At 40.5% G+C, this 118,349-nt stretch overlaps 1 protein-coding gene across 1 annotated transcript; it reads right to left on the bottom strand.

Moving 5' to 3' along the window:
* Positions 1 to 7,331: 7,331 nt before the first annotated feature.
* On the bottom strand, positions 7,332 to 65,140 carry VWC2 (von Willebrand factor C domain containing 2; the record flags this gene model as incomplete). Its single annotated transcript, XM_080610271.1, has 3 exons — positions 7,332 to 7,483; positions 57,631 to 57,760; positions 64,427 to 65,140. The coding sequence occupies 3 exons, from the start codon at positions 65,138 to 65,140 to the stop codon at positions 7,332 to 7,334; spliced, it is 996 nt and encodes a 331-aa protein (XP_080466397.1).
* Between the last annotated feature and the right edge of the window lie 53,209 nt (positions 65,141 to 118,349).

The raw sequence follows: 118,349 nt of genomic DNA, 5'->3' as shown, positions 1-118,349 counted from the left end.
ATGCAAGAACATCCTAAAAACTTACTTTCAAGATAAATTATAATACCACTACTGACCAGTTAGTAACTTCTTCCCAAAGAATGTAAAATTCTGCTTGGGTCAGTTATCTATTCCACCTTTAAAGATACCACATTGAGCTCTCACCTGAAGAAAACAAACACCAACACAAAATATGGTGGTACTTTTTATGACATTCATCTTCTTTACTTTTGTAAGACTGTTGAGAATTACTAAGCAGTTAGGTCAATGCATTCCTTGTATTCGTTATTCATTAATAGTCTTATTTAAATTGGTATTCAGTAAACAGAATCCTGTTTAAAATCCTATTTGTTTTGTATTCGCAAATAATACCCCATGCAAATTGCAAAATTTTTAATGAATATTCCAGATTTTATACCCTTTTTCTCCTTAGCTCTTCGTTCTATTTAGTTCATGTATAAAAATTAGCTAGTTGGGAAGGTAATTTTTAGCTCTTTGTCATGTCTGGAAAAAGGGGATTGCAGGCTCTAGTTTTTCTCAAGCATAGATACGGAGCACAGGTTTGAATATGTATATCTTCAGGAACCATACTCTGAAAAAAGGAATAAAAAGAAATTCTGTGCTACATCTAAGAAGTAATATTTGAATACGTTGTATTATCATGAGATGCTATACTATAAGTATCCCACTAATATACTGTTTATGTGGCAGAGCCTGAAGCCCCAAATATATTATGTTTTGATGTGAAGGACACGAAAAATGAAAACAGGACATCTGAAAGTAACTAGTGAGACCGTATGATTTCCCTTTCCGGTCTGAATGAATTTTTATGCAAAAAATACTCAACTAAGGCATTTGAAAAAACTAGAAAATAAGTGTTAGCATTCTACAGAGTGACACTGTTCATTGCTCAAACTCTAGTATAAACACCATAACTAGCAGAATATATAAAATAGCTCTTTTTATCAAATGCCATTTGAAAATAAATATTTGGGAAACAGCTTGTTAAATGTTTAGCAGTTAAGAAATTAAACTCTATTTAACTGTAATCAATAGAATGACTAAAGGCTATCTAGTCCTTATTTTTGTGTGGTAAATAGAAATGAACAGACCACTGGGTTGCTACATTAGGCTGAAGCACTGCACATCCATATGTTGTGTTTCCATAATTTCCTACTCACAATAGTATTAAAGTAGTTAGCATTACTTTGAATTATTAATGGCTAAAGAGAGACTAGGATGCAGGATTGTCTTTGTGAACATACAGACTTTGTTTCTGCTTAAAAAATCACCATACCAAGTAATACCAGCACATGGAACTCCCTACAGTATGGATAACAAATAAATTTGAGAATTGCCTTCTGAAATGAATGCAGCTTTTAAGGCAATAGCAATATAGATTAAGGAGCAGTTTGACATTTTTATATATTCACCTTCCCATTGCACATCAGAAACAGAAAGCTCTGGTTGGCAGACCATTTCATCAATTAAAGGCATTTATAGAATTGTCTCTATACTTTGAGGGAGAATAATAAAGCTGATGTGGTTTTCGCAGGCATACGATACACACTAGAATATTGACTTTCTTCTCCATGAATACATTTTTGTGTTTTAGCAGAATACAGAAATTATGTTTTTGAGTCCTCCTGACAGGTGTAATTCATTTTTAATTCACAAAGTTTGTACACTGTTTAAGGCTCACTGGAAAAAGGAAATTAAGCAGCCATAAAGGTTTGTCTTTAATTCTGCTAACTATGAAAAAAAAAGCACTTTATATGAGTATTTGTTAGTGTTCTCTCTCATTCACTCTTTGCAGTCAAGTATAAATGCTCTATTACAAGAGCAATCTGTGGAAGAAATCTTGATCTCAGTTAACAGTGTACATGTGGGCTTCTAAATTACTCTTCATTTATGCTGGCTTCACCAAGAAAAGAATTCTCATTTGCATAGATGCTGTACATATATACATCTCTCATTACTAAAATATTGTAGGTTTACTCTCTTGTGTGGTTAAGAGAGCCAGAAGTAATTCCTTTGTGAATAGAAACATGGAAGTAAGTCTTCCTTTTTCATCTGTTCCCCAAAATAATCTCATGTTGAACTTGCTCTCATTTCCTCATGCTACATCTGGTATGTGTTTTCTATTTTTCCACATTGTGTGTGAACTGATACTTGCATTCCTATTTTCACCATTTTTCATAAATTCACCTCTTTGCCACAAGGTAAAATCTATGCACAGAAACACTCAGCACATACATATATATACATATTCAGCAAGTAACTTGCTATTCTGCTTCTATAGTCTGCCTCTTCAATAATAGCTTTAGTTACGCTGTCTGGTTCTTAAAAGCAATTATCTTTTTAAAAGTAGAAAACAGTGAAGTGTTACAGAAATAGCATTACTATTCACTAACATCCCCAAATGAACCTAATACGAACAATGTTAACAAATATTTCTGGCAAGTTGAGAGCTGTTTTTAAACATCAGCTTCGAGCTGCTGATTATATCAGTGTTTTCCTATTACTACTTAATTAATATTACATATCAGTATTTCCACATAGCCTCAACAGGTAAACAATAAAATTTCTGACTGCTCTGATGACTGGTAACTGACATACAGATTTGGAGTTTTCCTGTGTTTGTTTTAAAAGCATATAAAATGCATAAGGCACATATCATATATGAGCAACTGGAAAAATATGCTAGGTTGTGTTTGTTTTTTCTTTGCTATGGGAGTTGTTTAATGTGACATTTCAAAAGACTGAAAACTTACATTGTCGGTGTGGTTGAGCAGAAGTATTTTTTTTAGAGCAAAAAGGATGCTGGGAAGGAGTGTCTGTCTCTCACAACTGAACAAGTTATAAACTTGCTGGTAGTACTTAACTTTTATTCCAAAATTTGACTTTTTGGATAGCCAGAAAAATAGTCTGTGGTATTCAGTTTAATGCTGTCTCCTCAGTTTTTAATGCAGCATGAATATAGGGCAGGTGGTGTATTTTTGCAGCAGAAAACCCATGGAACCCAGGCTGTGAAGAAAATTCATTGCCTGATAAAGGGAATAAATGGAGCGTTTAGCTGGACTGTATTAGAGTCTTAAATATGTGCCTTTCAAAGCCTCCTATGCACTATGGAGCTATCATAGTTTAGATGACATTAAAATTACCATAAAAAGTAACATTGAATACTTTACAATCATGACAATATTGTTTATATTACACCATATGAGAACAAAAGAGATTGTTTTCCAAAGTGAGGGAACCTTTCATCATACCTTTTTCTTTCTTATTTTTACTATAGACTTTAATTCAATGTCACTTAAATCGGGATTTCAATTTTACACTTCTGGAGATCATCCAGTCCAATACCTCACTGAATGCAGACTGAGTTCTAGCAGGCTGCTCAGGGCCATGTCCAGTCAGGTTTTGACCATGCTCAAGGATGGAGACTCCATGACATGTCTGGGCAACATCCTCTAGTATTCAATCACTTCTACTGTGTGGTTTTTGTTTTGTTTTGTTTTCTCTTCTCTTCTCATCTCCAACTAGAATTTCTGTATTTCAATTTGTGCACAAATATATTTCTCATTTACTTATTATTTTCTTTGAAAATCTCCCTATGAAATACCTGTATGACATTGTAACCAGTTTTCTTGTATTGAATATTCCTACCGTAAATCTTCACTCCTCTGTTTCGTATCTTGTATCTTTCCTTTTTCCCCTTTTCCCTTTCAAATCTCACATTATTTAAGTGAATACCAGCACTTCCATTTTTGTGGTTTAAATGAGTAGTATAAAGAATTCTACTGCACACTAACTGAGATTTTCTAATTACCTAAAACCACCTAGAATACAGTCTCTTCAGGCACCTACTTGCACAGGTTCGAAGCCAAATCCATGTATATTTCAATCCTACAAAAATGGGTGAGGCCAAACCAAAAGTTAATGTCTTGATTTCAGCTAGGAAATAAGCAGAAGCAAGTGAAGTAGAAGCAAAAAATCTCATATCCATGCCAATGCATCTACATAACAACATGGGAGAAGAACATTCATTATCCAAGCAACAGACCTTCAAATACAGAATCATTCATGAGCTATCAGTGTGCCTGGATACACAGCTTTTATAGACACAACCCACCTGCAAAGCTGAAGAGCTCCTCATATGCAGGATGCATAATGCTGTTTGCACTGAAGCAAGAACCAGCTGAGTGCCTAGGCTTCAGTGGGGAAGTCAATATTACCTAGAATTTGGTTCATTGGAAATGATGCAGATGGCTCTTTTATTTTCTTAAGGTAAACTATGAACAGGTATATTACATGCCCAAATCATAATATTTAGGTAAGTACATGTGGCCACCATGGCAGTTCTTTTTTTGCTTAGAGATTAAATTAAAGGCAAATAGTTTCCAACTGCATTCCACAATGGCTGTTTTTAGAACTTTTATTTTCCACATTTTCATTTTCCAGTCTTAGAAAGGAAGTTTTCTGGTTTAAGCCTTTGTCTCTGTGAAGTGACATGACACAGCAGGCTGCAAGTGTCAGCTGCCCAACTCCATTGCCAAAGACTTATGCTTGGTTCCATCACCTCTTGGAAATTGGCTTTCAGGGTCTTTCAGTGTGTTCCTTTCTGTGCTGGGGTTTCTGATGGTATCACCTTGTAGTGTGGCTGGGTGGGATTCTTCACAATAGGTGGTATAGTGCTCTTAGATTTTTGACCAAACAAGGCTGGTGACACACCACCAGTATTTTGGCTATTGCTGAACAATGTGTGTGCACAGTGTCAAGGTCTTCTTTGTTCCTTATCCAACCCCAACAAGTAGAGTGGGGCTGCACCAGAGCCTGGGAGGAGATGCAACCAGGCAGGTGACCTGAACTAACCAAAGAGGTATTCCATGCCATATCATGTCCTGCCCAGCAGTAAAATGGAGAGGAGCGAGGAGGTAAGGTTAGCTTTCTTTTGCATGTGAGCTGGCTGTCAACTGGTCTGCACATGGGAAGTGGTGAGTGATTACTACTGCATCTTTTTTTTTTTTCTTTTTTCACTTTTTTGCTTATTAGATCATTTTCATCTTAACCGGTGAGTTTTCTTACTCTTCCTTTCTTTTCCCCTGTCCCACTGGGGTGGATGGTGGAGAAGTAAGTAAGCAGCTGTGTGGTGTTTAGCTACCTACCAGGGTTAACCCATAACATACTGCGTGCCAGCTGTGGTTCCACAACTGGGCGAGGCTGTTGAGAGCTGCCCAAGAAGAGTCACTCAACTCATTTCCCCATCTCTGGGACAACCAAAGAGCGCTCATATGGTAATACCTGCCCAGAGAATCTGTGACTGTGTTCAAGGCCAGGCTGGATGGGGCTTTGATCAACCTGGTCTAGTGGAAGGTGTCCCTGCCCATGGCAGGGGTTTAGAACTAGATGATCTGTAAGGTTCTTCCAACCCAAACCAGTCTGGGATTCTGTGATTTTACTACTGGCCAAAACTGCATGTGGCCAGTGATCTTAGAATAAAGGAGTTCCAAAGCCCATTATGACTTCTACCTTACTACATAAAAAAGAAAAACAGAAAAAGGATCTCAAAAGATGTCTGCTAGGAATTCCAGCTACTGGAGAACAGCATTTCCAGTACATTTACATATGTGCACATCCATTTCAGGGTTACTTGGTTTTTGTGTGATTAGAAACTATTTAAATCAAATAATGCCTTTCCCTCTCTTGTCCTTGTAACTGGACAAATACTATGCGTGTCTTTGCCACAGGACAGACTGTGCAAGAGAGAGCTCCTTGATTTTGGATTCTGTCACTCCTCTTCCTCTCCTGTACCATCATAGGGGAAAACAACTCCCAGTGACAGACAGACACATGCTCAAAATACAGATGTAAGGTAATAACTGGGATCCACTGAAGTCACTGGCAAAAGTTCCATGGTCTTTAGAAGTATGAGAAAATCATACTTCATATGGCTGCAGACTGGCTAACCAGGTTACACCCTAGAATTAACTAGCAAAGAGTAGGTGGGAATTTAAGCAACAGTTTTCTGTTTTCAGCTAATGATTCATTAAGTCCTCTCTCTAGCAAGAGATTAAAGGTAAGCACATGTTTAAGTGTCTTCTTCAGCCTTAAGAGGTACTCAAATCACATGCAATGCAGGAGTTGGTGACAAGCTAAACTAAACCCAAAATGCATCCAAGCAAAGGCTGTTGGTGGCTGAAGCAGAGAGATGTGATTCACCTCACAAATAGTCAGGGTCAGCTTCTGTGCTAGAAACCCTTTTATGGTTTCAAAGACTTGGTTCTAAACCTGTGTCCTCAACATAGTGTTACACACCTCGTACAGACTGCCAGAGAGAACCCAAAAGTTGAAGCTGCATGAGCAAGGTGGCAAGAGCAAGGCCTAGGGAACAGTGCAGCTACTAACCAGCTTTCCTGCCTGTGGATTAACAACATGGAGCTGCACCACTGGAGGCTTGTTTGGCTGCTCTAGCCCTTCCACACTGCACTGCCCCACATTCATTATGCATTACATTAATAATGCTACGTGATTACTTACCATAATTTCCATCAGCTATATTGTTTATGTCATAGAGAAGTCTGTCCTGCTGAAATATGTTATGTTTGAACTGAATATTAGGTAATGATATTGTCGGATTAAATTTTTATAACAGCAGCTATGAGAGACCAGTTTCCTATTACCTACTGCTCCAAGTTATCTTGCTGATGGACCAGTAGGTATGCACCAGTGGAACTGAAAGAAGGAGCTGACCCAGCTCTACACTACAGCAATATTCTCTGAAAGCATATTCTGCTCCATTCTCTTCAAAAGCAAGAATGTCATTCTTGCTTTTGAAGCACATTTTTGTCATATGCTGCTTCTTTCCTGGCCCACTATACTGAAAATAAGCAAAAAAACCCCCAAACCCAAAACAAAACAAAAAACCTCAGAGAAAACCCTTACATGATGAAACTAGAATAGAAACGCAATGTTTTAGCCATGGCGCATATATACAACAGAACAGGCAATGATACAGTACTTTAATCAGTATTGTCTATATAAAACATTTATTTTTAAGCTCTATAATGATATTATAGAAATACATAGAATATTTTATACAGTGTATTTTAGTGTACTCACTGTGAAAATAACACATTTATTAAGACAGGTATTCTTATGTCCAAACGTTTTAAACAGATGCACTTCTTTGCCTTGCAGTATTATGTTACTTTGAAAAAGAAAATATCAGCATTTTATTCTTTGCTCCTCACCAGAATCTTCCCATTCAGATTTCCCTGGGTCATCTAGGGTGCTCACTGCTGTGAGATATTTTATAAAAACCACAAAAAGTACTTAGATTTGTAGATTTCCTATATTTGCTTGCATTCATGTCTAGTGCACATAGCTTGCCGTTCAATTCTCCAAGTGCCTTCTTCATAAGTACAGTGACATATAGTGCATTCATCAGTTTTCACCTCCCGGCCTGCTGGAATGACAGTGGTTTCTGCAAAGCAGTTCGGGCCTAAAAAAAAAGGAAACAGTTTATTATGTGACACCGACAGCACACTGTAATACAGCATAGTTCACTTTTAGTCTGAAGCATGGAAAACCTAACACAAGGTGAGTAATGCCAGGCACATTAAACAAGAATGAGCATCATGCCCGAGGCTGTCCTGCCCTGCACAGGGGAAGGCGCACTAAAGGCTTTCTGTGAAACATGGAACTGTGACGGTGACCTCGGCACAAACTGACAATGCAGACGAATACAGATTTACGCTAGCGAAAATGCCAGCTACTGGTAATGCAACAGTGTGACTGTAGGTTACTGGAGAGCTGATTGTAAGTGTTATTACTTTTTTCCCACGGGAAACAAGCATTGTATTTCATGTGGTAATCAAAATACCAGATTAGTTTATTTTCCATTTCATGAGAAAACAGTCATTTTCCAGTCAAATGGAATAGTTCTAGCCTCTTCTGAATGGAGATGCTTTTTGTGCATAAAATGCAATATTCCATTTTATGTTAAGTCAGCAAGTCTACAAACTCCCCTTTTCAAAGTACACCAAGGACATGACAGGAGAACAACTCACAAGCACAATGTTCACAAGACAATCTAGTTCTTTCAGAAGGTGACATCCTCCCTCTGCTGCAGGAGGCTGTGAGCATTGTATTATCTACAGTCCTGTTAAAAAGAAGTCTATTTCTGCACGGAAAATTCACATGCACTTGTAAAGCAGCATTAAATCCTACCAATCATCTATCTGTACACTGTCACATCCTCAGGGGAATTCATCCCTTCCATTCACTAGGCACACACAAGAGCTGCTCAGGCAGAATCTGGCCACTCAACAGCACTTTGGTGGGACTATCCATCACAGTAGGATGGGCCATAATGGCCAACATATATTGACATGATACTGCTGAAACTCTTGAATGAATATGGGTGTGCAAAACATTTATCAACTGCCAACCTGTTTGCCATACAAGTAAATAAATTACAGATGAGGCTCTGTCTTCCATTGCCAGGGTGTACTCCGAGACCAAAGCCAAACAGTATGACTGCTTCTATTTTTTAAAGTGCTTCCTCTGAAAACCAAAGATAGGGGCACGCTGCACATTCTAAGGCACAAACAGCAGCAGATCAACTTCAGTAGTTATCTCTTCAGATCATGTTATGTATTTGGGTACCAACACAGCAGCCTGAGAATTAGATGCCGAATTCACAGTAATGAAGGCCTTTCCTCTGTGAAGGGCGACCCTCTAAGAGAGACCTGCAAGACTTGCAGAAATTTGCTTCACCAAGTCGTACCATTAATCCTCTGAATATTTAAGCTGGTATTTATTCTGACTATCTCTAACATGTGGCTTCTTTGATAGTTTTGAGTGGCTTCTTGTCCAGTCAAGGCTTTGGACGCACAACAGATAGCGAAATACAGCGTATCTCATGTAAAATCACCTGCTTTACTAACCTAATGTTACTGTGATACTTTTGTGTTTGCAGCCCCCTCAGTCTTTCCATGCAAGGTATCACTGAGCTGGACAACCCAGGAAGGAGGACTCTGGCGCGGCAGGCACGCTCCTGGGTCCCACCGCATGCTGGGAGGTGCCCCAGCTTTCACCTGAGACGAAGCAGTGTTGTTAACAATGCTCTCCTCAGTGGAACTTTACAAGATTTCAACTCTAATCTATGAAATTCTGTTTCATTTAAATACAGAATTCTTCTTGCACTTGATGAACTTTCATTCCAAGATGGGTTTGTCTGCACATTAGGTAAAGAAACCTGAATGTTTTGCATGCCGGCCTGTAATGGCCCCATGTTTTACAACGCTGTATGATATAAAGAGTTAAAATACTAAAAGCAGAATCTACTTTCCGCGGTGAATTCGTATGAAACCTACAAGACCACCTGAAATTTAAACACTATGTAAAAGGCACAAGAGAAACACCAGTGATGTCAATCCCCTGTGCAGGATTTATTTCATTCAGGGAAAGTAAATGTTACAGGCTATGCCTGGTTACAAAAACCAGCCAGGGAATGAAGTAAAAACAGTGCAACACACATAATATAATTCACTAGCATTCCAAATGTAAATGCCTCCATTCACAATTAGCAGCACCTTAATGCAATGTGTACAAGTCCTTCTTACGTCAGAAAGTTATTACATGTAAAGATACAAGTTAGCCCTCAGTAGTTAAACTATTTTAGATGGGGAAAGTCACTGCTTGGGTAAAGCTAAATAAAGAAGAGCAATAACCATCTACTTGAGAAAGGGACCCACAAAAATAAATGACAGCAACAAATATTTTTTTAGTATCATGCAACTTTTCTACAGAAAATTGCCTATTTTCTGGTTCTGCATTTGCACCCATCATCACTGTAACTGCAAATCCAATATAGAACTTAGACTGGCAATAACCAACTGGTATCCTTGCCTCATCTTTCTCTTTGCAATACTGTGTGCACACAATATTGTGGTTAATGTTACAGAAAAGGTCATCAATGAAAAGGATGAACTGACTATATTACTGCAACACCCTGCACATAAATGTCAGTATAATATAGTGTCCAAACAAGGGAAAATAATTCCATCGCTCTCCTTTGATCATTTCTCCAAACCCTCAGACCTCTTCTAGGGAAAAAACCAACCAACCAAACAACTGAGCTTCACCCCAAACCTCATTCAGTTTTGGACCTGTATGAGCTAGCCCTGGCTCTTGGTGTCTTGTGGCTCCTTTCCACCAGGCACGAGACGCTCATCCCTTTCCTTTTCCTCTGAGGAGCAGTCACAGAAACCAGACTGGATAGAGGCAACCAGTCTGCAGTGATGAAGAATGCATGGGGTGGCAGTGGCAGGACCTGCCTGCAGCTGCACCTCCAGCAGTCCTTCCCGGGCCCTGCCAGTCAGATGGATGATGCTGATGAAGCAGCTAATGATCCAATTCTGTCTGCCTAAAAGCACAGTGGGGAAACTGAGGAATCAACAACTTTAAGAAGACAGAGTAGGCAGAGCAGGCACACAAAAGCTGGTGTTAGGGTCGAGCGTTATTTCCTCACTGTTTCTTAGCAGAGGGAGGCAGAAGCATGTGTCTCCTCTACATTCAAACTGGATAAGCTGCCCTGAAGGCGTAGCATTTGCCAAAACTACTGCCTTCCTTGAAACTGGGCAGTTTATATTGAATTAGCAAGAACTTCAGATTTCCATCATAAGGGGCACACCATTTTTTAGGTTTTTTTAAATGTTTGCAAAATTATCTGACTTAACACATGAAAAGCATTTCAAAGTGAACTGGGGCCGTTCCAGCTCCAAAGCCACGGTGGTCTTTCTGACTGTATGTTGCTGTTGCAGGAATAGTGGATCTCTTCTCCTTGGTATACAAAGCTGCCTTCTGAGCTCCTCCTTGGTGACACTAAACTGCCCAGTCTCATCACTCGGTGCTCATGCAGTGCAGCAGTGGCTTGTTTGAGCTTGTTTATCTATAGCATAAACCTCCTAGGCCCCATCCCCAACTGCATACACATAGCTCTAAGGAAGCCAGCAGTGCTGCATGTTTTCACAGCACATGAAGATCTTGCCATATCACTCTTAAATCTGGCAGAAAATTCCATATGACATATTGTATCAATTCCAAGTGCAGCTTGAAATCTAACACGACATCATTTGTTTTCCTAAAGTATGTACTGGCGCTGTCAGACTCCACTTGAGCCATATCATGCTCGTATCAGCAGAGGTTTCTTTCCTAGGGCTAAGGCACAGTTGCTGCTGTCTCAGTGAAGTCTTCAAGCAGATAGTTCAGTGCAAATCCTCAGTTCTCATGCTGAGCACTAGACTGGCATGCAGCTCTCAGCTTCCCTGCATCTGAAATAGTGAGCCTTAACTTCCAAAAGTAACATTTATACTGGGACCTAAGGAACTAGGAAGACATATTGGTGGTTGATTCATTGGGAGTTTATAATGGGATTTATTGATTTGGGTTCAAACTTAAACACAGGAAATTTAGGTTGGATATAAGGAAGAAATTCTTTACTCTGAGAGTGGTGAGGCACTGGAACAGGTTGCCCAAGGAAGCTGTGGCTGCCCCATCCCTGGCAGTGCTCAAGGCCAGGCTGGACAGGTCTTTGAGCAATCTGGTTTAGTGGAAGGTGTCCCAGCTTTTGGCAGTGGGGTTGGAAATGGATGATCTTAATGTGTCTTCCAAGCCAAACCACTCTATGATTATACGATTCTATGAATGGCATCCTCACCTTTTAAACGCTTAAAAAGTAAAAAGTATAAAAATACAACTGGGGAGACTGCTGCTATTGAGAGTTTTTTCAAAGGCTTTACGCTGGTCCTGTGAAAAGCTTCCAATGACTTGTGCATTATGCTTCAGAGTTGACAAATGCAACAACCTAATTAAAATGCAAATTTCGTTATCTCGGAAGAAAACAGCCGATACCAATTGTCGGCAGAGAATGCCCAAGCCACTCACCTACAGAAGCAACAGCACCTGTAACCTTGACAACCTCACAAGAGGCTCTCTGAAGCTTCTCCTCCTCCTCCTCTCCTTCCACAAAACCACAGCTGTACACTACAGAGTTGTGCCTATTTCCTCTGCAGCCTGCCCTTGCTTTTGCATGGGCACATGTTCCCATCAGTTCCAAAATGTAAGATACAGTAATTTGGTAAATTGTATTTTAATCAACTGTTTTCATCATGTGTTAAACCAAATTATGGACAAAGAAATCTGTTTGACTGCGAGTTAATGTGTTTGCCTGGAGAGTAAGTCATGGCAAATTTCCGCCTATTAGAGCTACAGTGACAAACTCTGTAATGTAACACTTTGATGTAGGACTGCTTTGGGCTCTGCATTGTACTTACTCCCTAATAGCTTCTCTTTGAACAGCTCCTTGCAACAGTCAAACAGGTCACTTCCAAGGTACCTGACAGCAGTCCCATCTACCCTGAGAGTTTTAATGGTATTCATCACTGAAGTATTAGCACACTTTGTAAATGACATAACCTCAACATGTAGCTTAGCCCCAATTTGTTTCTAATTTACTTTACTTTCAAACTTCAGGGAGAGATTTCCAACAGTTACATGAAAAGACAGATCCTACACTTTGCCCTGGAAGTCGAGAACTATGACATTACACAAGAAACACCTGTGCTGGTTGAGATTGGAGGTCCACCTCCAGCAGCCAAAAGGAGATGCCTGGGGAAGTATATGGGGACAGAGCAAGCATACCTGCTCAGCTTCCAGCACTTTCTGAATCAGAGAATGTAAATGGCTCCAGTGCTTAGTTAACAGAGTTAATGGATAGAGTTGAATACTTTTCTTTATGATGAACCTCTCCAACGTCCTGCTGAACCCATATAAACAGCACTTGGTGGCAAGGAGGTCCAAAGCTCTGGTGCACAGGGTAGAAGAATGCCCAATGCTTTCCACTCACCACCTAAAGTTGGTATTCCCAAATCCTCATAGTGGAAGAGGCAGTAACAACCACCCCCTTTGCTTATAGATCTGCATGACACTTCCCTCCCATCACCTCACCTGCAGCCTGAGGAGGCTGGTTCTGGGCTCTCACCATCCTTGCTGACTTCCCCACACCTCTCTCTCTGTTCTGTTACCTCTGTTTTGGGCTGAGGACCAGACTTGCGCACCACAAGCAAGTTGTAGAAACAGCACAACAGACTTACACAGTAGCACAGTGGTATTCCCTGTTTTGTTTTTCATTTCCCTCCTACTCCCTGACATTTACCTTTCTGTTGTGACCACTGATTGAAAACTTGAGCTGGCGTTTTCATGACACTGAATTTTATACCAGATAGAAATCATATAGAAATAAACATTCCATTACATCAAGTCAAATCTGCTGCTGCCTTTCTGCATTACAGAAAAACTTCACTTTCCAAGCAATGCTACTTGACAATCTTCCATGTTCAGTAAGAGTGTTCAGTCATTTCAGTAACACACCAGGGAAAGTGAGACCTTCCCCCCACCTTTCAGACACTTCTTTCTGATGTTAAGACTTCCCCCAGGAAGTTTACTGCAGATGCCAGTAAAACTGATGACACACCAAGCTGGAAGAAGAGATGTAAACGATCTCCTCACCTGCATTTCAAGCTGTCTGCTGCAGATGACCTGAAATGCAACAGCACAAACCCAAGGACTCTTCTGCACTCCAGCTGGAAGTTACACGGGGGAGGTGGGACAGCCAAGGACCAAGCCATGGATAAAGGGTAGCTATACCTGTCTCCCTTATGTACCTGCTGAGATGCTTGAGGTGTATTTCAAAATGTGCTAATGCAGCATGGGGAGACAAAATAAAGCTGCTTTGCCATGCAGCACTGAAGCAGCAAGATTTCTGAGATGCAGGCATTACCTCCCTCATCCCTCTCAAATCTAATCACTTCCTCAAGAGATGGTATTGGTACCTACTTTGTGCCCTTGTAATCCCTCATCTCTTCTTAAGGGTCTGTATCTCCCTGACCCGATTTTGTTTCCCTCTCATGCGGAGATATATAAATACATCTAACTCCTGCGAAACGTCAACTCAGAAGATAAAGCACAAAAAGCATCTGGCATAAGTCGCCTGTGACTAGGATTACAGCAGACTCTCATTCTCTCACAAAAATAAGTTCATCACCCCTGTTGCTGTCACGATTCTGACTGCTTCCAACCCAGCGCAACCTTTTACTTGCCTCAGTACCTTTGGATGCTACTGAACCGAGTCCAGAAGAGAGTTTTCAATTACAGAAGAAGGATTCATGGAGACCCAATTTTAAGAGCAATTTGGGACCCTGAAGAACCATATATTATTTCTGTAGTTTATCAATGCCTTAAGACAATGGCTGCCAGAGAACCATGACAATAGCTCTGAATAGTACTGAAAGTCTATTAGACTTTCAGTAAACCTGTATACAAATGACAGGGAGAACAAAAATAAAGGTATTCATGCATTTGGTGATTCTACCTAGCTGCTATGGGAAGTAACAAAAAGGCAGTGTTTGCAATGTGCTATCTTTCATGAAAGTGGTGTTTTGCTTATGCTAGAGGCTTGGTGCTTTTAAGAATAATAAAACTCCTCCCTGTGTTAGGGTGTCCTGGGTTCAGCAGTAGCAGTCATTTTTCTCCTTCTTAGTAGTTGGTGCAGTGCTGTGTTTTTGATTTTTGAGCCTGGGAACAGCTCTGATAACACTGATGTTTTCAGTTGCTGCTCAATGATGTTTACTCTGACCAAGGACTTTCTGAGTCTCATGCTCTGCCAGGGAAGAGGGGAAGCCATAAGGAAGCAGAAACAGGACACCTGACCCAAACTAGCCAAAGAGGTATTCCATACCACAGCATGCCATGCCCACTATAGAAACTGGGGGCAGTTACCCGGAAGGGCTAGATCACTGTTCGGTCGGGCTGGGTATCGGTCAGCAGGTGGTGAGGTGTTGTATTCTCTTCCCTTGTTATTTCTCTTATCATTATTATTATTGGTGGCAGCAGCAGTGATTTGTGTTATACCTTAGTTACTGGACTGTTCTTATCTCAACCCGTGGGCGTTACATTCTTTTGGTTCTCCTCCCCATCCCTCCGGGAGTGGGGGGGGAGGGGGGGGAAGGAGGGGGAGTGAGTGAGCGGCTGCCTGGTTCTGGGTGGCTGGCTGGGCTTAAACCACGACATACAGTCATGCTTTGTTAGAAGCACAGGGGACTGACAGATTGAAAGAAAGTCTGTCATGGGCAAAACAATTAAAAATAAGATTTTGCCACTTAATTTAGAGGGATGGGTACAGCAGCATCTGCTGTGAGTGGACAGACAGAAGGGAGCTCAGTGAAGTTCTCCAATAACTAGATGGGCGGTTATATCCTCAATGGCACTGCTTTGGCAAAGTGGATAGCAAAGCTCCAGCTGTTGCTGTAGTCCAAGTGTACCCCTGCGTGTGTGTGTGTGTGCATTTTCTTTAATGCAATAGAACAAGCTATAATCCTACTTGGAGTTGGGATTTAATATTCTGCTTATAAGACTCACAAGACCTATTTATGATTAAGTTCTATTGCTTTACTTTTTCATTTATCATGCTTGGCTGCACTATTGATCAACATTTAGTTCCATCCCTAGTCCTAGAAACTGAAGAAGTGTCCTAATTTCCTCTGGGACACGACACAAAAAGCCACCATGGCCACTAGACAGATCCTTTCCAGCAGTGATTCTTTCCAGCTCTGATTCTCCATTCACTTGCACTTTGTGGTGATGTTAGTATCCCTGGAATGACAATGCAAAATGCTACCAAAACCAGGGCTGCACAGTTATCTCTGCACAGACAGAAATTGCTTGCAGGTAGGGAATGGTCCATAACCCTGCCACTGCTGCTGGTCCCTTGGATTTTCATGTGTATTCAAAGAGCAGAATTTGAGACGCCTGCTTTTTGTGTATTGAACAAAAAGAAGCAAAGGAACATCGACCACTACACAGTCCAATTCTGCATGAGCCAAACAGAAAGCCTCAGAGCATAAAAGGTACCAATTAAACAGGTGGCTTGAGTGCCATAAAAATAAACTCCATCAAACAACTTCCTTTATCAGAGAAAATATAGAAAGACTTGAATGCTCTACTTAAAATGATTTTCAGAAGTCCTGCAACTTGTAAAGAGATATTGTGTTCCACACAGAAATGGCACCAATTAGACATGAGCTGAACATCGTGTGTATCTTTCAGAAAATAAACACATAGAAGCCAGCAAGCCGTGCATCAATTCTGAGCTCAGCTTTCTTGCAGCGCAGGCACCACCCAGACGATTAGGAAACTAGAGACACGGGGCTCAAATGCAGCATGAAAACTCATGTCAGATGCCTCCTTAGATAACAGAAACACTCAGGAGCTGGCACTGCTCACCTGCAGCTCACTGCTGAACCTGTCTGCTGGGAACAGGTTTTCACCGATGTTATGCTTGCAGGGACTACCTGCCTGTGCTCCCCAAAGTTCTCTGCTCCCTGTTTCACTGGCCAGGCTAGACTGTGAACTAGCCTGGATTACAGTTGTCCTGGAAGACAGGTGTCCTGGTTTAGCAGTAGCAGTCATTTTTTCTACTGGTGCAGTGCTGTGTTTTGACTTTTGGCCTGGGAATAATACTGATAAAGCTGATGTTTTCAGTTGCTGGTCAGAATGTTTACCCTGACCAAGGACTTTGTGAGTCTCATGCTCTGCCAGGGAGGAGGAGAAGCCGGGAGGAAGCAGGGACAGGACACCTGACCCAAACTAGCCAAAGAGGTATTCCATACCACAGCACGTCATGCCCAGGATGTAGAACTGAGAGTCCCCGGAAGGGCTGGATCATGGCAGGGTGGGGGTGAGGTACCGGTTGGTGAGCGGTTGTATTCTCTTCCTTGTTATTTCCTTTATCATTATTACTATTAGTGGTAGCAGTAGTGATTTGTGTTATATCTTAGTTATTAAACTGTTCTTATCTCAACCCGTGGGAGCTGCATTCTTTTGATTCTCCTCCCCGTCCCTCCAGAAGCGGAGGGAAGAAAGGTGGGGGGGGGGAAGTGGACTTCGTGGTTCTGATTTATGGCCTGGGCTTAAACCACGACAGTTCTTTTTGGCGCCCAACGTGGGGCACGAAGGGTTGAGATAACGACAGATCTGACCGAGGCACAATGCTGATTTATTGGCTCTCAAAGTTGTTCTTTTCGATATCACAGTTTCAGTATGCTGTAGCTTACTTAGAGCCGGTATTTGCTGTGTTAGTGTTTATCAAGTGTGGGCCTTGGGCTAAGGTTCTTGTTTCATTGTATTTTATGGTAATGGCTTGTAATACGGGGGGGCTCCGGCAGCAGGGCGGGATGGACGTGGCCGTGGACTTGTACCTGGCCGTCCCGCTGCTCTTCACTGTCCTGGCCCTCGTCCTCGCGTCCGTCTTTGTGAGGCTGCGGGGAGCTGAGGGGGAGCGGCCCCGGGAGCCGGCGGCGGCCGAAGCGGCCCGGGAGAGCGGCTCCGGCGATCAAGCGGCGGCGGGAGCGGGGCCGGAGGCCGGGAAGGAGGCGGCTGCCGAGCAGCGGGAGGAGGCGGCGGAGGAGCCGAGCCCCACAGCTGAGCCCAGCCCCGCGGCGGCCGAGAGCATCCCCCAGCAGCCGTCTGCCGAGCCCCGTGAGCCTGAGCCGCAGGAGGATGCAGGAGACCACGCAGCATTTCCCAGCAAGGCAGAGGAGGAAGATCTGGACTCGGAAAAAGAGAAGCTGGTGGTGAGGGGGCCTTCAAGCACAGCAGCTACACCAGGCCCAGTGACAAGTACAGCAGCAGCATTTGAGAGTTTTGAAGGTTTTGAATGGCCTTTGGGTACCCTTGGGACCTGCCTGCTGATTGTGATGGGGATCACCGTGTTGGCACACACACAAAGTGTGTTCTACCCACGACCATTTTGTCTGATCCCGAGAGTTAAGCAGAGTCAGGTTTGGGTCTTGTCTGGGTTTAGACAATACAGGGGGACCGAGAGGTTTTCCCCAAGGCTGGACAGTCATGTGTGTTACGGTGCGTGGGACAGTATGGGCGAGTATCCAATCCACTGGGCCCCTCCAGTGCTTTGGAAGCGTCGGAGATGGAAGGCAGCTGTGTGGAGTCCCCGACAACAAGTTGCAGAGACTGCTACAGGGGAGGGTGAATTATTTTAAGCCTGATGGGCCCATCCATCAGGGCGGAGATGCAACACAGAGATGGACTCATGATCGAGGGGTGGACTTTGCAATGGGCCTCACCTGTTCTGAAAGACTGTTACAAGAGATGGAGCCCACCATCATGGACCAAATGGACTCAGCAGCTTTATAGGGATTGGTCCGTGCACTAAGATAAGAGTGCACTGAAATGAGAGTGAGGGTATATGGATAATGTGGGATCTGAGCATGACGTGAATGGTATGGAATAAGGGGTGGATACTGTCCTGGTTTAGCAGTAGCAGTCATTTTTTCTACTGGTGCAGTGCTGTGTTTTGACTTTTGGCCTGGGAATAATACTGATAAAGCCGATGTTTTCAGTTGCTGGTCAGAATGTTTACCCTGACCAAGGACTTTGTGAGTCTCATGCTCTGCCAGGGAGGAGGAGAAGCCGGGAGGAAGCAGGGACGAAACACCTGACCCAAACTAGCCAAAGAGGTATTCCATACCACAGCACGTCATGCCCACGAGGTAGAACGGAGAGTCCCCGGAAGGGCTGGATCATGGCAGGGTGGGGGTGAGGTACCGGTTGGTGAGCGGTTGTATTCTCTTCCTTGTTATTTCCTTTATCATTATTACTATTAGTGGTAGCAGTAGTGATTTGTGTTATACCTTAGTTATTAAACTGTTCTTATCTCAACCCGTGGGAGCTGCATTCTTTTGATTCTCCTCCCCGTCCCTCCAGAAGCGGAGGGAAGAAAGGTGGGGGGGGGGGAAGTGGACTTCGTGGTTCTGATTTACGGCCTGGGCTTAAACCACGACAACAGGAGGGCTGGTTTTGGTCCAGGATATGATCTGCAGCGCAGCATCCTGCACAGATGCTCGCAGTGAAGTGGGCGTACGCAGCAAAAACACGAGCTACTTGCTTAGAAAACTATTTCTGAAGCCCAGAGAGGGCAGTCACATCTAAGACACCAGTCTGATGAATTGCTAAGTTTTCCCTTAGTTACAGAAGCTGCTGCAGCATTGCCAGGCACTGTGGGGACAGACTGCCAGTGGTGGTGGGATGTTGTGTGGGTTGCAGTGAGTGAGCTGCTGCTTGCCCCAGCACTCATAGCATGGGGGCTTAAAAGCTCTGCTGCTGAGGTTAATGCATGGGGGCTAATCCTTCCCTTTCTTAAGCTGTTTATTCATCCCAGTGACCCTGCCTGGGGGCCTGGTAGAAGCCCTACTTAGCACTAAGACATCTTCTTCGCACTGGGAAACATCAGTTGACTCTTCAGACTAAGCAAGCCATGTGAAATGTCTTTGCTGAAAGATCCTCAACAAGTTACCCTAAAAACTATTATGTAAATTTAAATAGACTCAGCACTTCTAGAAGCACACACTACAGGCCAGTAATTTAATGCATCAGAGATCTGCTACAAATCCTAAAAAGTACATTTTAATTAGCCAAAACACAGTAGCACTGGTGGGCTGCAGCATCTATCAAGCAGGTTAGTTAGGTTGCTGAGAAGTGTACAGCAGCTTAGGCGGTGATGTGCAGGATTGTATGTGTCAGGAAACACACACTAAATGCAGGACGGTAATGAAGGAAGAGATTTTGAGAATTATTATGGAAAAATCCCTAAAGACTTCAACTAAATTGAAAGTTAAAGTGGTACCAAAGCATAGTATAATGCTGCTTTGGCAATGAAGTGGAATCTACATCAGAGTAATTTTCCAGTCACTATAAAGCACAGGGTAGTGAGAATATAAGGATGGCCAGTCGCTACCTACTGCTACAAGGAGTTATTCAATGAAATTAACAAAACATTATCAGCCAAGCATCAGCCATTTTCTCACCACATTTTAGAATAAATAGAGAGAATACAGTTAAATCAGGGGTTAACTTTCTTACTGAGATGATTTATTTATGTACTTACGATCTTCAGTATTACTCAGTACTGAGGATGATTTATATCAAAATACTGAATGTAGTGTCATTCAATTCCAGAACGACTGTCACAGCAGACAGTAACAGCTCTCCCAATTAAATAGTTCCCTTGCAAAATTAAGTATTTTATAAGGCGTTGGTTTGGCTTTTTTGTTGTTATTTTAGGTTCTGTCATCATAACCAAAGCTTTGGGTTTTTGTTTTAATTATGACTTTAGCGGCTTGCCTACACAGACAGATTCTAGCCCCTCATCCAAATTCACTAGAGGTGGTTTGCTGTGACTGTAGTTGTACAGATGTACTTAATGTGTCTCTCTCTAGATAATCCGCTGCTGAAATGATACACAGTAACCTAGAAATAGGCATCATCACTGAAGGAGCAGTGGTTTGGGGTCTCGGACTCCCGTGTGACCCTCTCATACAGGCAAGCTGCGAGCAATGTAGTCAGCTGCTCGAAAAGGTAATAGAAGTTGAGACTGAAAGGGAATAAAGTTAGTGCAATAACAGAAGTAAGTGGTCCATCACATCTGAACTGCTCAGCTTCATACCCGGAGACTGTTCCTGTGGCAGTTTCTGGACTGCATCTGTGACGTTTGGCTCATTTTATCCATTTTCTTTGAGTTACATGACAAAAAGTAAGAACCCAGCAGAGATCGATCCCAGTGCAACTGTTATTTAAAACATTAAAAAACACAGTTCCACAAAGGTCTTTCTTTACTATATATATTGAAGTCTGACCGCATTCTCTCCCCCTTCCACCTTTCCTACTTAGAATGTTTCAGAAAATCTGCCTTCTAAAAACAGATAAATGGTGCCCTTTACGACAGGGATAGAAGTCACAGTGATCTATGCTGAAAAATGAATTATAATTGTCAGCGTGTCATACATCACTTTAAAATACGACTTCTAACAACATCCTTTGCCATGCATTGTTAGCTTCATTGACTGAAATAAAAAGCTGTACTTCAAAAAACAGGTGTAGTGCATTGTAATCAGAATGGAAACTGAAGAAGCTGTTTCCTCACCAGTCCTAATGAATTGCTACTATCTTTAGGTGTGAAAAGTTATAAAGTATGCAGTTATAATGCTGGCGGTTTTAACATGTTACTAATATTATGTGAAAATACCTGTAAAGAACTTTTAGCTTTTAGCTTTATTTAGCTTTATTTTAGCTTTACATTTCATTAAGCTGTACATGAAAGGCACAAAGGTAAACCAGTCAACAAAAGCTGAAGTATCTGAGAGTCCGGTACGATACGTCTAATCAAGTGCAAACATTTAGAAAGGAAGTAACAAAATTAAAGTAAGGAGAAAATGCATATCAAATGAAATGGCTTTCATATCTGCCTGATTCCACTGGTGTTAGCCTTCATCAGGCCTAGTTGCTATGTGCAGCTTTATTGAAAACACTCAGTTCCTTTGAGTTCCATTGTTTTGTCTGATCTGTGATATTAAAATCAGACAAATGTAATCTTAAATTATAGCTATGTGTCTGTACTACAAACCACACTTTTTAGTGGTTTTAAAACCACACTTTTTAGTGTGGTTTGTAGAGAACAGGTATTTTTGCCTAAGAAAACAATATCAACTCTAAGATGCACCCAAGTTGCTCCACAACTGAGAAAAATCACAGTACTTGCATGAGCAAAAGATAGACTATGCTTTGCCCTCCATGCTGCTGAATCAATAATTCTACCTTTTCTTGCCCTTTAATGATTTTCCTCTGGTGGTTATGAAGCACAGCACTGAGACAGCTTGCTTTTGAAAGACTGTATTTTGTGCCTGTTCAGCAAGCCAAAGAGAAAGTATCTGGAAAACACTGCTGTGAGAGCATGCCCTTCCTGCCCCTCTTACCCTGAGCTGCTCTGTTCCCGTGCTCCACCAGGATGTGACCCAGAGAAAGCCTGGCTTTGGTACCTACACCAGCACACTCCTGGACAGCCCTGGGAACAAGTCACTCAGCACCCAACTTTGCCACCTAAACCCAAGGGATCTGGTCCGAGCCAGCCGTCTGTCTATGGAGGTAAAGGAAGAGTCACCTCCAGGGGCAAGTCACTGCACCCCCTTCAGCCATGTGCTGCAACAATGGTTCACAAGCCTGGTCTGCAGGTTGTTCCCCTCACCAGCATGCAGATATCCTCCTCATGGTTCAGCCCAAGTTCTGACATGGGCTTGTACTGCTTGCTTATCTCATAGAGCTCTTGCTCTGCACGCCAGGTGCCCAACAAAGCTGTTCTACCACTGCCCTCCTCAACTGGACAGAGGAGAGAAAATATAATGAAGGCCTTGTGGGTTGGGATAAGGACAAGGAGAGATTGCTCACCAATTACTGCCATGGGCAAAACAGACTGGACTTGGGAAATTAGTTTAATTTATTACCAATCAAATCAGAGGAAGATAGTGAGAAATAAAACTAAATCTGAAAAACACCTGCCTCCCACCCCTCCCATCCTCCTGGGCTTAACTGCACTCCCAAATTCTCTACCCTCTCCTCCTCAGTGGCACAGGGGGATGGGGAATGGGGCTTGTGGTCAATGCATCTTACACTGTCTCTGCTGCTGCTTCCTCCTCAGGAAAGGACTCCTCACACTCTTTCACTGCCACAATGTGGGATTCCTCCCATGGGAGACAGTCCTCCACCAACTTCTCCAATGTGAGTCTTTCCCATGGAATGCAGCTCTTCATGAACTGCTTCAACAGTTGCAACACAAAAATTCATCACTATCAGAAGTCAATTCCCTCTCATTTGTGTCTGCTTCACCATTACACGACTCATGAATCAACAATTGGCTAACAGAGGTCCTTTGGGGTAGGAAGAGTGAAAAACCAGAAGACGGAAGGGTGATTCATTGCAAAGGCAAAAGAGGAGGAAGACACTAGTGTTGGAAGAAACCAAATTAGTGGGATTCCAAGCAGGAAAGAAAAAGGCAGGAAAGCAGGCCAGGTGACTGGCAGAATTACTTTAAGGGTTCATCTCTTTGTGGAGATGGAAAGAAAGGTGATTTAAAGTGTGAGACACGAATTATGAAAGATACGGGAAGTGGTTTTGTTAAATGCAAAAGATTGCCTCTGTGAGTTACGCAAATACTTTCATCTTGAGAGAAGTGCAGCAGCACAGAAATTGCATGTCACTCACAGGGGCAGACATAAAAGGATATCACTACCCAAATGAAATCTTCCAGAGAGTATCACTCGACTTCGTATCTGGTGTCTGAACCCAGCATTTATTTTCCCATGTAGTTATTAGCACACATTTTCTTTCCATTACACAGGCGTGTGAAATTGGGAAGGGCACAACAAAGGAGTCAATCACCTTAGAGGAGACAGATTTGTATATACATGGATGCAAGTTAGCTGGGTCAGGGTCTAGTGAAAGAAACATAAAATCATGATGGTAAATTGCATGTTTCCTTTCATGTTCCCACTGCAACATCGCTCACTTAGAGACCCCCGTTTTTAGCCAATGCCATCTCATAATCTAAGCATCCAAAATTCATATAATGAAGGTTGCAAAGATGTCTGCTCCTCTGAGAAGGAAGAGACAAGATATTCCCAGACAGCAGCTGAACTATTTAAATGTCCTGTCGCTTAGCCAAAAGCTCTGGAGGATGCAAGCACTACCAGCATTACTGAAGCCCCTGTTCACAGGAGTAGCCACCAAAGAAGCTCTGGGGAAAGTAAGAAATCAGAACAGGCCTTTTGTTAAATTAACAGTCCAGAAAGCTCTGTCTTCACAAAAACCAGACTGGCTTCCAGGCAATGGCCCCCAGGATGGCCAAGCTGGCACTGGGAGCCTGGGCTGCTTCTTAGATCTCTCTTTTTCTTTTCCAACACGTTAGACCTCTGGAGCAGTTATTGAGGCATGAAAGCTAGTCTTTGTATTTACAGTAACAGAATCATTGTAAACCTACTCTTAAATATTTCCACATATTATATATTTCTTCTTGTAAAATTTTCCCCAAAGGCAAACATTATGGAAATAAAAATTCTGGGGGAAAGACAGCTGGTGCTTTAATGTTTATCTGAAAGCTATGTTTGTTTTCTCCTAGGCAAAACCAGAGCCATATGAAATTGTAAATGATTCCCGAGACACTCTGAACTGTTTTTTGTAAGATTTAGATTAGCGAACTAAAAAAAGAGTAGCAAATAAAATGAAAGCAGCAAAACTAAAAATTACATTTTACTTTTCTAATGACGTTATTAATCCAAAATGTCCTACAACCAACAATTAAGCACTCAATTTACAATGTTAGCTACTCCATTTTGTCTTTGGGGTATTCTTCTATTCTACAGTGATAAAAAGGATCACTGCACACCTGCTGCATACAAGGCATAAGCTTAAGGGAGACCTGGGAAGCTGCTGTGGAATATGTCATTAGTTTACAGAAACCCCTTAGAAGGCAAAACTAAATTAAAAGAAGGAGCTCTTAATTACAGAGTGGACCAAAGTGTTGCAAAATACATGGGATTCAGAGACATGGAAAGGGGATGTTTCCTGGAGAAAGCCAATGTCACAGCAAAGGGGGAGTATCAGCCCAAGAGGAAAAAAACACCAACTCCTCTTGATTCATTCTCTTGCACAAAGTGTGGTTTATTTCTGGCTTGCTCAGGGGCTTAACTTCCAAACATTCCTTTTGAACTGATACCAGAAGCTTTAGTAGCACAATATGTACTTGTAAAGTCTACAACCACTAATGGATTAGTAATTTCTTTTCCCATTCTTTATTCCAAGTATGTGTGTAATTTATGCATGTCATTGAAATCTGTGTATTAATGTGCATAAAAAATGAGTTCTGTAAGGAATCTCTGCGGAATGCAGAGATTTGGATGGGTTTTCAAGAGTGGCTGGAGAAAAAGGGAGGAGGAGTTTTAAGCAGTCTCATTTCTACTAGAGAATGCAAGAAGACTGGAGGACAGAAGATCCAGTCCACAAACAGCTGAAGAGTTATACGATATCTACACTGATTTCCTTCCCTTTATATTTGTACCTTTTCTTGCTTATTGCATTGTAAACTCTTCAGCGCTGAGGCTCTTTCTTGCAAGATTTGGGGTTGTTTTTGCATAGGACCTTGCAAGCTAGATCATCGATCCTAATTTGGAAAATAATTACAGTAATTATGATGAACATTTTTCTTTCTATAGTACCTTTTAGGGCTTTGCCTGATAGTCCAAATACTAAGTGTTAGTTATTTGACACAGCTACTAAATACTGAAGTAACAAATCTCATTGAACAGTAAGGAAAAGTTCAGACTTAAATGAATTATCTCACAGGTGTGTTAGAAAAGAAGGAAACAAAAAACGGCCACAGTCAGAAGAGTTTCCAGGACTCTAATATTAGTAAAACAGATGTACACACACATGGTAATACCCCAAAATTAACAAGGCGGTTCTGCAGTGACTGAGTTGCATATGTACCTATATCCACCAAACACTAAAAAGCCACTCATAGTGCTGTGGAAGTTGGCAAATATTATGCCTCTGCAGACTCCATGACTCTATAAACCTTGTCCACATGTCCCCTCCTCCATCTTCTTTGCAAAAGGAAGAGTGGCATCCTTTTCAGTCTCTTCCTGTCAGCCAGCCCCATGCCCTCCAGCATGCTAGCTGCTCATCTTTGCACCTTCTTTCCGTCTGCTACAGCCTTTTTCAGGTGCAGAGACCAGGACAGCACACAGTGCTCATGCATGGGTGTGACAGTGGGGAAAAAAAATGGACCATCTATCTTACTCTCATGATCCTTCCTGATTATGGACAGTATTTCCAATTAAGGGCAGTATTTCACCGGCTTTGTAACCTTCTACCACATATCAAGCCGGTGATTTCAGAAACCTCTCTGTAACCGCTCCTGAGCTGCAACAGCCACTTCCCAGCCTAGCAGAGAGGCACCGTCTAGATTATTTACCCTATGGGCATTGCTGTACACTGAACCCTGTCTGTCATCTTTTTACACACTCATTTTGTGAGCTACTTTTGGAGATGTTTGCCACTGGCGTAGCATCTGATTATCCAAGAGTTTTGTACCATCCAAACCATAGAAATCAAGTGCCTGCTCCCTGCTGAAGATGTCGACTCCCTCAGGAATCAAGGCAGGAATGCCTTGACCCTCATGCCCCTAGCATCTTGTTCTATTGGACTCTCTTTCTGTGAATGTATCTGACTATTTTTCAAATCCATACAAACTCCTGACAGCCAAGGGAAACTGTGGCAATGACTTCCAGTCTCACTCTAACTTGTAAAAAAAACACTTACATCCCTTTGCTTAGTTTGAGCCTTCACATAATAATTTCACTGCGCTAGACTAGTTCTTTTAATGTGAGAGACAGCAGAGGTGTTATTCTGAGGATGAACAGTTGAAGTTCTTGATAATACGGATGTTCTCCTTTATGATACTTTCCAGCCAAGGATTGCAAACCCTATCTTGGGACTTACATGCTGTAAGATTAGCCAGATGTCTATGAATTTATAGTTTGAGGATCTGTTCACTTTCTTAAGCAAGAGAAAAGCAATGATTTTTAATACAGTTTTCTCATTATATTTTGAAAAAGAGAAAATCACCTACATCCTTTAGATGAAAGTGACCATTTTTCTTAAAACTGCAGCACAGAGACACCAACCAATTTCTAACAACCATTAAATATACTCTTGCTATCTAATGAGACAAGGGGGGCACAAAATTACAAAATGGAATATATAAACCTTTAGAATCAGTTTTAAGTAATGTTAAGTTTGATGGCTTTGTACAGTAGCAATGGAAAATTACTGAGGTGCATGATACACAGAAAAAAAAAGAGTACAGTTAGAGAACATATTGAGAATTCTTGTACAAGATAAATCGTTATAGTTGACACAGTTTTAAGAAAAATAGTCTAGAATAACAGGACATAGGGATAAGGAGTATCCGGGAATGGCAGGTGTCCAGGATGGGCTGCAGTTAAACTAACTGATAAGTAGAAGGATAGGAGGATTATTATGTCTTTGGTGCTAATGATCCAGTTAAGCTGGTATGAGCATCTACTGCGCGTGCTTCAAAGGCTGCCAGAAGTGATGAAGACTGCTGGAAGAAGTGAACGACCCCCACAGACCCCTACCACAATTTTGTACGCATGCGGGGAACTTTCTGGAAAATAATGTAATCCATACGTAGCCTCATGAATATGTATGTATGCCCAGGGACTATATAAGGGCGGCGTGAGTAGCAATACAGAGACACACTTTAGGAGGAGCTATCCCTCGTGTCTCCCGGAGCCGCAATAAAGAATACCTGCTTGTCAACTTGAAGACTTCGTTGGCAAGTTTGTTCCTGGAGTTTTCTCCGAATCACTAATGTGCATATGGAAATAAGGTTTGCAGTATTACTGTTTTACAGGCTAACAAGGGATCATTTTATTTCTAAATTGCAGCACAAAAAACCCCAACAACAATAACAACAACAACAACAAAAACAAACAACAAAAAACCCCCAACCAAACAAAAAAAAAGAACAAACCCCAAACCCCCCTCCCAAAAACCCTAAACCTGAAAATAATTTTTAAGGGAAGTCTTTACCATAATGCTGTGAGAATAAGACCTCTTTAATGCTTTCAAATAGACTAAAGCACTTTGGAATGGAAACTTCTATACAGAATTTTGCATAATTCTAGGCAAATTACATCAAGGAATAAAATACATCAGGGAGTCAATTCCCTGAGGCGTGAGTGTCAGTTGATTTCTACTTTATTAAGAACACCGCTCCAGGTAAAAATATCCCAGCAGCAGGGCAAAATAATCCAGTTGCAAAGATAAGATTCCCTGAGGGAATCATATGCGAACAGAGGCAACGGCTCTTCAAAATGCCAGCAATAGAAAATGCAGTAAAACACACCTTCATCTTTGGCTAGTGCTGCAAACGCCAGAACTGTGAAAGGATACTGGACTAGGTAAGTCAAAATACCCTAATCACAGTTAAATAATCAGACTCATAAATTCAGATTTCTGATTTTAAGCCTCCTTGGCATGTTGTGTCATTTTTCCTGGACACAAAGTCTTAGCAAACAAAACACCTGTACAAATGTAATTATGAGACTTGTATTTTAGGTAACTATGCATATTTACACATATTAAGTAAGACTTTGTTGAAAAGTAATGACTGAATACAGATAAGTCAGAAAGGGGTAAATTCTTAAAATAGGATAAAATGTCAGATATAATGGAAGACAGAAAGAAAAACTGCTTTTTAACTCTGGCACTTTCTCTTCTTAGTTTTCGTTTCTTTTCAAAGGGGAACTTTTAAAAGTCGTACTCAGTCACTTATTCTTCCCAATAACTAATCTATCGCATGTTCTTCCTGCACACAACATTGCTTTTAAAAGACCATTTCAAACACTGGTTTCTGGTTAAAAGCCAGATTTCATTTCCAGGCTGTTAAAAAGTGAGAAAAGAACATCTAAAGGAGAAAGCCATACTTGACCACATTTGACTCCCATTACAGACAGACTTCCTATGGCTTGTTATCTTATTTGTTTGCTTTCTATTAAAAGAGATTTAAAGAAAAGCTTCCACTCCAGACACATTTATTTTTTTCCCCTTAAGATGCTCCTCTGCCCTGTGTTCAGTTTTCAAATGTGAGCTCCGTGAGAAGACTGCAGGAAGACTGTGGAGGGCATTCAACCATATATACACTTAGGAGAACAGAGCACCTTGGCCACATGGCAATAAAGGATGAACGGGGACGGTAAAAGAACTTGCGGAAAAATAAGAGCGAGGGAATTACACCAGCAAGGTTCCCACACTGAAACGTGCATGTCTTTATGCTCAGAAAACCAGGCCCAAGGCATTAGAAAGATTTCAAAACACTATAAATCAAACTTAAAGAGTACCCTTTCTTCCTCCAGCTATCAAAGCATGAGCACCTCGCATCTAAATGAGCTTTTCCAAATCTACCCCACTGCCAAGTCTACGTGCACTGCACTAGTACCTGTATGTTTCAAAACAGACAAACCTCTGAGGCCCTGGATTTATTATTACAATTATTTCCTGCAAAAACATGTTTGCTGTTTTTTTTTAAAGAATGCCCCTCCAAACTCACTCCCCTCTCCCCATCAGAGCTTTACACTGCCTGCAGAAATTACATTAATTAGCACTAGCTTCTACAAAGACAGACAGGAGTTCAGGGGAAAAGCAGTAATCACTCAGTACCTTATCTCTGGACATGCTGGACTACACTTACATTTGTTTCTCAGCGCCTACTCTCTCTGTAGGTGATGCGAATAGGCACAGATGCCAGACCACTGAAGCAGTGGACTATGAACAAGAAATGCGTTTTGAAAATATGTTTGTCTGAAGGATAAAAGACAAAGATTCTTTGAAGGATTACAAGACAAACAGGAGCAAGTCTGAAACAGTGTCACATCCCTTCAGCTGCATGAGTCCAGGGACTTTTAAAACTTGAGGGAAGATTTACCAAGCTAGAGGTGTAATTAAACATGCCTGGAAAGCACACCTAAAAAGCACCTCAAGGATTGCTCTTGGCTCTATCAGTTTTGTCCATCTTGCTCAAAACATGGAACTTGTCCAAGCACTTTCAGGAAAACGCAATCAGCGATCAGCCTGCTCCTCACTCCCAGCTGGCACTCGTGGGTCTCTTCCTCAGTGTGCCAGCCTGGAACTTCCTGAATCACCACTCCGTGCTGGAACACACTTTCACAACAGAAATACACATAGTGAAGTCCCTTGCAGTGGAAACCAGCTTGTTCTGAAAGCTAACAGCCCTTGGCCTCAAGCTCTTCCACAGATACCTAAGTACTTGGTCCTGCTACCATTGCACAGGCTAATAAGAATGGAAGAATATGCCTGTGTCTGGGGCAAAAGACTTTTTATTGAAGAGATTTACAGAAAGCAACAGATTGTTGTAACAAAAGCACATAAAAGATAACTGATGTGAGAACAGAGTCCATCAGTTAAGATACCCCGTTCTCATTTACTGGAGAATAGATTACTCTGCATGGATGTCTTACCTTTGCAAAATCAGGTATTACTGGTTCATTCATTATGAGGCAATTCTAGGAGATTATTACAGGAGAAATTCCAAAATAAGTTCTTTTAAAAAAAAAACAAACGACAAAACAAGCAATAAAAGACAAGTACTGATTCCATCAAAATCATTGGAAGCTTTGACCAGCCCACAGTCACAGTGGCAACAGTATTTAAAATATAGTAACAAGAGTACAGAAATCAACCACAATCAATATTGTCAGCAGTATGATGACAACCCCACTTGTTCTCCCACTGAGTAGCATAAACTCCATGTGATAGCCACACACTTACTCCATGTCTCCATCCCTCAGTCATGGAGGAGAGAGGAATTGTTACAATCTGAGCTGGAAAATCTAAATCAGGCAAGTTTAAGTTGTACAGCAGAATTTTCTTTCTATACAGGACTGATTTGCCACAAGGGCACCTTTTCAAGGTGGCTACCATGATGAAAGTTGAATGCTGCGGTGTCAATTTTGTTTCTCAGTTTTGTTTGTACTTCAGTTAGTACCAGTCCACAGGGTGCTGGAAAGTTTTTGTGCTGTTAAAAAAAACCCCACCTGCTTGAAAGTGCATCTCATATTTGTTCTGCAGCTACATTCTCAACAAATTTTCCCAGCAGAGCAGTACAAGGCACACTGCAGAAGATGCAAGTTTCCGCTGCTGTCACCACAGCACATACATACCTTCATGGACTATTCTCCTGTAAGCTGCACAGATCTGCATGTAAAGTACAATTGAAAAAATCTTGAATTAAGGTGAAATACTAGTGAATAAGGATGCTGGTATTACCTTGGGAATTCACATAGCTGTATCACAGGTTTTCGGTTGTCAAAGCACTTATCAAAGACTGATGAGGGAAACACTGTAGCTGAACAATACTAAAGGACAGACACAACTTGAGCAGATGTTTAGTATCTGCAAAGATCACTCAGCTATTGAAGCCTTTTTTGAGTAGTTCTTAAACACTCTGGCAAAAAACCAACAAACGCTGCTGGAGCAGGCCCTGTTTGTCTGTTGATACATCAATAAGCTCCACCAGATGTTGCTGGTGATACACTGGCTACACAAAGTAGAAAGGCAAACGTTCAATAACTTCACAAAGAATCACTTTGAAAGCCATTTTCCTTCCCTTCAATGTCCTGATCAGATGTCCTAGTGAAAAATAATTCTGCTTTGCTCTGAAAATGTATGTCTGCAGAGATCTCAAGAAATTAATTCAGACCTGCTTTTAACACTCAAACCAGAAAGAGCTGGACTCAAGAAGGTCTCTGACACACTTGCCTTGGCCCCTTTCCTACTGCGCTGCTAACAGTAGCTAGGACTACAGAAAAAAAAACCCAAACCATACAAACCAGGCAATTTTATTTAGAAGAACAGTGCAGCACAAGCCCTACTGAAAACCTTCTAAGGCCATCTACCTAAATTATTGATAAATGGAACACGGTCCAAAGAATTGATGGTGCAAACAAAACATCTATAAAGTTTCTGGAATGTGTTCAACAGTAATAAAGGACAAAAAATTCTCTGAACTTATATCATGCTTTTATTAAAAGGATATTTCCAAAAATGCCCTAACATAAAATATGGGATGGAACAAAAGCATTCCTTTGGAGCAAACAGTTGCAGGTTAAAAAAAACCAGGAAAAATCCTTATCATCTCATCCACATTTACTGAAGGCCCATGAACCTGTGGGTCAATGAAAGATAGCCTAACCTACCTAATAACAGAGAGGAGCTACAGAACAAGTTTCTCCATGCCTCTGATGAGTTCTTCCAGCTGACCAAAGACCCCTGCAAGAAAATCCCTCTTCTCAAATCACCTCTACGCCACAAACAGCTTTGTTTGTGCTTCATCCCACACACAACAGGCCCAAGTCAGTCCTAATACTGGTGCTACATGCATACATGTGGCATTCTGCTTGGGCTCTGCAATGGTGTAGCATGTCCATTATAAGAGAAATTTAAAATGTGCAACACAAATTAACCAAAGATTAATCACGTTGTTAATATGGGCTCAAAATCTGCAAGCACTGACAGATCAAAATGCCTTTTCAGTGTGGTAATTGATGAGTGAACTTGCAGGCATGGAAAACTGGGAAATGTACATAATTGGACACGTATTTGCTGGAAAATGCACTCCTTTTTGTGTGTGCAAATGTACACCATGCTTTCTTCTGCAGAAACTGCAGCAATTCATATGCCACCTCCACATCCCCAAAGGCACAATGACAGTCATCAATAAACACTACCACAAACTTTCCTTTGCCAAAACAAAACCTTATTCACTCTCTCCTCATCCAGCATTTAAGAGAAGGAAAGGAGACAGCTCCTGCAATGCAAATGTCTCCTGCCGGAACCAACAAGTAATGGATGGATAGCCAATACTAAAAGGAAGACTGGAGATTCAGTAGATCCCAAAGTAGCCGGGAGCTTTTGAAATGAGTTTGCATGAGTTTGCAAGACAGGCTTGTCAAATCAGGAATAGAATTATTTAGTTCCCCTCTAGTATTTTAAAGTTGTCATCCATGGATAGTTTCATATGATAGATCTTTTATATTTAAATTAAAAAATGTTTAAATTAAAATGTCTATAATGCATATATATATATATACACACACACACACACATATATGTGTGTGTGGGGGTGCCATCATTAAGAATGCATTCATCCTGCCTAGGCTACCACCGAGAAGTGGTCATCAAGGCCAAAACAGAACCTAGAAACAGGCAAAAACCAACCCAAAACTTGTCAACTCAGGCTGTAAAAAGTTGAAATATCTGATTACAGCTCAATGACTAAAACATATTGGTGGAGAACATCTACCCTTTTAGAAGCATGGGCCAAAATATATTTACCATGTATTGCAGCAGCCTTTCAGTAGCATTTTCTGCTCAGGAAAGCTAGAAGATAGATTAAAGCAATTACAGAATACATATCAGGGGACATCACTAATGGGACTGAGTTGTGATCCTGCCTTGTTATATATAGATGATTTTATATACAATTTATATGCTGCCCTTGCCAATGAGGTATTGAGATTACACCAAAAATCAGTGTAGGAACAGGGTTTTCAAAATTAAGACTATGTATATGCACACATATATGTACCTATATATACACATATATACACACAACTATGCTGTATTATACAGTACATTATTATATAATGTACATTACATACTGTACTGTATGTCCACAATGCAGAAAGTGTAGAGAATGACAGTATTATATGCATATGGTTAAAATATTAGAAATATATTAGCAATATTGTCATTGTCAGAAGACTGCCAATGGCAATAATTTCTTCTTTTACATTCTTGGCAAGACCTGGGTTTGCTGTACCAGGCTTTTTTAGATACAACTCAAATCTTTTCTAACACTAAAGCAGTGTACAAGTTGCAGGGATGTACATGTGCTCTTGCTGTCTGCTGATGAGTCTGAAAAGAGGAACACCAAAGCCTGTGGGAAGGGCATTCAGGGCACTGGCTCTCCATGGTTCACTTTAAAGCTGTTACAGCAAAAGAGCTCAGCTCTGCCAGTGTTCACCAGTCAACGGTGGAAGCTGAATACTTGGTCCTGGGAGTAAAAAGCATTGGTCCATTCGGCATGAAAACTCAGAGTAAAGGAAAGCAGAAACAGACTGGAAAAATCTTTGTTCTGCAAGCTGAAATTGAGAGTTATAGGCTTAATCATGACTTACAGGGTTTGTTTGTTTTGTTATTTAGGAAACACCTTCCTATCCAGAAAACACCAAATGAGAGCTCAGCCTCCCTTACAAAACAAAATAAATGAGCATACAAGCCCAGAATTATTTTTCCACAGAGCTAGCACAGACCTCGCTCACTCACACTGGGTCTGGTATCTGTTTCGACAGTGGTGTACTGGAGCAAAACAAACCGCACACAAGAGAACAGGCGGACAACTTAGAGGAACTCAGTTCTTTAGCCACTTCTCTTGAACCTTTGCCTAGAAGAGAAACTGCAGCTGTTTTAAGGAGCAGCAAGTCCACATGCTTCAAGAGATAGGTCTGACTGAGGATCAGGAAGGACTTTCTTGGGTTGTCATGCCAGGCAGCCAGGAGTAGTAATGGAGTCTGATCCCTGCAATCAATACGGTTGCTTGCTACTCGAAACTCAAAAAAGGGATCATAGAATCACAGAATGGTTTGGGTTGGAAGGGAACTTAAAGCTCATCCAGTTACAACCCCTTGCCATGGGCAGGGACACCTTCCACTAGACCAGGTTGCTCCAAACCCCATCCAACCTGGCCTTGAACACTGCCAGGGATGGGGCAGCCACAACTACTCTGGGCACCCTGTGCCAATGCCTCACCACACTCATAGTGAAGAATTTTTGCCTACTATCTAAACTAAACCTCCCCTCTGTCAGTTGAAAACCATTCCCCCCTGTCCTATCATTACATGCCCTCGTAAAAAGTCCATCTCCAGATTCTTGTAGGCCCCCTTCAGATACTGGAAGGCTGCTATGAGGTCTCCACGCAGTCTTCTCCAGGCTGAACAGCCCCAACTTTCTCAGCCTGTCTTCACAGGAGAGGTGCTCCAGCCCCTGATCATCTTCATGGCTTCCTCTGGACTTGCTCAAGCAGGCGCATGTCCCTCTTGTGTTGGGCTTACCAGAACTGCACAGAGTACTCCAGGTGGGGCCACACAGGAGCAGAGTAGAGGGGGAGAATCACCTCCCTGCAGGCCACCTTCTTTTAATGCATAGAGCTGGCCTTCTGGCCTGCAAGCCACTGTCAATACAACCATTAACCCCAAGTCCTTCTCTGCAGGGCTGCTCTGAATCCATTCTCTGCCCAGCCTGTATTTGTGCCTGTGATTGCTCTGACCCAGGTGTGGGACCTTGCACTTGGCATGGTTAAACTTCATAGAGCTGGCACTGTCCCACCTCTCAAGCATGTCAAGGTCCCTCTGAATGGCATCCCTTTCCCTCCAGTGTGTCTACTGCACCACACAGCTTGGTGTCACCAGGAAACTTGCTGAGGGTGCACCCGATCCCACTGCCCATATCACCAAGAAAGATGTTGAACAGTGCTGGTTGCAAATCCGATCCCTGAGGAACACCACTTGTCACTGGTCTCCACTTGGACATTGAGTGCGACCATACAGCCAATTCCTTATCCACCGAGTGGTCCACTCATCAAATCCATGCCTCTCTAGTTCAGAGACAAGGATAACCTATTTCAGAGTATTATTACTACTATTGGGCATGTGCTTGTGGGCAATTATTTCAGTGGAAATGATCTCTCTAAAAGAAGAGTTTGTGGTCATCTTACACTGATTATAAAATATCCATTTTAAGGATGTAATCAGAAACTCTAACAATAAAATTAAAGAAAATAAAGAATATTGCAACTGTGCCTGCATTCCTGTATAGGAAAACACCAGTTTGTGGTTTCTTGCCTTTGAAAGACTGAAAACTATTCACTGATTTTTAAACCACCTTAACCACAGCTTTCACACAGGATTTGAACATAATAATGCCATTCAAAGAAACTGCAAGGAAAGAAGTAATTACTCACAGGCTTCAAATTTTAATTAATGCTTCCTGTTGTAACAAGAATAGGGTATGTTAAAGGGTGCCTGGCCAATGGAGTTTCAGACGGCACGCTTATTTCTTACAGTAGCTTTTACCAAGTTGTAAAACTGAAATCATTAATTTAAAACCTTAAAATATCAACATGATATGTTTACTACCAAGTCTTAAAAATAATTGGGTCATTATCATTAAAAGCTCCTTAACTGACTGCAACTTGAAAGTGCTTGCAGTGGTGGAGATATGATGTATAAAATGAAGATGTTTTTAATCCCAGTTTTAATGCTATGTGATCTAAACAACCAAGACATCAAAGTCAGCACGCTATCTAACACAGGGTTTTTCAGTTTAATGACATCCAGTTTTCCATTGCACTCTCCTCTTTGCCCCACAACCTTCAACTTTCCCATTTATTTTAAATTACATTAAACCTGCATCAAAGATGCACAATCCTAAACCTACAGCTGGGTGAACAATACCTGCAGTGACAGCCCCCTGTTTGAAGAAGTCAGCATCAACTTGCTCAGAGGTCACTATTTCCCTTTCAAATGATCATTAGCTTCGAAGCACAGGAAAATGAGCCAACATATCCTCTAAATATCAGTAACTCAAAGATGACTTCCAGAGAAAACGAATGACAACCCTGATGCACCAACTCTCCACTGCTGGTTTTGTCCTGATTCCCACTGGAGCTTAACAAAGTTGTCACCAACCAGTTTGACAGCACACCTGACTACCACACTGCTGCATGCTAACATACATCCTTTAAATCACAAGACAGTTTAAAGACAATTTGCTTCTACCCCGCACCACTGATGGCAGCCTCCTGGTGCCTCAGCTGTTCCTTGGCGAGCTCCTGCCTTCAGCTTCAGCCATATGTGCAAACACCTTCTGCAGTCCTATTGGATTTATCTAGGGCGCTGCCTTCTCCATTTCCAGTTGTCCCAGCAGCTTGTATAGCATGAAACTAAGGTTTACCCCATTTTGCTAGCTGAGACATCTGGAAGCCAGAAGAGGAGGTAGCAGCATCCACATGTGAAGGAGCTGAAAGGAAGGGGGCTCCTGCCCCGAAACCCACTACTTCTTTGTGGGTAGCAGGAGGGTGGGAATTGCAGAAAACTGCAGGCCAAAAACAGGAAACAGAGAGGCCTGAACGTCTTGGAGAAGACCTGGCAGCATCATAGGGAACCTGAATCCTTGCTTGAAGGAAGGGTAGAAGAACCTCTCTACAGTTAAACCCTTCCAAGCCATCCACATTGCAGCTTGGGGGACACCGCTGTAGAGATGCAGCTATCTCCTCTCATCAGTCAGCTGTTGACACATATTGTACCAGCTTGATAAACTCAAAGGTTGCAGAGGTAAACAAGAGATCTTTCCAAAAGTTCAATACCTTGATTACCTTCAGCAAGAACTACTGAGTTTCAAAGCACCTTCACACGCCAAGACTGTGTGTGCAAACTCAGTGCCACCCTCTTCCTTCTTCCATTCTCCTTGTGCTGGCACAATTACTTATTTAAGATGCAAGCTGTTCAAAACAGAGCCTGTCTGCTTCCTCACCTCACAGCTGCCTTTCTGTTAACAACAAACACAAAATAACACAACTCTGGTGCTTTGTTCCTGGTGGTGTTTGGTTGTTTTTTCCTTTTTCTCCAGAAATAAGTTTAGAAAACAGTCTATCCTGATTTCAGTCCGTTAGGACTGTGTGACCACAAGTCGTGCAACACAGTCAAATCAGATCCCATAACTCAAAGCTCTATGATTGAATCTACATGTCTATATACAGGACAAGGAAGTCCTTCTTTGTAGTTGTATTAAATAAAATCTTTAAAATCATTACAATGGCAATCTGAATTCTCCTGTTCTGCACAACTGAACATAGCAGAAGCCCACAAGAAACATTTATAAGTGTCCACACAACTCAACACCTGTACTGTCGATTTTGAAAACACTATAAATAGACAATGACCCAAATCTAACCTGGCTACATTCCAAGCCAGCAAGTCAGAAGGCTGGCAATTAAAATTATACTAACCAAGAAAACAACCCCAAGAGACACTTCACCTTTGTTTGAATGTAAACCCCTATCTAAGAATACCTCTTATACTTTTTTCTTTTCCCCACATAAACCAGGCAGTATTGATGGCACTAACAAATACCTGAGTACACACAGTCTTAATGAATAGATTGGACAAAGAAGTGGAAAGTTCCTCATTTGCTTAAAGATTTACACTTTCTTTGTAGCTTAATGAAAGCAATTAAAGAAACAGAAGTCAGGGTCAAATAAGTAAGCTTATAAAACTGGAATAAGCATGATAATGAATAATAATTATGTTTAAAGGTGTCCTGAAGGTTCTTTACTTTGTTCACTGGCCAAGTATCCAGATTAATGATTGAAGCTATTCTGTACTTTTTCCATACTTTCAAACTTCATGTTGGCACAGGATTTTCAATATACTTTACTGAATTGTCCCATTCATGAATAATAATGATAATGATCAGATTTTTTTACTCCATACTTAATACATACCCTTCAGTGCTAGCCAAATGCTAGCCTATGTTTTGTGGCTGTAAAAGGCTATGTGTCATGGTAAGAAGACCACTGTCTGTACAGAACTGGCAGTTGATAGTTTAGGAATTGACAGTTTGGAGACTGTGGCATTAATAATTGTATTTACAACATATTCCTTACGACAAATATGCATTTAGGCTGGAAGCTTGCTAAAGCAGGGAGTTATTTTTTATTCTTCACTCACATAATACTTACTAATTGATCTAGCCATGGTTCACAGATTCAGAATCTTTAGTACTATTGCAACACAAACAAGACAATCACAAATTTAATGAAAGCTGCCTCAAGACTGGAAGTTTCTCTAAGCAAAAGACTCTTTTGACCATGTGGTCCAAGGAAGGAGGCATTGAGATGCCATGATACGTTGCTTAATCTGGTCAAGAAATCTATGCTACAAATCCTTTTTAAGGTAATTCTGCTGGCAAACATAAACCCAAGCAAAGGCAGCTGTGAGGGAGACATTTTATACAAGCAATGATCTATTATCACTGCCAAAAACTTCACGAGCTACAAGTGTCACCAGACAGATCAGAAATGCTCATTTCAGCACTTCCCATTTGAAATGGATGTAATCTCCTTAAAATGAAAGAGGAAGAAAACGAAATTCATATTCCAAACAGCCAATATTTTATTCCAGATGATGACATCTGTGACATTTACAAACAGAACAGAACATCCTGGTCTTCCCTCAAACAACAGTGTTGGGATGTCATGGACTCATACTGGATGAGACACTCTTAGGTCCTCATTCCCTGAGTTTCTCATGCTCAGGATGCTTACCCTAGACACTGAAAATCTGGGAGTTTATAAAGTACATCACACAGAGTTTGTGCGATGTTAAACTTAAGAGGACACTTTGCGCGCAGGGCTGCATCTTACAGCTTCTCCTCTTTCCTCTGCTTGCCTAAAAAAAAACCCAACAATTTTCCCTGTAATTTTTTTGTGCTTGCAAGAGACCAAAGGTATCTTTACAACCTGCAGCACTGAAACCTTTTGCCAACAATGAAAAACATCATCTCTGTTTACCCAGTGAAAACAACTCAGAAGTGAAATCACTGAATCTTTCCTTAAGTTCCTCTGCTGCCCACTGCTAGTTCCAAGGTCATGAAAAATCTATTATGACTAAAGGCAACAACTAATTTAAAACCCAAACAAAAGCCCCTCTGAATTTTCGGCTAATAGTTCTATTTCTTGAAAACCCCAGTGCCTCGACCCCAGTGCCTCGACTGACTACAGATTTCTGTCACTAACTTCCCTTTTTAATAAACATTTAGCTGTGCCAAGCCCCCCCTTTGTTTTATACATTTTAGATAAAATTCTCCTGCCAAAGCAACAGAACCGTGCTGTGATGAAAGCCACAGTCAGACACATACAAAATCTCAATAAGCTCATCAATAAAATGGCTGCTTAGCTCCTATCCTAGGAGGAAAGTTTTAAGATGCTGATGGATGACTTTGCTGAGGATGATTAAAACAATGAAATAAATCTCGTGCTTGCAGCAGTACAGGACAGATTCAGGGAAGACAGAGACACAAGCAGTTTGCTCCTGTCTGCCTTGCAGGGTTAAAGCCAGCCAGGCAGATGCAGAATATACAACCATCACAGCTCTGCTTTCCATGCCTCATGCTCCCTAATTCTTCACGTGCAAACATTCGGACTTGACCCTGTGGCAGAGGATATTCTTCTCCTCCAGACACAGATAACAAGAACATACATCAAACTGCAAGGAAGGGTGCCTCTTGCCTACCTCAGTATGGGTACCCAACCTTTTTCTTCTAGAGTGCCATAGTCTTATTCTACCTCTCCCATCTTCCTTGACTTCTTCTCTACCCTTTCTTCTTCTTCATTCTTTTCTCTCATTTTTTCCTCATTCCCATACTTTCCATCTCCATTCCTAATGTCGTGGTTTAAGCCCAGGCCGTAAATTAGAACCATGCAGTCTACTCCCCCCAGCCTTTCTTCCCCTCGCTCCTGGAGGGACGGGGAGGAGAATCGAAAGAATGCAACTCCCACGGGTTGAGATAAGAACAGTTTAGTAACTAAGGTATAACACAAATCACTACTGCTACCACCAATAATAATAATGATAAAGGAAATAACAAGGGAAGAGAATACAACCGCTCACCGACCGGTACCTTGTCCCCATCCCGCAGTGATCCAGCCCTTCCGGGCGACTCTCCGTTACATCCTGGGCATGACGTGCTGTGGTATGGAATACCTCTTTGGTTAGTTTGGGTCAGGTGTCCTGTCCCTGCTTCCTCCTGGCTTCCCTTCCTCCCTGGCAGAGCATGAGACTCACAAAGTCCTTGGTCAGGGTAAACATTCTGACCAGCAACTGAAAACATCGGCTTTATCAGTATTATTCCCAGGCCGAAAGTCAAAACTGCAGCGCTGCACCAGCTACTAAGAAGGAGAAAAACTGACTGCTGCTGCTGAACCCAGGACACCTAACATCACTTAAACACTCTTTGAACTACAATGCTGGCAGAATTAAAGATCAGCTTAGATGACCAAGAAATATCTGCAACTATAATTTCTTCAAGCAATTGTAATTGCTTACTGTACCAGTGTACCAAATCAAATTTATCAGAAAAGGAAACAGTGTTACTTTGTTGCATAAAGCAAATGTATCCCAGACTTTTTCCAAGTTATTTTCCAAGCAAAGGGATGATAAGGTTTTTGTCAAAACTTTTCGCATTTCAATAATTATACTAGAAAAGGCACCCACACTTCCATTGCAGAACCAGAGAGACGGGTTTATGCTCTCTGCAAGTCTGCATGTTTACAAACACAGACATAACAAGAGCTGGCAAATTCTGGTTTACTCATTTACAAAATGATTCTAGACAGGGGTGGGGAAAAGAAAAAAAAGCAACCTTTTCCTATGAGTTTTCCCTCCTTTCTTATAGGCTTTTTTTCAAAACCTCTATGTATCAGCATGTTCCTGGGATACAATAATATTTTGTTTTCTTTTATCATTCTGGTGCATACAATCTTTATCTCAGTTTGGTACGGCTTTGCTCTGTGTCTCCACTAATAGTTCAAATTCATACTAGAGGGAAAACGGCTAGTGACAGAATTCAAGCTGCAAACCTGATAGCTACAGACCTATCTCAATCCCGTCAGCGGTCTCAAAGCTCATGGAGAAAATACATAGACTGCACACCTGTTCCTGGTTAAACAAAGAAAATTGGATTTTTATCAGTCTGCCTGTCACCTTTTACACAGCACTGTTTTGTCAAGAGCTACTAACGAAAGAGCTTAGCAGCAGATAAAGGACATATAGCTTTGACCGAATTCATAGATTTATCTAAAACATTTTCCAGCAAGACTTACATTATATTCTTTTCAGTGCTTAAATAGGATTACAAAGCATAGAAATGGATGTCGTAAAACATGTATCTGCATTACCACATATGACTGAGAGGCTTCATTAATAATGATGTCTTTGAAGATTTCCGTTTTGCACATAGTCTTGGAGAAAGTTCAAATATACCTTCTATAATCTATATTAATTTTGGCTGGCATTTTGAATGGCAGCCCTAGGTAAAAACAGAGGGATTTTAGCAGTTTGTATGCTAAGATATAACCTAAGAGTTAACATGTTCATTTCCTTCTCTTGCCCATGTCTCAAGGACACAGTACGTGCTTCACTAGTGTTCTTCTCCAACACTACTTCTATGGTTACAGAGGCACCATGTGGCTGAATTGTGTTGGAGATGGCTGGGCTGACTATGTACTGTGCTCATGGAGGTCTATACTGTATAAAGACTTAAAATAGACAATGTTGGCTGTATGATGCTGCAGCTTGAAGACCTGGAGGTCTTTCTGAAAAGCCCACCTAACAATTGAGTGGTACCAAAAGAATGAAAGACACTGCTGAAAAATTGAAAAAAAAAACATAACATAACAAAACAAAAAAGCCACAAAGCAACACACAGCTTTTAACTGTCCTCTGAAACCACTAAAAGAGTAAGTTAAAAAACAACAGAATGAAAACAAGTAGCAGACCAGTAGAAGAAGCTCTCCCCATACAGCTGGAGATGCAAACTCGAGTCCTCTCCCAGAGCCATATTTCAGGCTACCCTGAGCAATGCAGTTCCTAGCAAATACCCTTCCATTCAGCTGAGGAGTCAAAGCTGAATAAATAACATGCTAACCACATCATTTCTTTGTGCACATGAACTGCAGGAAACTTATGAGCCTCAAGCACACTCACCAGATGGGATAATTAGGCTCAGACAGATCACTGACCTTCCTAATAAAATACCCTGGGAATCGAGGTTGACAGGAATGGAGCCGAATAAATCTGTGTCATGTTATCACACTGTCAAACAATCCATGGAAACCCATCTATACCGATTCATCCAGCAGCTCTGTATTCCTGTGGGTGCATCTTGTGAGGGCTGAAACCACTGGATTTTGAGTATTCTTAAGTATTCTTCGAATTTTCTTTATGGAAAATAGGGATCAAGAGTTCACTGCTGGGAACTACTCAGCTGTCTTTCCATGAAAACGATCAAAGCGCTTATATATGCATTTATGCTAAGCTATTCTCTCTTTAATTGTCACTGAGGCTGGTTTGTCACACTAGAACAATTTGGGGGAAGTCAAGGCTTTGAGAAAGCGCATAATGCAAATGCTGTTTCACCTTCCATAAACGGAAGGCATGACACCCATTTAAATAACACTATTTTATCTGGAATTATATAAGTAAATATAATCAAATAATATTATGCTTGTAAATAAATTCATTATCTTAGAGTTACAAAGCCCACATGAGACACTGCGCTCTCCCTGAAATCACAGAGGTTTCCATCCTTTCCCCATAAAGTCTATTTTTCCTTCCTCGATACGCACCATGATGTTCAAACGCATACTGATGAATAATCACATTCACACAAGGCTACTCTGCTATTTTCCAGGCACTGTCATGTCATGTAATTCTTTCACATGCCAGTATGCCCTAAACCAGAAAGGATTAGACACAGTGCCAATTATTGCTCAGCACAATCTTCTATGAACAAAACACACACTGCAACCCCAAAAGACAAGCAACTACGGAAGTTCACGTGTAGAAGACAACAGCAACTCCTCAAGAGTTTCATCACTCCCATGGAGGTTAGGGCTGGCTCAGTGAGCCGCAGCAACTGGCAACATCTTTTCCTGTACCCCTGTGGCCTGCCATTCTCAGGAAGCCATAGATTTAGTTTATCCGAAAGCTTTCTATGAGTGCAGACTACAAACATGTTATATACCCCAACACAGACATGCAGCTCCGCTTGGCCATACACTGGACATTCTTGCATGAATGGATTCATGGCAGGGGGGCTGGAACTAGATGATCTTAAGGTTCTTTCCAACACAAACTATTCTATGACTCTGTAATTTAAGACTTGCATCTGTATACATTACTTGCACAAGGAAAAATCTGGCATCAAAAGCTAGCCGCTATTTTAACAAAACACACATATTCCAAAAATTAAACTAACTAAATATTCGAATTCAACTTGCAGCCAGATCTGCCTTTTATGTACAAGTTCTTTTGCTAGGATATTCAAAGGTGATTGAAATGACCTATGCCAGCATTAGAGACAGGGCTTTGGTGGGGAAGTTGTATGTCTCTGACTCCACATGATGCACTCCTACACACTTCCTATATATCCAGCTGTCCATGTGCAAAAACCGGTGAATCACAACAGAACTGTAACAGTATCAGTGTATCTAACTTCTCCTCCCAACCCCCAGCTCAAAATCATTTTAACAGCTATTCAGTTGAAACTCTGCTAATGAACTAAGCCATAAATTTTAAAAGGAATGCATATTTTTAATTATAAAGCAGGCAAGTAAGCAGGGAGGGAAATCAAAAGATAATGGATCAAATCATCATGTCATTTATCCGTAAGTAAATTAGCAGCCAGTCCAGCAAAACAAGAGGGGTTAGAAGAATATATGAAATGAATCAACCCAACCATTCAAGCTCAGTATTTTACCCATTTCATACAAGTGCCGCCTGTGCCACAACTACCCACAGCCTGAATTTACAATCCACTACATGAGAAGAGATTTGACTCTAAAATTACTTTAACACTGACCTCTAGGGACAATAGGTGGGACTGTACCTTTTTATGGGGCTGCCCAGTTGAGAACACACCTTCAGGCTGGACTCGCTATGGAGGCTGCCCTTGCATCTCCAATCCACAGCTAATCCCACTGCAAGGGTCATGCAGCCAGAGTGGGACCTCCAACTTGAGCGCATTAGCTACAGTCATGTGTGAATTATGGGTCTGTAGAAATTTTATTATTAAATCCAAACCTGTTTTTGCTTCTTAAGAAGAGGAAAAGGCAACAATCCCAAAATACAACACTAGATTTTGAGTCTTGTAACAGTAACAAATGTATTGCAGCATAAGCTAGGCACAGCTAATGACATGAGAACTGTTCACATCTTCAGGCAGTCAATCAAAACATCATCTTCCAACTCAGGCGTTGTAATACCGAGACAACCTTTTCTCCTGTAATGCTCTGTAGCAAAAATAGCCATGCAGCTCTTGGTACAGTACTCTAGCAGCCTTCTCTTCAGAAGGAGGGTGCACCCATGGGAGCAGGTATTTTGCCCATGGATCCATCACAACATAGCCCAGATGGAAGGATGAGCATGTTACACCAAGTTGCCAACCACCCTGTCTCAGGAAAGTAGTGAGGAAGCTACAGCTGCCACTCCAGTACACAGCCCACCTTTCTGTCTTTGCATGCAGAATCACAGAATCATAGCATAGTTCACGTTGCAAGGGACCTCTAAAGGTCATCTAGTCCAACCCCCTCTGCAATGAGCATGGACATCTTCAACTAGACCAGGTTGCTCAGAGCCCTGTCCAACCTGACCCTGAACACTTCCAATGATGGAGCATCAACAGCTTCTCTGGGCAGCAGGTTTGAGCGCCTCACCAACCTCATTCCAAAAAATGTCTTCCTTCTATCTAGTCTAAATCTACCCTCTTTCAGTTTAAAAACATTATCCCTTGCACTACTGCAATAGGCCCTACTAAAAAGTTTGTCCCCAGTGTCTGTGAAGTGAAACAAGAGGGTAATGGCCATGGCCCACTGCATGAAACTATTTCAAGAAGGAATTTCCAAAGTGGGAAGTGCTTTCAACTAAGCATGGTGTCTGACGACACCTGCAGCATATGTATAGATACGTATATATGTGTATACACATATAAATAACATGCTTACTCAGGAGGCTCTAAATCTGTCAGATGGATCTCAAAGAGCAAGGACCATCTTTGGAGCTGATCCCACCTTGGCGCAGATATGAGTGGGTTTTATAAAATCTGAATTGAAAAAGTTCCCTTTGCATTGTCCAGAGGTTGTAATCTCTGTATTTCATTTAGACTAACATGACTTGCGTCAGGGGAGATTTCCATTTTCTGCCAATTATCCACCCCGAACATTTGTCTCTGGTAGCAGACCTCAAAACCAGAGCCCAGAAAACTTCTCCTGCCCTCCCCAGAATTTGCTTCAGGGACTGAAAGGTTTCCAGACTGCTCATCCAATTAGCTAGTACCACAGGGGTTTTCATGGAAACATCTTCCCATGCACAGCCCTAGCCAGGCGACAGGACAGACAGGGGAGAACACCAGGGCCCTGAGGGACAGTGCACCACCACAGACCTCAGAGCTAGAGGCTAACCAGTCATACCTAGGCGCACACACACACACAAACCCATGTATTTCAAGATAATTGACTTGACTCTGCAGTCATTTTGACTGGAGAGAATTGGCTGTCAGAACAAACTTAACTAAGAAGACTGAAGATTAAACACTCGACTGATGCGAAATTAAGAAGTCCTCTCATACTGACAAATGCATTACCTGCTCATAATGAAAACTGTGCAACGGACAAAACTTCTCTGCTGAATGAGCTGCCAGCAAGAAAAATCAAGGAAGTGGTTATTTTTCAGCACCACAGGCATATAAATGGTACAATTGATGAACGTCTCCTTACTAGGAAGCCAGACAGCCTTTAGCAACACACCTGGACCTTGCTTCCCTCAGTGCTTGGACCTGACAATACTTCCACATTTTAGCAGCTTACCTAACGACAGCAAAACGTGTCAGCCACAGAAGGAAAACATACCTTATATAAATACACTGAAATCAAAACCAGTCTGAGGGTTTAATTTTTAGGCTACAAACTAGGTAATGAGACTTCCTCATGTATTCCAGCTGTATATATGAACGCTTAGGGATGTACATGGATAACTAGAATTAAATATCTCTGGAAAAGGAGAAAGAGAGATATATACTAAATAATGGTTGCAAAATTGCCTCTAAGTTGTCATAATCATTATCTGGCTTGGACCTCAGCATCAACATGAACTGGTCTTAAAAACAATCACTTGTTCATGTTAGCGGCTGCCAAACCTCCATCTAATCCTTTCATTAACAATATATCAGGTTAGCAAGCTGCCATGGCAGGAAAATAATTAGCTTTCCATTGTGGGGTGGCACATTCTCTATTGCACTGACATAACAAATAACTCCATAAACTGCTATAATTTATTTGCATCTGAGCCTTTTTTTTTCCTCAATTAGCCCTTCAGAATATTGTATTAAATATACATGAACTGTAACTGTAGAAAGTCTTTTGACCAATCTCCAAAGTCTAAGACAGTATGGATAGCTATTACACAAGCAACTTATGGGTGACCTACCTTTAGGTCATTTAAATAAAGCTTGACAGAATAGCTGAAAGCAGACCATGCCAAAAGGCATCCTCATTAGGTGTCCTTTCCATCATCTGCACGTACTGAGTAACATGCTGTTGTGTCCCAGCACACACACAGTGATTGTACAACCGTTATGTGGGAAAACAAAAAAAAAACAACTGCTGCTGTTTTAAAGATCTCTTAATTAGGTCTGTCTTCTTGCCTTACCAAGAAGGTACATGTACTTCTAGGATGGGTTTGGCTGGGCCAAAGTCAAGATAGCCTAACCATTTTTCTGCAAAGTGCTTTAAAACAGGCAGTTCAAAAAAGAAATTCTAAGATGTGGACAGTAGGAAACAATGTCACATTTCTGCTCATGTGAAAATTAACTCCTATAAGCAGGTTTCAGCAAGGCTTTAAAGCATTTCACCCACGCAGTTTTACTGCAGCTAACTCAAGGTGGTTTTATTTCTTCTATTAAAGATATAATCTTTATTTTAATCCTAGGAAACTGCATGTCAGAACTATCTTCTGCAGTGTGCTCATGGGTTAAGTACACAATGCATTAAGGACCATATTATGTACAATGCCTTTTGATTTTCTTGCTTCTCCCTTGACTTTGTACTGTGAGCACAGAGATTTTCACTGGCAGTATCCTCCTCCCACGGCAGCATGCTTTATCATGTGATTTTTTATTCATGTGCTATCACTACTAAAGACCTCATCTATTCTCACAGAGGAACATTCAGCTTTCTTGCTGCTCTTCTCTGTACTTCTGTAACCTCTTCTTGCTGAGTGCTCAGCAGACACAGATTACACAAATCAGGTGGGAGGAACCAGTCTTTATATAATAGCATACTTCTAATAAATGCAAGCCTTTCTTAATGAATCCTGACAGATGTTTACATACAGCATTTCACATTGATATTTATCTAAAACCACTTGGCAAAAATCTTAACAAATGGTCATCAAGATATCCAAGCAACTTCTTTCACTACCTGACACAATGGTTTTGCTGAATTTCATTTACCATTATGCTGTCTTGTTACTTGGCTTCATAAGATATCACTAACAGCCACTACTCCTTCTTTCTCTTCTGTCTTTAATAGGACTCACTAACTGTCTATCTCCCTCAAAATTGCCCAGCTTACCCAGTGATTTCCCTCTTAACCTCAAAATGTTCAAGGGAGTTTGAGATCATACTACCAGAAAGGAATAGAACTATTTTGGCATAAGAAGTAATACCTTTACTTTTTCTGGGAAAAGCAATTAACACCATACTCCTGTGAAACTACCTTTGTGAAAGGAGAGAACATTGCAAGCATTTCAAATGCAAGAGGCGAAAAAGCAATTGCCTGGATATGGACCTTCTTTATTCAATGCTGTTCATTAAATAGTATTTTGAGTCCTGATACAACGCATTATTTGTTCTTTTCTTCTTGCCACTGTTCCATCTGATCAACTCCATTGGAAAAGAAAAAAATTTAAATCACTCACTGGGTTAGCACGCACTGAAGTTACAGCTGTCTTTTCCATGGGTGATAAACAGCGTGCATCTTGCTGCTTGCAAAGAAAAGTTGTCAGCAACCAGGGCGCAACAGCAATGGTTGCAACAAGACAAGAAATGATGCAGGAGAAAAACGCTCCTCATCTATAAGACTGCAAGGTCAGTTGCATTTACCTGTGCAACTTTTCAATAGGCTCCCCCACCCAAGGGCTACTGGCACAGAAACAAGCAAACAGAGCTGAAGACTCAGCAAAAAAACAGGGCACTTAGAAGAAAGTGATGTTTTCCAGTAGGAAGTCATTCCTCTAATGAAAATTTAACTAGCACCAGTGTAGGCAGGAAAAAAACACCCCACAAACAAAAAAACCCCAAACAACCAACCAAAAAAAGCCAAACAAAAACCAACCAACATTATAGGGTTTTCCTAAATGAAAACAGAGAAGGTTTTGGTGCCTATCAGCTTTGTAATGATATTCTGGTAACTGTGAAGGTAAGGAATTACTTAAAAACTGCTGGGGATTGGTTGGTTGGTTTGGTTTGGGTTTTTTCTTTTTTTAATCACTGCTGTACAGCTGAACATGCTCAATGAAGCAAAACTGCATGGATAATTACCCCCATGGAAGCAATCCAAAGGTTCACGAAATAAAAGCTGCTTCCAATTTAAAGATCAAGGTTTTAAATTAGGAAAGTACTTGAATCTCCAGCTGATAAAGATGTTTTACCTGCTGGGCAAAGGTAATGGTCAGGGACTTAATTCAGGACTCCCACAGCACACAGCGTAGGGGAGTTCCCCTGTGCAGCAGTTTGAAACAGTCAGATACCACTTAAAGAGGCAAGAAAAACAAGCACTGCCATTTTACAAATATGAATAAAAAATACCAGAGGCTTTTAGGCTCTCCCCTAAGAACCTGTCACTCCCCTTCCTCCAGAACCACCAGAGGAGTACAAGTCAGTCCCTAGTGAAACTGATGTCAGGAAAGGAAACAGTTTTCCTCTTCATCATATCTGTACTTCATTTACAATACAGTTCACACAGGACTGAAAGAAAACTTCTGCAATTGCTGTCATGCTAATGTGAGACCTAAGACATAACCCAGAGAATGAAGCGTAACAACGAGTTAAGGCAGACCTTGCATTAGCAATGCTGCACTGCATGGAAAGGCCATTGTGGTTGCAAAGCACAAACCATAGAAGAGCACACTGTTAAGAAATGAAGTTTAATGGAATCAGCCAATTCCCTGCTCCCATCAATCAGTAAGTCACATGGATCAATTCACATCTTCCTTAATGCCTAAACCTGAACTTCCTGTGAAAAATAAGCAGAGAAAAATTACACTGCACTCAGAAGTTAAAGGAGATTTTTGAATACATCATTTATCATCAGAGGGATACTATGAGTATTATCAGAGGAATATACTAACATACCACGACACTTTAGTATAAACCTCCACCTCCCCTCAAAGCCAAGCAAACTCTTGGATGCCTCCTTTAACACAATGGAATAGCAATGAAAAAAACCCCAAAAGAATGCAAAGCAACACACATAAGGTATATATCTTCATTATTCCTTTTGATCACACTACAAAATGCTAATCAGACACATAGTCCTATTACTGTACTACTGTAGCACCTAGCTAGTAAATAATTTCTATTTGCAAACACGATTATCTGCAGAGAATACAACTGAGAACTTACATGGAGTTACAGTGGCTCAGCTAACACTGGGTAATGCATTAACCTATGGTAACTCAGTTAGGAGCAACACACGGCTTCAGAGTTTAACAGCTCATAATTAAACCAAATAGCCAGTGTTCTACTGATAGGGAATATTATTCCAAGGATATAGTATACAGTGAGATGCACTTGACAAGTATTTCATACCTTGGAATCTTAAATGCTCCCAAATTTTTGCCATAATTTCAATTAGTGACAATACAAAATTGAAATAAACATCAAATAGCAGAATGGGGGAACAAAATCAACACTGGGAATACTTTCTCTAATTAGCACAGCATAGAGAACAAGACTTGACACAGGAAAAACTTCAACTGCCTCAACGTTGTTTTTCTGAATTTTGAACTGCAAAGAATGAACACTAGGGGCAGTGTCTGGAGGAGAAAGTGGGACAATATGAGCTCCGTGATTATTTTCACTTCTTTTTTCACCGTCTCCATATTTCACTATCGCCATATACATGTGTAACTAAAACTGCAAATCAAACTCAAAAAATTCTTGTATTAAGAACCTAAAAACCAAAACAAACACTCAAAGCAACTGATTACTTCATTTTGACGAGCACTGGTTATCTGTTTCACTAGAAAACAAGCAAATCCACAAATGCATGTCTATGTAAGAGAGAAGCTGTCAGGAAAGACAAACCAAGCAATAGCACACTGTTTACTAAAATACTTTGGTGGTTAATAGCATGAAGGCACTTTCATGTCTGACCCAGAACCAGCACCCATGACTACACAGGAAGGCAGAATACATGAAACTGCCTTGGTGAACAGTGTAAGGCACATGACATCTCTCTCTTATTGCGTGTGTGTGTGTGTGTTTTGGTTTTTTCTTGTTTTCTTTAAGAAAGTACATGAAAGTTGGCAGAAAAGTTGTTATTCTTCTCCCCGCATCCACTCAGAGTTTCTTCTTTTTCTATGAGCATAGAGCATTTTCACCTTTCTGCTCCTGGAGCTGAAGCAAAGAACCCAGGAGCCATGACACGCTGCAGTTGTGACTACACCACGAGGAGCTGGCAGCTTGTTTCCCACAGTCACCTGTGACCGTCACTGCTAAACAACTGTTTGGGGCACATCATCATCAACTTGTGCTTCAACCCACAGTAAAGTGATACCCCCTGCAAGCCGTTGCCATGAAAGTGACTGATACAGCAGAATTCAGCTGTGATATACAAGTTAAGCCTGCAGTACCAGGTAAGAGGAGAAAAACTGCCTTCCAAAGAAACACTTCTCAGGCTCACTGTAGCAGCCTACTGCAGAGTGAGGTAATAGACTCTTCTACATCCTCCTATTTAAGTATAAAGTACTACTTTAAATACTGAATACTAGTATAACTTCTGATTGCCCTCATAAGTTTGAGCAAAATGAGAGGATTCTATACACTTGGGGAGGACACTTACTGCTGCCTTTTGCCTGCAGAAGTCCCAAGTGAAAGCATTTTGGCTTCTTGGTGAAAAAAAAAATAGAAAAAAAGTATATATGTATATGAAATAAATAAATACCTACCTATACACTATATAAAATACATATACACTATACAAATAGATTTGCCCTGGTAACCAATTTCAGCTCAGTATAACTGGATACTTCTGCATGTCTTCAGACAGATCCTTCTCATCCTCTGACAGCTCACTATCATGAGAAAAGAAAAACCCATATATCCTGGAACTCACTTGTAAACTAAATACCCTCAGAGGCAATAGCACCACTTACCGCTACTTAGCCGCTCAACATGAAAATACCAAGTCAACATTGGATCCCACAACTGTGTACATGTATGCACATGCGAGTTGGAAACGACAAGTCCTATATGGTTTTGGCACAAGCTTTTGCTCAGCCCAATTTGCAGCTGCAATCCATGCACATTTAAACAGGTTCTGATCTAAGTGGAAAAAAGCCCTAAGAAGAAAATTCTGTGATTTCTGCATAGGAAGCACACACAGCTTGCGTAGCCACCAGCTTTCCCAGAGCGGAGAGAGGAAGTGAGAGTGGTGAGCAGAGAGATGAAATGGGGTTAAAGAAATTCCTTGTGTTAGGGTGACACAGACTGAACTTCCTCACAACTTCATAAACAGCAGAAACTACTGAAAGTTGTTTACTGATTTCATCTACCAGCTTTGGTAGCCACTTTAAATGCCCAATGTGGCCAAAAAAGAAGCAAGTCTGATATTTCTTCCTTCCAATAGAGCTGCTACAGTTTTTCAACCTACCTGCATGTTCAGTAGGCAATTTTAATCATACACAACTTTTCATGCAACTTTAATGGTGCTTTTCCCCCTGAAACATTCAGTCCCCCTGAAACATTAATATTTCCTGGCTAACAGTCCAATATGATAAATCATGTTGTGAAATAAAGCCTATTAAGTGGAAGTTTTATGCAGATTTTTTTCTAAGTGACTCATGCACACAGAAACAAATACTACACTGCAAACACAGGCATTTAAATGCCAGAGCTAAACACATCAGAAGGGAAAAAATCACATTGGCACACACAGTATGGGTGAAACTGGGATTAGTTCAAAAGGATTTCTTGTTCATTAGGTTATTATTTTTAATGCACATTCATTTTTTTCTTATAAATTCTGTTTCAATCTTATAAACTAGATTTTACAATAATTTTATGATTCCTGTATTTTACATCTAGAAAAGATCACCATAACCACCTGATTTGATGCCTTCCTTAACGAAGGCTTAAGAACCACTCTCAGGCTTTAAAACTTCTGGGTCTTCTTTGCTATATATTAACTGCCACAGCATGACTGAAAAAGGTATTTAAAATGAAAGTAAAAGGAGGAATACAACACTTAAATTCCTGATGTTTGCAATAGTCCTGCCTTGACCTCTACCTGGACAGCATTATGGTACTTTCTTCATTGCTGAGATTGAGGCATATACGGTTGAGGGCATATCATATTTTATTTAAACACACCACAGAAGGACATTAAATTTTACAGGTCAGATTCTCCAAGGTGCTTGAGCAAAGCTGGGGCTGCAGGGAAGAGCAAACAGCCAGCTCATGTGAGAGCTGCCAATGTACAGCTTCCCTTCCTCTGCCCAGAATAAACATCCTTCAGCCTTGTTTCTGCCGAACAAGTCCCTTGGCCCAACACAATCCCTTCTCCACCTGGATTTTAGAGGGACAACAGCTCACAGGTGGTATGATACCGCCTCAACCAACACCATTTTTTTTTTAACAGACTGGAGACCCACAATGAAGCAAAGTCCCATTGTACAGTCAGTTGCAAAAGGGGCTGGAAGTCTGCCAGCATTTGGCCCCCTTGAAAAATCCTTCGTACAGATGTAGGTCCCCACTTGCCAGTTCAGAGGCACTCTCAAGTCACCTCATGCCTAAACACTGTAATTCTACATAAAGGTACTAATGCAAGTTTCAATGAGTCAACCCCACAGTATGGGTATACAAAACCATGATCATTTACCTGATCAGGCCATATCATGTTAGACCTGCACTTTACTAGCAGCAACCGTTTCAACCACAACACATATATTTCAACTGTAACTATGAATCTAAATATGAAATGATGTCCTGATTCATCCCGCCTAAGGCACTTGAGATGACTGCATCCAGAGTAAAGTCTCCCTAGTGCATGCCCAGTGAGAATAGACAAGGCATCCGTGAACATTCCAGTCCCGAGAAAACACAGGACTCCTTGGGCATCAGCACTTCTATACATAGCTATGAGCCTTCGTTGACAGGGAAGCTCAGCTCTACCTGCTGCAGACATAGCAACCCTGATGCACAGATAGATAAATGCTAAGAAGGCACGTCATCAGCTTAATCTTATCCAGGGCAATCTTTCAGCCATATAATGAAATTAAAATCTCTCAGGGACCTTAGAACAAAATGTTTTTTCACCCTCCAGGCTCCATGTGGATTGCAGGTTTAACCTCATCCTCCTGCAACAACACTGTCAGGAGCAGCACCACCCCTGACTCCATCGACTGCTCTATCGCTTCATGCTTCAGGCAAAGCAGCATTCAGCTGTGTATACGTATTAGGGCCCTAATACTGGAAATAGAAGTGGAACAGACAACCAAAGGAATTTAATCTACCAAGGTAATTCACTTCCAGTATGACCCCCACCCCCTTCCCACAGCCCCAAATGAATCAGTGTCAAGTGCCCAGCCTTAGCTCCCCCTAATGGAAAGGGAATTGTATGCCTATTATCTTTACCCTTCACTCCATACAAACTGTGAAAAGGTCTGTACCCCATACTAGGCTTACCGATATTGCTGTTAACAGGGACATCTTCCACAGAAGTACTACACTGCTAATACCATGAAGTAGGACAGAGATCTGAATTGGGCACCTGTTACTTAATGCAACTCTCTGAAGTCACATTTAACTTTCTGGATGCTTTTTCTTGTTGTTGCTGCTGCTGTTGGCTACCAAAACCATGAAGCTCAACCTGTCAACCCACACAAGAAGAAAACCCTCCATCTCCACCCTGCTTCCTTGCAGGGCATGTACATAAGATAAACACAAACCGGCTCCCTTAGCTGTAGGGACTTAGGACACAAAATGCAGGAAAATTCACTTCACTCCAACATTTTCTCAGTGATGTATCACCTTTTATCCCTTCTATACACTACTTTTCAGTGAGATACTTCCTCAAAGTACTCCCTTGTGCCCACTCACAAAGAAGAAAATACTATCTTCAACTACGGAAGTATCTAGGCTCCTCCTAGGAATTTGTGATGTGATAGAAAATGCTACTAAATCTTACACATAAGGCTGTTCTTCACTCTGTAAGTTTTCCATTCATTACTTCTTACATGCAAAGTAAGTCTGTACCTACACTAGCGCACAGTCGCGTAAGCCCAATGTGCAGTTACCTATCCCTCATCTGAAAGATTGCCAGCACATTTCTGGAATCAATCTGGGGGAATCAACTAACCCCCCTCATTCCCACAAGGGATAACACACAGCGTCTCACACCTGCCAAGAGGCTGAATTCCTTAATTTTTAATAATGGCAGGCTTTCACTAGATTTCCATAATTCTTAATCAGGCATTTGTATGTGGTATTATCAGTGACAGATGCAGTTGCTTAGCTCTCACTCTGTTGGTTCACTGCCAGCAATCCACAGCCCAGGCAAGTTGGGAAACTGTTACGTATTATGATGTGCCAGGAAAGGGAGGGAAAACAGTTGGATTAACACATAAAAGTTAGTAAATATAGAGAACCCAAACTTCACCTCCCACCCCTTCCTGCTCTACCAAAGGCAGGATACAAATCATGACAGCAGCTACCTTGCTTGTACACTCTCCACGGCTCCACCTTTCCCACCGCACAGGTTATGCAGCAGAGCTCCCTATACATCACCCAAGCTCTTCTGGGTCACTAACGCAATGTGGTTGACATCATCGCTGTGACAATCAACCCTGAAGCACAATGTGATGATTGCTTCCCCAACTCACATTCACAGTGCATTTGTTCCATCAGGCTTGAAAATGAGGGGATGAGGCTGGCTAGGTTTTCCTGCTCAGTAGGTTTTTGCACCAATCTAATTAAAAACATTCAGCAATTCACTGAGGTTCCCTGCAAAATGCACGTGTCCCATACTTAAAAATACACTCTGAAAGCAAACAGCCTGGTTTGGGTTTTTTCTTCATGCACTTCCCAGATGGAGAGGATTCCTCAGAAATTTCTTTGTGATACCATACTGAAGCTGCTGAACCAGAAAAGTTGAGCTTCTTCTGACCTATATTGGTTTTGTTATTGTTAATGGCTTTTTTCCTCTTCTAAAAGCTAACAAGGAAAGCCACTCTTGGTTCTCTGACATGCAGAGAAGTGACAGTACAGCTCACTGGAAACAGACAGCTCTGGTCACCTTGGTCTGAAACTGGGTCAGGGATGCCAGCTTGTGGTTATAGCCAAGGAATATGCAAGTAATGCTTGGAACTCAGACACTGAGGACAAGAGCAGCCTTCTCCTGCAGGCAGAACTAGGGTAATTAAGTATTAGCACTCAGAGAAGGCAGCCTCCTCACAATTAAGGCATGTTTTATGTACAGTTTTTAAACAAAGGCTCCATTTCTGGGAAGTGTGTTAGGGTATCCATGCAAGCAGCCAAGCCAAGCCCTACACTGCCATACCACCTTAATCCAAAGGTAAGCCACTGCTGGGAGACGGCCACCGCAGTGCATTATGTTGATGCTTGTGGGAGAACATGCACCCATGAAGTCAATCCAGCTCCAGCGTTAACACTGTTGGAGAAATTCAGTGGGAAAGACTACACAGATTTAATGTGTTATATTTGTGACTCCATCCCCAATACCGAAAAGAGACCTTTTGCCTGCCAAGAGCCACTCTGACCTGGGGAACTGCAGCAGAGCATGGCACACACAAAAAACCTGTGAGCACATCAGGAAAGCTCCTGCCATCAAACAAGTGCTAAAGGATGCTCTGCACTGGCTAACTATCGCATCACCAGCTCCTAAATTCAGCCTGCCTCAGAAACTGTCCCTGAATGTTTCAAAAAATGCCTATCCTCATCTCCAAAAGCAGAGTGCCCTCAAGCTGTACAGCCAAGAACAAATTCCTTCAGGGCTGTAACAACCAATTAAGGGATGTGAAGCAATTACTTTTATACCCATACAAATGAAACTCCTCCAATGCAATTAACTATCCCTTATCATCTACTGTTAAATTTGTGGAAAGCATATGCTGTACACTCTCTCCTCCCCTAGCTTTTCCACAATTTTAATCAATCAGTTTGGTTTAGCTAATGTAACTGAACCCACCTATTTTAGAGAAATAATATGGCTGCAAATTATCTGAATATTTGTGAATGTCTTTTTTTTCATTTAAAATATAATTTCATTTGAGATTTTGCAGCTTTCATTTCTATTAATAAATTATCATTTCTTCTTTATAAGCGACGAGCTAGTGTGTCATGTAATTTCTTCCTCTAAATAGACCAAGACTTTGATCTAATGCAAGCCCTTGCTGGGAGTAGAGAGACTTTCTGTCTAATTTAGTTACAAAAAATATTCAATTAAACTTGGGAGTTTAATTCATTTAGTTATGAAAATTAAATGAGCTCAGTAAGGTACATTTTATTTGCCTCAGGAAAAAAAAATGAAAAAAGAAAAGAAGAACCTCTGAAAGGGGAACAAATAAGAAGGGAGAACAAAAGTAACTTTTCCTGCTCACGCTGAAAAGGATAACACGAAGAGCTCTGAGTTCTGCTTTGTGTGCCTATTTCAAACATGTTCACACAATGAGTTCATGCAAAATTATACCCAGAAGCCACATGACTGACTGCTATTAATACCCTAATTGTCTCCTGGGTAATAAAAAATCCCTATAGGTCATAATCAAGTCCATCCCAGTCAAGGGAGGATCTGACTCCTCACACCAGAAGACACGATCCATGCACAACTCTTCTCCATCTCCATTTGGGGGGAAAAAGAAAAATACTGGAATTATTTTCAAACCCAGAACATCAAAACATGGATATATCCGACAGAAGCCCTCTTCTCATCGTACAGACATCACTTACCATTTTTACAGATAGGACAGCACTGATCGGGCTCATACACAGGATCCACGCACTCAGTCTGGGGGCAAGCAGAGACAGTGCACAGCACTTCGCCATTGCCTTCACAGCGACACTTCTCACATGGAGAAACCTGAAACACAAATCCAGACACCTTTTATCTATTTCACTTAATGCCCTCCTGAAGCATGCAATGCCTACCTTCCCAGCTGCGAAATTAAGGAACCACAGCAGAAGAAAACACAGTCTCTTCTCTGAACCTGCACACCAAATGGGAAAGTCAAAGGGATCTTGTGAACAAGAACTCTAGACTTTCAACACAAATAAAGCAATAATTTTCCTACCACATTGCTAATCCAGAAAAATTAATAATAAAAAATTATCTGATTCCAGCAAATTAAATTCATAACTTAGATGAATTCTGGTTTAATTCTACTACAGGTTCAAAAAGTAATTTAGCAAAAAATATTGTATTTAAAGAAGAGAAATTTTGCAAAATTAAATATGAGCCTTCTTTTGATGGAAATCCTAACTGCAATTTTTCCAGGTTTTAAAGTTTTTTGGTAGCAGGAAGTTGCATTTTATTGAAAATTACCAAAGAGAAGTCAGGAAAAAAACACCCTCTGAATTCAGGTGTTTCCCTTAGGTTAGTTGTATTTGGACCATTCTTGTAATACTTGCAACGTTCTGAAGAGAAACTGAAATTCAGAGAAAGGGGTAAAGCAAAATACAGGTCATCCTTTTTACCTACTGAAATGTTACCGGTTTTGAATAACCCTACAGAATAGGAGTACCATGAGATAATTACTTGAATGACCTACTTCAATGAAATTAATTCCAAACAAAACAGCATCAAGGCCCCATTTAGTAAAAAACAGACTTTCAAATGTCTGCATTTGCCACATGTACAATTCTAGCTGTCCTCTTCAGTGTTCCTGATCAGGTGCTGTACACTGTATACAATGAGGTCCTCATATCACACAAGGAGCTGGTGGTAGAAGGAAGCAAGGGTGCTGAAGAACAATAAATGGAATAGTTTAAATCTCGTTGCTGAACTCCAAAAAAACCACGTCGTCATCCATGCTCAGAGCGCAGGATGAAAATGCAGCTGAATGTTATTTTTAGTGATCCTCTAAATCTATAATCTGAGCAAATTCTTGGTTTACTTAAGCATGAGGTTGCTTTTTATGGGCCCTTTTCAATCCGGATTCCAGCTGATGCAAGCCACCACCTGTCACATTTTTCCAACAAAAGCAGGACAACTTCAAATCTAAAATCTCATTTCTCTCCGTGAAGAATCATCTGGATGTCCACTTGCAGATCATCTGTTTATTTTCCCTGTTTCTCTGGCAGCCCATCACATTTTTTTTTTGTCAAATCCCCTCTCTTGCTTGCTTGCCTCTTTCACATCCATCTCACTACCAGAGTTGAAACATGTTGATGCTTGCACAGCATCATATCCAACTAAATGCTCATTCATGCTTTGCCACTTCTCTTCCCACCTGCCAGGGCTGTTCTTTGCTTATGCACTTGCATAGCTTTCATGCCGTCTCCTCTGTTTAGAAAGCCTAAATACGGTCTCTTGCAGTGTTGTGGTTTTATTGCTACTTATTTCAGGCTTCCTTTGCTAGCTACTCACTTCCAGTTTCTTCTCTACCTAGGGTAACATCACATTATACAAAACATACACCATACACAACGCTACAAGGAGGCTGACAGCCTAGTACTGCACATTTTTATTGCAGGCTTTGGGACAAGAACTTTGTCCTGCAATTGTTTATAAACTGTCACATTCCCTTGCACAGCGGAGTGTTACCATTTGAGGAGGTTCCTGATCCAGTGTTCAGTCGAGAGGCTCAGGTATCCCAGGTAGTCACCTAAACCGCACATGACATTTTGAGCGTTTGGCAAACCTGAGCTCCTAACTATCAGCAAGTCAATAGTAAGACTACATCCCCTCTGAGTTACATCCAGAGACAATACTTACTAAATTATGAAAGCATGCCTTTTAAGGAAGACTGATTTTTTAATTGTTATTATTTTTAAGGCATCCTACTTGGTTGAAGCTAGTAGAATTCAATTCCAAGGATCAGGCTCAACAAGGCAAACCCATAGCTTTCAATCAGTTTTAACATTTTTTTTTTGCCATGACTTGAAAAACATGCAAATTTGCCAATCAGAGTTCGACGAGACAAAGTAACTACTACAACAGATATTCCCTCTCCCAGGACACTGCTTAGTAGCGGTGCCATTCAATATTAGAAGTGATGTGAAAACTAGAATATCTGGTGATAAGCAAGAAACAAGACAGCACACAGATGTTATTCCTAAAGTCTCTCATCTGTAAAATTTAAACATATTCTAATTAAGTAGGTTGTTTACTAGAATTCCAAATTTGACAGAAGCCTAAAATTCTTAGAACAAGAAGCCATTTCATGAAGCACTGAAAATACTACTGAACAAGAAACAAAACTGATCTAATCTTTAATAATGATGATTCAGAATAACTCACTTCCATTCTATACAGCACATACACTTGAAGACTACATCTTTCATGAATGCAGTACACTGTTAATGTGATACTGCAGTCATGAATAACCGTCCTGTGTAATAGATCATGGGATTTCAGGGCAATACACACCTTTAGTAAGTACTGTCATCCATACAACCCACCAATATCAGTAATGGTAGCAAAGTTAACGAAGGTCTCCATGTGTTTATTTCTCTAAAGCTCTTTTCAGGCACGTAAGTGAACAACAGTGGCTGCTAAAATGAAATTGGTGTCAACCTTTATCTGTTCATCTTTGGACTAAACAGTAGTGCATTGCTTTTTGTGTATCAGAATGTAGCAGGAACTGTAGAAAAAAACCACTACTTTCTGCATCTTAATGGCAGATTGATATTTGGAGCCATAATCATCTCGAGAGAGAGAGAGACAATAAGACTGTGCGTATATGTAACAACAACTGAATAAATCAGAATGAAAAGACACATTTGGTCCTTCATTTCCTCTCTTGTACTCTTATAACATTAGCGCATTCCCTGCAGCACAGTTTCTAGTGGCAGCCAATGCAACAAGCATCGCACTTGTTCATCTGGGAAACAACCAGCCCAGCAGCATTCATGCTTAACACATCTGACATAACCAGGCTGGACTGGAAATAATACCACCTATCAACTCCTCTCTGAGGACTAATGATACCACAACTCCATGGTCTACAGATGAAGCTATTAACTCTATAGCATCAATAGTTCTGCCTATGCAAAAACTATGGGAAGACAATAAGAGGCACAGAAGTTTTACGTATTCACTAGGCAGCCATAAACCCTGTAGAAAATAGAGTACAGATGGCAAAAAAAAAACCCAACGCCACTTCTTTAGAACTGTTTGGAGGGAAGTTTATGAGCAGATGTATAAATGGGGTTGCAGACGTTGTAAAAAAGCAAACACACCACTGTGTAAACAGGTAAATTTCCCACTAGTGGGGCACGAAGAAAACTGGAGCTTAGTGAGGGTAGTAAGTTTATCCAGCAACTTAGTGTAAATTGTGGTAATTAAGAAATGACAAATTCTTCGCACTCATTGAAGTTCTGGTCCAAAGCAATTTGAGCCTTCTCCTCTCCCTCTCCACATGCCAAACTTTAATTAAAAACAAAAGAATACAAAATCAAGCCAACAAAACATATGAATTAAATATATATACATATACTCTACAGTTGGTTCCTTGAGCTTTGAAAGCATCCAAGTTAAAAAAATAACATCACTCATAATCCCAAAATTATTTGCTATTGCGTTGGAATTCTTATTAATATTTCCTTGTTACATAACTTAGGAGAACATCAGTGGGGTTAGGCTGACAAGAATAAGCATATCAGCCTTGGTTTTACTTCTCTGTGCCTTCACAATACGACAGATGTTTCAAAAGCCATTTGGGTTTGCCGACTTCGAGATTTATTCACAAAGAAACACAATTTGGGGTAGCAGAGAAATTCTAAAAAAGACACACAATGCAACAACTTTCAGCAACGTCAGTCTTTCCCAAATGTTACACTTCTAAAGATAATTTATGGTCCTTGAAGGGCATGACTTTGAAAGTCAGCTTACATTTTCTAATCTCACTTTGAGACTGAAAAGCGTCTAGTGGAACACATGCTCAGCTATCTCCAGCTCCAGTGCAGAATTTTATCCTCATTGCATTTCATCAGCTAAATCTTTTGCTCCCAGTTTCACTCATACGGATGCTGTGGTCCCTCTGCCATCCTGCCTCATGATATACACAGGGGAGTAGAGTAGTGCTGATGGAAACAGCTTTATGAAACCTCATCCTTCCCCCATGGCTGTGTTGTCTTTTGTGTCGACATCCATGTCCTTTTTGGAAAGAGAAAAATGTGTTTGTACATACACACACACACACAAGCAAAGTGTGCATGAAGGACTATGAACCAAAGAAGAAATGCATGAAACCCCCCATTTCCTGGCACACTCAGCTTCCGAGTTAGCATTGGCTCTGGTCAGGGCAGATTTTTGTCATGCCAAGTCATACAGGAATTTTATATAGCAAACTCCCAAACCTGCGTGCATGTTTACATATCTATACATAAATGCTTTTGCAAGTAGCATCGCTTAAAAGTTAGGAGATAAACTTTTTCTTTGATGTCTGGTACTCTTTGCCACAAACAGTAGGTGCAGACACAGAAAAAAAATCAGATCACTGTCCATTTATAGCTCCTTCCTTGACCTTAATGAAGAGATAGCATATTAGTAACCTCTCCAAGCCCATCAACTTTAAACTCGCAAAATGACCTTTGAAGCCATCTGCAATTACTTGCATTTACAATGGCTTCCACTTAGCAGCATCAATGTGACTACATCTGTACCTTACCTCTCCAGACATCTCCACTGCTTGCAGTGGCACAAACATCTGCATTTACAGTTTTGTACTCACAATACTGGGACCAGTGTTGAAACTCAAGTAAAATCCAAGGTCTTCACATATCAAAATAAACAGGCTGCAGTTCCACTGCCTAACTGTGTCAGTAACTTGCCTTGTGTATTCCAAGCAGGCATCCCTTCTCACTCATGTTTTCAAAGCTGCCTAACACAAAGTGGTAAGGGAATTGATGCTTCATTACAGGAAGGTATCAACACAAGAGCTGAAGGCTGAATGAGGTTAAAAAGAAAGCTGAAAGCCGAAGTCTTTTCAGAACATCTCTGTAAATGTCCGCGTTCAGCACTCCCTTCCTACCAAGGCTGCCAGCCATGCTCAAATGTGAGAGAGAGCTCTACGGTTTTATTCTCTCACTAGACACTTAACAGAATATAGTATTTTAAGCTTGCTTTACAGCCATTAATATGTCATCTTTGTAGAAAAAGACAAAGAAATGCAACTTGTTAGAAGAGTGTGAAGGAAGTCTGGGGAGAAGCCTTTAAAACTGACCTACGAGAGAACATGTGCAGCAGCATCACTGTTTGGGCCACCCCTCAGAATTAACTTTGCTGGCAAAGGAAGGATCTCACAATCCATCTCTGAAAAGGTCACACCAACTAGCCACTGCTAAAAGTGGCTACCTTCTCCCTCCTAAAGTAGAAAACTGCCATCCTGAAGCTGATTGCGACCCTTGAGGGTTACATGGGAGAATAGAGGATGTTATGATGTCTTCTGCCATGCTTTGAAACCCACCAGTGCTCTACACATTACTGCAGAGAGCAATGGAAACACCTTGGTTTATTCCGGAGAGGGTAATTCTGCTCCTTCAATTATTTATTTTTCAGTAAGTCAAAGAACATGAAAAGACATTATGAATCAAAGTTATGTTTCCAAAACCAGGCAAATACCACAGGGAGCAGAGGTGGCAACTTATTTACAGCCTTCACAAACACATTTTCTCTATCCCAAGAGGGGTTCAAGCTTCCAGAGCCCTGAACTAGATTTTGTACTCCCCTCAACATATTCATCTCAAAAATCTCTGGTGTGCTCAGAAATGGGTTTTGGACCAGCCCTGTGTCTAACAGTCATTTACAGCAAATTCCGCCTTTTCTGCCTGCTCACAGATCTCAGCCACAATAAAATACTAAAGGGAAAAGGACAAAGTAAGCAACCTGTGAAACTTTTCAGCACACTTTAATAAATTTCATTTTCAATGATAACGACCTCGCACAACAATGCTGAAAAGGCCCTAGTCTAAAAGGATTTCCCTAAACATGAAGCTTTTCAAGTCCTTTGCTTAGGTATCTTCTGTAATCCAGACTGCGAAACATTGCTCCTATCAGAAAGGTGGCCCACAGTCATTCTGAGAAAGCAAACATTATGCAACCTTGGCAGGGCAGTTTAAATGGTTAAGAAGAGAAAGAGAAATGTCTGTTTCCAAAAAGGTACCATCACAGCCTGACTACTAGGAACAGAAGCCAGCTCACAAAACCCTGTTCTTCCCCATGCAAAGCAGCAGTTTCACAATTAACAGTTAAATAAGAAAATTAATTTCTTGCTGAAAATTTTCATCAAATCCGTACCACCATCGAGTAGCATCCTTTCAAATAGCACTTTTTACTGTAAATACCAAAGGAATTAACGAAGATCAACCCCCTCATTTAAAAATGTTACAGTACCACAGAGCAAGAAAGGTCATGTTTAAGGGGAATATTTTGCAGCACTGCAGAAGTAGTATCAACACAGAAATGAAAAAGGGAGGGAGGGAGGGAGAGAGAGAGAGAACAGCCCCCGAGAAACCACCTGAGGAACATAACACCGCTTTAAACGACAGAAGGACCCACAAAACGACTTCCGGTTTCAGTCCTTACCATGAACTCCTCCAGGGACTGGTAGGTTTTCCCTCGGAACTCGCAGTAGTTCTTCCTCTCCTTGCACTGCGGGCAGCACTGCGTGGTGTCCACCTGGATGCACCGCGGGTGCAGCCGGGGGCACTCGGGCTGTATGCACAGCGGGCCCTCTTCAGTGCACAGGCAGGGGCAGGCAGAGGGGCCCGGCGCAAACTTCTCCCCGATGGCATAGACGAAGCCGCTCTCGTCCACGCACCCTTTCCCTCGGTAGTCCGGGTAGGCGTACTCCTCCGGGGGTTCAGGAGTTACACTCGCAACAGCTTCTGGGAGAGATGAATCTTCAGCCACCTGAGGTTCCTCAGGAGCAGCGTCCCTCTGCTCTTGCACTGCAGCGCTCCCGGATTTACTGCCTGTCCCCTGGCTGTTCCAAGCCTGCTTTTGCTTAGTCCAAGACTCCTTGTTCGAGTAGTTCCTGTTCCCTTTGCTCTTCCAGTCCCTGTTCCCCTCCTCCCTCCCGCTCCTGCTGATCTCATTCATTTTCCCCGGGCCTGTCTGGCTGTCCCTTGTAGACGTGTGATCCCTCTTTTCCTGGCTTGCCTTTATCTCCTGTTTGTCTTGAGCCTTGGCCAGTTTTTGTACAGGTATGGTGGAGCTACAGAGAGCAACCATGAGGCAGCAGGTTACGAGAAGAGAACTAGAGAGAGCTCCAATTGCCATTGCAGTAGAGCTGGGCATCACCTACTGCATCCCACAGGGGACACTGCATTCACATCGGAGGGAAGCGCTTCACAGATCCACAGTCCCTAGGAAGAAAAGGATTAGGAACACTTCAGCTTCTGCACTTCTCCCGCCCCCCCACTGCCTCCACTGATTCAACATCTCCAACAATATGCAACCTGTCTCAGTAGTTTATGCAAAAGGCAAACAACAGCCTGGTGCTGCATCTCTCCTCCTCCTCCCCCACTCTGCCAAGTCTTATAAATAGCAGACCTCTGGGCACGGACCGGGCGCCTTCGGCTCTGTGAGAGCACCACGCAGAAGTCTGGGGCGTTCGGATCCGCAAAGCCAGATGCATGCAAAACCCAGAACATTTGAGGGTTATTTTCCTTCTAAATGACAACACGTGAAGAGAACGCAGGCTGAATTTAACAGCTCCCCAAAACACAGGAGAGTTCGGAACAGAAATCACCCGAGTGAATCCTATTCGCTGACTGCACGCACGCTGGTTGTCATTAACCTCTTATTCAGTCTCAAGTCTGCTGTCGGTTTGGGGTTGTTTATTTATTTACCTACCAGTGAGCACATTTCTGTTAAAGACAACCTAAACGAAGTACATTAAAGCGCGTACAGCCAGACTGTCTCTCCTCCGAACTACCTAAACAAGCACACACCACCCCTTTCTCCCCCTGTCTTAAAGGCAAAGCGGAGCCGTTCAGAGTTTCCGCAGCAGAGGCTCATTTAACCCACAACCTCCGGTAGCTCAGCGCCGCTCCCGGCTCCCGTCCTGAAACCGCGGCACACGAAATTGGAGAAAACCAACCCAGAATGCGTACGCTCCTCTGGCCGCGATGAGCGTCGGCACTCCAGGCTCGCGGCACGGCCCCACCTCCGAGGTACGGCTCCCTAAACCCATGTAAAGCCTCCCGCTCTGCCCGCCCGCCTCCCCCGACCCTCACCGAGGGGCAGCGCGCTCCGCCTGCTGCCCAAACTTTCCGTCGGGACGGGCAGCACCGCCTGACCCCCTTTCGGGGGGGGTGGTGAGGAGCCGGGTTCAACCCCTTCACCAGCCCGGCACCCTCCCCCAGGTGCCCGGCCGGGCGCGTTCCTACCTGCGCTGGAGCCGGGCTCAGCCCCGCCGGAGGCTCGGAGCTGCAAGCCTCTGCCCGCGCCTGGCTCCCATGGCGGGGCTGCGGGCGGCCGGCCGGCCGGCGTCGGCTTATTGCAGCCCGCCTGCCGCCGCGGTCCTGCAACGCCTGCAGCGCAGCGCGGCACGGCACGGCGGCCAGCCGATCCAGCCCCGCCGCCCCAGGGGCGGGATCCGCCGCGGCACCCGTTCCTCTCACATCGCGGCTGTGCGCCCCCCTCCCCGGGGGCGGCGGCAATGGAGCAAGACGGGGCGCTCCGCACTGCCCGCCCGTCCTCTCTCCGTCGCCGGGCCGGGCGCAGGGCGGGGACTCGCCGCTCGCCAGGGGGGCGGTGGCGCCTGGTGCGGCCGCACAGCGCCCCTGCCCGCCCAGCCCTACCGGTGGGGGGGGGAAGGCGGTACGGAGCTGCTGACCCGGTTGCACAGCTGAGCCCCGCTGGGGTGATGAAGGCGTCAGAGGGGGGGGGGGGTCTCCCCCAGCGGGAGATCGAGCGGGTGCTGGGGGTCGGGGGAAGCGGGGCAGCGCGGGCTCGTCCGGGGCCGGCCCCGCACACCGATGGATGAAACTTTTGCCGGTGTGAAGGTGTCAGCTCGGGATGGAAGCTTCGCGGAGCCTGCGGCGGGGCAGAAATGGGCGCACTTTCCGCCGTGCGAGGCGCGTACCGGCTGCCGAGGTGGTGGCCGATGCGGAGGCAAACCTGCGGTACAGCCGGGCCCGGGGCGTTGGCAGCGTTTAGCCGGGGCAGCGCCGGCGGTGTCTGCCTCTGGTGCCAGTGCTGCAGCATCAGATCCCCCGCTTTAGCTGTCTCCTGCTAGCCTTCGCTAGCGATGGAGCGGTACACGATTTGCTAGCTGAAATATTCACCCATGCTCGTGGATGGTTGATGGACACTTAAATATAATTGCGTTTTTCTCCTTTATGCTTCTTGATAGAGAGAAAGGGACAGAGCTGTCTATTACAAATGTGATGGCTGAAACACAAACTGTTGGGACAGAAATGCAGAAGAAATGCTAGAGGTGCTTTTGTTCTGGAGCTGAGCAAGGGCTTGGAACCCAAAAGGTTATTTATTTACGTATTTGTTTCTTTTTAAACCGCATTAGATGACATACCAGTGTAATCTTCTAATGAGCTTTGCTTTACAGATGTTCCAGAGCAGTCCCAGCTGCACTAACCCTCTTCCCCTTGTAGTTCTTTAGCAGCCTTCTGTGTTCTACTCATGGCTGGGGCTGCATTTCCCAAAGTGCTTGGCACTGTAACTGAAATTTTTAGGCTATGTAAAATTTTCAGATTATTTTTCTTTAAGATGGGAGCACTGCAGTATGAGTACTCAGGAGAGCAATGAAAATCTGCTGGATACTAATGTTTCACTGGTAAGTACCTTCATGAGTGCCGGTTATTTGTGAGAACCCAGACACTTAAACTCCTCCACAGGAGGATGCAGGTGCTAAACTCTTTTAGCTGTTAGGTTCTTGTTATAAACATCTATGAGTCCTGCCTAGTTTACAAAATTAGTTCTATTGACACCATCTCATGTGTCCCAGTCAGATATTCCCCAGCTAAATAGTGGCTTAATCTTCTGAAACTTTAAAAAACAAGACTAAAGTTTTGAAGGATACAAGAAGTCAAATGTTTCTGTAGGCTGCAGGAATTCTAGATTGCCATGGGGGTTTTCTAGACGAAGTCTTACAGGGTTAAGCTACACCTTTCTCATTACCTGATTGATAATCTTTAAGAAGTATTTGCCTTCGAATTATTGTCTTGTTACCTCTGAATAAAGAATTAAATCTTTGCCTTTTCTAAAAACAGTAGTTTTACGTCTTATATAGCTTAAACCCTGCCATGGGGTGATCAACCAGTATGCAACACCGCTAATTCTAGAACAACTTGAATGACCATCCTTACCTTGTGTTCACAAGCTTGTAAGCTTTGCTGTCAAGCAGCAGCTAGTTGTGGCTAAAGCAGGACAGAAGGAAATGGGGACTTGGAAAGGCAATGCTACATCTGTGATAAAGAGGAGAGAGAAGCCATTTTAAGGTTCTGACATTTTCACATGTTCCCAGGTGAATCTTTGGCACAAAATCTGGGATCAGCATACAGCCCTCTCTCTGTAAGAGCTCTGCCTCTGCCAGATGGATCAGCCAGGGCTGGAGGTTCAAGATGCTGCTGTGTAACAAGAAAGGCAAAACTTTAGAGAATTTTCAGAGTGACAACTGCAGCTCATCCTAGCTTTCTTGGCAAAGAAAGAGGTAAATACCCTCATTGCTTTTCCTGAAAGATTTCTCATTGGATTTAAGCCTCTGTTTATTCAGATTCATAGATAACGTTAAGTGATGGATTGTACCTGGCACTAGGACCCTTGCAGAAGTGCTTTGTTATAGTATCAAATTGCAATATATTATAGCAATATGCAATATATTGTAGTCCAAGTGCTCAAACAGCAGATATGTAAGAAGTACTTGGTGTTTTCTTGAGTGTGAATTTTGGACTAGAAGAAGAGAGAAACATGAAAATCTGTTATTTGAAAGCCACTTTTAACAATGTCTTTAATGTGAGTTTTATACTTCTGGTATAACATATAAGGCTGTGGAGACTGAAGTCCTTCTGTTTATGCACAAGATAAACATGGCATAAAACCACAGATCCAAGCTCCCCCACTCTGCTCTCCCCCTAGGCAACAGTAACAAGGACAACTGTGTCTCTGGATAAGAATCAAATTCTGCATCCCGTTCAAGACGCTTTCCCTTCTGCTGGATCTTGTCTGCGTGATGAAAACTTTGCATTAGCCACAACAGAGCTGTCATGGGCACAAAATTATCTATTCTGATTTTAGCTTAATTTTACTAGGAATTAGCGTATTTTTACTAGGAAGCAGTTGAATAGAATGGAACTTGGTAGCTGAAACAAAAATGGTGCTGGAGAGGAATGACTGAAGTTAAACTGGTGTGATGACAATCTCCGTTAGACCAGGCTCAAGGCAGTGAGTGTGGACATCCAGGCTGAACGCAGGCTGGCTATTTGAAAAGCTTAATGAAACATCTACTTCATGGGATTAGGGGGATTGAAATTTTGCACAATATATATTTTTTTTTTTTTTTTAAGTATGGCCTTAGTGTGAATGACAGGAACCCAAATGTAGGATGTATCTTATGCCAAGTTAAAAATGGTTGTCTGCCTCGTTAATAACAATATAAAACTAAACCCTCATAGCTATGCACACATTTTGTCTAGACATCTAAGAACAGTAAGACAACCACTTTTAGCCTAATACATGGATAAAGAAAGGCCCAGGATATGGGCATATGCGTGCAGCTCCCCCACACCAGGTGGTCACTCAACACATCTATCCCTTCACATGGTCTCACGCAGGGGGCATGCTCCATTTTTCCTATTTAATAAGTGTCCCCTGGTGGCCCCTGTCTTCAGCCAAGAAGACAGAGAGAGAAAAGAGGAGAGAGTTCCATGAGGGCCTGTGGAGCTGGGCAGGGCACGGCAGCAGAAGAGAAACCTCAGTGCAACTGAGGGGGGAGGATGAGGAGGGTAAGTTTAGAAAACCCCACGCAACAGTGAGGTTGGCTTTGGTGACAGATTGCCTTCTGAGCCCTTGGAGGTGACAGGGTGTGCCCAGGGGGAAGAGTATAGCAGAAGATGTAGTCTGTGCATGCCCATCTCAGCTCAGAGGCTCTGAAACAAACTCCGGAAGCTGAGAGGGGAGAAGGCGTTCCCAAGGCAGGACTCCTCTGGGAAAATGGATAGTCATGTCTTTTTATTTTCTTTCATTTCATTATTTCTCCTGAAAGGAAAAGAGTTGTTATAAGAAAGGTATTTTTTATTGTGGTGCTAAAGTGGCAGTTGTTCAGGCAGGCTCACATTGCAGCCTTCGAAAGGTAGCAATTTGTGCAACAATATTAGTCCAGCCATATAAAATAAGGCCTTCAAATAGCAGTCAGTCTGAAGGCAGAAAGAGAGAGACAAAGCCAAGGTACATATTACTCTAACAAATGATGTGTATTTGAAAAATTCTATTATAAATAAGCAGTTTAAGCAACTCTTAAAAAAACCCAAGCAAACAAACAAGCTTCCATAACTATTTTTAAACTAGGTTAGCTTTCATCTTTTTATTTCTTCTATTTTCTTTATGCCACCTGGCAAAGGATACTGAACACGTACTGCTCCAGTTCTTTCTTTTTTTATGAGTCTGATACATAGTTGTTGAAGAAGTATTACACAAGCTGTAGTTACAGTTGTGTCTTCATTAATTGTTTTTAAATTATTAATTTTTTCACAGATAATGATGTTACAACATTTTTCTTCTGCTTTGCATGCATGAAACCAAAACTTAAGAACCCCCTCTGTCATTTAGAGCTTAGGATCTTCAGTAAAAGGACTCTCTTTACATTTCTGTAAATCACAGTTTGCCTGGTGGGAAATAAACAATGATTTTATTTTAAATTTTGCTTTTTACTTTACCCCAACTGACCCAAGGGATATTCCACACCTCATGACATCATGCTCAACATCAATGGATATCTCAGAATCATAGAAGGGTATGGGCTGGAAGGGACCTTAAAGCTCATCCAGTTCCAACCTGCTGACGTGGGTAGGAACACCTTCCACTAGATCAGTGGAACATGGTCTTGAACACTTTCTTGAACACAGAATCATAAAATCGTTTAGGTTGGAAAAGACCTTTAAGATCGTCGACTAACCATTAACCAGTTTTCATTCCAGTTTCTGATTCCAGATTCATTCCCAATGTCAATTTCAATCCAGTTGGTGGCAGCAACAGAAAATGGCAACACAGCTTAGCATGATATGAGAGGTGGGATCAGGCTCCACGTAGGACTAGTTTTGTATGTTCCTAATGTGAAACCTAAGAAATATTTGTGATATGGAAGGTCCATCTTATCAGGCTGTCCAAACAGATTAAAATGAAAACCAAACAGCCGCTCCAAGTGACTGTCAAATTCTGGTTGTAAATTCTCAACCAAAACCAGGAAATCTTAAATTTCTTCTGTGAAGTCAGCTATACAGAACATTTGTAATAATTTCTTTTTATTTCAGATCCCAAGTTAAATAAAACCTGTATTATTTGCTATGACTAAACACGAATAACTGCCAGATATTTAGAAAAAAACATATCCTATTCCATATCTGTTATGCTTGGCATATAAAGCTGGGGGAAGAAGAAGGAAAGGGGAGACATTCAGAGTGATGATATTTGTCTTCCCAAGTAACCATTACATATGATGGAGCCCTGCTTTCCTGGGTATGGTTGAACACCTGTGTTCCTGTGGGAAGCAGTGAATGAATTCCTTGTTTTGCTTTGCTTTTGCGTACGTCTCTTGCTTTACCTATTACACTGCCTTTATCTCAACCCATGAGTTTTCTCACCTCTCTGATTTTCTTCCCCACCCCACCAGGAGGGGTGAGCGAGCAGCTGCATGGTGTTCATTTGCTAGCTGGGGTTAAACCATGACAGTCCTTTTTGGCTCCCAGTGTGGGGCTTGAAGGGTTTGGGAGAACAACAGGTTTGACTGGAATGTGCTAGATTGAATTTATAGCTGTTATTGCTGTATAGGGACTAATTGACAGATTCCTGTGATTGCCGTGGGGCTTGCTTCCCTTACTGTACATAGTGCTCATTACCAGCGGCTTTTTGCTTTCGCTGCTCACTGTACTGCTGTATTGCTGATCATCTTACTGTGCTGTGCCTGGGAACATTTTGATAATGGCAATGGCGATGCGCCTGGGCTGGCAGATGGCCAGGGTATCACTGCTGTTTCTGTGCTGCTGTACTAGACAGGCTGGAACTCCAACGTGAACTCGAGTCAAAGGGACTGTGATCTGTGGATGGGTCCACGCAGGAGGATGACACCCTGAAGTGTCTGGGGCTGTGGATAAGCCCATGCTAGTGCAGATACATCTCAAAGTATCTTTTCTGATTCTGTTCCCCACCCCACCAGGGGTGGTGAGCAAGTGGCTCTGTGGTGCTTAACTGCTGACAGGGGTTAAACCACAACAAATAGAAATAAAATAATAAATATTTTTTTAACTTAAAATATCCTAATTTAAAGTCTTCATAACGAGGCTTGTTCCAAAATGTGAGATAGAAGACTGGCTTTGTTTAAGAGAACTCAGAAAACCTCTCTGTCTGTGACGTGATCTATTTCTCTGCCCCGTAAGCTCTGAGGAGACTCTAATGCAAGTATTCAACCTCAGTCTGTGATTCTCTTCTAGGTCCATGAAAGAGAGAGGGAAATACATGCTGCCTTTGTGTGCACAAGATGTCCACAGGTTCTGCTGCTTTCAGTCACTTTTCTATTCTTACATGCCTGTTGCATCTCTAATGGACTTTTTGCCATTATAAACTTCAGAAAAGTGTTATTATGATCTTAACCACAATAATTGGCTAATATTAAATATTGCATAGTGAAAACTTGGGAGAGAGGGGAGGATTCAATTTGGGACCTCTGTGTGTGGGCTCATTCTGAGGAAAAAATAATTGTCTGTTCAAAGCACAGTATTTTGTGCTTGTAATTACAAGACACGAGAGTGATTATAAATGGATTTTGATGCACCTATTTTCACCACATTTCAGTAGCCTGGGCAAATTGGATGTTAATCATAGCTCACAATGTTATTTGATATTTGTGCGTTTTTGCTTGAAAACAGGGAACAAAACATTTTTTTGCGTGTACATATGCATGGACATGCAGAGAATAACATAAAACCTTTAATACACCATCTTTCATATAAACAAGTCCTAATACTATACCTTGTTTTTCCCTTTTGCAAAGCTAAAGGATGCACTATGAACATTTTCAGTTTTACATTGTCATTGTGTTGGAAAACTGAACAAAGTATTTCTTAAGCTTGTGTTTAGATCTCTTCACAGAGAATCTGAAATTTGGTTGAAAGTACAAATCAGCATTACTTCTCCCTTTATTATTTATAATTTCATTCTTGCTCTATTTATAATATTTAAGTTTCTTTAGATACATTTGTGTTTACAGTAACTTTCTTCAATAAAGGCAACATCAACTATTACAAGGTTTGCAGGAAAAAATAATCTCTTCCTGTACTGTTCCACATTTTAAGTTAATATATCTCATCCTTTCACTGCTTTTTAATATTACTGAAAGAAAACCCACTCCCAAAAAACAAAACCCCAGCTTTGCTCTCTCTTTGATTTTTACAGGATTTCTTTACTTTCATCATATTAAAAACTGAACTAAACTTAAAGAGTAGATGGAATTGAAATAAAGAAATGTCTTATATACCTTACAGGAAGATAGGGGAAAATAAAAGCTATTGTTGTCAAAACCAATTTAGCACTGTAACTCATGCCAATATTTGCTTCCATTCTCTAACTTGCTTTAAAACTTCCATGACAAGAACTGTACTGTTTAGAATTAGGTTTTTATTTAAATTATTTGAAAAACAGCGTAGGTTGTTTTCTGGATGATCTGTGTATATGAAATATAACTGTTTTAAAAGACATTGTTCTAATTCAAATACCCTGCTAATATTAGTGTAGTCAAACATTCACTGTATGGTTGGTAGCTGCAAACTTGTCTTCCACGAAGACAAGCCATGAAAAATATTTTCTTAAATGTCTTCTAAAGTTTCTGCATTACGAAATGTGTAAAATGCTTTCTATTACAACTGAACCATTTAAAATTATTTTTTTAATTTTTGTTGGAGAAGCAGATGAAACATATGCTGAAATTAAGTTTTCCAAGTCAAGAATTCGAAAATTAAGGAATTCACAGTATGTGTGCAAAAGTCTGTGTTCTTCCCATGGTTTGTAGAATTAACCACCTGTAATATAACTGTTTGCAGACTCCGAGAACCATCAGGCCTCTTAGGAGGTATTCTCCAAAATTTGCAGGAATACGAGGCCTTCAGTGATACGCTTTCCCAAATACATCTTTGAACTTTTCATGTTCTTTGCCCTGCTTTTCTCTCATTGTTACTATCCAGTCAGTAAAAATTGAAGCTTTTGCAATGACACTCGGTGCATAATGCATGCAATGCATGCACATCTTACCCTGCTGTTTTCCTTACGTTTTAAACCTGCTGGCGAAGTTCAAACAAATCTATGAAGTGATTGAATCCTTAAAGCTTCACAAAAAGAGGATTCGTGGAGAAGAGCAGCCTTACACTGGTTGTCACTGAAGGTGTGCTGTGACCTCATGCCTCGTTACAAACCAGCAACCCCGTATGTGACGGTACTCATATAAATGCCCAGACTATACAGACACATAGAGGTTACAGCTTGGATGCTGGAGTTAACTGATTTAAATACACCAATCAATAAGAAAATTCTGCTAATTCTGGTGTTGAAATCTTATTGCTTTCCTGTCTACAGGAAGCCTTATCCTTTTACATTACTGTAGAAGTCCCTGTGTCCCTTAGCAAGTGCCTCTGATGTAGTACCAGGTAAGCAATGGATTATTTTGTTGCTCTTTTTAAATTAAAAGCCCAGTGAGGCTTTTAAATGAATTCATATACATTTGATAATGTCATCATTTTTAAAACTGGACAGATTATGATTTATAACATATTGAAAGTTCCATGAATTGCAGATTCCCAAGAGTTCTGTCTTTAGATCTAATTACTGGAGATTATTATGTTCAGGACCTTCTGCAATCACAGTGGCTGGTGATGCAGTTTTCTCTCTAATGAAAGTTACATGGCACAGAAATCATGATTTAGGCTATGAGCTGTCAGAGCAAAGCAGAAAAAAAAAAAAACCAAAAGTCAGAGAAAACAATCTTTGGGCAAGAACTTGAGTTGGGAAAGAAACAATTATTTTTCTGTGTTTGCACACAGGACCTGAACAACCCAGATGTAACAGGGTCCCCCTTACATAGGCAGTGCACAAATGTTTAATGAATTGGCTGATATCCCTGGAATTGTACATCCTCCAGTGACCAGAAAAGAAGGGAAAGGAGAGCAGAAACGAGTGGTTTGAAGTCATACAGCAGGTCAGTAGCTGAGCTGAGAGGTTAATGTAAAGTTCCTGTTTCTCTCTCATCTTCCCTTTTCAATGCACCATTTACTAGTTCATGTTGACTTTATTCCCTAGTAAGATACTGAGTGCATCATTGAATAGCCGGTGTCCTATGTCCTTTATATGTGTATAAAAATTTAGGTGCTCATTCATGCAAAAAAACTTGGTGCCTCGCTCAGTTGTTGCCACCAGGCTTTGATGTACTGATCTCCTTAGGACCACTGGAGCAAGCAGAGTGCTCAAGCACCATGGTACAAGGTCTAACGTAAAAGAAATAGGATTGTTCTGTAGTTGTGATAATGAATGCAAGTTGGTCATGCTGGTTGAGTTTACTATTTGTTGGAAGAAGATAACGGGAAACAATGCAATGCCCATGGCTACCCACAGTATAGCCTGAGAATTATTACAGGCAGAGCCTGGTAGAGAATTGACTTTTCAGATTAGGTGCTTGCAAGTTCAATGAAGAAACTGACAGCTTAGGTGCTCACAAAAACTCCCCTGTGACAGTAGTGACCAGTAAATCAGGGACCAAACACCATACAGAGCTACGAGTTTCCTCCCTCCCCTGCCTGAGTACATTTAACCCCATAGTCCTACCATCCCTAAGCACCAGGCTACCGCCGATTACATTCTCACTTAATACTGTTTTGACTTATACGTATGAAGCATTTTGTTGGAGAAGAAACCAGGTCTCAGTTATCACCTCTGTCAGGGCAGAACAACTCCAGCAGGAAAATGTAGCAAACCTCATCTGAAAATGGTCTACAGCTTGTCTCAGAGCGCAGAAATGGATTGGATTTGAGGCATGTTTTCTTCTAGTAGTTCTGTGAAATCTAACTCTAACCAGAAAATATTCCATAAACTGAACCCAAATAAATTTTCATGTGAATGGGGTCCTATGCTCTAAGGTGTCAGTCCTTACGTCTGAAAACCTGTTGAACTTCTGAAAGCCTGTTGAACTTGTTTCTAGAGCAGAAGTCATAGACCAAGAGCTGCCAAAAACTCTGGCTAACAAGAACAAAAATTTGCATCCTGTTCTAAGGGTAAAATAGTTGTTGAAGACATACAAGGATATTAAACCAAATCAACCATAAATTGGCTTCCCTGAACCAACCATCCCTAACTGCGTAATCATCACAGTGTTAAAATCTTGCCTTCAAAGGATTTCAGAATGCATCCCTCCTTCCTCCATAATTAAAATTTATGTGCTTTAACATGATTACTAACTCTGGAAGCAGATTCAGGCTGCTGAACCAATGTGGTAATTTCAGAGAGAGCTATACCTCAGCTTCTGCCTAAGAACAGCAGCAGCAGTACAGAAGAAAAGGAAGATCAATGCACATGGTACCTTCCAGACTCAGAAAGCATTTCCACAGTCATAGCTAGCCAAGCAAGTAACTGCAATAACAAGGAACCAGTTTGTCAAATGACCTCAGCCTACCAGGCACTGAACTGCTCTGAAAAATGTGGCTATTAGTATCATAGTGGAAACAGAAGAATGTCCAGGACTTCTGAAAATCTAGCACTTATCGTGCCCTAAAACCATTGCCCAGTTCTTTTACTTAGTTTCCAACCACAGATCAGTGCTCATCGCTGCTTTCTACAAAACAGCTAACACCTGAGAAAACAATCTATGTGTTGACATTGAAATGAGTTTTGTTTCACTAGCTGTTTGATTTCTGAAACTTAGGCAAATACAATTTTTTTTTCTCCATGTAATCTTTTGCCTTCTCTTTATTACAAGGCTCCACTTAAATTTCATTTTCCTGACAAATTCAAGAACAGGTTTGTATTTGCACATCTGCAGTTTTCATAGACTATTGGAATGAATTCTAGAACTCTTATTCAAGAAATTAGTTTTTGTTTCACACCAGTAACTTCTTCATACAGATCATTCAAATAACTGGGAACCTGAGTTATTCCCTAGCACTAAAGCTGTCATACCATTCATTCTTTTATGCCTGATATTCTGTTGGAGTTTCATTTTCCTCCTGTATCTGCTGGAAATCAATCACTTCCAATTGTAGGTTTGTTTTTGTATTTAATTAAGGAGACTAACAATTGATATGAGTTGTAGCCACAACAGCAGATGCCCTTGCCTCTACTCCATCAAATGCTGGCTGGGGCCTTTGGGGATATCCTTACATAGCAGCTTGCAACCACCCTAACGAGTCACATTTCTCTCTGTAAATTAAATTTCTTTTAAAAGTCTCCTTTTATCCTGAGGCTGAATTTCTGTTCCAGTAAATTCTGATCTACAGAGACATCTACTTCCCATTGAAGTTGATCAGAGCTGCAGGTGACCGGTGCCTCTATAGCTCAGCCCCCCAGGCTGGGTTTCTCCCAGAGTATGAATATGTTATTAATATGAGCTAGCTCACTATTGTGCTCACAAAAGTGAGATGGTTGATTATGGCGCAGACTCCCAACTCTCCTTGTCAAAAGTTTTTGCATGGAGTTTATTTTTAAAAATTTTTTCTTTTTTTTTTTTTTTTTTACTATTGTGAAGCCTTAAGTAAGGTGTAAACACATGGAAACAGGTTCCCAGACCTTTTCCACTTTTTCAATTAAACAAAATTGAATGATATAAAGAAAAAAAGACACAACCAAACAACCCTTCTTTCTCCAATGCTTTTTTCTCAGTTGGGATTAATTTTTCTTTCAAAAAAAATAGAGGTTATAACTGCTTTTGGAAAAAAAAATATCAGGCACACTGAGGTTTTAAACAAACAGTTCGTGCTATTAAACAAATCCATGGTGAATGGTAGATGGAAGAAGAATCCCTGAAGCAGAAGCAAAAATCCAGAAGTAGTTCAGCAGGTCTGTACCTAGGCTCTTGCTTTGGTACTAGTGGGATTTCTTTGATAGGTTGACTCAGGCTTTTGATAGAAGCAAGATTTAATGAGAATATGTTCACAGCTTCCTTTGCTGCCTTAGTTCATATGTTTGGTTTCCAGGTTTGGTGTTATACATTGCTGTTTAGAGTCTGCATTGCACAGACCACAGCTGTAATTTAATTTCACTGCTCTTTTGTGCTGCAGTGCTCAGATTACACAAGAAAAGGCTGCTCTGTTTTGATGTGTACCTGACAGAGATTAATTTGCCAGGAAGTTGCGTTCAAATTAAAGAATATCATTTTGCCCTTATTCTTGGCAACTCAAGACTGCCAGACATACCACAGGATAAAAGAAGCAGCGTGGATAGATATGTTACTCTTTTTGCCAGTTGGCAGCTGGACAAGCAAGGGCTCTTCAGTTATTAAAAATGTTTTATTATTTTGTTGTTGAGTTATAGCAAATGGGTCCCACAATTCTTCTTCATCTTAAACAGAGGTTTCAATAAGTGATTCAGGAAGAAAACTGCTTTAGATGATCCATTAAGTTCTTGTCTACCAGAGAGAAATTTAGTGTTGTGCTGGTGTAAGAAGACCTCAGTCTCCAGGGTTAATTGATACAACTGCTGAAAAGGGCTGTCAAAGCCAAACAGTCAATTATATCAAGGCTGTAGAAGCTTGATGACAAGCCTCAGGTCAAATCTCTCAGCACAGATGTACGCAATATTTTGTCAGCTGTATTGATGCTGCATCAAGAAGAGAAAGAAGTAGTAATACAGGCAAAACTAGAGTGATTTGTCCAACTTGCTGGGGCATCATAGCTTGGATTTTTCATACTCAGAATAGAACTAGCATAAAGAAATAATGAATTATTTTAGTTCTAGACATCTAAGAAGAATTTGGAAAATAGACCTGAAAATGTCATCCTAGAATTGCACACTTTAAACATTATAACAAACAGAAAACTCACAAACCCCATAATCCCTCCCCCCGCAAAAAAATCCTTTTCCTTCCTCCAATTTTTTCCCTCCTTCCCAGTAAAACATCACTGGAACTAAAAATAAAAGATATCTCAGGGACGGTAATCCGGTTTCATAGGGAGGGTTGGACTGGAATTCAGCATCATCACAGTCTGTTTGCAAAAGCCTTTGATTTTTGACAGGTAATTCATAGCAAAGTATGGTTAGAAAGTTTACAGAACTAGCCCAGTCTTCTGGTTTACTGTCTCTATTTACAGTTTTGTCTGAGATCATCACACTATGAAAGGTAGAATTTGAAAGGATGTGTTCAGGAAGGAGAATATATCTGAGAGAGACTTCTGCAGTGGTTTTAGATCACTAGTGATCTAAAAAGTGATTTCCCACTTTTTTTAAGAAGTAGAAAGTTTGGGTTTGATCAAATGACAGAATTCATATTAAATTGTATTTGGTGATGAGGGCTGAATGTCACCGCAGAGTATCTAATTTTCATTCTCAAAAGGCAGTTACTAACACTCTCAGTGCTGCACCTTCAGATTGTCCATCTATGATTTATAGATCTCAATGTCTCTCTCCAAATCAAGGGTTATTTACATAACCGTGGAGAAAGATACATATGCAACAAAGATTATGCAACAAAGATCATGCAACAAAGATCACCCACTGGGATCAACTGACCAGCAATTTGCAAGGGCCTTTTAAAGCATAAACATGAAGATTTCCTGCATCTTATGCAATTGCCCCAACCTCTGAGTAGCAGTTATTCTACTGCCACCCAAATACCTCCTGATGAAAATCCCAGTGAAGCAGCTACACTTCCATGGCTGCGTTCAGTCTGACAGTCAATGAGGACTGTTTGACAGAAACCTCATTAAAAGATCTCCTTCCAGCAGACTGCAAAACTCTATTGAACTCTCTCTCTTTTATTTGCGGGAGAAAAGAATCGTTTCTGTTTCTTACTTTCACTTATAGCTCAAGATAGACCTACTAGACCTTTTCTCTTTCTCTGTCAGAGCTTAGTTACAGTACTGGTTTTATTTAGGTGCTTCAACAGATTTACTCCTGTTTGCATGTAAAGTAAGAATAGAATGAATCTTCCCACCTTTCCCATTTATACCATACACCTTTCTCCAAAGTATCCGAATGTAGGTATAACCCAAGAATGCATATGTATGCCAGTGCATGTATGTTCTTGGTACTGATCATAACAGGATGAGCCAGCATATTCTATTCCTTGATTCCTCTCACTGGGGAATAAAATATTTTAGTTTTGCAAACCTAGACATCTTTTATGAACAAACTACATTGGGAGCTCTTAGAGGAAATAATTCTATAACAGAGAAGTTAATTTTTCTTTTCTGTTCACTGTGGGAGATTCTTTCTTTACAGTGGTGCATCAAAGGGTATATCTCAAACTGAAGATATCAGGACAAAGTTGATATAAAGTACATCAACCATTTCTCAGGATTCAGCCAAGAATTCTGGCCTAATACTGAACTGTAACAGCAATGTGCAATTTCTCACATCACCCTTTGTATCAGAAGAAAATAATGTGAACTTCTTTAAGGGTTTTGTGGGGTTCCAGACATAGTACTTGCCAGAAAAGCCTGGCATAATGTGGAAACCTTTAGAAGAAAATCTAATTTATATACTGGCTAAAACAATACTGAAGAATAAAAATAGTAGGCATATAAGCAAAACAGTATAGGAGAGTCAAGCAGGATATTTGTCTCATGTATCTGTTGGCATTCTTTGAGGAAATTAAGAAGGGTGTAGGTGAATGTGATCCAGCTGATAATGTTAATCTGTAGGGGAGAAAGATTTTAAGAGTCTTTCCCAAGACTTTAACTAAGATCTGTAGAAAGGAAGGCATTTTCATGAAATAATAACAGACAAAAGCATAGCAAAAAAGGGCAGGAATAGTGCATTCACAATGGAAGGAAATAGGCATCTGTACTGGGGCCTATTCAATCTACCGTATTCATAAATGATCTAGAAAAGTGATTGGATAGGAAGAAAGTAAGTAATCTGAGGGGTAAGAAGCTGACAGAAGCCATTGCAGAGGATGTCTTATACTGAAAAAAATCACCAATAAAATGGCAGATGAAATTCTGCATCAGTAAAGCCAAGTATGAGGGGAAAAAATTAAAGAAAAAATAATTCCAGATAGTCCATAACAAACCGTTAAGTAGCTACTACCACTAAGGAAAAAGATTTTGCAGTTATAATAGATAGCTCTAAGAAGATATCACCTTGATGCTAATCAAAAAGGGATTAGGATGTTAGGTGTTATTTTGAAAAGTATGGAGAGCTGCCATACATGCAGTTTTTTATTCCCATCATCTCCTAATGAATACAGTTGGCTGAGGAAAGGAACAGAAAAATGTGACAAGCATGAACAAAGAACTCAGCCAGCAAGGAAAGACTGCATATACCAAGACTCCTCAACCTATAAAAGAAATAACTTCATGAAAAATGATAGACTGACATGAAAAAGCTGAATAGAGAATGATGATGCATCCTTTTTCACAATATCAGAATTAGAAGAAAGCAAATGAAGACATATTTTGACCACACTTTCCATGCTGAACAGTGCAATTGATTGCCAAAAGATCTTGTGGATTGAAATGCGTTCAAGAAACAAACTCACTTAGATGCAGATAAAGAATCATAGAATCACTGAATAGTTAGGGTTGGAAAGGACCTTAAGATCATCTAGATCCAACCCCCCCTGCCATGGGCACGGACACCTCACACTAAACCCTGTCACCCAAGGCTCTGTCCAGCCTGGCCTTGAACACCGCCAGGGATGGAGCATTCACAACTTCCCTGGGCAACCCATTCCAGTGCCTCACCACCCTTACAGTAAAAATTTCTTTATATCCAATCTAAACTTCCCCTGTTTAAGTTTGAACCCATTGCCCTTTGTCCTACCACTACAGTCCCTAATGAAGGGTCTCTCCCCAGCATCCTTGTAGTCCCCCTTCAGACACTGGAAGGCTGCTATGAGGTCTCCACGCAGCCTTCTCTTCTCCAGGCTCAACAGCCCCAACTTTCTCAGCCTGTCTCCATACGGGAGGTGCTCCAGTCCCCTGATCATCCTCGTGGCCCTCCTCTGGACTTGTTCCAACAGTTCCATGTCCTTTTTATGTTAAGGACATCAGAACTGCACACAATACTCTAAGTGAGGTCTGACAAGAACAGTTCTCATATAGAACAGTACAGTGTGCTAGCTCTGCTGTCCCCTTGTCATTCCTGCTATCTACATTCCGAGGAAAGATACTCAACTTTGGAGATTCAATCTAGCAGAGAGCAGCTGATTTTGTGTCATTTACTACACTAGCAGGGAGTTCTGTATCCTCCACCTCCTCTGGGAAGCCAGTGAAATGCTATTTCAGGAATTATTCTGCATTTTCTGAACTCCTTTCCTAACAGTGGCTAGTTCCTTTGAAGTTAATCTTATGTTCAGAGTGATGGGAGACTTCCAGTTTCAATGCAACATCTGGCACAATGCAGTATTTCACCTCCATTTTTCTAGAGGATACTGCCTTGTCATATTTTGTGTGGTTTATGATTTTAAGATTGTGTCACAAATGCTTACAGTGTTGGGCCACATAGTAATGTTTATTATTGCAATTTTTCTAACCATTTTTGAAAATTAATTTCGTGCTTATAAGCGAGCAACTTTAGCCTATCTAAATTTGGAGACAGGTTATGATAGATTGCTGAGAAGAATGATATACTTCTTAGGACTGTTTTTACTAAATATAGGAAAGAAAAAAAGAACAAGGTGGAGTGGAGCAAAAGGATTCAAATAAACCATGAGAGAATTGGGAGATATTGACCATACAGAATCATTATGTATTAAAATTCCATACATATATGCAATAAGAATTTACAAAAGGAAAATTTAATCCCAAACCACACGGAACCTGGTAAATGTGTATCTGACAATGATCCACTCTGTTACTAGTCGAAAAATATCCACTACATAACATTTAGGTTCAAAAAGGAATTACTCCAAAAGCTATGAGAAAAGCATTGGAAAGCATAAAATTCTTTCAGGTATCAGGAAGACTGTTTTGTTGGTGAAGTCACCTTGTTGGTGGCCCGGACTAAATCAAGGTTGCCTATCAAGAAGAAATTACTACATGTTGTGGTTTAAACCCAGCCACGCAGCTCATTCACTCACTGCCCCCCATTCCTCCCACCGCTCCCATAGAGATGGGAAGGCGAATCAAAAGAATGTAACTCCCACGGGTTGAGATAAGGACAGTTTAATAACTAAGGTATAACACAAATCACTACTGCTACCACCAATAATAATAATGATAAAGGAAATAACAAGGGAAGAGAATACAACACCTCACCACCCACCGACTGATAATACCCAGCCCCCAGCAGTTCTCTAGCCCTTCCAGGTAATTCCCAGTTTACATCCTGGCCATGACGTGCTGTGGTATGGAATACCTCTTTGGCTAGTTTGGGTCAGGTGTCCTGTTTCTGCTTCCTCCCGGTTTCCCCTCCTCCCTGGCAGAGCATAAGACTCACAAAGTCCTTGGTCAGACTAAACATTTGAGCAGTAACTAAAAACATTGGTGTTATCAGCACTGTTCCCAGGCCGAAAGTCAAAACCACAGCACTGCACCAGCTACTAAGAAGGAGAAAAAATGACTGCTACTGCTGAACCCAGGACACTACAATAACAAGAAAAAGGTGGCATAGTTTTAATAGCAAAATAGAGGAGGTTACCAGAATTAGTAGACTACTTCAAAGTTTGAAACAGTGTTCAAATGAAGGAAATATGGAACTGGTGGTATATATGTAGAACTTCAATAAAATATTAAACTGTATTGTATGCAATACTGAATGTATGATAAGGGTATATTAACACAATATGTTTATATTATACATATAAAGAGATTTTATAAAAATACAAAACCTCAAGTTAAATGTAAACCCAGAACATGATAGACCAAAAAAAGAATTTTTGAGGAAGACTTGGTAAAACAATTAAAATCTGTTAAGAACTTTTTCCAAAACATTAGAAATGAGAAAGCCAGTAAAATGCCAAATAGAAAATGAGATACAGTAGGAGAAGTCAGGGGGCATAAGTCTCTGGGGAAAAAAATCAAAGTAATCTTTTTTATTGCCATGAAACAGACAACCTTAAGTAGATTTCTGTGCCAGAATCCTCATTTACAGGATGCTAGTTTATGAACCTATGGCCAAAACTGAAATATCAGCAAATGATCCTTTACAACAAATGAATAAAATTCTAATAAACCATAAGAACAGAGTTCTAAGATTTCCAATATAATTCCAGGAATTCCAGAGAAATTTAAATATTAAATTTGCAACATTTAACTGTATTGTGCAATGTACCACTTATATTGGCCTCGGTGTCAGAGAAATAGAAAGATTTTTATGATACCAGTTCCATATTTTTTTAAAAGGCATCCAAAAGTACTTATGTATCAGCAATTCTGATTTGTCTGACATGCAAATTATGTGAGGCCCTAATATGTATGACATAAATGTATAAACAGATGGCAAATGTGTTATAATCCAACCCTAACTATTCTATGATTCTATAATGAAGAATATCATGCCTCAGAAATTCCTTAAAATTCTCTGAAATAAAGTAAATGGAAATATGGAAAATAAAGATCCAACTACTGGACTAAATTGCAGTTTTCTGTGAAACTTTGCACAAAGTCTTCCACCAAAAGGTGCTAAAAAATTCAAGTAGTGTGACACAAGAGAAAGATCTGCTTGTGTACCTAAAACTAGCTAAAAGGCAGGAAACACACAGACAGGAGTGGCAGTATTCCCTGTGGCCAGCTATTTTTATTCCTTTTTCACTGTAATAAGAGAGATGTGGAGAAGGGGTAAAAAAAGGAGTGTCAAAGTTTCATATAATGTGACAATAAACATTAAAACAAAGCTGATGGACTCAATATCAGGTACATTATCACTTACTTAGGAAAGACTCCTGAGGCACTGTTGGTAGGTATATGAAATCTACTGAGTAAACTTGACTAGCAGTCAAAACCAAAAAAATGTATTAGCAACTTTAGAAAGAAAAGGAAAATAGGAGACCACCATTATGATACTGCAAAAATTCATAGCCAAATGTTATGTATGGTACCAAAGGTACCTATGAAGATAAACAGAAGAGCAAAATTATATTTAGAGGCATTGAATGATTTATATTTCAGAGAAAATAAATTTCAAAGACCAAAGCAGTGTAACAAATAAATTACTTTTGGGCACAGGAAGCAAGAGGAAACAGAAATCTGTTGGATAACTATGAAACTATATAAGGACAGAGTTTAGGGAATAATTCTTCAGCATTTTGTCATGCTATAGGAAACAGGAGTACCCAAGGATAATAAACAAGTTTAAAGCAAACCCAAACCACTGATTTTTATATAATACATACTTAAACGGTAGGATTTGTTTTGACAGAACATAGTCTTTAAAGAGCAGCTTAAAGAGCATAAAAAACATAGACTACTAAAAAGAATGGTCCAGATGCAACATGTTTCAGGATCTCTACATTGCAGACTGCCAAGAGCAAGAGTCAACACCATGAAAACTTTACTCCGTTTTTGGCCTGTTTTTACATATTTGCCTTAGCCATCTGCTATGGGCTACTATAAAAGAGAAAAAACAAGAGCAGAAATTGTCTTCTGGCAGCTTTCTTATGTAAACGTGCCTTATGTTTTTTGGAATTCCATGTAGTCTCTTATTTGCTGTACATGTTTATTTTTTAATTTTATTTGTTAACATCTTTTCTGCAATTTTCACAGATTCACTGCAACTAGCTGACAGTTTAATTTGAAATAAAACCCCACAACCAGCCTCTACTTGATATTATTTCCTTTTCACAATTTTGTACTTTTGGCTTTTACTCAGGTTTTTATTGCAGATGGTAGCTCTAGACCATTGTTCTTTAAAAGGACACCAACACCTTATATTAAATAGTTTTAATTCACTCTAACTATTCCCATTGCCCAACATATATTCTGAGATCCTAGGAAATACCATTTCTTTCCTTATTGATTTTTTCTTTACTATAAAACAAAACATTGATTTTCTTCCTTCTGTCTTGTGTTTCTAATGGTACTTAAATTAACATGGTTCATTTGTATGCCACCTTATGAGGACTAATGCATCCTCCTTGTCAGACCAGCATCACTGGTAATAGAATGTAGGGCCCTGCACTTAATTGGCAATCTGATAAATGGTGCACAGTTGACAAGAGCAATGGTTGGATTCAGTCTTCCCCTATGCCCTTGGGCAAGTCTTTTAATCTAGCCTACCCTTCAATTTTACATACAGAATAGGAAAACTCTTTTTCTATCCCATACATGTCTAAGGATGATTAAGACCTATTAGTGAATGTCATATACGCTCAAATATCTTTAACAGAGGCACAACACACTATCCCATTATTTGGATTCAGAAAAATGAACAGTTCCACTGGCACAATCTCATTGCTGCAGTAATCAGTACATTCTTGAAGCTGTAATGTTCATCCTCTCTTGATGAAAAGTCTTCTACTTTACAGGTGCTATTTGACAATACTGAATAAAATTTGTTTTTACAGAACAAACAGATTCTTAAATTCTCTTGAAAAGAATTTGCTACCATTTATTTTGCTTTCTATGAGTTTGTTGGCTTCCTTGCTGTGTAATAGGTGTTAAATAGATCAACATTATCATCATGCCTTGCAGAATTATTAGATATACCCATGTTGTACCTGTTTGCTTAACATTTCTGTGACTCCCCAGTGCAAAGTAATGCTAACCAGCATTTACTCATTTGCTCCATTTTCTTTACCTCTTGGAACATATTGGAGTTTTTGAAACTTTTTTGTTTGTTTTGCTGGGGTTTTTTTTGTTTGTTTGTTTGTTTGTTTGTTTGTTTTTTGGTTTAAGTTCAGTTTTGGCTCCTATTATTTTTCTTCCTTTATGTAATGTGATGCAGATGCATCCAGATGCAGAGCAGGCTAAAAGAATACAAATGTGAAGGGGTTTTGACACAGTTATAAAGACTATCCATTGCTCAGGAATTTGGCAATAAAGTAAAGACCTTTTATATCTCAGGACAGGTTTCCACAAACTAACAACTCAGAACTCAGTGCTGGAAGAATCATTCCCAATAATCGAAGCGCTGTTTCTGCCAATATGAGCCTTACCAAAAGAAAACGTCTGGATTTGCCTCCAGCCACTGCTTAAGACCTGAAAGAAGACCTAGTGCTGTAGGATTCTTTCCTTCTGCACAACTTAAAACCACATGGCAAGTGCACAAAGAAATAGAATCCATTGACTATGGCATTAAAGATTGCTCCTTTAAAAAAGACTGGTTTCCTTGCTGGAGGAAGACAGGTGTAGAGCTACATGGTTTAGTAATAACAGCACTTGGAAATACATCAGCAAACAAGACCTCTATCAGGCACCACTGGCCTGAAACGGCTCCTGAGCAAAATGCCAGAACTAGATTTTACAGGCCAGAGTCCAATAAGCAACTTTTTTGAAATTGTTTGTTCTTAAATGTTCCTAGAGCTTCATTTTCCTTATGCTTATGTTGCAACATCCTATGGCTGATGATTATGAGCTTAGGTGTGAGAAAACAATGCCATACCTATGGATGACTTATGAAGACAATAAAATGCAGTAAGTGATAGAAGAAAGCATGTTAATGTTTTAAATTAACTTTCATTAAATTCTTTATCCATTCAGAAAGGAAAATATTTAAGTGAGATTTAATACAGTGAAGTAAACCAAATTTTAAAGAAATCAATGTTAGAAGTAGCCTGATCCATTCATGCAAAGCTGCAATACAAAGCATGTTGTACATCCAGGGGGTATCTCATTTGTACTCTTCAAAGACAATTTTGCCAGTAGAACTGAGCATCAGAAGAAATAAGCACCACACAATAGAAAAATACAGCGTTAGTGAATCAGTCATACTTGTCAGAATTTGCTGATTATGTGGAATGTCTCCAGAGTCTGAAATTTGTTCTTCAAAAAAAAATGAAAAGAAGTCTTCAATGCTGCACCCAGATTGACAGTCAGCACATGATCTCTTTGTTGGGCTTTTTTTAAAAGCAGCAAAAGAAAGTTTAGAGCTGACTAGTTCCAAGTACTTATTAAATGGCTAATTAAAAAAGGCAGGCCTAAAAGAGAAAGAATCTCCAAATACATAGGCTGCAGCTTAAAAGGAAAAGAAGTTACCTTTCTTTCTTGTGCACAACAGCATTGACCAACTCACATGAGACCCTTCAGCAGCTGTGGCAATTGCACACAAAGATAATTAACTTGCAGGCAAGTGTTCCAGAGAGACGCATGATCTTCAGGGGTACCTGCCATGCGCAAGGGACTGGGAAGCATATAATGAAATTCTTCTCAGGATGAGAAACATTTGATTGGAAAACTATGTATTGAATTGTGTGAGGCTGATACTGAACTGGGAAGCTTTTTACTCTTAATTTTTCAATAGTTGATTCAAACCCAGGAAAAAACTTACTGATAAACTGCTGTGAAACAGGTTGGTGATTCTCCTCATGGGAGTTTAAATCCTATAGTGTATAAGCCACCATTCACATAAACTATCGCTATATTAACTGGCATCCTTAATTATAGTGCTAGTAGAGACAGCAGGGACTCAACTGGCACCACATGCTGAACAACCTTCTCATTTTATGTGCCTGCCTCAGCTTCATCCAGCCAGAAGTCCAGGACTGAGCACTGTAGTGGCATGTTGATCTGTTATGCAGATTAAAAGGATTTTTCCTTATTAGTCTGAAATGTTGCACCAAGACTAAATCCTTATCAATATTTAATTAAAGGCAAGCTGTATATGACAGTTTCATTAATGGGCCATGAAGCACCTCTTACAAGTGGCTCTGGCTACTATGCATAAGCCTTAGGTTTTCAAATCTAGCTACACAGAAAGCAGCTGTGTTGATGGAAATCTCTCAGCTAAACCCCCATGAAACTGAAAATATACCACATTCTGCCTGCAATGAATAAAAAAATAAAGCCGATTTTTAACTGTTTGCAGCAGCAAATTAACCACATCTCAGGATAGTGGTGTATAGTGTATAACCTTGATAAATAGTTTTGGGGGGGAGAGTATTAAAATGACAGAAGAAAAAATACAGATGAGTAAAAAAAGTAATGTTCCACATGTCAGCAAGCTTACCTAAGGAAGTTCCAGTCCTGGGAATGAAAGCAGTTCAGCCTACATGATCTCCTTTGATCTCTCCCAAGCAAAAAGAGTTCTCCCCCTTCATACTATGAGTAAACAACACACAGTCACAACTGCAGTCTGGTTGAAGTTGAAAGCAGTCAATTAGTTGAAAATGAATGAAGTCCACTTGGAACAGATTTCACAAGCTAAAGTGAGAGAATGTTGTAGCACAGAGAAGGGATCAGATTAAAGTGGTAGAGCTTTGTAATAAAAGTGAGGAAGCCAGCAGCTGGGAAACCAGCCTGTGAAAAAGGATAGGATCAACACTTTTTCATCTGAAGAAAGAGAATACGAAGTTGCATAACACACTCCAGCAGCTTTGATTTTTTCCTCTTCCTTGCCAGAAAATTCCTATGAGGAAGAAAGAAAAAAAAAAAAAGAAAATTATGGTGAGCTTCATCTTGCTGTCCACAGGTAGGCAGAACAACAGGGCTCTGAAACTGAGATCAGGTTATTAAAACAGAGTATAAATACTTGTGTGTTTCAGTCTGCCCATGAGGCCATGTAATTTAGACAGCTCTAGGAATGTCAACTCCAGTCATCTCCCTTGGGTTGTCCCATGTAATACACTTGCCTTAAAACCCTGTGTAATCTTTGATATCCATCTGTCAGTTCCTACACTTCTCATTTCCATTTTTAAATTTGCATGAAGTACTCAAAGTGCAATTTCATGGCTGCTTTCTGCTGTGCATGGTCAGAGGAGTTCCCCTGTTGCTATTGCCAGGGGCTTTTGAACGTCTTTGTACCTTTTCTTCACTTTGATTTTGTGTAAAGGGGCCAGAGCAAAGCTGCAGATTAGCATGGGAGCTGTAAGAGAACGGCATCTCCTTGAATAAGGTAGAGTGCATGTATTTGCATTAATGTTCAATATAAACTTCTTGCTATGTGAATGTGTTTGTGAAATCAAATAACTTCCATCTGACTGATGAACTCTATCCCAAAGAAAGTGCTCTGAATAATCCACTACATAAAAGGAAACAAAAATGCAGCTTATAAACCCCAATGTATTTAAAGTTTGTTCATTTAAGAGATGTTGGAACAAGAGCAGACATCTAATACCCTAGTTTCACACCCAGTCAAAGGCATTTCTGCTTTAATGGCAGTAAACAATTTCAGGGGACTTTGAAATGTCATTGACTTTGGTTTGTAGTCCTTGGAACTGCAGCTGTCTTTTACTGCCTACCTGGTGCTGAGAACTTGGCTTCATTCATTTACATTTTCAGTTCAAGTGTCCACCTTTTATGTTCACTGAGTAGAAATCGTAAAGATACCATGTGTGGAGCAGAAAGTTATAACTGTTCATTTATTCAGCATGGCTCAAAGCAGACTAGCAAAGTACTAACTATTTTCCTCTGATACTGGGGCCACAAATTTGCATAATAGTGGGATTTATCAGTTACTGAGCTTTAGTTTAATGACAGTGGATTTCACAATACAGCGCTTCCCATTTCTTAGAAATTCCTAGGGAAACGCTTCTTTTCTTGCTGTTTGTAATGTGAGTCGTCAGTCAGAGAGTGCAGAAGTAAAGCAGAAATAGAATAATTACTGAAGTTAACCTAAGTATACAAGAATTTTATTCGCACTTATTATTTGCAAACTTGCACTCTCTTAATACAACAGGCAAGAGCAGGGCTAGTGATACTTAGTGGATGGCCTGATCAGTACTTATTGCAGCAGACAGCAGAGCTTTCCTTTACTTTTGCTGTGTACAGACACTAAATAATACTCTTAACTTGCTAAAATTTCCAGCTATCAAGTCGAAAATCCCTGGAATTTCAATTGTTTATCTCTACTTGTTGCATTCTCAAGTCTGAAAAGACCACAATTTCTGCCACCGCTGGGTAAGAGGTAGAAAAAAAAGTATTTCTTTATGTAAAAAAAAAAAAAAAAAAAAAAAAATAAAAAATTGTGGCCTTTTTTGGAGCAGCATCACAGACATATTGTGGCTTGAAGCCCAACCCTTATAAAGGTGAATGTTGTTTTTGTGCTGAAGACCATTCTTTTGACATGAGAATTAAGAGATTGTGAGAATGGCTCACTAATGATGCACAACAGATCAATACAGCCCTTTCTGCAGCACATTTTGGAAACTGTGCCTTCCAAAAAGATGATGACAGTGTTCAGTACCCGAATCCGAGTGCTGTCTTCCTGAAGGAAATAGCCAACTTCTTCAGCTTTCTTTGAAGGTGTTCTTCCTGTGCTAGACATATGTGTGTGAATGACTTGCCTCTGTTTTGTGCTGCTCTTCCCCTCATTACAGCTGACACAGCCCAAGACAAAGAGCTGAATGTTCTGAAGGTATATGTTCATTTCCTGAAAACTCAGTGGAATGGAAGGACCCAAGGATCATGTGTGTGAACCAAAACAATGTTGTTCTTCTCCCTGTGCCCAAATAAAACCCCAAACAGCCCAGCACTTCAGGCCATATGCAGCATATGTGTTGGCACCAGAGTCTTGTTTGGCAAAATTTCTATGGATGCTACTTGAAATAAGACAGAAAAAAAACCGCACAGCCTCAGCAAGCAAAGTCTTACACACAGCCTGCTGCACAATCTGCTGCAAAGGAATATATACACTGAAGAAATTCTTAAACATGTACTCACTTTCAGCATTTTTCTGTCCACCTTCCTCTCTGAAATAGAAATTAACCCTATGTAATCTCATTCTCTACAGAAAAGTTCATTTAGACTTACTTTCACAACCACATCCCCCCCCCAAATTTGCCACACAAAGACTGCAGGAAGAGTGCAAAGGAGGCCTTGCTTTGTCAAAAACATCATTCTTCTCATGTCTAGCCAAAGGTTTGTTAAATTGAAGTACTGGCGACTTACTTTCCCTGTCAGAAGGGCTCGGAAGTCACTGAGGGAGAAGTTGGTTTTCCTTGTTTTTCCTCTCCTGGGCAGCGGGCAGAGAGGAAGCTGTAATTCCCTCATTGGCTGCTCCGTGGTGTAGTTCACACAGGTTTTGGTACAAAGCACGTTTTCCTCTTCCTGAGCTTTCAGGGCAGCCTGGTTGTCGTGTACGGCAGAGGCACAAATCTCTCCTCTGCTGCTATCATGGACAGGTTATCCAATCTGCTCTTCCAAGAATCCCAGTTTGTCATTATAGGCTACAGAACCAAGCAGGCTGGACAGTGTCTCTGCTGTGGCCCCCAGGGAGCTGAAGGGTGCCAAGAGTTTCCTTGTGTCTCTTGGGATCTGGGGATAGAGGAACACTTCTATCAGAGGAAAAAAACACTGCTTAGGTCCTGACTCCCAGCACTGCAAGGAGCATGCATGATGCAATCAGAAGACGTCCTTTTCTACACATAGGAAAACCCTTGTATTCAGTAAATAAAGAGTGCCATAAGAAACACTTTTTTTGCCCTTTTTATACAAGGAAAGGAAAAAAAAAAAAAGGTTCTGTGAACAAATTTACCTTTTCCTTCTTGTAAATATAGATTTGATCTTATCTGTGTGTTTTTTTAGTCTACAGAGAAGTTCTGCCCTCTAGGAAATATAGCTCATTTGCCCAGGGTAAATTAGCTATATGATAATTTGTGTTCTCTAAGTGTTGAAATGCTTTGGCCCCCATTTCACCTTAACGGGAATATTCTCTCAGTTTTGGAAGATAAAATGATGTAATTGCTCTTGTTTGTGCTTTCAAATGTAATTTGCTCATGCTATTTGAACTGAAAACACTGTGTCATTCCTGAATTTTCATGTTAAAAATCTGCACATAATAGTGATATATGCATATATATGTTATACATACATGCTTTAGATATGTATATATCCCATTTTTAAGATTAATTATTAAAATCCTTTTATTTCTTCAGCTATACAGAATGTTCTTTCTCTAATAAGTACATTTGTGTAAAAGCCAAAATTTTTAAATAATACAAATGCATAAATATGTTCTAATTCCAAACTGAGACTATGAATATAATTTTTTTTTATTTTATTTTGATTGATTCTGAGTAGCAATCATGTGTCATAGCAAAAGATACTGGTATTAATTGAGGCCAGCGATCTGCTAGCTCACCTGGAAGAAGCTGGTGAAAGCTCATCATATATGTCATTGCCTATGGCAGTAGTCAGTAATCTTTAGATAGTCTCTAATGACTAATGACAGAAGGAATACAAAGAGGAGACAAATATAGGATAATTCAAACACAGTAAACTATTAATTTTCAAGGGCTGTGTATTATCAAGACTTTTAAGTGAAGGAGAAAACTTAGGCTTAATTAGTGACTCCAATATATCATACTTTATTTATATCAGTAATCACTTTGGAGTCTGAGAAGCTTTATACACACCCAAAGAGAAACACCATGCTATGGAGCAAAACAAAGAGATGATGAGTTGCTGCAGGATGCACTGGCATAAGGCTAGCAGGGCTGAATAACTGATTGTTATGCACAAGCTTTGGGTCTTGGGATAGCCAGCTGAGATGCTCTAGCTGCATAAGCTCTTGCTCCGTCATACCATGGCTGTATGTCCTTCTTCACAGACCTCCACTTTATCCCAGCCCCTCTTTTGGGGGGGAAAGTTAGTTTCACCAATGCCATAACACAGAGTAGGGCTTTCACTTGGGCCTAGCTTGCAAGGAATGAGGGAAGGAAAGAGATTTATTCAACCCATCCTGCTGATGCTGTGAACCAGGGAAACAAGCCAAGGTTTAAAGCAACAGCTGTCATGGCTGACCTGCCAGCCCAGAGCATCCATCTGTGACTGACCAGCTGCCACGTACCCTGAGAACATTGAACACAAAAACATGCTTCCCTACTTTTTGCTACACTGTCTCTTTCTCTTTTGTGTGTTTTGTTAAGTGCAAGAAAATTACCTCCACTCTCACAGCAATCAACTTGAAAAGTCAACAACACAACTTTCTCTCCAGCTTGATTTGATGGCTTAAGAGACTATCTGGCAACCTCTTTGGGCCAAAGGGTCTTGCATAGGCTGTAATAGTCTGTCTTGCGTTACTACTAAGACCCAGTTTCAGAATTCACTGCAATTTGATTTTGATTTTGTCTTTCTTGTGTGTTATACTTTAAATATTTTGAAAATGGGGTGTGTATTTTCTGATGGAAAAAGTAAATAGAAATATTTATACTCAAAAACTAAGCCATGTTGATTAATATTGCCGAAAAGCAGGATTTCACAATGACAACAGACTTTAGCTTTCCGTATCTTGTTATTTCCTTGGAATTAATTCTTGATTAGTTTCTAAAGTGTCCAGGAATAAAGTGTTATTGAAGGTGCAGCCTCAACCTGCATAAACACAATAACTAGTTACATTAAAAACAAAACACACAATGTTCGAGAAGCAACTTTAGCAACAATTAACTCCTTCTCCCTTTGCATTCGGATTTTGGTAAGTAAATTTCTTCTTGCCATATAAATTCTTTCTTGCCTTGTCTTGACATGTCTGCTGACATGTCTGCACAAGCTACTCAGATAAGGACACTTGTTCTACAAAGTTCACACTGCAGTTGAGTTGCAAAAGTGGGTAATATTGGCAGGTTAGGAAAGGTATGAGCTCAAGCACAGAAGGAGAGGTCTGTAGGGAGTTACTGATAAATGGCAGAGCAGAGACTTTTGGACTGATTTCTTACCTCTAAGCAACTAAGCAGTGCCTCACACTGGCCACTGTCAGTTCTCCAAGATCACAGTAGCCAGAACTGTCTCCAGCCCCTTGGGAAAAGGCTAGTCCAGCTCTCACGATTTCAACTTTTTTTAGCAGCTGAGTAGGGAGGTGTTCCTGCATGCTGAGACAAAAAGACAGTGTTGTTGTATGTTATCACACACAGACACCAGCTTCATGTCATTACGCCCTTAATGATAGAAGACCAAGGCTGGAGTGCAGGCGGTGCTTCTGGCAGTACCTTTTCTGCCAAAAATAGGATCTGTTTCGTTTGTCTTGTATATTCGCTTCCTCTACCCAGCTGTCATGGGAAGAATTCTGGGTAGAAACCTCAGGCAAATGAAGCCTTTTATTATTTATTTTTTTAAACTCAGCATTTCACTTTCCAGTAACAGAAAAAACAGCGATTTCTTTCTTTTTAGAGAGTCAGTTTATCTGGAGTTTTAGGTGAAGAGTTCAAGTAATTAAAACAGCTCTGTGGTTGTTCTTCCCTTGTTGACTAACATTGCATAGCAAAAAGCCCTGCTTTGAGGGGTTGGCTCAAGCTCAATAGCACATCACTTTATTTCATTTCAATGCTTTTTTTTTTATAAGAAAAGATAGTATATGTTATGTAGGAAGGACTGATATCAACCTAAGCTACAGGGATTAATACCTCTATACATTACTATGTTAATACATTAATACTACCGAAAGAATTAATGAAAACCTGACTGGTTTTTTTTTGCTAATAGGTGAATATTTGGTGCTTGTGAGCTCCTCCGAAGAATGCTTTCTTCTGGAAAACATGCTATGCCATTGAAAGAAAACGGGGTGGATTTGCCAGGTGCCCTGCTCCCTTCCAAACAATGCCAGCACCTCTCCTGCTGTTTATCCTGGGCGGGCCATGCCCATGAGGCAGTGCCATGGCACTCAGGGAGGGTGGCAGCCACACAAAGCCAGGTGCTGACAGGCAGAAGCATCATTTAGCACCTGCAGAGCTGCTGCCCTATACAGTCTCATCCTCATTTGTCCTCCACTGAGCTCCTTCTCAATCACATGGCAGTAGGCATTTCAGAAGTTAAAGGCCTGCAGTATTATTAACATGGGAAAACCCCATGGCACATTCAAAAGAATTCTTTTTGCCTGTGGAAATGTTATATGACTAGCAGAGATCAGAGACTGGGTTGCCTAGAAATGTAGCCTTCTTGTAGTACCACTGGTATAGTGTTTATGTTTTACAATCATGGTTAGATGGAAATAGAAATCCAGACACTCAGGATTCATTTCTGAAACTTTTATTTGGCTCTAAAATCATTGCAGACTTTGCTTTTTCCAGTATTTTCATACTACCTGTAGCAAATTGATAAAATAGTCATAAAATGACAATGTTTAATTATATGCCTATACTACATTTGCTAGATAGATCAAACCCACCCCAATCTGGCTTTAAGGTCAAGGGCTTTATTAGAGTAGAGGTTGGTTGGTACACAAGTAGGGAATCTTCCATACTGGCATCTACTATAGCCCTACCGATAGGATCCCACTTCGAGGTAGGATGCCTAGATTTTGGCTAATCCTGCCTATTATTCATTGTGGAAGGATTGATTAATTATTTGCTGGTCATTTTTACAAACAGGACAAAAATTACAGTATGTTAGTTATGTTATTAATGAAGTTACTGACACAAAATTTAGATGAATTTGGTATTAATTACTTATGTTACGTTGTTTTTTCCTGTTCATTGCTCCTCTAGAAATAACATATTTCTATAGAAGCATGGTGCCTGAGAAAGATCCCACTTCTGGTATGTCTTAATTTTTATTCTTTCATAAACCTGTGCTTTCTCCTCTGATAAACTTTACCCAAGACTGTTTGCATTCTACACGACAGATATATTTCCTTCTTAGTCAGGCTATTTTTCAAACTCAAATGTTTATGCATTTGGAGAGAGTGAATTAAAAAAAATAAAAATATAGAAAGAACAATTCTGATAAAGCCTTAATAGAAAGCTGAGAGAACGTGAAACAAATGAGAGGCATTAGAAATGAGTTATTAACACAGATGCTGAAAAGCCAGTCAGCTAGGTTGAGGGGGACATGATTTCAAATACTTTCTTATTTTATTTTCCCAGTGACTGTTCATGTTAAAGTAGTAATAGAAATGGCACTAGGGCTTGAGTAATAAGGCATCTTACAGGGAGAAATCTCACATCTAATTCCCCATTTTTTAAGTAATAATTGCTCTTTTTTTTGTTTGTTTACATCTTGAACTAAAGCAAAGTCTATAACAGTAATATTTTCTATAAATTGGGATTGCTATTCTTAATGTAATAGAAATATTGAAATAAGTAGCCACAGATCTGTTTTTTCTAAACTCTGGGTGTGAACATTTGCATATTTTATGATACATGTTTTTAACGTTTATGACAATACTTTGGCCCAACATCAATGCTAGTTCCACCTATGGAGGAGGGCCATAATCAGTTTGTTCCCTTTGGCAGTTTTGATAGAAACTTAATAATTTTAAAGATCCGTGAAAGCTGGGAATAAAAGACACTATATTATATCTAAAGTAATTGCAATGTAAGCATTTGTCGAAAAATCTGAGAATTCAGCATATCAACCAGGTAGAATATGTGAAGAAAAAATACAGCCATAATCATCTAGATAATAAAATAAATGTGCTCTGACAAGAGAAATTTCCCATGGTATTATATTTGTTAGAAATACCAGCTAAAATATGACCCAGCTAAAGCCATTTTCATACCTTCTGAATAAAAGTGATCCAAATGTTGTAAATTGGTAATGGAAATATGCCTGGAAATATACTTAGCATTTTTTACAGGATTTAATCAAGGTATAAGTGTTTAACAGAGGACGTTTTCCTTAAATATACTGCATAATACTCACATACAAATATTATGATATTTACTCAAATATTATGTCCTACATACATTATCTTCAAGGCCTTCAGTAGCTACTGTTATTCCAAAATGTACTTTTTTTTCTGTGGGAATGTGCTGATAGGATTTTCTTCTTGTTGCTCGACAGTCAAGATCATAGTATTGGTAATTTCAGGAAACTGTGAATACGCTTTATGCACTAAAATTAGATGTGTATTTATGTAAGTGGCATGTACATATAACCAAACCATACTATTTTATCACAGGCTTCTTTGGAAATTGCTGTCTGAGTACACTGACAAACTGAATGTATGTGCATTTTCTGTCAATGTTTTTGATAGAAATTCGGGCCCGTAATCTAAAACCATGACTTGTAGAAGTAGTTCATAGCTGTAGAAGCACACGTGAACTCTAACACATGGATGTGTATCAAATTGAGATTAATGTGTTCCAGCACTGGTAGCATTTATTAGGCACCTGTATGCCAAACACTTTATTTGATCTGTTAACAAAAATATTGATAGAGTTTATGAAGGTGAGCTGGAACACTCTGCTCTCTGGCTCAGGCGTAAGGCTTCATTTAGATTTTATTTATTGCAGAGGCCTTCTTCTGTAGCTTCATGAGTAGCCTCCATTAAACATGTTATTTCTCTCATTTGTTAATTATTACACAGTTTTGAGGCTGTCTTCTGTGCCTAAAGTTTTTGCTTTACAGTTCATGGCTCACATATTCCTTTGTGCTAGGATTATGATGTTTCACTGTGCAACCATGATGAGCAGGAATACTAATAGCTTGCTCCCTTGTGCTGCACTTACTGGATAACTTGTGAGCAGCCAGAAGAACTGCAGCAAAGTAGTGCTACATGTTCTTTTGTGATGGCCTTTAACCGTTCCTCTGCAATTCAACATATTTGATTTCACAATGCAAATCATATTTGTTATACTCTTCCACATACCTGGTGGGGCCTCACAAGAACAGGTACACTACTCTAAAGAGCACCTGTGGGAATTCAAAGCTTTGGTTCTGTGTTGAGTCTTTGACCTAGCTGTATCAAACTGCTTCATTTACAAAAGACTGACTTACCTTTTCTTGCCTGCAACCAGGGCTGTTTCCAGCCACAATCAGAACTGTCAGCAAGCTCTCTGGAGCAGCTGAATGTCCAGGACCTTTTTCTCCCCATTGCTTATGCACCCTATAAAGCCAGAGCCACTGCTGCTTTGCTCTGTTAAGGGGCAGGAGCAGAGCTGGGAAATAAGAGATCATCCTCTCTCCAGTGCTACCCAGCAGCAATCACAACCTGTCTCCTACCCTCGTGTTGACCAGAGAGGCAGCAGACTCAGCTGCTCAGGAGTTGCCCCAAATCGGACCGTCCAGAGCAATTTCAGCCTGCTGCCACAGGACCTCCCAACATTGGTCATCCCACCCAGCCCACCCTCCTTCTCAGGCAATGGCTGATTCTGCAACCAGAATCCTGTGTTGCCTACCTGCCTGTAAAAGCCTGCACCTGATCTGCAGCAGACTCAGGTCTCTCTGGGTCTTCTCTTTCTCTTGCACCAGTGCTGGCTTTGCAGACCAATGTACATACACTGGGAAACTTGCTGACATCTTTTTTCACCTGGCTTATTTAAAGAATTAGAATGCAATTAACCTCTTGTTAACAATCTACAGGGAGTACCTGAGTCCAGTTAAATATCCCTAACAGGCATTCCTCCCAAGATCATTTTGCTTCAAAGTTGAAATTCAACAGTACATCATTTGATAGGAGAACAGATGATTTTTGAAGACAAGTACTGAGGGATGCCCTTTTGCTCACTCTCACAAGGAGAGATACCTTTCAGCTACAATCTTCCAGCAGCACATGCAGCTAGATAATAGATAAATGGATTCATCAACCTGCTTCATAAAGTGGGGAAATGATATGGGAAAAGGCACTAAAGATAAACCTGAAGCTGGGAAAGCAGGATCAGAATATGCAGATTACCCTCCCTTGATATGATATAACTGGGCCTAAATTGGAGAGTGGGAAAACCTCAGCTTTTCTCATTATTGTGAGCTTATGCAATCAAAAGATTACAAGGAATTTCTTTGTGAGACTATTTCTACAAGCATCTGTGCAACAAAGCCCCCTTTAAAAAAGACAAAAATATAAATCCATGAGGGTTTAGAGGATGAAGAAACAGGGATGTAGAGAGAACTTCCCTTCAGCTTTTTTTAAGTCCTTCCCATGCTTTCTGATTCCCTCCTTTTCAGACATTCTCCCCATCCATTTAACTATTTATTTATTTATTTATTTGCTGATCCATTCATTTATTTAATGTATTTGCTTGTTTGTTTATTCTGTGTGCAGAGAAGTAGGGATCTTTCTAAAACTCAGGGAACAGCTGAGAAATCCCAGGGAACAATACAGCAGAGCCTCCCTTTTCTGAGAAAGTCTGCTTTGCTTTGAAGAAGCCAAGTGTGCACAATAGCCTCATTGATGCTTTTTATTTGTTTGTTTGTTTGTTTTTAAACAGATTCCACTCTGTGATTCTTTTGTGCCTCCTCTGCTGAGGGATGCAGCAAAAGCACCTGAGTATCAGCTTCTGATGAGACATGATGAAACATGAGCATCTGCAGTCGCCACCATGGTCAGGGTAAGAAGCTGGCAGATAAAGTCCTCCTTCTGCCTCAATCCAAAGCACCACCTTCCACACATATCAGAAGCTGAAATACAAGGTTTTAGTCTGTCCTCCAATGCATGACAGCATGCAGGCTGCTGGCACTTTAGTAGGAATAATAGTGGCAGAAACGAGACTTCACTATTCTTCTTTTGATCCCACACCATCCACCATGACATGGGTAGAAATTGTTAATGCCAGGTCTCAGCGCAAGCAGTAGACGATTCCTTGCTTTTGACTTGCAAATGTGAGAAATAGGGCTCTGATGACCCTAAGCAAACCAGAAACCTTATAACTTACTTTGAATTAGTATCTCTTTCTCTCCTTCTCCTCTTCCTCATGTTAGGCTCTTAGTTCAGTTCATTTACAATGTTCAGTGTATAACAAGTGTGATTACCTTCAGAAAAAGCTGAGTATGCTCACTGAAAGAAGAATATTCTGCACTTTGGAAAGAAAAAGGAGCTTGTGTGCAGGACTGGGGTCCAAGATTCCTGGGAGGTTTTGAGATTGTTAATAAATTTTTTCCTGTTCTTATTCAAAGCTTTTCTATTCACAGGGGAAATATTCAATTAGAAAACCCCTATGGAGCAGAGGGGGAACCCAGCAGGTGAGGAGTCAAAATCTCTGCAATCAGCACTGATAAAAGGCTGTTATTTTGACAAATGGGATAAAAATAAAAAGCATGAAAGGCTGCAGCAGGAGGCCTGAAATGGACGCTGAGCACTCTCCTTACTCAGTGAGGATGTGTTTGCTATGGTAAGTCATGCCTAATTGTTGGAAGAGATATTCTCTGATTTGTCACTGCTTTTTATCTTATTAGCAGTTACTGTAGTTTGAAATATGTTAAGCAGAGCAATGCTTTGTGTGTGAAATGCTTTCAAGAGTCTGAGTGCAGCATTTTGATTCATTGCACAGGCCTTCTGTGCTGAAAGAATGGTTTGGATTGTGGTGACAAATGGCTCTGTCATTTGGGATTTGATGCCTGCTCAACTCTAGAAGAACATCCAAACTAGATAGAGAAGTTAGCAGGCTCAATTCAGCACCAATGTTCAGTTGACCAGTCACCATCTGCCACAGAAGAGAAAATGTATGTGCCCTAGGAGCTTTTATAACCTAACCCAAACTAACACTGTATAAGCACAAAGAACAATGGAGAAAATCCAGGAGGGTGGATGTAGTGAGTTATATCTGAGACACTTGCATCTAGTAACATGCTGAAATAAACTGGATTAATTGTTTAGCTAAAAGTTTTCAAAATCTGATTTTGGATAACGAAATAAAATGTAGATCTGACTTTATCCAACTTTTCTAGGAAGGCCACATGCTTCTAGTAGTTAGAACATCAGAGTATCCTACAGCTACATTTCTTGCTTAGCTTGGCCCACACTGTGATGTCTAATAAACCTGTTCAGCTCTCATTGTTGAGTTTTTTAATCTGTAAAGCAGGATTAAAATACTTATACCATCCCCTGAAGCACGCGATGGATGTATACACTTCAGGATGGCGACAATGATGAATTGTCTTTGTAAGCAAATTTAGAACTGAAACAGCATCATGTGGACTTAGTATGCCTAGTAACATCAAAATAATATTGTGTACAATCAAAACCTGTCCTAATCTGCAGAATCTAATTGTTTGGAAAACACTGGATTTTTCCAGTGAATGCAAATGCTCCTTAAAACTACTCACATGCATTTTAATCCTAAAGAAGTTAGTAACATGTTGATTCTAGTCTACTTACCACGCTGTGATACAATATTCATTACAAAGTGATCAAAACCAGTCATAGAGATATGTATAATCTACTAAGGAGACAAAAGCCCTGGAAAACAGTAAGAAATTAGCAGCTCTGCTATATATGGAATATGGTGCTGACAAAAGCCAGCTAATTATTGCATTTATGCCTCAATAATTTATAAAGCCAGCCATTTCCCCGAAAGATCTATAGATCTCTTTTGTCTCCTCAAGGGGAAGAATAAATGTATCAGAAATAAAGTGCCTAGATTCTCCAAAAGGGGTTCGAATGCATGGTTAATGCAGATCTCCAGTCCTTTGAGACAGATTAACTGCTGTTTAAATGAGCGTCCTGAATTCTGGGGTATGTCTCTGAGCTCTGAAAGGCTGATTGTGGAAAACAGAGAATCTTATGTGTCCCAAAATAGTTTTTCCCAATGCACTTATAAACAATAATAATAATAATAATAACATAATGCACAAATATGGTCTGAAATTTTCAGAATTATTTATGTTTAAACAACTAGAGATCAAATTTTAACCTTTCAGAAGGTCCTACCCACTTGTCCTTGAAAACTTCTGTCCATATCTGGTATCTCCAGTTGTTCATATAAAATTATTAGCTTTTTTTTCTTTTTTTGGCCATAGTCTGATGGTTTGTCTCAAAACAAATATCCATTTCTTATATACTTAAATGTATCTATAAAGTCTGGTTTTCATTTATCTTTCCTTCCTGTTTTAAATTCTTACTGTTTTCTACCGCCTCCTTCCAGATTAACTCATTGGTTGCCTGTTTAATTAGTCTCGTAAATTATTGAATTTTATAGTGTTTCTTTATACCTCATATTCTATTGGAGCAGGGGCAAGAACGGTTGAAAACAAAATAATCAGAAAAGGCAAACATAAATCCATTGATGGTGCAGGAAAGAACTAAAGGAAATGACAAGCTAATTTAAACGGTAATGCAAAGATAAGCCACTCTACAAAATCTCTAGGTTTTAATATAGTTGCACAATTTCATTTCATACTAATCAGTCATCTTTGCTATCTTAGAAGGCAGGCAAGAGAGCTCACTGTGCAGTTACCAGTTCCTCTCTCTGCCTCACCTTTTAGGAGAATATTGAAACAATTAAAAATCTTACACCAGTGAAATGTGTGCGTGGACGTTTAGGTGAATGCAGTTTGGGACATTAAAGTGTTATAAAACCCCAAGAGACAAAGGCATTGCATTTCAACAGTTTTCAACAGAGTTGCTTCCAGGCTCTACCTGGTGCCAGGTTAGGCTTTTTGTCTCTCATGCTGCTTGGGCACAGTTGGCTGGTAACCGGTAACTGTACGTGTGTCCGATACTCCAAAGTGGCATAAGGGGCGCCAAGAACAAGCCTTTGCAGCATTTTCTGTATGCACTTAAAGGCCCTTTACAGCTGTGTGGTTTATCCTGGTGCTTCCCCCCTCCTTTCCATCACTGCATTTCAGTGCAATAAGAAAAGGCCCCTCTGGCCAGTTTACACTTCTCTTCAGCCTAGAGACATCGTTACAGCCTGTTTGCCACTGGAAAGGGATTTATTAGCTTTGGGTAAAGAGACTTTCTTCAAAGACAAGGTTGAAGTTTTCACTGTTGATTGACAAAATTCCACCACTCTGTGCCCAAATAATTGTGGAGTGTCATGTAAAGACAGTTTCAAATCTCTATTCACCAGCTAAAAGTTTCCTTAGGAGGTGGGCATCTTTTCTTCCTCTTCCTTTCCCACAGGTGTGAGCAAGAAACAAGTTTCCTCTTCCAGTTGTCACAGCTAAGGATTTACAGAAAAGAACACCTTTTTATTTCTATTCTAAGAATACTATATTTACGTCATAGAAAATAGGAATTTAATTGTAGGTCTTTTTTTTTTTTTTTCATGCGAAGTCTTAATGTATGTACATGTTTGGTTGCTCAAAGAATCTAAGAGACAAAAAATTGTAGCGGTCACTGAGGAAGGCTATAAACCAATAAAATATGTGGATGGGTGCCGAAAGTGATGGTAGAAGACAAAATATAGACATGAAGCTAGACAGCCTGAAAATTCAAAATTCTTAGCAAATGCAGCAATGCATCATATTCGTAATGGAACTCACTAGGAGAAGGACTTCAGGTTATGAAAAGCACCCTCATGTGAAATGAACATTCACAGATCTCCCTTTATTCAGCTCTGCTACAGGTCTCCCTTGATAATTTATTCTTATCCAGTCTCCAGCACATTGTGCCCAGTCATCCATACAAACATAAACCAAACAAAAACCTATGATAAATTAATCAAGCCATTTCTCCTGTCTCCAAGGAAGAAGAAAGGGGTGTAGTTGTTATCTCTATTTCAGACACTTGGGTGACAGCCACACAAGTATTTTAAGGTAAATAAATCAAGTGCAGCTTCATTAAAGGAATGAAACCCTATTGAAATGCATGGGTGCAGTCCAGGATTTTGCACACTAAGCAGAGGTTTTTTCAAAGTTTGCTATAAGGAACTTTTGCTAGCACAGGTGTGGTTATGTATTGCTTCTCTTTTGTTCTGTCACGTTTAATTGTCTCCTTTCTACCAAGCAGCACTGATAGCACAGATGTTCCACCAGTGAAAGAGAGTGAGTTGCTGGTCCCTAAGATGCCATACCACCCTGTACCCTGAAGCACAGCCTGGAAAAACAGAAAAAGCAATCATCACAAGCACAAAGCAAACTGCCTTGTGTTTTTGCCATTATCACACTGCAAGAAACAGTGAGAAAGGCAGTTATAAAAGAGTCCAAATAATATTTGCCCCATCAGAGCAATTTTTCAACACTGCACTAATGAGAGGAAAATTATGGTTGGGCTTATGCCTTCACCTGGTTCTTAGGCATGCAAAAGCTGACTGTTTTTTGACTGCAGCCTGCTTAGCCCCTGCAGAGGGAGCAGGAACACCTCATTATCAGAGATGGGAGATTTGCAAGAGGGAATCTGGGATGATATATACCTCATTAGACTAGTCTTTTCTCTCCCTTCATCATCAGAAAGTGAGAACGAACCCAAGGATTTCTATCACAGACAATATCTTCTGAATGAAAAGCACCTAAAGGTGCATCTTATTGTAGTATTTTCTTTAAGAAATTCATGGGAAAGCCACCGCCGGCAGCCAGTCCTGCCTGTGCAGCAATTGCATAATCAAGGCCAGAAGCCCTGGGGGCCTGACAGTGGCTTTCACAAAATCCTGCTGTTTCAATGCAATTTAAGAGAGGATTTTTGTAACTTTTGCTTTGATTACTTTCCCAAGAAAAATCCCCTATCGTTTTTCCATTGTTCCTGACCTTGCTGCTTATTTTTTTCCCACTGAACATGGTTTAGAAAGTAGACATTCATTTTAAATAATTCAATTACTCCTACTGCTGTGCAGTTTGCCTTAAACTCCCTGTTTCTAAGCCCAGAGCTATGCTCAGGGCAAGAGAAAACTTCTAATTAGTCGGACAGTTTTGCCCTTTAATTATAGAAGATCTTTGGATAGAATGACATTTCCAAGCAATAAGGAGATGCTTATTAAAGAAAGATAACAAAAAACCAAACCAAACCAAACCAAAACCTCAAAAGCCAAAAGACTGAAATCTTCATGTATTCCTTGTTCTGATATAATGCAACCCATTATGATAGTGCTGAAGCAGGTTTAAAGCCTGGGGGGTGGGAGAAAGAACAGATAACATGGCATCTTGGAGAGTGTGAGAAGCACAGCAACTGTCAATACTGATTTTTCTAATCTCTGAGCTCAGTGTTTACTCTAAGAGCTGTTCTCAGTTTGCTTAGTGTCTTTGAGGTTTATCCAAATCCTTAAAAAATAGAATAATAGAGATCTGTGGAAGCAGGATGGTGACTAACATATTTTACATGTCAGCCCTGCTCTCATTTCTCATGCAAGGGTGTTTGCATTTCCCAGGAAGATTCCCTGCTGACTTACACTCTCCGTCTGTCTAAGTAGTTTTTGGGCATCCTTTCCTTCTTCCTCCCTGCTCTCTTCAGTTTAAGTCCCAGGGGCCTGCCATTGTCCATTCTGCTCCACCTGTTTTGCAGTGCCCTACCTACTCTGACTTCCTTCGTACCAGGTCTGTTTCAGGTTCTTTTCTTGTCTTCACAATTTGTTTCACAGGACAACAGTGCTGTGGAAAATGGTTAGTTACTTTCTGAACACGGATGTAGGAAGTGCTCCCAACCACAGCTTGGCACTTATAGCGTGACAATCAACTTCTTACTTCTTAAACTGAAGATAGCACTGGAAAGGGAACCTCATCCTATGAAATGATGAGTTATCATCTTCAGGATGGGTCAGCTCTACTGGAAATGCTTGCTGTTGCAGCTTGCAACGGTAACTCCCCAGGGATTAATTGTGTGCTGCTGCTGGGAATGCGGCAGCATCTCCTGGCTCTTGGGCAGAAGCAGCATCACACAGGTGTGATGTGAAAGCTTCCAAGCCACAGCAGCTTTGGCACCAACTCTGACACCACTTTTCGTGCTATTGTAACCACTGGTTATTAGAAAAGGAGCAAGGTGCATGGAGCACATATGTCTGAAAAGGTGACACAACTGCAAAAATACCTGACCTGAAAGAATCATCAAGCTCAGTCACCACAGAAATGCTTGTATATTCTGCCACAAAACGTGTTCACATAGGGAAAAAAAACGTATTCACATAGGGAAACAAATATTCCACTCACTGAATTAAATAGAATGCAATTGAATATTGCTAGATTCCATTAGTTTTGGGGAACTATTAGCACTGAAGCTTCTAACAACCAAGAGGAGGAATTTAGTGATTTAGAATAAATATCACTTGAATTAAAAGAAATCATTAAACTGGAAAATGCTTCAGGTTCACCCATTGCATATGTTTTGTGCAATGAAGCAGAGTCTTAATTTTAACTCCATAAATTATGTTTCAGAGTGGTATTAAAAAATCCTTTAGTGTTCAAATATACAGTAAGAAAAATAGTAGAAAACCAAATGCAGAATGGTAGGCAAGCAATAAGAGGGCCAAATTATGATAGATAATAAGCTTATTTTTTTTTTCCTAGAGAATTAAATGAGGACTTTAAGTGCCCACACCACACAGAACCTGACTTACAAGAGTAACTGAATTTCTATTTAGTTTGTGAGGACAGACCAAGTCAGATTGCTCTATCATGCTCACTACCATGCCATGACAACAAAACTGATGCAAAATAAAAAGTACAGCACAGGACAAATTCTCCTACAAATGTAAAGTGTTTAACATACTCCAAGTACATATGCACACAGAACTGAATCCTGCATTGCAACGCATAGTCACAACTCTGAAGACAGAGTTAGAACAGCTGCACAGCCCTGAAGTTACTACCTCCAAGAATTCAGTAATTTCTTACTATGTACCATTCTGTACAGGTGCATAAGAACCAGATTTATAAGTGGATCCAGAAGCTCATTGCATTCCGTCTCACTGCTGTGAGCATGGTGCTGCTGCACTCACTGCAGACAGGGCCCTGAGAGGTCTGTGTCTACCTGCAGGCTCTGGCTGGGATAATGCTAATTACATCTGCTGCCTAGGAGATGCACTCACTCCATGCTGTCTATTGAGGGTTTGCTCATTTTGAATGGTATTTCTTAAATTACAGTCTCTGTCCCTAAATCGAAGACTGTCATCAGTTCAGAGACAGTCAGAGACAGTCTCTAACTTCCCATCCCCAACAGATGTATCCTCATCTAGAAACTTTTCCTCCCAGACCTTGCACACTTATCCTCCTAATCACTTGTTGACTTCCTTATCTATACCTAGGGACTATGCTGATCCCTACATACATCACTTTGCTGACATTAAGCGTGGCTGGAATTTTGCCCAGCTGCATGTCATGAAATCTCTGCTGCTGTTTTTGCCACAGTGTTGTCTTCTCACCCCAAACAATCTTGAAAACTATTGCTCTCCTCTCAAGAGAAGAAGAGGCTCCTAGGGTCAAATCAGTGCTTGCTGGTACAGTTCTTTGGGATTACAACTGGATCAACTTCTTTGCTGCTTCTTTTAGAGTCAGCTTTTGACAGACTGCCATACTGTTTTCTCATGTTGGTGTTCTACTAAAATCTTCACATTTCCCTTCCTTGGAGAACTGCTTTTGTAAAAGCATGGCTCAAACAAAATGCTTTAGAAAACTGAAAACTAAGGACTTGGAGTATTTTGACTAAGGAAAATGGGTTCTTATGGAGGAGCCTTTAAATAAGAGTCCTGCCACCTGCATTTCAGACCCTATCCTCCTCTTCCTCCTCCCTTCCATTTTAGTGTCTATCTCAGACTTGAAAAATTACACACATTAAGAAAGACATTAAACATTGTTGGTCTCAGTATTTATCCCTGAGGATGCCACGCATAACAGGGCACTGGCTGCATTTTGTGACATTGATGAGCATCGTTTGAGCATAATGGTTCACCCATTTTTCCATCCACCTTATTTTCCACTTATCCAGACAACAAATAAAAAAAAAAAAAAAAAAAAAAGTCTTCATTTTGGCCATAGGAACACTATGGAATACTATGGTCTTGCTAAAGCCGAGGTATATAATATCTACTGCTTCCTCTAGTCACAGAGCCATTCATCTAATTGTAGAAGGCAATAAGGTTAGCCAGGCAAGATATGCCCTCACTGAATCCATGCTAATCCATTCAAAAAGATCTTCCTTCATGTAGTTAAAAATGGCTTTAGGAAGGGTTTGTTCCATGTCCTTCCCAAGACCTGAATGGCTTTGGGAAGGGTTTGTTCCATAGCCTTCTTAGGAACTGAGTTGAGGATGATCTGGTTGGTCTTTTTTTGTTCTTCTTGGAGAGAGTTCTAGCAGTTACCTTTATTCAGTTGTTGGGAACTTCCTAGATTTCCATGACTTCTGAAAGGTGATAGACAGCAGCCTTGTGATGACATTGTTCACCTCACATAGGTGCATGCCACCTCCACTTCATGCTCAGGCAATGTTTCTATATTGCTCCTGGGCAGCCTGCCACTTTTTCCACCTTCTGCGTACTTCAATTTTGCATATAAGTTCAGCAAGGAGTTCCCTATTTCAAACACAATAGCTTCTTGTGGAGAAAGGATGAGTTAACCCCATATAACAGAGACTAAATTAATCTCATAAAGCATGACAGAAGCACTCATAAATTTTGCATGGAGTTAAAGGTGCTACAGTTCCATTTATAAGACTGAAGATATGTCAATGCTTCTTGAACCACTGGAATAGTAAGTAGTCTGTGAGACTTCAGTTTCAACTCTTGTCATGGATGTCTTGTTGCAGAAAGACTGTATACTGATGTGGTGTATGGTATGAGTCTATGTATCGTATCTGGGTTCACAGTGTTAAGCTACATTTAGGGAGTATGACTTCCTTTAAAATATTATTTCAGCTTTCTCTGCTTCAGGCTCCCTGAACTAGCCTCACTTGGTTGGCGCCTGACAGATCTGCTAATTATCTTCATGTAATTTATGGAGATCGAGAGCAAGAAGGGGCAGAGACAGTGCACTAGAAGCCACACTGTAGGGGAGCACAAGGCAACAAATGAAAGAGTGAGTCTCCTGCTTAAAATTCGAGTCATAATGTACTGCACTCTGGACTACTTCTGTAGCTCTGAACTTAGACTTCCAGCTCATACATAGTCCTAGCAAAAAGAATGCTTAAGAACTGTATCCACTGCTATAACAGTAGGTTGCAGATATTTGCAGAGGGTTGATACCCAAATGGAAGTGATGTTGGAAGGGTTAAAAAAAAAGTCCTGAAAGCAGACTCTGAGAGATGGAGACCAAGATCTAAATATTTATTAAGAAAATTCATGTAAAATCCAGAAGGGTTGAGCAGACCACAGAACACCAAAACAAGAGTACTTCATTGGCAGTTTAAGATGTGCCCCAAATGTAAGATGTGCCCCAAATGCATCTATTTGACTGCATTGCAATTTTGAAGGAATTTATAATAAACGAGTTTTCTATTAGAAGCTAATGAACTTGGACTGTGAAGCACACACAGGAAAGAAAGGCAAAATGAAAGGTGGAAAAGAATAACTCACATCACAGAGCTTTTACGTAGTGTTGTTCCCTGTTGACATCCATGAAGAGTATGAGCCTGCAACGGAATTGCAAGGTGATTCACAAGAATGTCAGCTCAGTTTTGCTACTGCCTTTTGCAAATAGTGTACAGAGGTGTAACTTCCTTACAGAAATGTCACTTATTTTTACAGAATAAGAAAAAGCCTCACAAGCTCATGGAGAACCCATGAGCTTACAGAGGCTAATGAGATTAAATCAGTGTTCCCATTCAGATCTTCTTTTGATTTCCTTTTGACTGACTAGAACTGGTCTATTCATTGCTTTCCCAGTGCTCTCTGGTTCTGTAAAGGCCATGGAAGAGCAGTCTCTCTTTCCAGCATTCAAACCTGTAAACAAGGTCAAGTGCAGAGAAGTGCAATGTATTCATTTCATTATTCCCTGAAATACAGATGGGGTTGAATTTTGTTTCACCTCAAACATTTTAGCAGTGCTAATGTAAAACACAAAATCATTCAATCATATCCAGAGAGACTTACGAAAGATCATGACTTGCAATAAGGAGTTAATCAACTGTAATAATAACTGTAGGGTGAGAATTACGTGCATCAATTTAAGACTTCACATTTACCATTAACAAGAAGTACAATTACATATCAAAACATTCATCTGCTCATTTAATTTATTAAGGAGCCAATGATCCTTACATGTTCTACTGGTTTACTGTTAATTTTCACCCATTAATATGATTACTTTCCATATATAACTGGGTAGACTTGTAATACAGTATTGCCAGGACTCTAAAGAGTTTGCAAGACCTCAAGACTGAGGCTTGTCAGATCTGCCTTGTCGGAAGGTTTCTCGACATGCCTGCGGCTTGGTTTCACTTGTTTTAGCCCTGAAAACAATTTTTCTCATTGATCAGGTGTCTATAGCTAATTTGTTTTACTTTTGTTTTTCTTTCTATGTTACAGCCATAGTTTTATATAGATAGCAGTAGCAAGCAGTTACTCTATGCAGAATGAGATATTTACGACTCTGCAGTGAAATTCCTTTGCTCAGTTTATATCTTTTCCAGGTGATTTTTTATATAATGAATGTATCTGTGGGATATTTTGTTAACAGCAACATCTGCTATTGAGGCATTTAGAAAGACTTATTTTTCTGCAAATGAAATCCATATCACTAGTATGTTGAGGGGGAAGGGATTTTTTAATTGTTGAAATAAACATTTTAATTATAATCATATATTTTGGCTATAATCCTAAAGCAAGGCACCCAGTTCAGAATCCTGGATGTTCGTACAGAGGCTTTATGAAATTCCTTAAGCCTGAGAACATTTAGATGAGAGCATGGTTTCCTATGATCATGCTCACAGGCTGGAATTAAATGAATAATTCTTTCCCATGCTTGTACCACTCCCATCTGTACAGAACAATTTGATAACTGTGTTAAAACTAAAACAAAATAATAGCTGTAATCAGTATGGGGCCAAATCAAGGTTCAGTTATAGATGCTTCAATCTGTTTCCCAATCAGTAGTGTTTCAAATTATGTGTCTATGTGTAAGTGCATTCTGTTCTGAGCTCTTGTCTCAATAGCATCATCAATGAAATACCAATTACCATCTTGTAATTTTCACTCTTCTAAAGGTTCAGTTCCTACAGTCAGTACAAGAACTCTCTATCTCTCCAGCTTCATTCATGCTCTAAGACATATAGTAGGACTACATTTTGGCAGATCACTTCTACTGGCTCAAGATGTCTGCATGCATAGTGAGAAACAAAGTATGAGAACAGATTGCTTACACAGTGATAGGATAACAAAATTATCAGCATAAAAAATTACATCAAAAGTATAACATCTAAGATCATACCTGCTTTAGCATGGCCCTCCTATTTGAGAACTGAAAAGAGCTCACTGGTTTTAGCGTTGGAACACCACAGAATAGCTTTGCTGTGGTCTAGGAGAACATGCTAATATCCACCATCTATGTGTCATTTGTTATTTTTTAAGTTACTATATAAGTTTTTGTGTGAATAAACATCAATTAAGACTGATTGCCAAATTAAGATTTGCTTGTTCTGGCCCAGCCCTGCACCTTTAAAGCATCTATGATTCTGTATGCGTTTACCGTGCTACCTGCCCTTCTTTCCAGTGTGGCTGGGTTAAAAAGAAGAAAGAATGTGCAGTGCAATAGAGACAATGTGGCATACTTTTTTTGACACTAAAACCATATAGCCTTAACCATCAGTTCTACAAGATAAGTGGAAAAAACATTTACTTTCGTTGGCTTCGTGCTAAACTTTCATTGACTATGTCACAAGTAACTATGAAACATTATGTGTGTTCATATGTATGTAGAGACTCTCAGAAACAACCATTTCTGGTGCTGTAAGTAAAGAAGGAAAATAACAAAATAATACACTTAAGATGTTACTGGCTTGTGCAGAAACAGTAGGGAAAGGCTGTCCCATGGCTAACAACAGCAACACACAGCATGCTGAAACAGAACTGGCAGTAAGACTAAGCTGGGAGACAGTGGCACAGGTGAAAACTAAGTACATTTCACCCTTCCTCACCATAAAAAAAATTTTGATTAAACAAGTTCATAATGTCAGCACCTCCACTTTGAGGACAGCCAGAAGTATGTTCTTCCTGTAAGACCTGAAAGAAACCTCTGGTTGGAATACCGGCTACAGAACTGCACAAATTGACTTCTGTGAATCACAATATGTTGTGTTGACATCAGTGACTGCCATAAGGGAATTGCTCATATTACACGTAAGATTAAATACTGACCAGAACATGTAGCATGTGCAATCCATATTGAGACTCTTTATGTTGTTTTTGTTCTGGAACAAAGCTATTAAATGTTTGTGTTTTTCCACCCATGCATCATAGACCACAAATCACTCAAAACCACCACTGTAACTGGAAAAATTTAACTCACCAGGGATTTTCATGTGTAGTGAACAAACATTTTATTTTGTTCTTGTAAATCACCAAGGTAGAGGATAAAGGGAGTACTTTTTAGTGTTATGGAACAATAAATTTTTATACTACTTCTGCATATTATATACTACTTCTTTGATATGTTTTTCTAAAGTCAGGGTACCAAAACAACCCCAAAATTGTAAAGAGAAGTGGGATTCTCATCTAGAAAATGAACATGCATGAGTGGTCAGGCACAGTGTTCTCTCAAACTAGAGTCCCAAAGATGTTAGGACACACAATCTTCACCGTTCCATGAAGATTCATGGTAATGTTTGCTGTTCTTCTGCAGACCCTCTCTTTACTGGGACTCTAAATTGTATGTTTTGTGTACTGTGAGATAAAGTTGACATGGTCAGAAATCACTTAAATTAATGGAAATTACATAGAGCACTGTCTGCCAGGTCACAAACAAAACCAGCCAACGGGTTTGGGGAATATAGGGTGCTACATCAAGATCTCCATTTATTTTTTCTGCAAGAGAAATTGCTTCTTGCCTAGGTGCTGTTTGTTTCCATGTTTAAGTGGGTCAGTACAAAGAAGCTTAGTCACATGTCTGAGGCAAAGGAATAGATACGTAACACAGCACAGGCTATGGAAACAGAGGGTTAAATGCTGTCTCCCAGTGGTTCAGGTTTAAATCTGGCGGAGGATAGTGCCCAAACAAGCATTGTGTCCTGCATTTCCTCCGTGTTTCACATGCCATGGCTGGCATTCAGGCAAACTTCTTCAGGAAACCACTGCTCATCTGAAACAAGCTTTCTCCACTCCTCCTTAGTTTTCACTTCGCACCATTTTAGTCAGTTCACGCCCCCAGACACATGAACAGCATAAAGGCAGGAACAGAAATGACCTTTTCAGTTGCAGCTCAAACATATGACAGATTAAACTGACCGTGGAATTTAAGTCAATTCTTCAGACACTTTCCAATTGTTTGTAATGGCTTCATAAATATATACTCCTCAATGAAAAAACACTATAGCTGGGCCTGTCACAGGGTACTAAATGGAACTCTGCTAACTAAAATTCCTATAGAGATATGTTTTGAAAATCAAGATTCCTATTAATTTCAAGAAGAAAGCTAAATGGAATTTCAGAAAAAAACCCTAACCTGGTTATAGAGTGTGCTACCAGACAATTTATAAAGCAGCCATATTCGGTGTATTTACCAGTGGAAAAAACCCAGGGCATATGCATGTTCTGTTGTTATCCTTTTTGCTGGCTTTCTTTTTCTATATCCTTCTGACTGCTTATATTGCATGTATTACAGGGTATTTGTAAAGTAAAAGACCCCAGAGACTATCAGTATTGTATTAGGACAATAAATAAGAAACTGCCAAATCGAGACAAAACTCAGCAATTACATCCAAGCCAACCTGGCAAACCACACGAAACAGAAAGAGAAAATATAAAGGAGATGCAGTCAATAGAAGGAAATAATCATACCAAACAAATCTCATTTAATCCTACCCTTACTTTGTACAGCACCAACACAGTTCAATCATAAATATTCAGCCGTCAGACTATAAACACTTCTATGGAGTTTGCTAAGTAGTAACTTCTTTAGACCAGATACAGTTATGTCTTTATTTTGAATTTGCAGAAAGTCCCGCAAAGGCCTGGTGGGCAGTGAAATATTTCCTCCTCCAAAGGCAGGATCATGAACTAATCTGGAGTTTACTTTAACACAGGGCAAATTATACACATAATAAAATGGGGAGCAAATATCCCGCTAGGAAGAATACCCCTCTAGTAAGAACAGCTATACACACAGATATCAGAAGACATTCCTTGCTACCTCCGATACCAGTTTCAGGGTGGTAGATGCAAAGTGTACACTTGCGGAAAAGCATCTTGTACAGCTCACCCCAGACACATCAGAGTACCAAAGCCCTCAAAGCACCCCCACAAAAAATTCTTCATTTTCCCAAACAACCAAGCAACTATACCAAGACATATAATTACCAGCAGCTGGAGACAAGAAGCAAGGAAAAACCACCATCAACAAAAGTCCAAGCATTTAGTGGATAGAGAGAAAAGAAATAAGAGGCTCCACCACTAAATTGCACGAATGCATAATGGCTCCCTGAGGGCTGCAGGTAGTAGGCTTTTCCAGTTTTAAAGACCTAGCAAATGTAACTGAAAGGAGAGACAAGAAAGAAAGAGTAAGTGGAAATCTGTCAAAGGAAAGAGTTCTTTTTTTTTGTAACTTGTAATACCTTGTGGAACGATTTTCACTCACTCTAAAAGCAAAAATCTACCAAAACTGTTTAACTTGGGTTATGCGGACCCATAGCACAGTTTGAGTTGCATGAGATTCACCAGAGCAGATTCAAAAATCTATTTCAGATTTTCTTAAGGTAATTTAAAATAATACTGCACACATACTTGCATATTTTAGGTCCAGATTTCTATGGTGTGCGCCTGCAGCTCATGTAAATGTACCTAGACTAACTTTAAACTTTGTTAGACTAACATTAAACTTGGTTTTAAGCTTGGTTAGTTCCATCTCTGCAGAAAACAGGGATGAATGTTGATTACTCACCTGAGAGTCTTCTCCACTTTTTCAAATGGATTTCATAATGGTTTGAAGTCCCACAATGCCACTGCTGACATAACCTGTGCTATCCTGAGAAAAAGTGATCTATCACTTTAAAGAATCTCCTATACTGGCCTGGCTTGCTGGAGTGCTCAAGGAAAGCATGAGGCGAGGTCTCTGCTTTTCACTGCAGTTATGAAAAGACATATTTGTAAACAAAGTAAATTAAGGAGATCTTTTCTTTTCCTACAGGCATTTATAGTTACTGTTCTCAGCAGTCTAACTGAATTGAACTCAATCAGTGCATCCACATTTTTAAAGGCTCTTTGTACACTCCAGTCTTATATAATATAAAACCCCTTAAATTAGATTAACAAAATACTATAGGCAGACAGTTTTAGAACTTGGAATTGATATTCACGCAGTGTACTAAAAACATTAATGAAACCTTCAAAGAACTTTAGTCTTTCCTGTAACATTTTTGCTTGCATGTAGAGATCATATGCAAAATGTGTTCATCATGTGCATGTCTTTTCCTCAAGCTTTATGCTCAAGAACTGCAGCCTTGCTGCTGTGTGAAATGATTCTAAAGACACTGGAAATTACTTGCTTGCTGCAAACAATAGTTTGAAGCTGTTTAATGAATAAATATGATAGTATGTACTGGTTTGTATTCATGGAACATCTGTAGATTTACACTACGAAGCCCAGACCTCAGACAGCAGGCCAAATTGTCTTCTAATTTACATGTGTACAGCCACAGTGACACTGGGCCACTGGGTGATTCACTCCAGCAATTGTGGGGGAGTAAATCTGTCCATTATTTAAATTAGAAATGGGCAAACCTCAGTAGGTTGCTAGTGTAGCCTTGTATTTCATCTATTGTAAGCTAAAATTCTGGGTCATAATAATTAACCTTAAATGGAGAAACTATTGGCTGTGAAAATACAGCTATTTTTAAAAATGTTAGCCAGGTGGTTTTCTAGCAGTGAGAAGTTGCATGGTTGGCCTAATAGAATTCAAGGCATTATTTCACAAAGTGGCTCTAAAAACCAATAAAAAAGTTCCTCTTCAAGTCTGCTTGAATTTCTCAGTATTATTTGAAAAGACAATGTAAACAGTTGCTAGCAGGAATGTATGTGAGCTATAATAGCATGAGTATTAGCATATACACAGGTCATCCATTTCTTTCCTTTTGAGCACTCTCTGTCACAATAACTTTTGGATAATGTAGATTCTTGTTAAAATTTTCAAGGGTTTTGTTTTTCTAAACTGCTAACCTCAAAAGTGGCAAACCATTTACATTTTAAAGAGAGACCTGTACTAGATGAAGGTTCTGTTTGAATATTTGCATGCACTTTAATGAGTCCGTTCTAAGATTTTTCACAGCTGTTAGAAAACCCACCAGGTACTGCTATACTTTGAAGCTTTGGCAAGCTACAAGGTCTATCAGTTTTTAAGAACCCTCTAGGGGGCTGAGGTGGTGCATCCTTTACATTACTCAATCAATGTAACAAAATCAATTTTTTTTTCTTCCTAGTATTTTATGGTTAAAAACAGTGATGCTTTTTATTTAAAGGGGGTGAATCATATTATTAACTGTTCCTTAGCTTAGGAAAGCATTCTTTACTATTTACATGTCACACTGTGTGTCTGTCTCATTCCAGTGACACACAAATGACCAAAGCACCAAACATTGTAAATGCTACACTCCATAAAATAGCGCAGTGACTGCAATTGCATTTAAAATCCGTTTTGATCTGAAGAATGGCAGTGAGAATGTGCTGTTATGACAGTACAGGATGCATTTTTAAATCACGAGAGAGATACATATTTTTAAGTGGACTATTAGAAAGCTTGTAAAAAAGGAAAAGCAACTATCTAGTGAAGCAGATGAAAACACTCCTATTGATTTAATTAAAACTGAAGTGGACCCTCTTTACTCATTATCATTTGGAAGCAGACACTCTTGTTTGCATTGAATACTACTGCAAACCACAAGTACTTTCATTGGGATCTTTATAGGACAATTTATGTTGTGCAATAATCTACTCCACACAAGTAAAGACATCAGGACAATCTTGATCATTTGATCAAAGGCTGTGTATACTTGGGGACACTTACAGAAGTTCTGGAACAGATTTTTTCATATTGTTTTGATCTCAATGACTGAAATTTAGGACTTTTACTTCTTAGAACTTTGTAAACACTAATTGCTAAAACATCTTTTCATCCTCCCTCAGAGAAGCAGAAAATAACTTTTTGTTTCATAGGATGGAAGTGAAAACAGAGCAAAAGAGGGCCATAACTTTTTACTTATATAAGGTGATTGAAAATACTGTGTTCTCAACAATTTAGAGAAAAAGCAAACTGAACTGTTGGGAATTCAGTATTTCCATTGTAATCTGTGTGAGTATATAGAAAATAAGTACCTACAGGCTAGGTGCACTGACCTGAAATACACGTCATGTTATTGCAGTAGAGCTGGACCTGGCAAGCTGCCACACTTGTGGTCA

Source organism: Psittacula echo (assembly GCF_963264785.1).
Source record: "Psittacula echo genome assembly, chromosome: 2".
NCBI classification, from domain to species: Eukaryota; Metazoa; Chordata; class Aves; order Psittaciformes; family Psittacidae; genus Psittacula; species Psittacula echo.
The sequence above is the reverse complement of the archived record's forward strand: the minus strand, read 5'-3'. Positions and strand labels throughout refer to the sequence as shown.